A 144,179-nucleotide genomic window follows, 5' to 3' on the forward strand; every position below is an offset into this window, starting at 1 on the left:
TTTGTAGTTCTTCAGCCATATTATTTTCTGGTACCTGGAAAGGAAGGGCACTGCCTGCTCAAATATACCACCTGAACTGATGGATGTGGGTGGTCAAAGGGTAATATATGCATATATATATGATGAGCCCAGTCCACCTCAGCAACTAATATTAAATGTTCTCAACACATCTCAGGATTAGGATGTGAAAATAACAATTAGCTAGCAAACACCACTACAATTTGGAAACAAACATTCTTTGAGGTCTCCATATGTATTAATAAGTTCTTTATTTTGCCTGAGTTGGGTTTTCTTCTTTTTTTAATGTGGTAACAAAAAAGAGTTAGACTGCAGTAATCCATCAAAAAGTAGTATTTAACTTTTAGTTGGTGTGATGGATGGATTTGCCTGGATGTCAGACGCTCACTAAGCCACTCTATGAGTTCAGCTGGTGAGGAGAGAGAAACTGTCATCGAAAGTTCATCTGTTGTGATAAAGGCAGAGAGACTCACCAATTAGCATCAAAACAAACTCAACTCAGAAATAAGCTTATTAATAATCACATAAAAGGAGAAAAATAAGAAATAAAGGAAAACTTTAAAACATCTTTGCCCACTCCTCACTTCTTTTCAGGCTCAACTTCACACCTGATTCTTTTACCTCCCCTTTGCCAGTGGGGAGTAGGGGCTGTGGTGTGTGCATCACAAGTTGTCTCTGTCACTCCTTCCTCCTCACACTTCCCCCCTGCTCTCCAATGGGACACAGTCCTCCACAAACTTCTCCAGAGTGAGTCCTTCCCTTGGGCCACCGTTCTTTAAAAACAAAATCAGTTTTTGTCCCTCTCCACTGTGTGCGATCCTTTGGGAACCAGCTGCTCTGGTGTGGATTCCCCATGGGATCACAAGTCCTGCAAGCAAACCTTCTCTTCACAACTCTAATGGTCCCGGCCAGGAGCCTGCTCCAACATGGGCTTCAGAGCATGAGAATATTTTGTATTCCTGCCGGGTGATCTGTGGTCATTCCTCCGTCTGGTCTCAATATCACGTTACCCGCTCACGTGGATTCCATTATTGTGTCTCACTGTAATTCTGACTATTGCTCATCCCACTAACTGGTGGTTTTCTATTATTAACTAATCATCTGTGGGCCTTGTGGGAGCCCCAGAGCTTCCAAGACTTTTTAGTGAGGCTGAATTAGATTATCTGCCCTTATTAAAACTTAGATTTAAGCCAAGTAGGAATGGAAAATTGTCCTCCTAGTGCTAATATACATAAAAATAAATCAGTAGACATGTTTAGGTCACCTGACTTGCATGGCAAACTGCACCAGTCTGACTTGGTACAAATAAAGAATGTTTGTATTATAGATGAACTGAGCACCAAAGGAAGAATTTCTGTTGCACATTTTCTTTAAAAAAATTGAGAAAATAATTTTTGAAAGTTGAATGTGAATTGAAGTGTGAATGTTTTGAGCATGTTAGGCTGACTGCAGATAATTATCTGTTTAATAAAAAATTGTGTATAGTGTCTGATCCAAATAACAGTGAAATTAATTGAAAGATATCTAACTCTGGTGTATAGAAGATCCAGACAGAGTCATTATAATCAGTATTTCCGAGCAACATGCCTCAGATGTTGTGTAGTAATAACATGGGATGTCACAAAACTAAAATTTTAGGCTCCTTAATGGAACCCTGATTTTAAATTGTAATTTGTTCTGAAATTACATCTGTGCCATACTATGTAATTAAAAGAATGCATTTTATAACTTTGGATTACTTTGTATTGTAGAAAAAGGATGTATATTAAAGAAAATATAAGTGCAAAGTTTGTCTTTTCCACTACATTATTTTCAAGGACTAACTGCATGGTCAAGGAATGACAGAAATCTGTCTGAAAGGGCATAAAAGAAAACAGATAAGTGGGGACATAAATTCACCTAGCATTAGTTTTAAGAATGCTTGACTTGATTTTCTCAGAATGGAGCAAATTTTATGGACAATAGGAGGTTTTGTGCTCCGTTCTCTACTTTTCTGTGCTTCCTTTCAATTTTGTAGCCCGCATCTTAGTCCTTTCTCAGCTGTTCTGTGGCCACCTCAAAGCAAGAAAGCATGCAGGGAAGTATTCTTGCAGGTCATTTTCATCTGTGTGGAGAATAGGAGAATGCAATATAAAGCCACGGATATCAAAGCTATAAATGAATTTTACTAAAGCTATCAGATCACAGAAGTCATGGTCCTCATGTTTTTTTACCTAGCAGTGTCAATCAAAGAATAAAGTGAAGGGTCTAAGTGCTTGCAATGGACAGGGAGTGAAGTTTACTCAGGTGATATGGCAGAAGTGAAGGCCTTGCTCTAGGTCTCAGTAAATTCTGATTTCACTCTGATATGCTGCTTTTTAGAGCAGTAACAGCCTGCAATTCTCATTAAAATAAGCAAGAGCTTGTTATTATGCCTGATCACCGCATTTGTGTTTCCTTGTAATGCTGGCATCATTATAGCTGCAAAGTGTGTCAATTTACTTACAATGGAGATCTACAGCTCAGGCACACAACTGAGTTGTAGAGGATTAATACGTTTCTGTGCATCAGCGGTGCCATGGTAACTGCTATTAACTGCCTGTGCAGATGTTTTGAGCTCACTTCAGTTGCAAGGCAGTGTGATTTATCTGCAGTTCTGGAAGAACTTTCCACTAGGCTGCTTTACTTTTTTTGATTGCTAAGAGTCTGTGCAGCATTGTGGGGCTAAAGGATTCCTGGATAAAGATGTGGGGGTACAATTGGGCACCAGTGGATGTGAGGAGAAGGGCAGCACTACTGTGACAACCCAGGAGAAGAGGGTTTTCATCCTATGGTGAGGATGGAGCTTGCAGAACCATTTTTAGGTGGGTGGTCCCCCTGACACACATGGAGTGAGCAGCGCTTACCCTGAATGCCTCTATCCCTTTCTCTGCAGGCTCCTGAATGGAGACATTGCAGTACAAAACAATTGAGTTAATTTTGGCAAATGAAGATGCCATAGCTATGTAAAAACAATTACATTCCTACACCCATGTCTTACTCAGTAAAGCCATGCTGAGAAGCAGGAACTCAAGGGAATGATTTGTTGATTTCAAGTGTTAAAATGTCCAAACCAGTACTTAAATTGTTACCCTGTCTGAAAAATTATTTTGCTGATCTTAAAATAATAGAGATTTTTTTGGGAGTTTTACTTGGCCACTGGCTTCTGGGTTTGCCTGTACCCCAAAAACATTTTCCACACAATTTCTGCAAAAATGTCTAAAAAATATAAGTTGATATCCCTCATATGTTCCCAGGAGTTCCCTTCCCTTCCCTTCCCTTCCCTTCCCTTCCCTTCCCTTCCCTTCCCTTCCCTTCCCTTCCCTTCCCTTCCCTTCCCTTCCCTTCCCTTCCCTTCCCTTCCCTTCCCTTCCCTTCCCTTCCCTTCCCTTCCCTTCCCTTCCCTTCCCTTCCCTTCCCTTCCCTTCCCTTCCCTTCCCTTCCCTTCCCTTCCCTTCCCTTCCCTTCCCTTCCCTTCCCTTCCCTTCCCTTCCCTTCCCTTCCCTTCCCTTCCCTTCCCTTCCCTTCCCTTCCCTTCCCTTCCCTTCCCTTCCCGAACCTTCCCTTCCCTTCCCTTCCCTTCCCTTCCCGAACCTTCCCTTCCCTTCCCTTCCCTTCCCTTCCCGAACCTTACCTTCCCTTCCCTTCCCTTCCCTTCCCTTCCCTTCCCTTCCCTTCCCTTCCCTTCCCTTCCCTTCCCTTCCCTTCCCTTCCCTTCCCTTCCCTTCCCTTCCCTTCCCTTCCCTTCCCTTCCCTTCCCTTCCCTTCCCTTCCCTTCCCTTCCCTTCCCTTCCCTTCCCTTCCCTTCCCTTCCCTTCCCTTCCCTTCCCTTCCCTTCCCTTCCCTTCCCTTCCCTTCCCTTCCCTTCCCTTCCCTTCCCGAACCTTCCCTTCCCGAACCTTCCCTTCCCGAACCTTCCCTTCCCTTCCCGAACCTTCCCTTCCCTTCCCTTCCCTTCCCGAACCTTCCCTTCCCTTCCCGAACCTTCCCTTCCCTTCCCGAACCTTCCCTTCCCGAACCTTCCCGAACCTTCCCTTCCCGAACCTTCCCTTCCCGAACCTTCCCTTCCCGAACCTTCCCGAACCTTCCCTTCCCGAACCTTCCCGAACCTTCCCTTCCCGAACCTTCCCTTCCCTTCCCGAACCTTCCCTTCCCTGAACTTCCCTGAACTTCCCTGAACTTCCCTTCCCTGAACTTCCCTGAACTTCCCTTCCCTTTTTTGATAAAGACATAAACAACATCATTTTTTCATCCCAGCAGACAAAAGTTTCTCGATATGTAAGTATATGCTAGAGGATGGAAACTTGATCATAGCACATTTCCAACATCTCAGAAAAGATCCAGTTTAATTTCACCTGGAAATGTGCAATCATCTTTAATAGTGAAATAGAATATGAAGATTTCTGTTAAGTTCTTTGTGACATGAAATGTTTATATTGTTACTGTTCTGCTGAGATGAGCTTTCATGCCATTTGAAATTATTGCCATGGTCTTTCTATTTTAGAAATCATGGATCTAATCTACACATTTAGAAATCTGTCTGCTAAATCAGCTACTTAATTGGAGTGACATTTTACATTCTAAAGCATCCTCTCTGAGCTATTTCTACAGCTTATTGATTCTTTCTGCTCAATGGCATCAAGAAACAGCTCCTTAGCTACCCACAAAGCTGAAAGTCTCATCAAAGCTCTCATCCCTGCAAAATGCTCTTCTCTAGATTCAAGAAACATGACACTCTCCTGCTTTTATCCATCCCGAATGCTTACAAAATGACAATTTTTGTGTCATAACTTCAGTCTATCATTGTGACCATAATACTCTCTGTATATGCACACTTTCTGGAATACCATCTGGCTCCTTGTTATCTGCTTTACTCAACCCAAGCTGTCTGCTTTAACATTCAAAGGCTCCCCTGACCTAGCCTTACTACACATCAGTTCATTGTCAAAATATTGACTCTAAATTCCAGCCTGGCTGAGATGCCAGCTTTCATTTTCTACATCTACTTGTCCCAGTATCCCTCATGATTAGAAAAAGCTGCTGATTTTGGTTTGGTTTGTAAGTATTCAATTGCCTTTGTCTCCTCTTTTGAAGCTTTTTTTTTAAAAACTAACTGTTCAATGATTTTTTTTCAGACTGAACATAATTTCAGTGTTTCTTTGCACACTCTCACCTAAATTTAATGTTTAATGCCCCATTCTCTCTGGTTCTGTGGTCTTAAGGTCTTTTATTTTGGAAGGAGTGAGGAGATAGAAGATATTTCTAAATATATAATGTGCTTCAGCATGAAAAACTTTGAAATAAATATCCCTGCAGAGCAACATAATATTTAATTCCTGTGAACTTTAATTATTCCTTATGCAGTACTCACATTATCTGGTAACAGAGGGAGCAAAGCATTAGAGGAAACCTTTTCATTCTCTGCTGTACTAGCAGCAGTACTGAGCATCTGTTTTATTGGACCTGTCCCTAAATCCCACAGCTTTGGGCTTGTGCCTCTCCAAGCATTCCTGGTAAGAGCTGACCCTCCAAAACAGATGTTCTGTGACAGGGCTGTGCTCCAGGGCAGGGGCTGGGGCAGGGGCAGGGACAGGGGCAGGGGCAGGCTCCAGCTCTGTCCAAGACTCTGTGGAAGGTGACACCAGAGCTTGAGGCTCCCACTGTGAGACCATCTAGTTAAATCAAAGGATTAATATCATTGATTTTAATTTAATCCTTGTTTTCTTCAAATAGCCATGTAAAGAAGCACAGATTCTGGTTCTCAAACCAACTCAAACCAACACCTTCTCACTGTGAACTTGATGAAAACCCATTTATTTTTGCCATTATCTTACTGCCAACAAAGAGTGCTACAGGTTAGTAAACAACTCCCATAGTCCCGCTGCGTCTGAGTTACTTTGCTGCCCTTCCTGATAGTAACACCAATAAAACAGAACAAATTATATTATTAGTACATGCATTGATTATTCCAACCAACATTCATTTTTACAGGAGTTAAACAAAACAAACAAGCTACTGTCTGGATTGACAAAAAGGATGAATAATTTTTTTCACCACTAGTAATAGATACAGCTGTGTAACTTAAAGAGAAAGTAACTTGCTTTCACATTTCTGGGGCAAACCTGATGACCTCCTTTGAAGTTCTCTGCCTTCCCCTTGGCCCAAATAGGATCATTTCTGGAGGGGGGATGCAAGGCCTGAAAGAACAATGAGCTAACCTGGCATATATTTCATACCCTTTAGGCAACACTCATTGTTTCTATATAACTGAAGTTAGTTCTCAGAAGTGATGGGTGGGACAAAGTCAGGCTTAAAATAAGTCAAAATAAGACATGACATAAAATTAGAAGAATTAAAAAAAAATCAAATTAAAGTATAATAAATAATGTGCATGCCATAATGTGCACAGACATGTATAATATGCATTTAACTCAGTTACTCAGTAGCTTGTAATCAAAATATAGTTTTACCATTGCCTATTGCAGAAATTAGAAACAAATCCATACATTAAATTTTAGTTCTGTCCTCAGTGAAACTTTTCAATATTTTATTCAAATTTTTAATTCTTTTCCATTACAACTGTGGAGAAAGATTATATTTTAATCTCTGAAAGCTAAAAATAATTTCAGATTTAACAGAACCTGACTTTGCCAGTCCTGACTTTGCCAGTGAAGTACATAGCTGAAATTTGGAATTATCCATTCAGATTCTGGGTCTAGTCCATATTTCTTGTACACATAAGCATCATGGGGGTTAAGAAAAGGTTCCAGACAACCAAAGGTATGGCTCAAAGAAACTGCCACCTCAAAACCACTGATAGTGGGCAAAAAACACATCACAGTTTGATGAAACAGGAATGTGTGGTAGAATGGTTGTTCATAAATGTCATTTTAACCAAGACATGTTTTTCTGATAGTTTCCCTTGTGTCACTGACAGGCTTTCTAGGGCTTTTACAGATTAAGAATTTTGAACAATTTCAATTTAATTTTCCTGCCAATGAGACTTTGAAATCTTTGGATAATTCAGCAAAGTTTACAGCAGAAGGCTTCCTCTTTGAAGACCTGACATATTATTAGTAGGTTAGTATTGAGTTCTGACAAAACTTCAGTAAAGACATTTTGGTTCTAAATCTAAATTAAAATCCTTCAATAGCAAACTTGATCTGATCTTGGATAAATTGTTTCAAATTGCATTATTTTACTGAGCAAGTGATTGTAATGCACCATATCAGAATTGATTTCTTGTACAAGGGTTTATCTCACTTTAATTAGATAAAGAGAAATTTGTTACCACTTCAGAGTTTTACTGATTTTGATATATAATGTTTTTTCATCTATAATGATGCTTTATGCAAAATTGCATCTGGTGGTTTACTGAAATTAATTACTATTACCTACATACTGCATTATGACACATGGCACATAGATTCTCATTCTATGAGACTCAAAAATTTATGCCATAAAATATCATATTTATGCTTAATGTAGGCATTGGCAAGATACAAATTATTGCTGCACATCTCCTGTGTGCATAATTTTCAGGACTGTGAAGATCAAATTAATGCAAGGTATTGCAGAAATGTTCAACTTCATTCATGGAATAGTTTGTTTAGAACAAACATTCTACCTAGTTTTCTGTGGTTTTCTTTTTTCAGGAGGCATTTCAAAGAAAATAAGGAAATTCAAAAGACACCCAAAAGGTTAGATATATGAATGAAACACTTTTTTCCCCACAAAAGCCAAGTGAGCAACTAGAAGATTCTTCTAGGCAGCTGTATATTCCTAACTTCTGCTTGTATGGCAGATTGCAGAGTCTGATTTGGCAACATTTCCTGCTTCAAATTTTTGCAGGGTGAAATGCTCTTGAAAAGCTTTTGACTGTTTTCTTCACCCTCTTTTTAATCTTTAGAAGACTGGAACTTCATGGGAATTCTCAATTGTATTTTGTATTTCTGTTACCTCTCACTTTGCTACTTTTTATATTTTTAACTTTTCTTCAGAGCTACTTCTTTCTTACAGATCCCCTCAATGGCTAAAACAACTGAGAGAAATTCTTCACCAAGAGAAATTCTACACATTTCTGTATAAAAGTTTCTCAACTAGACTCTATTTGTTAACAATACGGAATTAATATAGTAAGAAAAGAAAAAAAGAGAAAGGAGGAGAAGAGAAGAGAAGAGAAGAGAAGAGAAGAGAAGAGAAGAGAAGAGAAGAGAAGAGAAGAGAAGAGAAGAGAAGAGAAGAGAAGAGAAGAGAAGAGAAGAGAAGAAAAGAAAAGAAAAGAAAAGAAAAGAAAAGAAAAGAAAAGAAAAGAAAAGAAAAGAAAAGAAAAGAAAAGAAAAGAAAAGAAAAGAAAAGAAAAGAAAAGAAAAGAAAAGAAAAAGCATTCTAATAGAAGCTGATTCTTCATATGAAGGTCCTCTGGGAAATAGGGTGGAAATAGACTATGATTATCCAGGCTCTTAGAGCTGTAAACCAATTCAGTACAATCTTTGTTTACTGTAACCCAGCATTTTTTTTCCTTTTTCATTTTTTCACATTTTTCTGGCCTGGTTGTTTGAAGTTTATATGACTATGGGATAATTTCTAGCTGACTATCCTTTATGTTAGGAGTTTGCAAAACAGACAATATTCACAATTTCTCCTCTGGATCAGAGAAGCATAAAACACTTGAATATGTTTCAAGTGCATAGGAATGTGTTTAACAGAATGTTTTATGTTATACTCCAGTACAGTAAACACAAGTTTTGAAAACCTAAAGGTTTCAAAAATGTCTTTTAAAGACATATGAAGAAAATTTCTAAGATTGCAGTCTGCAGCAAGGTCATGCTTGAGTATATTTTACCCATCTGAAAACTTACTTTCCTGCAGCAGAACTGCTACATTTTCTTTAAAAATAACTCACTGAGGTTAATTAATGTAATTATCTTCTTTTTTAAGGAATGTCCTGTAGTCTTGAGCATATAAGCACAATATGAAATTTCATTTCATGAAAACTCGTGAAATGCCATCTGAAATTGCGCAATAGGTCTAAATGTCCATCTCCTTACCATTGTCTAATTCCTTACCTGTGAAGATGCTTTAGTTCTAACTGTGGGTTTTGCTAGTAATCTTTGTTTCAATTTAATTGGTTTCCTGAAAGATAAGAGCTGTGGGATTTCTGATTTACATAAAGCTGAAAACTGGTTAGACACACCTCTTACCAGCTGATTAACACAATATCTTCTGGCATTAAGAGTCATGCTTCAATTTGAACATAAGGTTGCTTTTGATACAATACATTTTTGCAAGCAAAAATTTAAAGTAAAATCTAACCCAAAAACTTGAAGAAAAGACAATTTAAAAAAAAATAATTTTCATAGTATTTTTTTTTCATATGCCCCAAAGAATTGGTTAAGCTCCAGGTGCTAAGGAAGTAAAAATTTTGTTTAGACAAATGATTCATAAGTACATGCTCATCTTCTTGAGAAGGATGACTCTGATGCACTCAGCACACCACAGGACCATGGTATTAATTTTAATAAAAGATTTCTGAAATACAAACAGTAATGCATTTCAAGAAAAAAAAGAAGGTAGCTTATTAAAGATTGTGCAATATTTTCTTTGTTGTGCTGCAATCTTTCCGTCTCTTACACACACTTTGCATTTTCAGTTTGTGGTGATGATGAACTAATACCATATATTGGTCATTGATCATGCTGGGCAATAACACAGAATTTGACTGGCTTTTCGAGGTTGGCTTTCATGTTATGTGTTTCCAAGTTGGGAACATTTCCAGACCATCACCCAAGCCTGGGTGCTTTTGAGAACAAAAACATAAACAATCAGTGACAGTCAGGTCTGCCAACACACGAGTTGCTGGAGGTATTCCTGGTTTTCAGGTAGTGATAAATAGCAGTTTCTATAGGATTTTGTGAGACCTGCTGATGAAACAGATGACATTATGAGAAAATTACAGGCTGCAAAAAATAGTTCTTGTTTCTTGCCTTCTGTTTCTACATTTAATCTGAAAAGTTTAGCTGTCGTTATCATTTGGAAATATTATTTTTAATGTTTTAATATTTGTCTCAGCAGCTTCCTCTTCAAGGTAAATATCAGGTGTTTAGGAAGGAGAAATTACATATGAATAGTAAAATTTTTCCTGCTTATAGATAGATATATTTTTTACAGTAGCTACCTTTTGTGTGTTACCTGTTGGCAGAGAGGAAAGAATGTTGAGATCTTTCTACAGATACGTTCTGAGTTACGAAACACTTTTACCACCTGTTTTATTATTATGGCCTATAGCTATTTCTTGCTGTATTATCATAATAGTTTCCCATAGAGTTATTGAGGTACTTCTCTTTCTGGGTTTTTCTCATTTTGTCAGACTTACAGGCAAAGTAAGTACTCCTGCTCTGTTTGTACTCTTGGGATAATTGTAATCAGCAAATACAGTCTTCTGGTAGTACAAGTCTATTTGTATTTCCCATTTTGTTCTTTTTAGGTGTTGTTTGTTTGATCTTAATCACATTCAGTTCACAAATGTGGTCAGTAAATGCCTGCTGACATGTTCATGTTCTTTGCTGTTTGGTGCCATGGGAGATTCTCATGTCTGCAAATTGAGGCAGGCTCCTGAACAAAACAGACATTACAGAAACATCCCACAACAGCTGCAGTTGTACAAAACTGTTTGAATGCAGTCGTGCTACCTCTTTAATTGCAATCTTGCAGCCTTCCCACTTCTCAGCTGCCATGCTTGGTGCTATGCAATTGTCTCCAAAATTAAATAATTGTATATATTTAATCCTGTCTCTTGGAAACCTGGCTTTCCTGGCCTGAAAGAAAGGATGTTGGAAGCTCCAGATTGCCTCCTGTCTCCCTGAAAGACTGCTGTCAGACCCACCTGCACTGCCTGGGTAGGGAGGAGGATGCCAGGGCAGGGAACAGGGGCACACACAGCATGCCCGGCTGCTGCCAGCGTCACTGCTCTGCATCTGTCAGATAAATCGAGCACCTGGTGTAAATCCAGGCACGTGAGGCCATGTCTGCCCCTCTCTGTACCACCTGAGGGAAAAGCAAATGGGCTAAAATGTGACAAAACTGACTACCATTAATATGTACTACTACTCTCAGTGCTTATACAAGACCAAAAGAATATATATAGTATGCCTTTTCAAATTATGATAAACATATTGAGAGAAGTTTGGGGTAATTAATTTGACATTTTTTCTAAAGGTCTCCTTGAATAAAGAAAAACAGTAATTTTCTTCTTGTAACATTGTACTTCTGCTCTTATTTGAAATAATCAGTATGGAGAAAGTAAAAGAAAGATATTTTTAAGTTTCTTTCATGCTATGCTATTTATAATCAGTTAGGAGACTACACTTTTATGATCTAAGAGCCAAGCTGCAACTGAGGAATTGAGTGAATAACTCAGTTTTATTTGTCATTCTCTCCAGACATGTCTACGAGCCTTTGCAATGTTCAGAAAGTGGGCTGAAAGTAACTTCCAGTCCTCAGACCTGTGCCGTACCTGAGTCTACCATTTTTCATGGAGGACCTCACAAAATTTCTTCTGATTTGCCTCATAAATATAGGGAAACCAAATTAGGGGTGTGTGGCTTCCTTCAAAGAATTGCAAATGCAACTACCTTGCAGAAATAAACATCTGTCAATACAGTACACAGACAGAAGGCCGGATGATTCTGCTTAATTTTTTTTTTTTACATCTCTTGTTTAGGCTATGCTTTCTTGACGCTATAAGTTACACAAAAAAAATAAAAGAATAAATATCTTCTAAACGATTTTCAAATCTATTAATTGTTTTTAGATAAGATTTTCCTAGAATATTCCTATAGTGAGAAAAGAAATAATTAAACTTGGTTGTAATAGAAATTTTAACATAGAAATACTTTAACATCTAAAGTTTTTTATTAATGGAATTTAGTGTTTTTTAAGTAGAGTCCAGTTAAATAATAATATTACCTTCTTTAATTGAAATGTATTTTATTGCTGCTTGGAAGAATAGTGCTCCTGTTTCTTTTTTGCCAATTTCTTGTCAGCACAGGGATAAGAAAGAAGGAAAAATTTAGGAATGTTCTCAAAAATGTTCTCCTATTGTGATTAAAATTACAATTTTTAACACTATCTTGAAGAATTACTTTTTATTCATACTCTGTTGTTGTAATATTGACGATTTATTAGCAGAATTTTATGCCTTGATTTTTTGCAATTATTATGTACATTATTCTGCTTTATAATCACTTCCTTATACCTGTTTTATGTTTTCTACTTCAGCCTAGCCTGGAAATTGCCATATTGGTGTGTTAAATTAAGAATTTCCTTTCACTTGTTTCCTTTCTTGGAGTACCATAAATATCCTAGTCCTATTCTATCCATCTTGATCCCCAAGCAATAAAAACCAGCTTAGTTAGACATTCCTAACCTTACCCAAATATTTTCTTAACAGACTCCTCCACTTTATCACTTACTGTTTACAATGAGTGCTATAACTCTTTCCTCACATGATTTAGGCCACATTTTTCAAGCCTTTGAGCCTTATATTAGGCATATTGGTCTATGTGCTCAGAGCAGTTGTTTAAATATTGAGCCCCAGCCCAAATGTCTAAACACAGGCAGCTGCATTTTAATGTTAAGTTCAAAAATTACACTACTGGGGACTTGTCCTTGTAGGTCATTCAAAAGTCAGTAGTAATTAAGTGGGCTGTGCTAACACTATGTATGCACCATATTTGTCTTAGGAATGGGGGTGGATTGGAATTTCAAAATTCCACCTGCAAATTTGTTTTTGTGCAGTTTAATTTGTGTTTAATGTATCTAATACACTGTATAATAATAGGAAAAAGTCTGCATGTCTGGAAAACAGATTTTGGTCTTCTAATTCATCTTGCAGTGGAGTTTTCAACATTTGAATGATTTATGATTGTCTATAACATATGCAGTGCTTTTGAAAAGCAAGCCACCAAGAAAAGAATGAGAGGATTAAAGAAGCAAAATGTATTCCTTATGAAAACCTTCTCACAAGCAGATTAATGCAAGCAACTTTTAAGAGAGATCTTAATTGTCATTGTGCCTGTCATTTCTTACTATTTTATTCAGTTGCCTGAAAATAGAGTTTTACAGAATTGTATTTTTTTAATTCTCAAGAGAGCTAACATCTCCATTTTCTCAACGATAGAAACAACAACAATATTTGTACATTTTTTGAAAACTGCAGCCTTTCCATATGTCCTGGGTGTCACTGTCTGTGTTCGTGCACCATCACATAATGAGGCATGTTTTAGGAGCTTAAATCTCTCTTTTTCCTTCGTTATGCATGTGGCATGCATTGCAATTTACTACATAACAGATGTCATAGCTAAGTGCCCAGGCTCATGTCATGATTCATTCATTTGAAGACAATATGTTGCTGCAAAGTAGAGCTTTTCAAAATCTAGGATAAATTTTGTGTTTGCCTGAGCACTCCAGATTTTATGCTGTACTGTGCAGAGTTGGATAGGCTAAAACATCAGATATAAATAGATTTGTGCTAGGGCCTAGAACAGAGATTGGAAATTTGACATCTGAGTATTAATCTATTTCTTTGACTTTTTAACTTCCTCACATAGAAAGAATTATCCTATTTCAAAGTTGCAGTATTTTCTTTAAATTTTTATCTTGATTCAACTCTTCTATAGACTCCTATAAAAATAAATTATACAGTTCAAAATTCATGCGTACAGTCATGGAACAACTTTGGGGATCTAAAAAATGGGAGTTTGATGTCTAGACAAATTTGGTGGAATATTATTACACTGCCTTTCTAAAGCTAGCAGAATTCACGTCAGGCAGCATTTTCCATACGATTGTCACAAAACACGGTCTATCTTTACAGGAAAAGGCAGACAATAATAAATTAGACATCAACGATGATTTATCACCAATGAATGTGAGGAGATACATTTACAAATGAGGTAACTCAAACCTTGGAGTTAGAAATATGATAGTCATATGTATACAGCAAAATTTTAAAGGCTCTCTTATATGGAAAGCATCCAGCATGTCTGCAGGAGGCTCAGAATTTATACTTATTTGAACTTCAAATGTATGCAACAAAAAAAACCACCTAAGTTAATTGTTGCAGTGCGTTTTTTCAATTGTAATTCAGTCTTAGTGGTCAGTTCTATAACCCCCACTGGTTTGTGCTGTTATAGCATGTTTTGTCATTAATGGATTGTTCCTTCCTCCAGGTGTTGTAGGTTTTGCACTAGCTTTCCATCTTCCCAAAGACCAGCTCTTTTTTCTGGAAACCTCCCTGTCATTTATGTATCCTTTGAAGCCCCATTGGTTCGTCTAAACTGCCCTCCTCCCCTCTAATCCCCTATTGGTTTTAAACATTGTATTCCCTGCCTTGTGTTCCTCCCCTAGCTTTTCCTTATTGGTTAAAGACTGTACCCTCCCCTTATACCCTCCCCTATATATAAGTTGATATAAGCCTGTGTTCAGTGCCTTTCAATTCTGACCCTTTCTGGGAATAAACTTTCTAGGGAAACCATAAGAAAGGGTCCTCCCTGTTCTTTGTCCGATCCTTGGTGCTGTGGAGAGCAGCCTCACTGCTGTGGCATTTAGCTGCCCTGCACTACGGCCACATGGACCAGTACAGGTCGGGGCGGGCCAATCTTGGACAGTCCATGAAAGGGCTAGCTGGAAATTCACCTCGCACTCCCATCAGTTAATCTTGTTTGGGGTTTTTTTTTGTTTATATTAGTTAGACTGAAATTACTTCTGTGCAGATTTAATAGAAATATGTGTCTCATATAGGTGTCTCCAAACGGGATCATTCACCAGATTTGTGTCTTCACTGAGTGTCTGAACACTGTATTGACTCACTCAAGTGCATAGCAAAGCTTTGGAAAAAATCAAAATCTTAAACCTTTTTTTCTTTTTTCAAACTAATTTTTATTCAGATATTTAAGAATTATCACGTAACTGAAATGAGTTGAAGTCCATAGTGAATTTGTTCATTTAATATTCCTCTGCTTCTTGCAAGGAACAATGCAAAACCATTAGAATTTCTCCCCGGGAGTTGTTTGGAATACTTTTCTGAGAACATTGATACTGATTTTCTATATGTATTTGAGGATGCCTGATGGGAGATATTTTGCTTTTAATTGTGCTGTCATCTGCTTTCTGGAAGTGCCTCTAATAACAGTTTGTAGTGCCCACCGATAGAGCTTGAATGAGAAGGGGTCCAAATTCTATAAAAAATCTTGTGTATCAGATACAGTTCCAGTTATAAAGTAGATTTTATTCATATGAATAAAGATTTTCAGTAGTTTTCTCAGAAAACAGCGGGAATGATGCTCAGCGTAGAATTTTCACACTGTGTATATAGCATTATCTAGAAATACCTTTCATATCAGTATTATTGATCTACTGAACCTCCAAATTCCTTTGTGAAAAATTGCTATCCTGTTTCAATAGTTTTGATGCTGTGTTCAAGACAGATTAGGAGGACACCTTGAGGGCCTGTTTTTTTCAGCATTTGTGTTATAATATTTCCAAATAGATTACTGACGTGCTCGCTCCATGATTTTCTACTTTGCTTTATCTGTACTTAAGGTAAAACATGTCCAGGGGATGTGACAATAATGAAAGTCTGCTGATAACACAGGAGGAAAAAATTATCTCTTCTCACCTTTCCCATTCAAGCTGTAGTGGAGATTTTAAGCGGGGCCGATAAAGAAGTGAATTTCAGCCTTGTGGGAAGCTGTGGCCTGCAGTCTTTCACTTCACTGTGCACCAGGATGTAGCAAAAAGATGCAGAATTTCCCAGCAGCATAGGGTGATTTCCTTTGGAAGGGGTGGGAAAGGGTGCATGGGGCAGGCTCAGGGGTGGCAGCAGCCTGGCCAGAGGGACAGGTGGATGGGTGGTGGGCAGTGGCTGGATCCCTGTGCCCAGGGACTGAGCAGCCCTGCGCTGCCAGCCAGCTCACCCAAAGGCCATGAAAGGCATTTCAGTTCCACCAAATTGTTTATGGTTTTTTACTGGGGATAATCTAAGCAGGGATTACTGCTCAAAGCATTATTTCCACACCCACTTTAGGATTCCAGTTGAGGCAATCCTTGAAATAGATTGATGTCCTTAGTTCTAGGGTATTCAAAAAGGGGTCTCTTCTCTGCTAGTTGACTTTTTCTGTTAAAGATGTGGTGTTTTACTGCAAAGATAAAGTATAAACTACAGTTCCCAATCTTCATTAGTACTTCCAGCCCTGATTTCAATAACCTCTCCTAATGATATGTGTAAATAAGTCCTTTTAAGTGGTATGTAACACCAATACTGAAAGAATACTTCATCCTTTTGTAGTTATAGCTAGGTTAAATAAGGTGATAGACTTTTTTTTAAAAAAATGTGTTGTTTTGTTTTGGGTTTCTTTTGTGATACAGAAATTTATCTCCCTTCAGGCAGTGCTCCAATTTATTCTGTGTGTATCAGGCAAGAAATATTAGTCCAGATGGAGTCATATGCCTGCATATGTCCACTAGTGACATTCTTGAAAGAAGCTAGATGGCCAAAATACATTTAGAATTTAATTTAGTTCAGCAAAAATCATGAACAAAATTTGAAAGTCATTTGTTACCTTTTTGTGAACTAACTTTTAACTGTAGTTTAAATGGAATAGTTTCAAAGAGCAGTTCATAGGCTAGGGTTAGTTTCTTCATAATGGTGACTCACCCTCCTTTGATAAAAGAGATCACACTTCTTTGACTTGAAAGGAAAAGCATAAAATTAGAAAATCCAGTCCAGAACCAAAATAAAAAATTACCAGATTGATATGAAGGAATCTATTTATGCCTTACTTTAGTTCTAATATATTTTCTTAAAGGAAAACTCCTTCTTTTTTTGGTGTAAAATCTTGGTGGCAGATGAAGACTTTTGTCTTTAGCTCCAGTTTTTTGCCAAGGAGGTACCAGAGTTTTGGGTAAAAAAAACCACCCAAAAACACCCAAAAAACACTGGAGAAGAATATTTGCACTGAGATTATGAGTTTTTTTGGTTTGTTTATTTGGTTGGTTTTTTGTTTGTTTGTTTGTTTTATTAAAATTTATTCTAAAGCAGCACTGCAAAGCTGTGCCGAACATTGTTGTTACCAGACAATGGAATGTAGGTAAAAAGCAATTTCCCTCTTCAGATACCCTCTACATGCCTTTTGCAGAACAAATTAAATACCAGAATCTCAGAACTAGAATATTTTACAAGAATTTTGTAGGCTTTCACACATTATATTTTACTCTCAGCTACCCATCACTTCAGGGTACCTGTCACACTGTTGGTGTATCTGCTTTAAAGCAGGAAAATTGCAAAAGCAGTATATGAGAGTACACCCAGCTGTATGATAACATATGGTTGTAATCTTTCGATGGAACATCATTCAATTGCACATGCAGGGTTACTGTGTTAAAAGGAGGATGTATAGAGAGATAATTGATTCTTATTTATACACACTGATTCTTGCTGGATTTTATGTTTCAGGCGTGTAGACGGTGCCTCTGAATTTGTAGCCTCTGTTGCCTTTCATTTTTCAGGCAACTACTGCTGTATGATTATAACTGTAGAACAATTCCTTAATTTGCTGCACTACTTCTGAGCACAGGTTCTGCAGCACGACGACTTGCATGCTCAGGGGTGAAGAGATGCAGAGTGCAGCAGCACTGAGCTACCTTTGGTGGACTGTTTCTCAAGGTGGAGAAGGGTCTTTGAGGGCCAATGACTGTACTTGTCTGACATGCTCCTTGGAGCTGCACTGTGCACCTCCAAGAATCCCACATGCCTGTCAAAGGCAGTTTGGGAAGGGAATTGTCACTGTTATCCTGTGAAAACTGTGAAACCATGGTGTAGCAGGGATGTGAGTGCATCAGGGTGAGGAGGCTGCACAAATGTGGGCAGGTGAAGGAATTACAGAGTCATTAATTTTATGGCTACATAATCCTTGTTCTGTGTAGATTTATTAGCCTCCCCAGAGAGTACCCACCTATAGATCCCATTTTTTGTTTCCCCCTCCTACTACAGGAGCCAGAGATCCACAGTCTATGCCAGACATGGAAATGTGAACATTTTCTGATCACTGTCTGAGGGCAGGCAGCAGCCCACTACAAATACAGCATTATGTGTTTGTGAAATGAAAGCTCACAGTTCTTTTGTGCATGATAGATGACTAAGTTATAGCCAAAAGAGTAGAGCAATTCTTAATCAAGAAATTCTCAGTTTTCCATATCAAATGCATATTAAATTAAATGCCTAGTTTATCAATATATTTTTTTCCAAAAATGGGCGTATTTGAAATTTACTCTTTAAAAAAGCTTACTGCATTTTAGCCCTTTTAAAATCAGAGTACATACTTCAGAAAACCATATTTTCTCTAGAAAATTTATATGTAATAGAAAAGCATGCTAAGGTACTTCCTTTGTAAGTTTCTACTAGGACTGAATGCAACATTATATGATATTTTGCTTGCCATGTTGGTAAGTTCCCACTGTTGTTGGATGGCCATTTTTTTTATTAGTCAAGAGTACAAGATCCTGTATGCCAGAGAGCTATTTCTACTACAAGATGAAAATTTAAAAAAATTAAATTATTTACAAAGGAAGCTTCTCTTCTTAAAAAAAGAATAAACCAGTGGATTATCAATAACATGGAATATATGGCAATTATGACATCTGAATGTGTGGGCGTTTGTTTTGTTTTGTTTATTTTTATTTCTATTTTTGTCGGTCTCTCTGTTTTTAAGGGAAGATCATACTGTTGGTCCTTGCACCAGATATTTTCAGTGCAGTGTAAAGACTGTAAAGTTATTCTATACGGTCTGCATCAAATAGATACATTCAGCGGGTTTTTTTCACTGAAAAAATACAGAAATGTTCCACTGTAAAATTCACAAATTTATGTGTGTGAGGGAAAAAAATAAAAATGTCTCTGCAAGATCCTCCTGGTTCCCTGAAGAGCCAACTTATTCCCAAATACATAAATCAGAGAAACACATATAGTTACAGGAATAATATGGTTTTGAAAGTGATGAGACATTGCTGCTTTCTTCATTAATAATGACACATTGATTTAAAATTCATGTTTTTGTGTTTGTATGTGCATTTGTACAAAAATGCAGATATAGAAAACACACGTGCACACACATATATAGGTTTATTACAAAATATCTCACATTTGAGTATAATAAACAATAACTTACTATGTGGCATGTAATACAAGAGTGTGTTGTTCATGAAGTCATAAATCTCTATCCCATTTCTCCTGCGCCATCAAAGAGAATGATGTGACAATATTGGACAAAATCTCTGTATTTGCAGTCCATTTGTTCCTCATGAATAAAAAACCAAAACAAAACCACATACTGCCAAACCCCAAGAAAACACACATTAAAAAATCTAACTACCTAAAACTCCAGGCAACAAGCAAACCCTGGATGAGAGAGAATTTTTTTCCTTAGGATAGCAGTTTTCTAGCTGATGCGGATATAATGCTTCCCATGCTGTGCCTATGGGGTAGAGTTCCTTCTCCCTGTATCACAGGTTCTGTAAACTGTAGTTTAGGTGTAGTCTGAAAATTACATCAGTGAGATTTTCAGTTGTTTAACTCAAGTATAATTGAGTATTATCATCCTAAGTGTCAAGATGAAAGTGTGTCTTCATCTATCCATGAGTTTGGCTCTCTCTCATTCAGTATTGATGCTCTGTGGTCTTGTTTGTCTCTACATGTGTGTGTATGCAGACATATAAATCGTAGTCTCCACACATTACATATTCATGTAAGCACAAGATAATCTCTATAATAGGGAAATTTATGTGTTTTAACAATAAAACAGATATCCATTTACGTGGAAAGATAGACTGGGAAGCTTTTGACATGTATGAGGAAAGGTCTGTGAAACAACAAATGAGAAAACTTCCTTTTGGAAAGTGAGAATATTTAATTACTTAAAAAAACTAAAGAGGGTGAATGTATGTTCTGCTTTAACCCAGACTGCTTAATCTTTCGTTGAGATGCTCCGAGATGATGAGCTTAACAGAGTAAGTACATCAAACACTCAAAACTTTCTGCTCACTTACAAACACTTTGTAACAGGGCTGGACTTTCCTAGCCTTGCACTAACAGAGAAAAGCATCTCATTATTTCTCTCTGTCTGTCATATTTTTTCTTTCTTTTTTTATTTTTTCCTCTTTTTTTCCCTTTCTTCTTTCTTCATTTTTCCCATTTTATCCTTTTCCTCTTTCCTTTTCTTTTTTTTGGTCTGTCTTTCTCTTCCTGTAGGTCTGCTCTCCAACACATCTGCTGACAGTATGTTAGGTGCTTTTGGGAAGCAACATGTCATCTGCTGATGATCCTATTCGTTAAAGGAATAAGGAGAGAAAGTTATAGTATAAAAATAATAAACTTCTCTAAATCCTAGACTCTCTGTCCCAAATATTTTTCTTCTCTTTACTTCCATTCTGATTTCAGCTAGAAATACCCCACCCAAAACAAAAAAAGAATATAAATTGTCAACAAATGAAACTACCCCAAAGCCTGTCAAAGCCCCAAACCTAAGTATATTTTAATACTGCATATTAGATTCAGAAAACACTGAATTCTGCTCTAATCATTATCTAAACTTTTATCTACAGTTGTCTGACAGACAAGTTGACAATATTTGCTTGATCTCACACCTGTTTTGTAGCAGTCACATTCAATTCATTGAGTGGAGAATCATACTGAACAATGATTTGGGAAAACAGGAAATGGCTTGAATGCTGTGTGTTGAAAAAAAAAGATGGGAAATACTAATGAACAGCTGATATAACTAATTTCTTATCTTCAGGTAGGAAAAAAGAAACATATCTTGATTATCACTGCCTTTTTTACCTTTTTCTCTACTTCACTCTAGAATTCCTCCACTCACCTAATTTTCTCCTATTAAAAGGCAGACAGGAGAAATGGTAGCTAAAAGCATGAAGGAAAGAGGCAAGAAAAGGACAAGTGAATAAAAACATGGAGAGAAATGAAGGAAGGTTCTGCTATATATTTTCACATACAATGGGAAATCTGCTGGTAAAGATTCAGAAAGAGGTTTTTTTGGAAAAGAGAGTTCCACTGAAAATACTGCAGCTAGCCATGCATTGACAGAATGCAACAGACAGGTCTGTGATGCTGTAATTTGAATAAAGCTGACTTAACTGACTGCCATCTGTCTTCTTGTGAACTTTTTTGAACTGCTAATTTGTCTGATCGAGTATCAGAATGCTCCATGCAGAGCAGAGTTTGTTAATGTGGGTTTACCTCTGTTGCACAGTTAGGAAGGTATTATGATTGTTAAATCTTACATAAGCAATTGGCTGCACATTGTTAATAAAATCTTGTTTGCAAAATGATGGATTGGGAAAATGTGCCTAAAAATTAATGATGTGGCAGTATGAAATGCAATACATTCAGGCAACACTGTCCATTAATGCTTTCTGGGCTATGAACTGTGCTTGATTCAACAAGAAAATACGATGTTGTTCTTAACACAATTATTCTAGGTAGGCAAATCTATTTCCAAGTGCACCCAAGCACTTTTTAGTCCTACAAATAGGTGGTAGGTATGGTTCAGCACAGCTTTCAAATATCATGAGGTTGAATGTGATTGCCTTGCAGCCAAAACTCTAAGCTTAGACTTCCATAGTGAGCTGATACTTGCTTATCTAGAAAAAAAAAATGAAAGTAATAGTTGCTAGATTGCCTTTCAGCTCATCATGATGTGCAGCTTTACTTGATTTGGGAAATGAAAGTTAGTCATGCCGTCACTAAGAGAGGAAATCCTCAGAGGGCACAAAATATCTGTGCTGCCAGCAGATGGCTTGGAGAGTCTGTGTCTAAATTACATTTCTTGATTTGTTTGCCACAATCTGAGACAATGCTGCTGAATCTCCACTAGCACAAGTGACAAGGAGTAGTAGGCAGAGCTCCATAAGTGTCCTAGGGCTGCCTAATGCCCTCCATCCTTGCTCTGGAACAGTTTGGGTTTAACAACAGGTCACAGATGTGTGGGTGTCTTCACATAGTTTTGGGAAAAAAGAAAACAAGATGAAGAACTGACAATTGCATAATTTTTCTTTTACAATTTTTTTTTTTTGGAAGAAAAAGAATGAATTTGATGAAATTTCCATTTCAATTTGTAATTTTGCTTAAGTGGCAGATACTGAGATCATTTTATTTTCTTTTTCTGAACTTGGACAAAATTAACCAAGATATTAAAATGAAGTTCAAGATCAGGCTGGATGTCTAAGATTGTGTCTCATCTATTTTTATTGATGTATAATGGCCGTGAATTGATTTTGGTTGGCTACCAGATGCCCCCATGCAGCTTTTTTTTCCTTCCCTCAGTGGGACAAGGGAGAGACAGCAAGATGGAAAAGTTTGTGTCTAAAGACAAGGAGATCATTTATCAGATACTGTCATGGGCAAACTAGGCTATAGTGGAGGGAATTGATTTAATTTATCACTGATTAAAAGAGATTTAGCTGATTAAAAAGGGGGGGTGGCGGGTTAGGGAGTGGAATTTGTGTAAAGGGGGCTGTAGTCCATCCATAGCAGATCATCTCTAGTCCTTTGACTCACATTGTTTGTCTGCTCCATTGTGGGTCCTCTCCATGGACTGTAAGGGAATCTCTGCCTGGAGCACCTCCCATCCTCCTTTTATCTCTAACCTTAGTGTCTGCACTGCTGTTTCTTACATTTGTTTTCTTGCTTTGTCACCCCCGTGTGCTTCTTTTCCCCTGTCCTAAATGCACTTTCCCAGAGACAACATGTCCTTGGCTGCCAGGCTCAGCTGTGCCCTGTGGTGGGCCATCCTGAGCTGCTGGAACAAGCTGGGTACAGCTCAGAGCAGCCCCCGCTCTCTCATACAGGTGCCCCTGAAGTCACTGCACCTGCGCCCAGCACAATAACACGCGTCACGTTTGCATTGAAATGTGCGGGCCCTGCCTGGAGTGTAAGTATCATTGTTAGGCATTTGCCTTGAATTAATAACAATGATCAAACCCCCCAAAACTGATGAAATATGTTTGCTCATGGATAATGAAAATTGCTTTCCGAGGAGTGAGCTGATGAAATTTTTTCAAATCGTGCGTAGGCGTCTCTGCATAAGTGCAAGTTCTTTCACAGAGTAGAGAGAGAGATTGTGCTGAGATACTGAAGAGGCATGAAGTAACTCTGGGAAAAAACTCAGCTGCAAAGGATGATGCCCTTTTTAGCTTTTACAGAGCTAGTACTGTGTATTGGAATTCAGCCTTAACTGAACAAGACAATAGGAAAGAAAATGAATTTTAAAAAAAGTACTATTTTCAGTGAAAAGTGATTGAAAGACTGCAATTTCATGCTACTTGGAATGCTGATGCACCATTAAAGTAAAGGTTAAAAAAAAACCAGTTAAGACTGTGAGCATATTTTGCTGTGAATCAGGATGCAATAAGTTATGTTGCATATTACTGCTTGCTAGCAAATCAGAGGTTTTCTTTTTAATTAGAAACCAAAAAATAATTTTTTTAGTAACAAAAGCAGGAAATTTACAAGTAAGATCAGCATTTTCGTTTAGATTCTTGGTTCTATCATGCTCTTCTGCCTATGTAAGAAGGGAAGTAGTTGCACTCTTTTCAATGACATACACAAATGAGTATTGTTTGCAACTGAGTTGATGGTCATATGTTCTTTGTATTCCTTCTAGCCATAGTTTTATCCCTTTTGAACACTACAGGTTTTTTGTAAAATAGAGTAGACTGCATGCCAGATTAACATTTTACAATCTTTGACTCATACATACTCTGCTTCAGCTGCTGCCATTGGCAAAACGTTTGTTGAATGAAATGAGACTAGTATCTGATTTTGGTTTTTTTTATTGATTTGTGAACATTATGCCCTTAACAGATTGCTTTTCTTTAAAGTCTCTGCTAGAATGAGTTACAGGGAGGAAATTACAGAGAGAATGATATTGTTTCCCAGTCATAGAAAGACCAGTAGACCAGCTTCCAGCTCCACAGAGGACACAGGTAAACTAAACCATTCATATATTATGGCTTCTGTTTTCATCAGTTCACAGTTTCCTGTGAGTCCATGCATTTTGATGGCAGAATTTACATCAAAAGCATTCCAGTGTGGTTGAGTTTTTGGACTATTTCCCTGCTGCTGTGCACATTTTTAAAACGGAGCCATAGAAAATAAAAGTGTAGGAGTGTTTGGCTTTTATAAAGATCTCTAAGAAAGAGATAAGCACATCATTTCAGTAATCCTTTATGTGGAGTGTCACATACATCACCTATCATCATTAAATAAAAAACAAAAAAGCAAACCACTGCACTGAAGTGATAAGATATTTTTAAAATAAAGAATCATGCATGAATGGAAATATATGGTTTGTATAATTTAAAGTGCATTTTTTCATATTCCCCTTCATGGATGATTTGTAGAAGCTGTCATACATCAGGTATCGGTCAAATGATATGCAAATATCAAAGTATTAAAACAGACCTTGGCTTGGCTTGTAGTTTATGCCAGGATTTTTTCTTTTTTCTGTTGGGAAAGAAATTACCTGTTGCTCCTTCTGGGAATGATACAGCAGATGCAGCAGAATTGACAGTATTACTACTGTAATTTCGACTGGAATTATTACTGTAATCTCTATTACTTTGTATTTGTTGGTAGTGCTCACAATGTATCAGAAATTGTGCAACATAAAGGTACTTTTTCCACCCAGCCAAAAATATGAACACTGGGGAAACGTATAATTGGAAGCAAAATATCCCTGTAATGAACCAATAATTTTACATCTTGTCATATATTTTTGCATATGTTTTCATGTATCTTTGACTTTATACTTATGTAGAAGGACAGGATAGGTGTGCAGATTAATACACATAGCAAAAACATATTTTTAGCTATTCCTGTAGGTAGCTCTTCAGAGCTTTGAGAAATGTCTTACAGAAGTCACTCCATAAATGTTCAAAACTAAAGTTGTTCATTTGTTGAACCAGAAATCTACTGTACCAGCCCTAAAAGATGGAAAACAAAGGAGTGGATTTTCAGACTTTAAAGTTTTGGTAGAATTGGTTTTCCATAAACTTACAGATGGTGCAAAAACCAATTGGCCATTGCTACTGATAGGCATTAATTGTTGGGAAATATGTATTTAAATAGCTCATATTTTAGAACAATTGAGAGATCAGAGAACTTTAAATAGCTTCCACTTCAGATTAAGATGTCAGCAGTAGCAAAGCTAGCAACGTGTGATGTGAAGTATTCCATATGCTCCACTGAAATAATCACAATTGAAAGCCATTACATAATCAGAGCTTTGGCTGAGGTTGACTGACAGTGCTTACTATTCAATTAAGAAGCATGTTATTGGGCTCAGATGGTGATGCTAATCTAAAAGAAAGCTTAATTTGTTTGACCTTTGTAACCCACAAGCTTTGATTTTATTTGAAACGGTGCCTAATGCATTTTATGTACCCAAGGAACACATTATTTCATCATAAGAAGGAGATTTCCAGTTGCTGCTCTAAAACCCTACTTAAGTTTTGTTAGCATCATGATTTAATAATAATAATAAAAAAAAGGAAACAGGCTTAGAGAACCTTTAACCTTCATTTAATCTTTTTTTATTTGCTAACCCAAACAGGAACTAATCATTGGTGCAAAGGATTAACAGACACAGGAGACCAGATTATACATTTTTAAGTTCTGCTTTTGAGTCTTGAGGGAATCCTATAGTGTGGAATTGGATTAACCTTTCTGACACTTTTTATAATAACCCAAAATCTAGAGTATAAGGCTTATTCCCCTGACCATAAGCATGGTTGCTTTGCTTACTGTGTAGAGTCTATATTTGTCTGTGTCAAGATGTATGTTACCAAACACAAAGTGAACAATGAAGAATATTCAGAGTTTGCAGTGAATATTCATCCTGTCTCTATAAATTAGCCACAGTATTTGTAAATGATGTCCAGGTGCCAAAAGAAGTTGGTAGTAGCAATATTGATGGAATTTGGGTGATCTCTCATGCTTTGACAATGAACTTTGTTTAATCAGCTTTGTGACTGACCTATCTGAGTGAATATAGTTGCTTATAAATTTCATTATTTCTTTTTTGGGTCCAGATTTCCTCACTTTTTCTCAAAGCAAATGGCACTAATTTATTTGGAACTCACTTTTCAAATATATTCCTGTTCCATTTTTAAAGATTAGGTTACTTCAGAGCAGTTACACTTGTGATACAGCTGTAGTCAGGGACATGTGTTTACACAGGCTGTGTGAAAAATTACACTTCTGTTATGATACCTTCATCCATTAATTTAATCAAATAAAGAGGGAAAAAAGTGAGATTGAAAATTGCATTCCCCAGTGCAACCACATTTTGCTGGTGTAATTAAAACTGCTGTATTTCAAATTTATCCTGGCAGACCATTTCCTTTTAATTCTGGAAATCTTACTCGGGTAAGAAAACAGCAAAAAAAGTGGAATTATGGTAGTCCTGAAACCTGGAAAGATTTGGCATAGCTTTCATGCCTATCACCATCACGCATTGAGTGTAATCTATCCTGTCCTGGATGGGAGATATCAAAAATTCTTCCAAGTAAGCTGCTTATGCTCAGATAGGCTGAGACCATAATTTTCCATCTCTCTCTGTTGTATAGGGGTGCAAAGAATTTAGAGCATAGCCCTATTCTCATTGAGTGTTCACCTGCTAAAGTGTTCACTTTAAATCAATATGAATAGCTTTCATTTTTAAATTCCTTTTTAAAACAAAAACAATCCTGAAGGAAAAGAAAAAAAAAGGTTTGTGCATAATTGTAGTATATTCATATATTTGCACAGTTGAAAAAAATCTGATGGGAACAGTATCCTTCACAGAACAGTACCGTAAATTTTCAAGCTCATTTTTCATAATTAGCGGGTAGTTTTTGCTTACGCATCACCAGTATAGAAAAGTTAAGATCAAGTTTCCCAGTAGATCATCCTAGGCATTAATGCAGTAGAAAGCAGAAATATAAACATTTGCCTTAGAGGTGGAAAGGGATCCATATGCTGTTTCTCACCGATTTCCTCTACCATTCATTTGGCATTTGTTTTTCATATTTTCTTAGTCTCTTGTTCTTCTCTCTGTCTCAGATGCAGTTAAATTTTGTGGGGTGTGTTGTCAAAAAATACTGCCCATAAATGCCCCTTGCATGATCACTAGTCTGATTTTTGGGGTTATTCAACAACTTTAAAATAGTTATAGCATCATATGCTAAAGATTTTTTCCCTTCCATTTTGTCTTACCTATAACAACTTGTCAGTGTTAGGACTTGACCTAGGAGGTAAAGAAGGCCTATTTAAGGTCTGGATATTATGCATTTATTTTTCCTTGTGACTGTGCAACTTTATATTGCATTATTTTATTCCTCAATTAATATAGCTTTTCCACATTCAAAAAATTTCTAATTTTTTTTTAATTTTTTGGTGGGTGGCATTATTTTTCTTGTTTGTTATAGATTGTATTTCTCAGAAGTAGATGGAAAAATTATACAAAAAGCGCGGTGGACTTTCAAAAACAGTGAAATTAATATTTCAAACTATTTTCAGAAAGATCTAATGATGTAGATAAAGGAAATGGTTACATGGGAATCACTGATAATGAACTAGGTAATGCCTAAAATAGTTTTTTGCTAAGCCTCTCAATATAAGCATAAATTTCCTCACATGTATGTTCCAATAAATGCATCTGAAGGAGCTTTATCCTTCTTGGTGACATTTTATAAATTCACAGTTCATAAAGAAATTAAAAATATCACTTTACCCAAAAATAGCATTTGCCTCTTTGTGACATAAAAAAATGCATTCAGATGACAGAAGTTTGTTTATCAGTTTACTTCTGTGTGCCATTAATGGCACAGTATCTGGTGTAAGACTGCAATATTAGCCCTGGAAAACCGTTCTCATTCTGAGGCAGACATTTCAAATGACATTTAACAGAATCTCCCAGCACACTTGCAAAACTTTGCTAAAAAGAATGCTTAGTGTATTATGTTTCTTTTTGCATGGAAACAAGAAAAAGTGTTTAATTTTACTGAGCTCTGAAAGAAAGGCTACTTTCTTCTGTCAGAAAGGGGGTAAAAATGTACCTAGATCGACGTCTTAATGGATAAACTAACTTAAATTAACCGGTCCTTCTAGTCCACTGTACCTTCTATATAGTGACAGTGTCAAGATAAACCACAGCATTTGCTTCCAAAAGGAGATTCTGTCTTCAGATTGCTCTTGAAGTGGCATAGAAATATGTAAAGAAAGGTCTGCTAAGACCAGCAAGATCCTAACAAAAGTGTTGCATATATGTACAAGTTCTAAGTTCAGTGAGTTTCATTTATAAAATATTTATGAAGAAATGAAAGAAGAAAAAGGTCTAGCAGCTTCCAAGGGGAGTTTATGCAGGCAGAACTCCCACTGTTTTCATTGGGGATTTTCCCTGCTTGCGGCCTTATCTAATAGCCATTGATATTAATAGGAGTCATTCCTTTGATTTTCACTGGCTTCGGACCATGGATTTTCGTTCTAATAGGCCTGAGCTGTATTTAGAAACAGTCATACATGTTTTATTTAGGAATAAATATTCAGCCAAATTTGTTTACCAACTTAATTTTCAACTATCAGTCTTCATAATAGCTGCCTATGCTTAAGCACACTGATCAGGCAAACAAAAGGATTTTTTCCCTCCATCACTTGTCAACTCTGGGAAAGTATAGAAACAAAACACATGAGCATTTTGTAAGACTTTCTTTCTGGAAACCGTTTTCATAATTTTCTGTAACTCAGTAGAGTTTACATAGAGCTAACTGTAGCAGAGTTCAGTGGGATTTACTGTAGCTTTAATGAATTAGAGATGGATTAAAAAGCTCATCTGATCTGTTAGATAGTTTACTGACTACTGATTTATAAAGGTTTTCATTACCTTCTCAGCTAATCCACTAAATTGACTATCCATTTCAAGCAGAATCCAGGTGGATTTCAGTCCATAACAAAGCTATTCTGAGCACACCCCAGCATTCAAATACTGTATTAGCTTTTGCCTGAAGAGAAATTAAATCTAAAGTGAGTCCTCCCAGCCCAACACCAACAACAGATTGAATTAGTGAAAATCCCTCACCAATACTTTGTAGAAATGAAAGATTTTAGGGGTTTTGTTTCAACTGGGGAGTTTAGAAAAATTGTTAACTTTGAAGATTTAACTTTGAACATTGAAGGTGCCTGAAAAATAAAGTAATTTTGACACGTGCAAAGCCCTTCTCCAAGAGTCCATATGAGTAGTCTGCTTCCACGTGATAATCAGAGTGCCATTCTCTTGAAGACCAGCAATTCTCTTCTCTGTGAGGGTCATGGAAAACTGTTAACTGTTGATTAGCAGTAACATGAAAAGCTAAAGGCACCTGCTGTGTTGTGTCACGTTAGGAAGCACTTTGTGCAGAAATAAAAACCAGATCCTTGGTCCATTTCTGTTAAAGAATTGAGAGCAGTTGAGTAATTGGCATAGAAGCCAGGGATATTTTGATGCAGGTGTCCATAACATTGTTGAGCATTTGGTGTCAGGTGTCTCCAAGGCAATTTCATTTGCCTTGCAGCATTTAGCTATGCATTAAAAAAAAAAGAAAAAAAAAGCTAATACTACTATGATTTGCTGGCTAAGTCAGGTCTCTAGTTGCTTGAAAATTATTGTATGGGAAATTGGAAGGGTTGAGAATAGATATATTTTAAGGAAGCATCTTCTGTCATTACTTCTGAGTTTCATTAACTGTGATATTTGCTGGTGCTGGACCATGTGCTTAGAAACATGTAAGAGCTCCTTTGATATACTTTTGTATTTGTATCAAGATGGTAAATTACCAGCCTCCCGATATAACAGGCATAATAACACCAAAGAAAGTTTGTTCTTCTGAGGAGTGGGTAGGGATTAGTGTACAGTAATAATGCCTTTTAGAATACATTTTTTATGGCATATTCAAGGCTTTGCTTGCACTGTGTGATCAAGCCTGTGAACTTGATTAGTGTTATTAACATTTTTTGGCTACTCTTCCACCTGTCAGAAGGCATGGAAAAATCAAACATTGACTCCCCCTTTCCTGTTAAAAGTGGTGCATTGAAAAGTTTTTTTCTCAGGTGCTTACAGGATGTACTGGTAGTTCTGGGAAAATATATTTTAGAGTTTTAATAATTAAGTAAAGTGGTGATAACAGAGTTTAGCTCTCTTTATGTCCACCAAAAGAGAAGGGACTCTTATGCTTTTCTAGCACGTTGAAAACTGAGCTAAAATGCCTTATAGTGTAGGACTAGGCAAAGTGACAATGTCAACTACTGCCCAACAAAGATCTGCCAAGATACATAACAGAAGTGGAGAAGCAGGACAGCTGGGACCATAAGGCAATACTGCTAGTGTGTTCCAGACTTCTCAGTTGGACTGGTAAAGTGGACAAATCAAAAGAATACAAATGCTGACATTTTCTCCTTAGTTCTCGGTAGAAATTCCTATTACAGATGAAAACTCAGCTTATTTTGAGCAAGGCTAGGACTTTGTTTGTATTGGCAGAAGGAGAAATGATTATGTGGGTATGATTCAAATGACAGTTGACTACTGTGTCTGCAGTTCTCAATGTCAAAAGAGGACAGTGTCATGCAGGTTCATTTTGATCAAGAAAAGAAACTGTAAAGTTGCTGGATTTTCCTATTCCCCTAGCTCTTTTGGTTTGCAAGGAAAGCAGCATGAGTGATCTGAAAATAATCTTGCTTCAACCAAAATTTTTGCTTCTCCAGGATGCTTCAAGCTTGCACATGACACAGAAACTGGTCCTTAGCCTTTCTGTATTTTAATTTCATCATGTATAAAATGCAAATAATAACTGTTTAAAATGTTCTAAGATGAAAGAGGCTGTATAAAGTAAAATACAGGGGAGATATTATACTCATGTTAATGGAAAAGAAAAGAAGTGGAGAACTTGATTTTCCTTGTAAAAATAATGAATTGAGTATGTATTAGCACAAATCAAAAGAATCTGAGAGTTTTCTTTCATCATTCAGACCTTGCTGGTTACCATCTCCTGTTCACAGCCATACTAAAAGCCTATATAGTGATGGAGTAAATTCACTTTGACAGCTGAAAACCTCTTTTAAATTTGTGAGTCTGACTTTCTTCTCTCCACCAAAAATTGTTGAAGTAAAGGAAAAAAACCTGATACTCATTGTGAATTTTGCCCAGTACCTTCTCAGTGTCCTTGATGAATCCCATTATCTGGAAAGCGACCTTTACAGTTCGTATCTCTTTTGCACCTAATGCAGGTATTCTCTATTCCATTATAATGAAAGTATTACATGGATAACTATCAAGCATTATCTTTCTGAAGAGAACTAATTTGGGAAAGAAATTAAGTACTTTAATATCAAACCAAATTTCTTTTTTTTTTAACCTTGTAAGTACAAGAGAGATGATACTTAGTAAGTTCACAGACACAGTAAATACGCTGAACTACTTACTTGCCGTAACAGGTATTTTCCATTTCATAATTTATGGGCAGCTGAATCAATTCCTGTCTTGAATTACAGCACTTGGGTGAGTAGTTTGTGCTGCTGTCTGAAAATAGACCTATTTGACTTTTTGAGGTATATAACTGGAGGTTATATCTATATACACATTTTCCTCAATTCTGTGCCCCTTGACATGCCATTTTGTGAACATCATCAAAAAAAATAGGTCTTGCTATAATTAATTAACTCTATATCCATTTTATTTTCAGATTGCTTTGCAGTAGCTATGCAGTATGGTGTTATTTGATCCATAAGGAGCTGTGAGTCAGGTAAAACTTGTGCAGGTTTGTGCTATTAGAGTTGCTAAGATTTAATTTGACTTCAGCTGGTTTGTTTAGGTCAGTTGAGTCTGTATCTTTCTTCCCTTATCATTTACTCCTATGCGATTATAATTAATAATGTCCAGTAATTTCTAGGGAGGGGTGAACCATTTCCAATTGACATAAATATACATAATGGTGTGAGTCCAACACAGAATGTGCAATTATGTTAAATCAGATGATGTGAAATCCTCTCATGCAGTGAATGATGCAGGTCATGATTTGCTGAATAATCATTTTCCCATTCTTTCCCTTCTGGAATAAAGCTTGGAAAAAGGAAAATAAAACAGTGTCAAAGTTCAGCATTTAAGAAGAAAAAGTCTCATAATTTTTTGCCCCTCTTGTGACTTTCCCATCTTAAGCACTTTAAGTTGCTTTAGCATTTAATGCTAAAATGGTAGCATTACCCACCCAGAATTTTGGGTTTCTCAGAAAGAGATGAAAGAGGTCAAGAAATAAATGTCAATAGGCAATAAGTCAATGTAGACTGCTCTTTTAGCATGGTACAATAGTTAAGGAAACAAAAATAACAATGGTTCAGATTTAATAGAAATAAACTGGATAGTGTAGATAGCCACTCAATAGCAGACAATGCTGTGCAAGACACTACAAGTTTGAAAATTTTTATTTCACTTCAGTTTCTAAAAACCATCAGCATAATCAAATTGGATATATTGACATGTCTGCATGGAAAAGTGCTGAATTTTGCCAAGTTTCTGCTTATAATCTTCTTTAGAGAATCACTTTCTTTGTTGATGAAACATGTTGAATCTTCCAATATGCTGCCATGGCTAATTTCAAAATCTGGCAAAAAAGATTCACCAATCATTCTGTGAGACTGTCAAACTTTTGCTTCCAGTAACAAAATGATACAAGAAAAGAAGCAACACATCTAGTTGATATTAAAGAAGTACCTATAAATGGTATTTTCTGAATTGTAAGGCTGCGTAAGTAATTAAAGTTTTTGGCATTTTGGCAACTAAAGCAAGAATTAAACCAAAATTACTTGGGTTTGTCTTGTCAAAATGTTATATTCAATATGAAAACAAACTCTTCATTTCTAGACATTTGGAAAGAAAAGAAATGAGGGAGTTGTTTTAAAATACTGTTAGAAAATTCAGGATAATTTCTTCTGGAATCTCTGTCTCTAGGGCTCTAAGCCAGTTGTTGGAAAGCCAAGTTCCTTCTGTCTGAGCAGATATTATCTCCCCAAAGAATGCCCTAGCAGTCAGGGCATTGCTTAGTCTACGCCAAGGATGCTCTCCATCTCCTGTTGATTTTCTCTTCGGCATAAACAATAAACCCGTGAGATACCGGCAGTCCTCTCTGAAGTGATATTTTTCCCCACTGGAGAAGCAGGAGGAGAGGAGTCATTGAAAGAGATGCTCTCTCAGTGGTAAATTATGTCCCGAGAAGGACAGTCACTTGAGGAAGTGCAGAGAAGAGCTGAGCATTACTCCGGCAGCTCAGGCACTTTCCGGCGCATTAGGAAGCTTGGATCATCTCACCACAGGTCAGTGAAAGGAATGAATATTGGTAGTGCCTCAGCAGCAAAGATCTAAACCACTGAACTGCTCTGTTGATGAGGCAGTACTGCTTTTTCTTCAGGGTGCTTGTTTCCCTGATCACTTTTTTTTTCTCTGAATGTTTTGATGAATTTGTAAAGATAATGTCCCCAAAATATTTTTGAGTGCATAACCGACTCAGCAGAAGAATAAAAAATTATCTTATTCTACCACTCCAACTTATTAGGGCTCAGAGGATATCACAAGGTGTTCTGCAGTGCTCACGTCTTCTGCTTCTACACATGAATTTTGCAGATGCTCCATAGTGTTTCCTTAACTCTGTAACAAGGAATGGGGAACAAAGCAGAGCTGTGGGAACTGCAAGTTTTGTCACCTCTGCAGCCTTTTGCTGCATCCTACTGCCTGTCATAGGATATGACTTTTCCCCTCCCTACCCATGGGTCTACCATGGGAAAAGAATGACTGTAGCTGCTTTCCTTCCATTCCCACCAGACTTGCATCTTCCCTCTGGTGTGTTGTTACAGTCCCAGATATTTAAAGTACCAGACAGCAGGAACTATGCCAGCCATCTGGGCAGCAAAAGAAGAAATAGGAAAGATCCTGTATTTTTCTGTGGGGGCAGCAATTTTCAGACACTTCAGGACACGTCAAAGGAGGTAAATTGACCCTTAAGTGTAACTCAGTTACATAATACAGGATTAAGATTATCTTTGATTCTCCTCTTAAATCTAGTTAAGTTTTGGTTAGTTCTGGCACATGCCTTGCATTTTGTCCTACTTCATACATAAAATGAGGGAAATGATAAAAAACCAAATATTGGGATTGGAAGAAGATGTTGAAAAGTTCTTGTGCAACTTGTTCTTCCTTCCCAAGCAAAGAATGAAAATTTTTTTTGACAGATATTTTTAATGGAGCAGAGATTTTTTTTTTTTCTATGGTGAAAATAGAACACACATCCTTAAGAATTCTGAATAATTTAATGATCCTAAGAATATTTTTAAAATTATCTGTCTCCTCTCTATGATAACCTTTTGTTTCTTTCAATTTTAATTCACTTTCTCATTCTTTTCCTAGCCCTTTATCCTTCAGAGAGAAAACTGTTTTGCAGTCATCAGGAAGAAATTCTCTTCCAATCGGTACAAAATGTGCATTTAGAATCTCCAGCATTTAGTTAGGAGTCAGCTGTGTGTTAACTTCACTTCAGGGCCTACAAGTAGGCTTGGTAGAACTGCTATTTCCTCTGCAGTTCTAAGGCCTGCTGCCTTGTTTTCTCCAAAGCAACTCAATCCACTAAGAATAAAGAGTTTGAAAAATTTATAAAATAGAGGTTATCCTGTTGCACCAGTTAATTTTCTCATGTTTGTTTATTTCTCATATTCTGTGACCCTGTCTATAGTTCCTCATACATTCTTTTGATTCTGTGTATTGCCTTCTCTTCAAAGCTTTATCTTGCCTTTTCCACAAAATGTTTACTTGTACATCTCTTTTGTCTTTCTGCTCTTAGGATTCTTTATGCTTAAGGAAAGAAAACAGGTTGTTTTGCTGTTTATTTCTAATTTGATCCAAACATGGGCTATGTGAGATGTTCCAGATTAACTTTTTAATATTGATTTTAATCTATTGTTTTCCATTCAAAAAGCAAGAGTTCTAAGTACAGTAGTAGCTGAGAAAAAGCTGAGGTATTGATGCGATTTTCATGAGATCCAAAAGAGGTTGTACAAGCTTGATAAAAATACGAAAATATCTTTGTATTAGGAATTAGGCCTGCTACTATGCACAAAAGGGTATCTGGAGTTATGGCAGTGGAAATCTTTTTCTTTGTTTGTTTCTGTTTTTTGGCTTGTTTGTTTTGGTTTTGATTTTGGTTTTGTCCCCAGGGCAGAGCAACTTGTGAAAGTATTTTAAAAAGCAAGTAGCAAATTTTCTCACAAATATCTGCATGAAGCTACTGCAGATATTGACCTAGAGACTGTGATATGAAATTGAAACCTGGTCAAAGTGATGTTTAATGCAATCTGATGCTTTGAACAGAAAATTATCTGATACTGTTTTTTGTTGTGATGTAGTTTAATACTCACTAGAAAAGGTTTTTCTGTTTTTACTGTGGTGAACCTGATGATGAATTTTCCCATTTACAAGAACACAGGGAAGTTTTTAGATGGAGAGAAGTGTTTTAACTCTGTTGTACTCAGTACAAGTGACATCTCATAGAAACTAAGAAACTGGACCAGTAAATGAATCAGGTTTTTGGAAGGAATAAGTATACCTAACCCAGAGCTTGGTCACAAAACTGCTTTTTAGAGGATCTTTACAGTAATAAAATGTTCTTAAGGTGGACAAAATGACCCAAAATAATCATGACACCATCAATTGCACCTGAAATAGACCCTTGAAAAGGAAACGGTTGGAATGAAATGACCTGATAATTGAGTTATCTAAATGACCTCTAAATGATTTTTAAATGAGGCCTAGGGCTTCTACCTTGAAATTAGAATGAAGGATCTGACCTGTTGGGTCATTAAGTTACATGAAACAAATTGCAAAGTACTTGTGCTGGGGAATAATAGTGATTCCTGGCCATGAGATTGTGTAGATATTTTAGAATCAAAACTGTTTCAACTCAAGGTACCAAACTTGTTACAAACCAGTGACCACCAAAAATACTGTACTTTGGCATTTCAACTGTAATGTAGTTAAGTAAAGTTGATGTTGCCCAAGTACATAGTAGCATAAGCCAAGGGCAGAAAAGAACATTTGATTTTTGTGAGGAGGAACCTATAAGGTAAACTAGACAAGATGGAACTGGTGGTATAATACACAGGTGAAATTTGCATTACTCACTGCAATGTCTGAAATGTAACGTGAGAAGGCTTTTTCCTATGGCTTTTTCCAAAGTCTAGATCAAATAGATACTCTAGTTGCCTGAAGTTCTGCTGAGATTCTAGTAGGGATCAGATTTAAAATTAAAACTTGTTTAGGGAGGGAATTCCTTGAATATATTTAAATTTCTTGAACTGGAAGAAGGTACAAAGCCTGCAACTTCTTCTGCAAAAGGGAGAAAAAGGCTTGAATCTTGGAAGCAGCTTGGAAACCAGTATGAATATAATAAGACACAAAGTAAACATAGAAAAGTAGGAAGGTATATTGAAACTTACTAGACAAATCCTTCCTCTCCAGCTACCTGAGAAATTATGTTTTCTGAGGTTTGAAGCTCTGTGATGACATAGTGTAGTTACAGACTTTCATATCTGAATTGTCTTGGGGTTTGCTTGCTAAGATTAGTTTGAACTCTTTTATAAAAAATATAAATCAAAAAAGTCATTCTTAGGTAGAATGAAGTTTGAGACTAAGTAAAACCTGCTGCAGATTTAGTCTGCCACCCCAGCAGAATTTATCTGAAAGTGAGTGCACCAGCTAGAAAAGGAAATCCTGAGTAACAAAGTGCTTACCTATTGAGTGACAGAGAGAAAAGACTCGGGATTGATGCATAATATTTTCTGCTATTTAATGTCTGTAGTAAGAAAGTGAGTAGTACTTTTAGAATGGAGTAGCAAGATAGTCTGTGGCAAGAGACAGTGACAAACCTGACCAATTTTTATATATTTTCTCACTTCCAACATGTTCTTGCTTTTATTGAAGTGAAATAGTCAGTCCAGGCACTGAAAGAAACAAATGGAGACTGAAAAGGAGGCAGGAGCATGGTACAAAGATGTGTCAATGCTTACAATGAAGAACACTCCTTTTTAAGTGAAATTTTACTGGGGAACAGAACTGCAGGAAGTCTGTCCTTCTGCTTCTTGGGTCTACCATGCTCTCACACTGAAGACCTGGTTCTTGACTCAGAAATTTGTAATGTTCTTAGTCTTTGGGTGATTTTTTTCTTATTGTGGGTTTTGTTTGCTTGTTTGTTGGGTTTGTTTGTGTTTTTTTTTTTCCTTAAGAAAACTGTAGTTTACTTTAGAAATATTCAAAACATCAAAATGGCGTGTCTTTATTTTTTTACTAGTGCAATTTGAATTCAATGTGCTTATAATATGTTTCATGGTGTGCAAACTGTTTTTAAGGAAAAGGATATAGGAAATCATTGAAACCACTGTCAAAAGCAAAATTACTATTTTTTTAATGTCTTTTCCATCCAAAAGGTTTGTATTCCTCTTGTCTGGAGGATCCGAGTAATTACAGCATGATAGGTAGGTTAAAGGTTAGAAGAATACATGTGAATGAAAGTGAGCCCTGGAAGTCCTAGAGGGATTTATTCTTGCTAATATAATGACTAAGGTGCTTGCACACTTGCACCTGGAACATGTATTTTCTGTGAAAATTATTTAATTATTTGAGCATTAATATTCTTAAACCGTTTCTTATTCTATTTAATGAATTTTGGGTGCAGTATTTCTGAGCTGTAAGCAAGAAGTAATATTACTTGTAGCCTTATATAGCAAGACACATGGTTGGAACTCTTGACTCCTGAATCCCTCTGCCCTGTAGGTTTATTAAAACTCTGTACAGAACTTTGCATCTTCTTGACTCTCCTGGGCTAACAGTTTAAACCATGAACTCATATTATGTGAGATGCAATCAGAACCATCTGTAATATCCAGGAAAAAGTAATATAATTTTTTTGTTAGAAATAGTTGTCTAAATAGCCAGATGATAAATATTTTAGAAAAGTGCAAGCACCATGACTGCTATTCTTTTCTAAGTTCTCTTTTGCTTGACAGTTATACAGAGAAATGGCTAATAAAAATGTGATAGTCTACCTAGCCTAATAGCATTTCGGTAGAACTTTTGCTCTGCCGGCATCTTTAGCTATATGATGAAAAACAAAAATTCACAGAAACTTTGGCAAAACTGGTGTGTTAAAATCCATTATAACTGGAAAGTACAAAGCTGTGGGGACAAACACAACTCTTCTATTATTTTTTATATCTTTCTGCCTTAGAAATTGCATTTATCACTGCATAATTCTTTTATAAACATGGGAGAAGTAGTAGTGAGCTAAAATTTCCTGCACTTTGTGGTGCAAAAGTATTTTAAAAAAATTTTAGACTAATAGCATATTCTCTGTAGTGTAATCAAACAAGCCTCTTACTCACTTTAATTAAAAAATTTTGTTCCTTTGAGCACATTACTGTAAGAGAGATATCCAAGGTCCAACTGTAGAAAGATAAATTATTCTAAACTTCATTGCAAATAATGGGGTCTTATTACTCACTAATGGGGTCTTATCACTCACTAAAATCTATGGAAAAGTATGAGATACTAACTTGAAAAGCTACCTAAAAGCCACTGTTAATGTTTGAACACTAGAGAATTCTTATCCTGGGTCTGTTCCCTGTTTGGAGAATTTACAAAGCTTATTCCTTATGTCAGAAAGGATTTTCAACACCCTTTCAAGTGTACTCCTCACAAAAAATGTCCTCAAAATGCTTTCTGAGTATGAAACTCTTAGTACCAGGTCTGAAGCAGAAAATTGAGCTGGCCTAGAGAATAATATCATTGATTTGTTTAGAACCACTGAATATCCTTGTTACAAGTAGTGGCTTGCTGTCAATAGCTGGAGTTGTCCTTGCATTAACATTTCCAGCTTTATGTATCCATCAATTTACTAGCTGGTGATCTGGAAGGGAAAGACTCCATTTTCTGTGTAGAGCTGGTTTCTGTCCTTCGAGAGATATTTTGGGTATTTGTGCGTGCATGGAAAACACAGGCTGGATTAAATATTTATATAACCCTAAGCCCTAAACCCAGGTGACTCTCAGTCACCTGCTTTGGCAGCTGGACATAAAATGTCACTCACCTTTTTGTGAGTGTTGGAGAGGTGTGACTTCCTCTTTGAAGAGGAGGTTAATGTTGAAGGAAGAGTCCAAAAAGTCAGTGTGAAATTAGATGTTTGCAGACAAGGCCTAAGACAGCAAAGGAAGAAGTGGGGGGGACCTAATGAGAGCAACTATTACTTCCCAGGTCTGGACCTTCATCAAAGTACAGAAGACCTTAAGGGGCTAGAGGTACCGACTGAGAAACTCCAAGGACTAAGCTGAGAGAACTGTCTATTTAGTGCCAAGAAAATTTTAGACTTTTGAATCTTTGGCCCAGATCACCATCTGGTGTTAATTCCACTGAAATCAAAGGAATTATGCAAGGATCTGGGACCGCATGTGAGAAAGATTTATAATTGTAGTTTTGAAAATGAGCATGAGTTCACAGAAATAGAGCATGTCTAGACAAATGGATAGCTATAAGAAGCTAGTTATTGTATTGTACTGTAATGTTTACTGTTGCTTGATGTTGTCAGGGTAACTGCTTTAATTAAGTACCTCTGAATTCCCTCTAATCTTTACCTTATTCTCATTTGGGTGAAGACAAACTTTTTATTGTTGCATATGTATTAATCCTTGAAGGTGTACAAGAGAAGAAACTGCTACCTAAAGCATTTGTGAGTGTATCCAAAGTTTCAGTGTTTGTTAGGGCTGTGCTAGGTCTTTGCAAATGATTGTTAACTTACCCAAATTAATGTGAAAAATATATTATAGCATTAAACTGATAACTGAAAAAAAAACAGGCAACTAAACTTTTCCTGAATTTCTATTATTTGCTCTATATTTTAAAGGTTTTTTTGCATCTTTTCTCTCCTGCTAGGCTTTTCTCACCACAAATAGCAAATAGCACACTCTTAGCTGGATAAGAGAATCTTCTCGAAGAGAATCTGTGTCAGTATTTTTATGCTCTACAATCAACTTTGGTGGTGGGTTATTTTTGTTATGGTCCCATCCTTCCCTGCCTCTGTTGCAGCTAATTAAATAAATTTTGTTTTCTGCATTAGTGACATTGCATTTTGACTAATGCATGCTGTGGGTGCCTTCTGGGACTTGCTTTGGATCTTGACATCACCTTATCTTTTACCCTTTCTTTTCATATGCTCTTTGCTTTTTCCTACTCTCTCTGCGTAACGCATTCAAATGTATTCTTGATTAATATTAGATAAGTCAAAATGTTTGTATACATGACAACTTCACCTTATGGTGTAGATTAAATTTGTTTACTAAAAATGTAATAGTTAAATTTTTCCAATGTGTTCTACTAAAAGACTTTGATTTTTGACTGAAAGAAAGTTGTAAATATTATTAAATTTTTGCAAAAGCTTTTTTTCTAGGGTAGAATGCTATCAGGAAAGAAATTACGCTATCCTTCAAGGGTGATTCTCAAACTCAGTATTTTCGTAAACCTATTGTTAATTGATCACTAATGTCTCCATTCTTCTCATCTTGTATCACACAGAAAAAATGAAATGAGACCTGTGCTAAGTTCAGAAAATGTGGAAGCTAGTCTTATTGAAAATTAGCTTCCCAGCTAGACCATTGATAAAGCTGTGAAATAAAATTGGGAATTAAATTCCCAAGCCTGATGCAATGTTGAAATATTTTTCTGCTTTAGGCATTTGTAGTGTTTGTGATGAAATGATGTGTTATTAGTGATGAAAAAACAAACACTCATATTTATTTTATCTAGACTTTTAAACTTATGCAGAATGATTGATTTAAGTGTCAGTCAGAGATGTTTAGGTGCTGCTTGTGACAGCTGGGAATAGCAGAAACTCCTATGATATTAATTTATGTATGTGACAATCAGAAGTTATGTGGTCCTGCAAGGGAACAGAGGCAGTGATGGGTACATGGATTTCCTAAGGGCTGCCAGTGCAACAGACTAAAAATTTGACTGAAAAGCTGGAAATTCTGAAGAAACATACCTGGCCACGATTCCTGTGATTGTGCCAGCGCTGCATTGTGGGCATGGCAGAGGCAGGTTTTGTGTGAGCAGGAGAGCAGGTTATACACCCTGAAGGACCTGTGTTGCCTCTTCTTGCAGAACTTTTGAGCAGCTCTATAAACAACAGATAACATCACTGTACTTTTTACACTTTACAGCAATGATATCTTTGTTCCACCTTGGAATGCCTGCTCATGAGGGTCAGAAGGCAGATAACCAGACTGAGCTGTCAGTCTTTGAACAGAAGTCAGGTTTCGATTTCTAGGACGTAACATTGGAGAATGTCACCTTGGGCACTGTGGAGTCAAAGGACAGCATTCCTAAGTCTTCTACCTGCTGATATCTCTCAATTCTTACCATTGCAGTTTGATAAAAACTTAACAGCAAAAGGAATTGAAAAAAAAATGCAATGAACTTTTTGTATAGTTTAAAAGAAGAAAATCAGAGCATATTTGTAATACTAATCATTGAAAAAAAAATCTTAGTCCATATTTCTTTGTTTTTTCTTTTTTTTTTTTTTTTTGAGTGTGTTAATGAAAAGATTTTTTTTTTTTTATAAATAGAAATATGATCTTAAAAATTAAATGGGAAAGTAGTGGAGCTCTTTAAGATTAGAAAAATTCCTCTTCTCTATATAATCATGCACATGTATTTACTTGGTAATCTATAGTAAGAACTAGTTTTTTTAAACCTTTAGAACTAGTGTCATTATTGTTTCAGTGGGCAGAGTATAAGATACCAGGTATTGCAAATAACAAAAAAATTGCATGGGAATTAATATCTGACTATGTAACATTTATATTCTCATGCTAAAAACATATAATCCTGTCACCAAAATTGAACTTGACTATGTAAGAAGATAATTTCTGTAAGGTCAGTATCATTTTATAAACATTCAGGTGCACATAAATACACACTCTGCCTGGAGGTTTCAGAACCTCCAGCTTCTGAAATTCAGCTGACAACTACAGTTGCAGGTCTAGAACAGCAATCAGAGGTAAACCATGAAAGCTTTTTATTGTTTCAGGTTGAGATTATGGAAGTGAGTCTAGTTGTGATAAACCAAGCCACTATCTGTCTATCTGAGGCATTTTACTATTACAAGTGAAAAAACCCCAAATAAATGTATAAGTCATTATCTAGCTAGAAGGACCAGCTTTTTTCTGTATCTTTTGTCCATCAGCAGCAATATATGGATTCCAGAGAGAAGACTCACATGACAGCATATGTTCTGTCTTTTCAAAGCACTCTTAAATGTATAAATTTGAAAGTATTATTACAATATGAAAGATTTACATTACAAAAATGTTTAAGATATCTGAAAACTCAGTTAAGTTTAGATTTCATTTAAGACACTGAATTTTTCTTTAAAATAAGAAATTACAATGGCATATGCAAATATTTAGGGAGCTGAGCATGCTTAAAAACAGCCTCTTTAGTGCTGTGTTGGATATTTGAAGTGTGAAAATGTAACATATTCATACCAAGGTTTGGGTTTGTTTTGGTGTTTTATGCCAGTCTTCTAAGGTATCCTGAGGTTCAGAGCATGCCCAAAGCACAGTTTTCTCAGGCAGTGCAGAACAAAGAAACTGGTGACTTTTCTCCTTATGCCAACAATATTCAACAATATTTTTAATGTAAATTATTTTATAAAGTAACAAGCCCATTAATATTATAACTCACAGCAGACAGAAATCTGAAACAATGAGAGCAGAGACCTTATTAAACTACAGCTTTCTGAGACTTTACTAAAATCACTAATGTTTACACAGCTTTCTCCAAATGAAGATAATCCTAAAGGAGGCATCATCACTGGGTAGATCCAGGATGGCCACACAGAGCTGTACAGTACTACCTGTCTAGAGGAGGTCTTTATAATAAAACAGAATTTCAATAAAAGACTTCAAATCTCAGCAAAATTGTTGCAAAACTCCTAACAGTTTGGTTTTCCCCTGACCCTTTTCCATTTCACTCATTTCATCAAACTCATATTTGCAAAGACTATGCTCTGGAATTATTCTCGCTGTTCAGTTTCACACCCTCTGTGGAATTAGCAATGCTGTTAGAAAAAAAAGGTGAAGGGTTTTATAGTAATTCGGGTACTACTCAGCTAAATTTCGCTAGACCAAATGCAGTTATTCAGATGATGGCAGTACTACTAAAAATATAAGGTCAAGTGCTTGTGAATATTATCTTCCAGAAGTATTTCCTTTCATACACTGCTGCTCAGGCTGGATTTGTTCCCTGCTGTATTCATATGTACTACAGATATGTAGTGTTATGGAAATAATGCATGGCTAGAGATGTGGGGGAAGGCTGATTCTGAGAGCACTGACATTGATCTGGTTTTTTTGCTTACTTTTTTCAATCTCTGGATTTTTCCAACACCCATTCTCTTATTTAGGCCACTGCAACAAACTTGCAGTTCCTTCTTCCAGAATAGCAGAAAGGAGTGTTTGCAGCTGCTGTGTCTTGCTTTCCATTACTTACAATGCTATCTGACAAGTTTACCTCACAAGAAAAATCAGGTGAATTGTGATTTTTAGGTGTAGTGATAGTGTGTAGACCAGTGAAAGGAGAATTGGAAAAGGGAGATGAAAGAGAAAGGGCAGGGAGTGAAAGATGGAAGAGCAACTACAATGGAAGCTACATTGGCTGTGCTAATAAGCGGCATTGACACAGAACGGGGAACATTGGTCCTATGTAAGTTTAGGCTGGAAATATATAGAAAGGACCCATAATTTAAAGGATTAAGCTCCTTGAATGGCCTTCTAAAAAAATAGCTGGGGCAGTGGGTAAATTTCTAAGATGAGGCTCAGTAAGCCTATGAAAGGGATTAGATGATGATGGGGGAGTAGAGTTGATGACCCAAGAGATTAATTCATTATTAATTCATTCCTGTAGCCCCTCACACTTTTTTCAAGGGATAGTTTGACTGAAGATTTAGTGTATCACTGAGTCTCATTTTATTTTGAAGAGTAAATCTCATGTTCAGCCATTAGCACAGTAGATTTCTTCTCTTGGAAGAAGTGGTTTAGATGCTTTAAAGTGTTCTTGCTATAGTGCAGATTAATCTGATATTGATTAGTCTCACATCTTTTGCGCTCACTAGAAAGTTATCACAGGGAAGGCAAGAATGGCTAAATTGAAAGAGCTACTTTCACCAGTGATGTTCCACATACATGGAGAAATTAGCTGTACGCGCAGGCCTCAGGAGGTCAGAGTAAAGCAATCCTATCAGGTATAAAACAATCCAGTATACTTTTCCCCCCTTGTTATGGGATCATTTTGAACAATACTACATTGTTTCATGCCAGCAATGGGGGACCAGTTGTCCTGTGATGTAAAATTACTTCATCTTTGATGTGGGACATCGCTGTCATGTAAATTTTGGGAGTCTGCAAAGCTCCATGTATCTCAAGTTGTTTTATCTACTTAGGAGATACAAAAATGTGTGTTTAAATAGCATGCAATTATATTGGTACTTGCAATTGTCAGGAATAATTGGGAAACTAGATAGTTTGTCATCCAATTTTTTATTCCTTGCATTTTGCAAAGATTACATCAGCCCATTACTCCATCTCACTCCTTATGACTCTTCACATAGTACATGAGTGGTCTTGATCAAATGCAGTTCTTAATTTCGTGAAATAAGAATGTAACCCTTTGATGCCACTGGACTCCACAGAGGAGAGATGCAGAATAAGATTTCTAGATGTGTAGTAACAAAACCTCATATTAATCAGGCACCTCAGTCTCTATGGCTGGAACAATGACACATTTGTGTTTGATTGGAAGCTGAAGATCTGTATCAAATCAGTTTGTGTTATAAAAGCAAATAATATTCCTGGTTCTGTGGATTCCTCAGTTTCACAATAAGAGCAAATATAAGTAGTGTAAAACAGCTCATTATGTTTAAGCATTCTTATCTTCTGCTGCACCTTTTTACTCTGTGGTTACCCATTCTTTGCACAGACTGAATTAAGGTAGGAATCTCATGTGTCACTGTTTTATATTTCCATTCTATGGTAATTTACTTCTCAGTTATTTGCAGTTAACTGAAACCTATTGGGAGTTGGACACACATACCCAGCATTTGGAGTGGAATATGGATTTTTCTCCTAGTCTGTATATTTTTACTGTGACTGTTAGACAGGGAAAACAATGAGAAGGATTGGAGGAAAGGACTACTTTTAAAATTGATTACAACCCAGAAGATGAATACATTATAAAAAAGTTGCTGCATGTCTGAATAACTCAAATAATGTGGTTTTGTGAGCAAACTTCTTTCCAAACTGATCTATTCACATGTACATGCACACAGAGGAAGGGGTTGAGAATTGATGGAGTTTTAACTGCCTTCAATTTGTTAGAAATTACTAACTTGATTTATATTAATGGAGAAAAAAATCCAGAAGTGTCTGCCTGACTGGGGCTTTGCATAATTTAGATTTCTTTGTTAATTGTTTCTGCCAACTGTTTATGGGGTAACATTTTTGTTATTTTGAACAACTGATTTTGTACAGGCTGTCTTTTTGAGAACTTTAAGGTCATTTAATCTTTCCACAGCTCAATTTATGCCATAAAGATAAATTATTTTGTTTTTCATGTTAAAGTTAACAGGCACAGACATACACACACACACAAACACACACGCATGCTGTCTTGCACACTACTAGCTAGGAAACTTTTTGGATATAGCATGTTGTTTGTATGTTTTTCTATATGTTTTTCTTTCTGTTTAAAGATGCTGACCTATCTGAGCTATGAATGAGCTACTTGTGGATATTGCTTAATCAGAGCAGTAAAGAGCTTGGTTCAAGCTGGTGAACCTTAATTTCTTTGGTTACACACAATACATCGTGTTCAAGTGCCTTAGTGAACAGACATGTCATAGTGTCTTACTACTGTGACATAAAGCAGTAATGGTTAGAACTTATAGAGGGATTTTGAACACTTTGGACTAGTTCACCTCTTCTCCTAACCTGCTGGTTTTAACAAGTCCAAAAAGCTTGTGGGAAGCACAGAATCTCTCTGTACTGTTTTTGGCCCTGCAAGCCTTTTCCTTCTTGTATGACATGCATTGAGGAAGGTGCTAAGGAAGAGGAATCAGTAAAGGTTTCTCTGCACCTAGAGACAACCCAGACAGGAATGGTCATCTGGATTCAGACACCAGTGTGGCAGTGTTAGTGCAGTTGTCCACAAGACAGGCCAACACAGCCTGCTTTCAATACCTGTGAAACTATACTGTTATCTCTAACTCTGCTTTAACAGAGTTTTGGTTTCTTATTCTGTGATTGCCTAGTAGTGCACTGTTACGTCCTATTTAGCCCTCTGTGGTACAGAAGCATTCCACCTTTTCTGTAAGAGGTGAAATTATGGAGCCTGATGCAACAGCCCAAAGAAGGTGAGGCTGCCTCTGCTCTGTGTTCCTGGCTCAGCCAGAATTGGGGCTGAAAATGTCCTCCCATAAGGTGCATCCACACAGAACAGCTGTGCATGCTACGTGTATACAGATATACACGCCTGGCCATACATGTCATAGGTGTATGCATTTGTGATCACAAGCTCACATGAGCTCAAACAGCACCAGGGCATTGTGATTCGACACTGGGCCAATGCCAGGCACCCATGAAAGTCACTTGCTCACCTTTTCCTGCCACAGGTGGAGAAGAAAAAGAAAAGTACTGCAGGACTGCAGGGTTCCTGAGTTGAGATAAGGACCAGGAGAAAACACTCCAGGCATAAAAGAGGTTTAATTTAAAGCTACAAAGTGAACTTATTACTAATAGAGTCCAAGTACAGTAATGAAAAGTAAAGTAAGTCCCTAAAAATGTCTTTCCCACCCCAGCCCCTCTCTCCTTCCCACTGACAGGGCAGGGAAACAAGACATGGGGGGTTTGGTCAGTTCATGACCAAGATTTACTTCTACTGCTCCAGGAGAGGAGTTCTTCTCCTGTAAGGCCATGGGGTACCTCCCATAGGACACAGCTCCCCATGAACTTCTCCATTGTGGCTCCACTCTCACAAACAACAGCCATACTGCACCTGCTGCAGCATGAACTCCCACCATGGGCAGACACTCCTCCCAAAACTGCTGCGGCAGGGATCACTCCAGGGGGTGCACTCCTCCAAGGACAGGCTGCTCCAGCCTGGAAGCAAGGGCCCTCTCTCCACTGGGTCTCTCACTGGGTCACAGCCTCCTCCAGGCATCCACCCGCCCCAGCATGGGCAGCTCCCCCATGGGCTGCAGGTGGATCTCTGCACTCCCTGTGCGCCCATGGGCTGCAGGGACACAGCTGCTTCACCATGGTCTTCACCACAGCCTGCAGAGGAATCTCGGCTCCAAATTCCGAGAGTAACAGCTTAAGATATGGACCATGTGCAGCTTAGCTTCTCCTGCTTTGGAAACAGGAAGCTCTTGGGTGGAAAGTGACAGGCACTGTGGCAGAATGTGACCGCTAAAGTTACATGTGTGTGTGATTGAATTAATTACTCATTGAGGAATGTTGGTAAGGGGCCAGGAAAAAAAGCCAAGGTATGTTTGTTTTCATACAGACAATTAGGCAACTTCAGCCTCCATCCAGCTGGGGACCACTATTCCCACTGCAACAGTTCTGAAAATACTGAGCATTGGAAACATTTTTTCGAGTTTGAGCATCAGTGGGGAGGACTAATTGGTGAGAAAAATTGCTCCAATGTAAGGTTGCAATGCATACTAAGCCTTTCTGATGTGATCTCTGGATGCAAACCAAAGTGGATTTATAAATGTGTGGAGCTGACAGTAGATTATGTGCTGTCAGTGCAATTACTGGCTGTGATCACTTGGTCTCCCCTTTTCTTGTCCACTTCTGTGCTTTCTATTTAAATCCTCCCTTCAGGGTATGGCATTCTCTATGTTTACTAATGTCTAGTCAGATTCAATTGATTCAAAAACTAAAGCCAAATAAACTGTTTGATTGTGGCCACATATTTTTTCTTTTATCTCTCTCCTTTTTTGGTGTTTTTTTTTTTTTTTTGTTTGTTTGCTTGTTTTGGGTTGGTGGGTTTTTTTTTGTTCTTTTTGGTTAGTTAAAACAGTGTCCTCAGGGGGGGAAAAAATCCCAACAGCTATTGTCACTGTTAAAGCTACCCTTTTCCAGCATCTGTGGCTCTTAGTTTACATAATCCTGCATTTGCAGGGCCTCTTCTGCCTCATCTTTTTGCATTTTGCCAAAAGCCTTATACTTCTTTTCTCCAAAGGCAGAATGGTGTCTATAACTGTGTCAAGCTCCCGTCTGGGTGACTGAAGCAGGAAAAACTCTGGAAAGGTTTCACAACATATGGATTTTTCAGTACCTGGTCATGGATACAACGTTTCACATTACATACATGTTCTTGAGAAATATTTATTCATCTCCTGCAGCTGAATGTTGTGTATTGTTTGTTGATTTTTTTTCTCTTTACTGTTACTTGTCATTAAAATAGTATAACAGGAAGCATAACTGTGTCTGATTCATACATGCATTTCAGAGGAAAAAATTTCATTGCTTTTTTAGTTTGAATTTTTTTCCTTGTCCTTATATTGAATAATGACCTCCAACCTGTCAGTTCAATTAGAGGTAAACAATTTATGTCTTCTCTATAATACCAATCAGAAAATATTAGAGAAATATATCAAAACCAAATAAATTTACCTCTAACACTTTTCTGTAATCCTGTGAAGGACTGTCTTTTTTCTTGGTTGGTCATGTTTTGGAGACCTGTTTTATTTTCCATATTGTACCAGGGAAAAGGTAATATAAACTATCTCTTAATGGGATTCCAGTGCATAAATCTCCCTCCCTCAACAGCTTTATAGCTGTAGAGAAACATTATATTTCACAATGATGGAGCTACCCCCAAATTCATAAAATTTAAAAGAAACCCACAGCTGAAGCCAGCATTCCATGAGAGATCTGAGCAAGAAGGCGTTCATGTGGGATCAAAGAGGATTCACAGTGAAAAGTGAGATCAGATCATTACAGCCTTTCAAATCATAAGACAAAAACGTTTGGACTTCATGATGATTCTGAATTCCATGGAGAATTTCTAGAGCTTAACTTGATTTCCTTAGTCATGATTCAAACCACAGAAGGTGAAGAACTATTGCAAGAGAAACAGACTTCAACTCACTGTCTTGCTCTGTCATTTTTACATGAAAAATAGAGAACATGATTAACTTCATGACAAAAAACCCAAAATCAAAACCAAAACAAACAAAACCCCCCTAATTTCCCTTTTGATGGCACCAACCAAGATTTTTTAATTCTTATTTTTAAATTTTCCCCATGAAAGTAGTGCTTATAAACCAGGTATAAAGGAAATCAGGAAATGCACTTTTGAAAATATACTAATAAAGGTGATATTTCAGCAGTATAATTGCTTTTGCTCTGAAGAGTTGCTTACAATAAGGAAAATATTTTTGCATATTTCCAGGGACACACATATGATTAAAGCTGATTATGAAAATGAAATTGCAAATTTTTTGATCAGAAATTCTTCAAATTTTCATACAGACTATTTAATTTTGTCCCTTGTAGTTGAAGATGATTTTCTCATCATCTTCACATGACACAGATCAACAGGGGATTCAACCCTATTAAAGGAGATCTTTAGAATTAAATCAGCTGTGGAATGTTTTACAAATGTGGTTCAGTAAACCCTGTGTAATTTCAAAAAGAAAATGGCGCACAGAGGAGTATCCAGGGAATTACTATAAATACAGTATTTCACTTGGTTTCATGCAAGAAGCACCTCTGGGAGAGTAAGACATTTTTCAAATAACCTATGAAAAAATTTATCTTTTCCTGGAGTCCTAAAGCACAACATTTGCATATTAATAGAAGATTAAAATGCCCATCAAGTATTCTTTAGTTGTTGCTTTCTCTTTTGTACTTTGCTCTTCACATAAACATTTTTTCATAATAAAAAAACCTCCTTCAACTCTGCTTCTTACATTGAATCTCTAAAGTTTCATATTACTATAGCACATAGTATTTTTATATTTTAATCGTTTTGAGAATTTACTCCCTAGTTTTTCCCTTTATTTGTACTTTGTTTCTCTTCAAGATGTATCTGTCTTTTTAAGCAGGGTCTAAGCATTTCATAAAGGTCAACTTCTATGTCGGTTTTGTGTCCCATCAAAATCATGCTTTAGACATGGATCTCACAAATCTATTCAATTTTAAATTTTAGAATCTAGAATTAAAAACACCTGAGGTGATAACCTATTGTTTGGCTACGTCCAAAAAATGTCATACTACCTGCAGTGCCCAGCCAGCAATAAAAAACAGCGTTTAAGCAAGCTAAGGCAAGGAAATATGGAGCAGATAAGTAGAACTTGAAACTGTCATGAAAAGATACGGCAGATAATATTTTCAAAGTATACTGAATTTTAGACAGCCTCTAATATTATTGTGCACTTCACTGTGAACATGACAATTATATATAAATGCACTTTAAAAATTATTTGCAATAATCACTAAGGGTATAGGTGCTGCTATAACTGAAACTTTTTCCCAAAGAAATATGTCAGTGAGAAAGAGGCCATGGTTGTATTGTTCATGGATTTCTACAGAGGATGAGAGAGCTGTTCAGATCAGCCTATCTTTTCTCTGTGCAGATATTGACTAAAAAACCAATAAATTTATCAGTAAACATGCTGAAACAAGAAATTTCCAAAACATTGAATTCTAAGTGACATGATTGCTAATTCCTTAAATCTGCATGCTTATGGGAATCTCATCATCTGTTTACTGTGTATTTCTTGTTAGCAAGTTAGAATACATTGGAGTATATTTAAGCAAGAATATCTATGTAAGTGCTTAAAGTTCTTTTTTGTCCCAAATGACACATTGTTGTGTTTCATGGGTATATCTCTAAATGCACCCTGTTAAAATGATCTCTGGGGTGTCAGGAGAGCCTTCATTTTATGTAAACACAAAATACAGTGCAGTTCCCAAAGTCTGAGCTTCGTTGCAGGATCAAAATATTTCCCAGTCTTGGCCAGAGCAGTGTCATCACCTACTGATGATGGTTTTGTGTGGTAGGTGCACTTTCATTTCCACAATCAGTTCATTTTTCCTTAGCCCTTGTAGTTGGCTCAATCCTGTTTGCAGCTGTTCCTAGGGTCTCCCTCTGCCTTAGCATTGACTCTTCCTACCGCTGGGTGAGAAGGACACTCTTTTTGCAGTTTGTATCTTTTCCTGAGCATACTTGGTTAACTTTCCCATCAAAGGAGCCATGGTACACATGGTGTAGAGGCAGAAATTGTTTCCAGTAACTCTCACAGCCCCATGAGTGTTGTTGCAGGTATGATAGATGAATGGAAGCACAAAGTCAGAGGTTTTATAGCAAAACTAGGATGGTTTGTTCTTGAGGGACCGTGGCTGTGATGAGGGGCATTATGCAACTATAGCTATGTGGTGAAGTTTTGGATGTCATCAGCGCAATTTCTGTCACATTGATGCCTGTTCTGCAAATTAGACAGTAAAGGAACAGCACACCAAGCAAAGGCAGCACCAGTTGTTTTCTTGCTAGTTGTCATTCATTGTCTAAATTAAATTGAGGTCAATACCTCAGAGAGAGAATGTGACGAAAATTCCCAATAACAATCTCTTGAATTTAATGACAGCAGAGATTCTTGAAATAAATTACAAAAAAAGCCACATCTAAACCTTCCACTTTACAGCTGTACTTTTAGGGGAAGTTGAGTATGTCTAAAAGCGTTTGGTGGAGTCCTTTTTGCTTTGAAGTAGATGGAAGCTTTAGGATAGGCTAATGTAGGCTTAATTGGCATGTGCATGCCAGCAGTATGTGCTAGAGGGCAGACTGTGTGTTCTGCCAAGACAGCTGTTTATGTTGTAGACCTGGCTCGGTGTGAAAATGTGTGATCAGTCATCAGATCTGTGGGTACAGGATGCATTCACTTTTTTTTTTCTTTTTCTGAATGGATTTGCAAGCTGGACTTTATCTTCTCAGCTGATGAAATTGTGGTCTCCCAGGAAATGTGTTATGGCTAATGTGGTGATATTGCTTAAAGAAGTCAGCTGCTATGAACTTCTACAACAAGGAAAGAGCCTTTGTTCCTCATTCAAATATTGAAGGTTTATTGCTTTAATGAAAATAAAATTCTGTCAGCACCAGTTACTGAGAGGGCATAAATTTGATTTTTGGCAAAATATGCACATTGGTACCGAATTACACTGAAAAGTCTCCACGAGAGACATCAGCTGTAAGAAAAATTCCAAAAGTACTTTATCAGAAGAGTTGCACATGATTGCTGTGTTGGAAAGGGTCTCACTTCCCAGACCTGAAAAGAATCACTGCCCCATAGAGCTGCCAGTTGGACTGCTCTTTTGTGTAAAGGTGTAAAGGTGGCATAAATGTTCTAGAGAAGTCAATATAAATGAAGGTCTGTTATTGCGCTTTTAATCAGGAAATTAGTAGATCAGTCAACAAAAGGAAAGAATAAAGAGCCTATGAGATAATGAACGCTATGTTACTCAGATAACGAATTTTGTTTCTGTGTTTTTTGGTCTTCTAAATACACAGGAGTTTTTATACCTAATGAGTAATTTTTACTAGCATGTATTTTTTCATTTCAGCTTTCTCTAAATAGTATGGCTGAGAACCAAAAGAGAAAGAGAAGACCTGAATTCATAATGGCAATCAAAATAGTAAACTACCTCGTAAACAAGAATTCATAATAGTAAACTACCTTGACATAAGGCCAGCCTGTATTTTAATGAGGTTGTTGTACAAGAAATAAATTCCCTGGAGTTTATCAAGTGAACAGTTCTGCTAAATTCAAATTTATTTTTCTGTGGTGAAGGTCTCTTTTGTGACCACAATATTTTCTATTAGACCATCACAATATGAAAGAGGCTTATCTTCTCTGTTGTTGCTTCTGGCTTGGGCATGATTACACCATTTGCTTCCCTTGATAGTTGCCCTGTCCTACCCCTGAGAACGGTAACCTCCCATCTAAGCTGGAGTATTTGGCTGCTGACAAGAAAGCATTCCTAATTTTAATTTATTTATTCCTGTAGTAGTGGAGGTGCCCGTGAGTATGCCAGAAATAAAAAGCTATTGAAAAACATAATTTTGGGCAGGGTGGCTTGACATTTCCTTTAAGCAGGCTTGCTTTTAGACCCTGATTTTAGATAACGGCTTAATCCATTTGTAGGCACTTACTGTCAGAATCTGTCTTTATGAGATATTCTGAGCTCTCTTTAGCAAAAATGTAGAGGAAGATCTGATGTGAATGAGTGGTCCCTAAGGTAGGAGCACTGCTGTGACCACTCCGCATGATGCACAAGCATGAGTCCAAGCAGCTGGTGGTAATGGGAGAGAAGGTAATTGGAGGCCACCCTCCGGCCTCAGGTAATTCACTTTTGCAATTTTGCGAAGATTGATAGTTTCAATTTGCACATCTTCAGTTAAAAAAAAGATATACAACATACAATAAGCCTATATATAATATAGCAAATGAGCCCTCATGTTATCTGCATCACATGAGGAATTCTTGTTTAGTCAGACTTTGAAATGTCTAAATTATAAATTTCTCATAAAGTGTTTGTGAATGCCAGAAACCATTATATTATAATACTTTTGTTAATTCCCAACAATGACCAAAACTCTCCAAATCAAAAATAAATTTTATATGGTGTCAAAACTTGTACAACATGAAAAATTTTGAGCAAATTACTGTGGTATTTTATGCAAGAGTATTAAACTGGTAGATTTAGCTCTTTGTCTCAGAAATCTGTACAAATGAGGGTCAGACCAGAAGTTAGGCTCCTGTGCAGTTTTACCTGTATGTGCTAAATATAATTAGACCTGTTGTCTTTAACGTTAAAATAGAAAGAAATCTTGCCTGAACTCAGCTCATGAGTTCAGTAGCTCAGAGTAGCTTGAAAGCATAATTTAATTAAGCTTTACAACATCTTAAGATAAAGGATAAGATGAATTTTTATCTTCTGTACAACCACCTTACACTGTATAGAATGGCCTTAATACTTTGTGTTCATGTTAAACAGCATCTAACCTTACAAGCAATTGCTGAAGGCATGATCCATGTATGCAGTCACTTTAGCAGTGGATTCTTATGGAGTGTCTTGAAAAAAATAGAGATCAAACATATACAAATATACTGCAAAAGAAGTTTATTGCAGTTAGAATATAAAGATTTTCTTTAAAATCTTTCACTAGAGCCAACAGTGTAACCATGCTCTTGACTGCCGAGGAACAAATTTAGCAGCTACTCTCCTTAACTGAAGTACAGCATATATTGGTTAAAGATAAGTAAGTCTTGTAAGTCTTTAATTAAAGTGACTTGTAAGTTACTTTGTAAGTAACTTGTAAGTCTTTAATTAAAGTAACTACTTCAGTAGTTACTTACTTAAATTAAATAGAAAATAGTTAAGGTTCATCATGATATCTTAAATGCACCATTAGTCTAATACTGCCAAAACCTTTGCCTATCAATGGGATATAGACAGAGAAAAGGGGGAATAACACCGACTGGTCTAATGCACTAAAAGAAAAGGATACAGTTATTTGGTCAGAAATTTTTTCCAGAATGTATTCCAGGTGAGATTTTTATGTTTTTATGTTTATGGTGCATCAAAGAGCTACTAGAAAATATCTAAATCTAATTGTATCACCTTAGGGAACAAATACATTCTCTTTAGATGTTGATCACCTTCCTAGCCAAGCTGTTATTTTTGATTTATACAGCTCTGATGGTAGCTGTTACCATCAGAGCTGTATAAATCAAAAATTATTTGGGTGACCTAATTAAGATTACGTACACTCTGCACTTTACATTTCCTTCTGAAGCTGTATATGGAGGTCCTTATTTACAACTCAGGAAATGGACCAAAGGTTCTTTGAGTCACCTGTGTTCACAAAATTTGTTTTGTGGTATTAATGGCCTGTTGCATTTTAATAATGTGAGCAGTAAATCTAAAGCCATACCGTAATGATTTCTGTGGGTCCAGAAGAGCTTTCTCCCCAGAACGGTCTTTGAAGCCATCTTCAATACTAGATTCTTCTTTAGATAACAAGTTGTTCATGATTTATCCTGACGAAGCTGCCAAAGTAATGAATATTAGTGTTTGAGATAGCTCCAGTGTTCTCTAGCTTATTTAAAATAAAAAACTAAAAGTTCAAGGGTATAAAACCCATAGAAAGGCTTCACTTTTGATAAATATTTGCTGAAATACACATTATGCTACTTATTAGTTTCACATATCTGTGTGGATTTATTTGGATTTATTTCTTTGTACAATAATTTTACTTACTAATTCTGCCTTAACAAGTTTTCACCACAAAGATTTTTACATTTTAATTTTTGAAAAAAGCTCCACGGCACTCTTAGTAGACCATAAAGACTCTGTGTGATAATGTGCAGATTTCACATTGCAAACTCAGAAATGAGAAAAGTAAAATTCCATGCCATACAATACAGCAAAACCAGAAAATCTTTTCTCAATTTTACTTCCTCTCTCCTACTAACAAGCTAATCACTAACATAGCACACAGTGCAGTGACACTACATTGGCAAATACCTCAGAGGGTGACCAGCTATTTTTGCACATATAATATCCATTCAATATTGATGTAACAAGGTGTAACAAGAGAGCAAGTCTGAGTCACAAAAGAGACCTTCACCACAGAATTTTGAATTTAGCAGAAGCATTCACTTAACCGCTCCAGGGAAGTTTGACCATCATCTTTCTTCCCTGGAAGACAGAAGTTTCTAAGTTTAAAAATTTCTGATGGATGCAATGAGCAAAGACTTCAAAATGTAAATGTAGGTTAACTGTTGTACGATACTTACTCAGCTCTGCTGTGCATGAACCTTCTCATCTGGGATATATGTCTCATTCGCTGTCGCAACTTAAATGCATTCATGCTAAAAGCAAAATTATTCTGCCTTTGGAATTAACCCTCTTTTTGAAATAGATGATTATGGTACAATGCCTGATATATCTGCAATAATCATGCATTATGAGGAGTGCATCAGCATTGTAGCTGTATCTGATTTAAGAAATACCTGATCCCTCAGTTTTAACAAGGACAGTATTTTCCTGTGGAATTTTAATTTATTAAGCAGATACAATTTTTAACTTCCAGGCCTTCTGAATTGTCATAATTTTCTTAAAATTAGTAATAAACTGACAGTATTTGATAGATAGGTAACCACATAGTTATACTGTCAATAACCACAACTCCACATATTCATGCATGATACTTCATCTGTTGTGACCAGTAACCTGATGTCTTAGGAAAAAAAATATCATTTAGTACATTAGGGTTCCTTTAATAATGAAGGGAATAATAGAAATCTGACAGAAAAGCTTGTGAATTATCTTTTGTGAGTATTCTCACAAACTAGTACTCAAAAGAGGAAACAATAATATGCAAGCTAAAAAGTGAAAGATGTTTGTCGGTGAAGAAGTTTCAAGATAAACTTAATAATGTCTTTTTCTATTGGAAGATTTGAGTAGATCCATGAAATGAAACAATCTGTGAGATTAACGTATATAAATTACCTCATGACTCTCTTCAAAGGCCGTGGGTAAACTGATACCATTAAAATATTGCAGCAAATGTAACTTTTCTATTTCTTAAGATGCTAGGTAGATTGGCAAAGCATTTGAGGGAAAGTAGCTTTTATGAAAGCTTTGTAAGGAAGAGTAGGATTTACAGAGTTAAGAGAAACTGCAAGGTGCTGGGTTATGTTGAGCTGTCAAATAAATCAGAAATTATACGCAACAGAAAAAAATCTGGTTGGTTGCTTCTTGCACATACCTAAAGAAACTTCATCTTGTCTAGCACTTTATAAGTTTCTTTTTCAAATGAACACTTAAAAAATGTACTATTATGCCTTAAGCAGTAGGTCATAGGAGATCAATCAGCTTTTGGACTGCTGATCCAAGGTAGTTTATCAATTCCAAAGAATCAAAAAGTAAAGAAAAAAAAAGCAGATTTATATATAATTTTGAGCTTCTCAGCGCCACAAAAGGGTGTTTTAAGCACTGGCAAATCTAGACATTTTGTTTTCCCTATTTTGATTTGTTCACAGACTTATTTAATGGCTAATGTGGAAATCCTAGGGAAGTGGTTGAATGGATCCAAAGATGATAGAAAGGAATAGAGTGTTGGGAATTTTGCCTGGGAATAGCCATTTTAGTGATAGCAAAATCCACTGGGCCATCTAATGACATCAAGCTCCACAGAAATTATACCCTACTTCTTTTCTCTCTGCCTTTCTTGTCCTGTTACCAGCATAGGACCAAAAACTATATGAAATTGTTTGTCTGGATGTAGAGTCACCCTAAACTTACTGGTTTGTGTTTCCAGAATATCATATTTCTAGATAATCTCTCTGTGAAAAGGACTTTTCCCAAATTTAAACATTATAAGGATTTCTTAAATTCTCTGCAATTGCAAAACCATGAAATTTAAACAGAAAATTGATAAAGGATTCAGAGGAGGAGCACTAAATGTTGTGGCAATGGGTTTATAGACAACACTGAGAAAGTTCTATGGAAGTGGAGAAAGGTATTAATATTCCAAAGAATAAACAAGGATAGAATTGCATAGTAACACAAGTTTTCTTATACAGAAATCATTGCTAAAAGCTAAATGTGCTTTCATAAAAGATCTGGATTGCTGTGACCATTAGGCAGAAGTAGAATTAAAGACATGTTGAGTTACTGAAGTCCTGATACAAAATTCAGAGAAGTGAAAATGTAAAAATTGAGTATTTAGTAAGAAACAGTAGTACATCTGAATATGACACTACAAAAAACATGAATAAAACTCCATGTCCATTCCTGATGCCAGATTCCAGAAGACATGTCAGTCATGGACTGTGGAAGATCAATCTATTTTGGCTAAATTGAGAAATTAGTATCCTACAGGCAGATAGAGAATATATATCTGGTAATGGAAAACTATTTCACCTTGCCAAAAAAAAAAGCAGCAGGGGCATTCAACTAGGGAAATGACTTGAAAATATAGTGGTCCCCACCAGTTAATGAAAACTAACTCATATGCTCAAATGTAACAGGAACTTAAAACTTGATAAACTTGATGGTAAAAATTACCAGATATATTTTTGTATCCTTTGTTCGGAAGGACACGAGGTAGATTGATTTTCTTGTAGCTCAAAAAATGTATGGGCCTAAATGGGGACAAGTAATTTCCACTCATAAACCAAACTTTTTAATATAACAATGGGTTCTCCCATTTACTTTTTCAATTAAAGTTTCTGGAGGTCTTAGGAAGCATTAAAAACTCTCCACAGGAATAGCTCATTTTGCCCTTTTCCCACAAAAAAAAAAAAAAAAAAAAAAAAAAAAAAAAAAAAAAAAAAATTAAACACTTTCTGTTCAGAACTAAAAGAAGGATTAAAAAAATCCCTCTTAACTGGTATAAAAACCTTTTCAGTCCCTCTGTAGAAATTCATTTCTGAAGTACACAACAACTTTAGTGCTATTTTAATTGCTTTAGTTATTAACAACCTAAATTTAACTTAGTCTTTTTCTAGGTAAAGTCTCCTTAAAGGTGTATTAAAAAATTCCCTCCTGCTAGCCTGCCTTCCATGCTATTTAGAGAAACTGGCACACTGCTTTTGTAAAATATCTCCAGTGTATTGATAGAGACAGTGCTACAAACAGGGCTTGGGAAAGACGGAGAAAAGAACACGTGTAATTGCAGTGGTTCTATCTAAAATAGCATGAATGGAATAGAAATGTTGGCTCTAAAGAGTATTATGGTATATGTGTCTATACAGACACAGAAAAGTAGGCTGACATTTTTAACTTTTGAGCAGAAAATCTTAAATGCTAGGTTCTGGCTTGAAATGCATACGTGCTGAAAATCTATGCTACTACTAACTACAGATTGCCTAGAATCTCATCAGCTTTTTTTTGGCAGCTGGCAGGTATGAGGCCTTGGGAACACATTTTCCAGAACAGAGTGGTCAAAAGTTGCCCTTACACTGTAGGGTGTTTGCCAGGTGTTTATGCTTTGCACAGAGGCGAAATAGCCAGCTTGAACCCAGTAACCAATATTTCACATACAGGCTCCTACATGTGAACAGAGTATAAAGAAAAAGAAGTCTACTTCTAAAAGGTCTTAGAACTTTTTATTTTTTTTTTTAATAAAAATATCCATTTTTTTGCACATAATTTTGAGAATGAGAAAGCAGATTTTCTGAATTTGTCTGACTGAGCTAGAATTTGCTTTAGCTGTTCAGTTATTGGAGCCAAAATTAACCAAAAGATCTTTCACCTAAGGGCCCATTTCTATGGAAACTAGAGAGTACAGTGTGAACAATATTATTAACCATCCAAAGAAAAAGACAACCAACAATCCTGAGCTTCATAACACTAGAGTTAAATACAGTCTTCCAACTGCATTAGGTGGAATTATCTCAGGCTTTTCATTTTGTAGTGCATAAATTTTAGGCATAAAAAATGTTTTAAATTCATAAGGAAGTTCTAACATTTAAGATCTTAAGCAGTTTGCAGCAAATTAGAAGACATTTAGCTAGGTAGGGAAATCAATATTTTCCTAGGTCCCTTTTTAAAACTGTTAATGAGCTCCCAAAAAGGAGTCTCTAAATGCAAAAATCCAAACTGAAAAATAGAAGCAGAACTATCAGAAAAGAACTTACTCATTGTGTAAGGAAATATTAAATAAGCAATTCAGTCAGTTAGTTGAATTTATATTGAACAAAGAACAAACTGGTGGAATTAAAAGCTTGACTGGCAAAGGAAAATTATCCTTTGTTAGTTTTGCTGTGTACAGGATGATGGGTCTGACTTCAGAATGTAGTGCCAAGGGATATTCTGTAAGGCTGAAATAAGATGGGCCAACACATATATCAAGGGAAATTTAGAGATTAAGGAATTGAAACTGTCAATGGCTAAGAAATATGGTGAATCATTCTTCACTGAGCCAGAGGCTAGAAGACCTAATGAGCTAATAATAGCACACATTTCATACCCCCAGGAAAAGGGAGGAATCAGAATGACATCGCAAGGTAAAGAGGGTTGGAAGAGCAACATGATTGGGATCATATGTGATTAAAGCATCTTGTCGTTAATTGTGGGAAATGATAGAAAGGTTTTCCATGATGGAAACAATAACAAAACCTGATAGTATTCCAAAACACTCTATGCCCAGATATGGATCGTAAAAAAGATTTAATCACTTTGTTTTGGTGCCCTTTTCATTTTTCTTCTCAGAAAGAGAAAATTGCAGGAAGAAATGCTTTCTGAATACAAATAAATAACTTAGTACCACCTCAATATAGAAAACCCTGTGTGATGCAACTTTAAATTGAAAGGTTAACACAAAAAGTAAGAGCAAACTGTGAGGGAAGAACACTGAAGGAACATTGGAGGTCATGCAAAGACATTTAACATTTAATAAAAAAGATTGTTACATATAGTGTTAGTTATATTGAAGTCAGACTCAGCAGATGTAAACTGGCTTTTGACTTTATTGAGGCCTATGCCAAGTAAACATTGCAAAGTCTGGTCTGTGTTTCAGTGGTGTCAATTTCAAATCCCCTACTGGGGCACTAATCTTTCCAGAAAACATTTTGCTGAGATGGGAAGAGCAGCTATGGAGTTATGAGTTTTCAGCCTTGCAGACCACCTGCGGGGGAAGGGTAGATATAAGTCCAACAACCAAGGGTAGATGGATTCCAACAACCACCCACCAGCTGAAAGGTGTGGTCAATTCTTGCCTTGTATGAAGTCACTGGGGGGAAGCCATGCCCTCACATGTGCTGCTGGCAGAGGAGGATCAGAATAATCAAAATTCACCTGCTTATTGGGGATGGATGAGTAAACAGTAGGAAAATATTGCTTTGGGATTGTTCTTCATTCAATAAAGTGAGAAAAATAGGGTTCTGAAGGCTTGTAAAAAATGTGTTTCTTATAGAAATACTAAATTCAGGTAGCCATTTTTCTGTCTGTCTTTCCACTCACACCTAATGCTCTATAAGCCATATCAATTCTTAAATAGAGGAGATATGGTATTCTCATCATAATTAGTTTCACCTCAGAATGATAGAACTAGATAGTGCATGTAGGACCTGTAAAGTCAGGTAACTCATTGTATCTTTGGACTCATGAAGGTGTTAAATATTTTAATCATATGACATTATATGTTCTTTAGATGTTGAAAAATATCAGCAGAATTTACAGCAAAATAATTTAAAACCATTTCACATAAGAAACACCTTTATTACCTTATGTCCAATCCCTCACTTTAACACTTATAAAGGACCAGTTTTCACAAAGTTTGTTAACAGTCTACTAAAAAATTCAGAATATTCTATCCCCATGCCCCGCCATGTATCTACTTTGTAAATTGGCATCAGACAGATTCAAATTCAGAAAACAATCTCATCTATTGCTGATTTACTTGGTGACATTTAGTTACCAAATCTCTCTAGCTCATAATGTTGCTCATCTCACAGATGCTTTTACACCAGAGATCTCTCTGGGTTTTTTTTCTTTTAATTTTCTGCAATCTGATTTCGCTGTCAGTGAGAAATAAGGAGTACAATTGCTTCTTTAGTGGCAATAAAATGCAGGAAGACCAGGAATTCCCAGCAAGAGCAATTGTGATACTGAAAAGCATACAGGAACCCTTAGTGATATGCTCACACATTACTTTCTGAAGATATGTTCTACTGAGTAACTATGCAGCAGCCTGTTCTAAAAAATGTTTATATTGAGGTGATGAAACTGAAACTCCCACAGGCAGTTTAGCCAATTGTCAATTTCCCAATCTAGTTTTTAAGTGCATGTTGTTTTTCTCTTGGCATCCTGTCACTGACACTATTCCCAGTTTGTATTTTCATATTATATGTCCTTGTTGTTTGTCTGGAAAAAAAAAAGTTTCTATATACAATTCTCACAAGTTCTGTTTGTCTGGAGTTCTCCCCCCCACCCCCCTTTTTTTTTCCTGTTTGAGCGGTGTCCAATACTTCAGTTTTGGGGCTTTTTTAGGGAATATATAAACATGTTAATCTTCTTTCTCTCCTTCCCTTCTTCCTCTTTCTTCTTTCTTTCTTCATTTTCCTTCCTTTCCCTCAACTTTTTGTAATTTAAAAACACTTGCTTTTCATCCAACATAATAAATTCTATTTAGTCTGATTAGTAGTTCATATAATTTTAGTCAAAGGTACACAAAACAAATAAGGGGTTATGTGGTCCTATGTGAATTAGTCCAGCACTCAGCTCCATATACCAGAAATCTGTGCTTGATTGTTTTCTTTTTTGCTGGATTTTTGAACTTATATTCCACCTCACTGACATTAACCAACAGACTCTTGGAGGACAGGAAATACCATGCAGACATTGATCTAGTTTGTATAAACATGTCAACAGTCTGCAAAGCCACTAACTCTTGAGCACTCCATTTTACAGAACAAACAGTCCTAGACCAGACTACTAATCAATCTTCCTTTACCTTTGCCTTTTATGAACAATAAAACTCCTTTGGCAAAAACACCCCAGCAAATGAAACCCTATCTTGTTTGAGTATTCTCTTTTCCAGTGGTTGAATAATGCCTTAGAGGTGACAACTAAAATTATCATCCATATTCCATGCAAAGAAATATAGAATTCTCTGCTTTTCCTGTGTGGATCTAGCTCTGATACATTCATTTTATTATCAGAACTGTCCCCCTCTCAGAATATCTTACTATTTTTTTTCCATTATGTTTTAATGTGTGCTAGTTTTTGAGATAATTTTCATAGTTTGCTGAAAAATTTTGACAAACTCTATCCATGTTTAGGTTTACAAGAAAAAATAATTTGTATGCTGAGAAAGAGCTTGCAGTTACATGGTAACTTGTCAGAGAAGGAAGACTACTGAGGCAAAGACTGAAACAATGTCCCATTGACATACTACAGGTTATTTGATATTCATTAATAGTGAGTTGTGTTAAAAACAAACTTTGTTGCTTGTATTTAACATGCATAAATGGAGAATGTGAGCTTCTGAATTGAAACTTAGGTCATGAGAGTAGCCAATCAGCACAAAATCCAGCAGTGTTTCAAAACAGTCAGACAGCTAATGGGTTGCCTTGAAGAAGTGCTGAATATAAAGAAACAGAGTTTGGTGAGAATTCACTGGCTGGAGTATATAAGTCCCTTCTTATATTACTGTGCAATGAATAATGCATATTCCTCTTTGCTCAAGGAAATATGATGGTACGATAGATGAGAGTTTGTCAGGATCATCTAGGTATAATTCCTGAGAGCAAAGAGGGGGAATAAGCGACCTCTGAAAGTTCTTCCTATGATTTGCTTACCTTTTTAAAACATAGTGATTTTATCGCTAGGTACAATGGTTGGCCCTGATTTCCTAGGTGGGCTGTATGTACACACACTCTCCTGACTATGTTGGCAATCCAGCTGGTATTCATTCTCTTTTAAAAATATTTGTACAGATCCTGCATTTGTACCTCTTTAAGCAGTTTCCTTAACTGTATTTTTCTTTGGAGAAAAGAAGAAAGTTCAACCCTTTACTTTTAATTTCAACTATTGTATACCTCTACTTTTTATCAGAAGTAAGAAACAAACAAAAATGAGATATACCTTCTTTCTGTCTCTGTAACCAACTAGCCTCACTTGCTCTGAAGAATTCCTCTGACAATTTACTGGACCAAGGTGTGAAGCAGAGTGCAATGCCAAAATTGTGAATTTGTTTCTGGAGGTAGAAAAGGACCAAAGTACGTATCTGCTGAAATAATTTCTTGAGGAAACAAGCACTGCATCATTAATAAAAAGTTTATAATATAAATTAAAAGTTCCTTAGTGCAATTTCTATTAGCGTTCAAGAGTTCTGGGCATCATTCTGAGGCCGGACTTTGTGTGGTGCTGTTTCACTGAAGATAATGGAATGATGTTGGGCTCTTTCTCAATGAGAGCATGGCAAATTTGACCTATAGTTTTTTCTTTCTAATGCTTTACAGGACTTGATTGACAAAATTAATATAAAAAGTAATTGTTTGCAGTTTAATTGTGTGGTGCGTGATTGGTGAGGGAATTTAGAAAGCTCACAGGAGAACAACTTATATTGCCAGTCCTGTATAGCCAGTTCATTCTTTGTACAATTGCTATAATTTTTTATGGTAGAAAGGCACTTTTTTACAGATCGTATATTCATTTTAGTGGGTAAATAATGTATTTCAGTTGATAATTTTAGTAAGTTTGAGGCCAGTTTTTGTTATATGCTTGAAAAATACACAAAATAATCAGATTTTGGATTTGCAGTGGAAGCTGTTAGGCTGCTGCCAGCAGTAGAAATTGTGAAGGCCAAGTCTTCTCTTAACAAGGTCAAGTCTTGTTGCTGCCCCTGGGTCAGGGCAATCCCTGGTGCCAGCCCAGGCTGGGCATGAACAGATCGAGAGCAGCCCTGCCCAGAAGGGCCTGGGGGTGCTGTGGGTGAGAGCTGGACATGAGCCAGCCATGGCAGTGCCAGCGCAGAGAGCACAAGAAAGATTGCAGGAGTCTGTTTATAGGGGCATGCAGAGACAGGACAAGGGGGAAAGGCTGAAAACTGAGAGTAGGTTCAGAACAGGAAGAGGTTCTTTGCTTTGTGGGTGGTGAGGCACTGGCACAGGTTGGCCAGAGAAGCTGTGGATCGATCCCTGGAAGTGTCCAAGGCAGGATGCTGCTTTGAGTAACCTGGTCTGTGTAATGGTGTCCCACAGCAGGGGGGTTGGAACTGTGTGATCTTTGAAGTCCCTTCCAACTCAGGCCATTCTATAATTTTATATTTCTATGTTTACATCCTCTCACAGTCACAAGTAACAGTTCTTAGGTGTAAGCAAATCAAACTAGGGCCAAAACAGCACTTAGTTGATCTAGCATGATTAATTTTGAGTAACTGTGGAAGGTAAGTTACTAGACCTAGGCCAAACCTCAACCTGTGATAGCATTATAGTGAAAAGATACAACTATTAAGCATAACCTGTTGCAATAATTCTTATAAAGAAAATTGGAAACTTGGGTAAACGTATGATAAGAGGGAAACATATAAGGTAAAGGAGTAGCTTTACACATACACATTTGCATATTCAGTATGTACATGTGGCTATTTATTTTTGGTAAAAAACCCATATGTCTATTTTATATTTACAACTGTCTTCATCTTTTTTGCTACATTTAAGATACTAATGATTTTAATGCAAAATTGAACAACTTAATGGTCTGGAGATGTTTAATGGAATCACTTTAATGGTGACTTTCAATATGTCTTCTGTAGACATTGAAAACTGTCTAAAACCAGTAATATTTCACAGAAAATAATGACAAAAATTCTTACATCTAGACTGTTTGCAAGACACTTGAAAAATATTTTTCTGCATTTTTTGGGAAAAAAACACTTAAACAAAGAATTTTGTTGATGGAGGTAAAAGGTGAAGTGAAACCTCCGAGAATTGATAGAATCATTCCAGTTTATAAGTCAACTTACCTCAGCCTGCTTCAAATCACAGGAACAAATCCATCCACTTTGATTTTTCTTCCAAAGCATTGCTTTTCCACCCTTTATTATTGGGACAAAACCACGGAGATAGTCTGTTAATTTAACAGGATTAAGATAGTGTTAGCAATTTTTTGATCCATAAACTGGTGAATATTTATTCAGGAGATTAGAGATTATATTTACTATTCAAAGAAGAATAGATTTTATAATAGGCTCTTATGTATGTATTTAATTTTCCGCTTCTTATTTCTTTCTAGCTCTGGGCAGTCCAGTTAGATATGTAAGGGCTTGAAGGCAGGAAAATAGAAACAATTGGTATGTATTGATGACTGGAATGTTGGTGATAGACAATCTTTGATGGTGGGCAACACAGATAATTTGAAAGTGCCCATACGAAAATAAGAAGCTGAAAACCTGGAGAAAAAAAAAGGAATAAATGGAGAAGGAAAATCACATACTTAAGGAAAATTGCTCAGTGTATTCATGTTCTTTTAATTTCACTTAAGGGGGGGTTTTATAGGATAAATTATTATGTGATTAGTTGAAGAAATTACATGTGGTTTAGATGTTCATGATAAGTTATGCTTATGAAATCTTTCAAATATTAGCATTGTTTATATGCAGCAAAGAAGGAATGTTGTTTTTTTTAAATTCTGGAGACATACTGAAGTGCTGGTATGAAAAGCATATATAACTCTTAGTATGAAAATTACTTTTTAACATCATATTTTCATTGATCTAAATCTTCATTGTGGAATTAATGTAACTTTGCTGTCTCAAATAGAATCAGGAAGACTTCTCTGTAGCTGAGGTTAAGCAAAGGTTGTGATATTACAAATTGGAACTAAATAGGAGACTGATATTGAGGAACTGGAACCTTGTTAGCTATATTAATAATGAATCAAGTCGCTGAGACAAAGGGTCCCCAAAGGTGAGATAGCTGGAGTTTGAATGCAAATGGCTGTATTATTATTATTAACACATCCATTCATGAAAGCAGGTTTGTAATACATATTTGAAACTGAGCTCTCAGGGAGATTAAGCAAAGTCCATGTAGATAAAGTGTATAGAGAGGCTGAAATGTATTTCTTTGGTTATAACTACTTTATTAAGATGGCCTGACAGAAATATATTTCTCCATGAAAAAAATAATATTAAAAGAAGAGTGTTAAAGTTTCAAAGTCAAATGCTGAAAAACTAGGAATAGCATGTAAATAGTATCAGGCTAATACATTTACATGATGGAGAAGTTTCATGTTATGTTAAATACTGCTGTTGGACCTATGACTTTTTCTGGGCAAATGGTGTGTGATGTCACTCAATGGTCAGCTATTCAACATTTTATCCACAAGTGTGATTCAAAACTACATGTTCTGCAGATTCTGCTTCCTAGTCACAGTTTTTACCTCACTCTTTTCTACAGTGTTAATTATTAAATTAACAGAAGACTTCACAAGTATTTTTGCACATTTTGTCTTCTATTTATTCTGAAAGATTTTTCCATTTATGAATGATGAGCAGAGACACAGAGACATTAAGAAAAATGTCTTCTTCTCATTTTAGAGCATTTGAAAGGAGTGAAAGGGTTGTTGGTTTTGTTTGGTTGGTTTACTTTTCCTTCCCTAACTATTGTCATCTTCAGTACTGCTCAGCTCTCCAGGTATTTAACACACAGTTCCCAGTGACTTCACTTGCAGTTCCTGCAGCTCTGAAAATTTTTGAGGAATGGCATTGTGATTTGTGTACTTGTTCTAGATTCCAGAGGAAGGTACTCAGGTAATCACAGAAGAAGGGTACACATGTGTTCTGAACTACTTTTTTCCTCCCTATTTTTGTTTTTTCTACATCTCTGTGTTTATTTTTCAAAGAACAAAGAACTTTCTCCAATTTTATCCTCTCTATTTCCTTCCCAAACTGTTTTCAAAGCTGATTAATGGATCTAAATTTGCCCTTTGGGGCATTTTCAACACTTTTCTAAATTCTTTTTTCATCATCTGATAAGTGTGGCTTCCAGTGTCTTACTTTTTGTTCACATACATTGTGTGTTCCATAGCGACTTCTATCTGAATCAATATAATAAATATCTGTTTTCAAAAGAGTGAGATGGTGTCATCTTTGTCTCAGGTACAAAACTGCACCTTAAACATTTGACCTTCAACACTTGATTTTAAGTCAATGTTTGTGACTATTATTATTGTTGTTGGTAGTATCACTAAGTCCTACTCCACAAAAAATATTATTCTGTCCCTGCTTTTTTCAGGCTTTGCCTATTGGTTTAACTGCATAAAAAGACAATTGGTCCTTGGGCACAGGGAAACATTTAGGTGTAAATTTTCACCTTTTGACCCACCCGAGCAGTATCTTAACAGGTCCTTTATCCTACCCACAGCTCACAAATAAACATTTCTGATGTCACTCAAAGGGACACTTAAAATCCCTCTCAAGTTCCTTATTTCAGACACATGAAAATGCGCTTCTCTAAAGAAAGGAATACAAATTTGACTGGGTGAGAGAAAGAATAGAACATGAAGCTGTAGGATGTGTTTCCCCCAGGTGAGATAGTCCTGTATTCTTAGGGCCTGCCTGGGGCAGAAATATCATCTCTTTACCTTCTTTAAAATAATTCGCTGACCCTTTCCTCAAATTTGTGTGAAGTTTTCATGGACAGTTAAGAACTTCTGTGTGTATATACTGGCCTATGTACTGCTCCACAAGTATAAGACGTAATCTTCATTTTTGTCACAGTAAAGAAGATTTTTTAGAAATGATTTCCAGGAGGAGTGATGTGACATTATATTGATGCTTTGTGATAGAGACTAGTGCCTCCTGTCATAGGAGGAGACTGAACTCAGTGAGCTGCCAATTCTGTGCCAATCTACGCTCTTCTGACAAAAATGCTTTGTAAATATTTCCTAGAGGTGGTCTCTTTTTTTTTCCTTAAAAAGAGAGCACCTTCTTTTTAAGACCTGAACTGGCAAAGCTGACAGAATTGAACACGGAGAAAAGTTGAATTGATCTGGATATGGTAAGTAGGGGTTTCCAAATCTAAGCAGTTTTTATCTGTAGAAGATTTATGTTTCTAATTTTTTTTTACTTTATCACTTTGGGATGAAGATGCAAAGTTAGCTTTCTTCATGGTAGGGTGCTGTGCTTTGCATTTGTGGCTGAAGCAGTGTTGATTGCCGGTATTTGGCTACTGCTGGAGAGCTTAATGTCAAGGCTTTCTTTCGTCTGTTCAGCCCAAACAGGGACAGGTGGACGTGAGAAGTGGCTGAGACAGGGCACAGTCAGGACAGCTGACACAAGCTGACCAAGGGACATTCCGCATCCTGCCCAAACAATAAAGGTGAAGAAAGTGTGCTATTGGTGCTTGTCTTCCTATTTTGTGTGCTGAGGTGCTGCTCCCCTGGAAGTGGGTGAACATTTGCCTGTCAATGGAAAGTAGTGAATTTCTCTATTTGGCTGCATTTGCATGCATGACTTTTACTCTCCTTATCAAACTGTCATTATTTATACTGATAATTTTTTTTTTTTCCTTACTATTTTTACCCTTTATCCTCTGGGGGAAGGGGACATAAGTGAAAGGAAAAATGATTGCCTATCATCTGGTCTCAATCCACTGCAATATTTAAGATAGAATTTTGGTAAAATTTAGGCATCATAATAATTTTTTATATTGTTCGGAGATGAAGTCTTTAATTATAATGTCAGCTTCTCACTTTTGTTTTGTCATTTAGGTAGAAAATATAATCAGTGCAGCTTAGATCTCTGGATTCCATTCAAAATTAGATCTGTAAATTGAAAACTTTATTGTTGAGTTTCACATTGCCTGAAGTGAATCTTGCCACGGCCACAGGTTGAAGACCAACAATTCTCACCACACTTGTGAACTTTTTGTCTAATGAAGAGAGTGAAAGTGAGAATGAGATTATATGATGGCATAAATATAAAATCTCAACAAGTGGGAGGGAGAAAGGGTTTCACTGGAGAGAAAAATTTATGCATGCTTGAAGCAAAAGGTGATATGTGTCTGTGAGCATGTATATTTTAACAAAGGCTCTGTTTTTACAGGCTGTGTAGGCAATCTCTCTTCAAATCCTTGTGGAATTGTTTAATCACAAAACCAACCTTATTAGCATGTGTTCTCAACTTGCTTGACCTAGATATTCTAAATAACTGAATACTTTAATAGATTTTAAATAGTTTCATTTTATATTATTGTTGTCTTAACCAAGGGTTATGTCTCAAGAGGTCAAGCTTTGCTCTGAACAGCAGCATCAAAATATTTTTCTCAATAATGCATATTACTGAAGTATGACTTTCAGTATACTGTGTTTGATTTCTTTAATGATTTAATACTGTCAATGCTGTGATTCAAGTAAACTGACTCATTCAAATTGACAATATTCTCCTTTATTTATTGCTATTTAAAACATGCATCCATTATGCAAACATGCATCCTTCCTGCAAACAATCATTTATGTCTTCAGGCATGCTTTATCAAAAGATCTGTGACACTTGCATGAATTTTAACCTTACTATTTATCATCATTTTGCTCAGAAAATATTAAAAACCCTCACACTATGTTGTTTAGTTGGTGTGGGATGCTCAGATTCTATGTGGTGTCTGCTGTGGTCTCATACCTTGGCTGGCCTTATGCAATCTGGAACAAAAGTTGCATTGTCATTCTGCTCATCAGGACTACCAGAAAAAGTTTTGCATGCAAGTTGTACAGTATTGGTATATGGCTCCCAATATTACCAGTTAGATTGTGCCTGGGCCCGTCTGACCCTTGCTGCCAGGCCAAAGGCAGCAGCTGCGGTGTGTCACCCCAGAGACACCTTTAGCTTGCTGGAGGTTGCAGCTGGGCACTGAACAAGTCCAGGCTTGTTAGGAACTCCGTTCACCTCAGGAGGAACGGCTTCTGGCGGTGGTGAAGAGAAAAAGAGATGGATTCTGCTGGAGGGTTTAATGTCCAGAGGTTTATTCCATGGTTACAGAGGTCTGAATGTGAGCAACTGCTCCAACAGAATCATGGTCTGATTCACCTTTTAAGCTCAGGGACAGGGGGAGGGGAGGTACAGGTGAGCCACCAACCAGGTGAGAGGGGCAGGGTCTCAGGGGAAGATGACACCCAGACAGGCCAATGACCCCTGGGCCTGAGGGGCATCCTTTGAACTTGACCAACCACACGACGCCTTGCTGGAATGTTAAGCCTGATTGACAGGACTCACTCAGCAAGGGGGCGAGGGGGAAGGGAGAGGGGTATAGGCACACCTGGGGAAGTGACCTGGAAGTCTAAAATGGGACATTACAGCACACCACAACAGTACAGTGTCTTGTAGGTCTCCCCAAAACAGATATGTTTCTCATGGGATTGCATAGCTTTGTTCTTGGGTATTTTGCACTAGTTTGGTGTGAGAGTGAGGAGATGTGCAGAGGTAATAGATATGCTATGTTGGACTTTTTATCTTTGTTTGTTTTGTTCTGTTTTGTTTTTCTTTGCTTCTCCAATTCCCTTACAATTTCCCCAGAGTAGAAGAAAGGAATTAACTTATATTTCCACAGTTTACCAGTGTAGCTTACCGGTGACTAGAGTATGCTAATGAATGGGGATCATTTTATGTGTTTCCAACTCTCACAAGCCCACGAATCTGCTACTGCAGACACACAAGACACATCAAATTACAAGCTTTGCTCTCTTTGTGTGTGGTAGAAATAAGTACCACAGCAAGTCACCTTGCATTTTATATATATTTTTATTAAATAATTTTCTTTTGATGGAAGCAAATACTTGTCTTCAAATATTTGATTGTTGCATGCATTATTTCCTATAGTTTACCTGCTATTATGATATTAACATCCATAACTTTGTCATCCATAACTTTGTATTGGTATTACAGAATTCTAGCAGGAAAATTATCTGCCTCTTGCCCTACTTTTAGTGTAAAAACAGTTGAGGAAAAACCTAAAAATAGGTTCCAATGTTTATTTCTTTCTCTATAAAAACAACTTCATATACCTAAAGTGTTTTACTGTAAATGCGTTTTCTATATAACTTCACATATATGCGAGAAATTTTAACTCATACAGAATTTGTATAATTTTTAATTATGAACCAGATATAGGAAGATAATTTTGGTTTTATATTAAGTTTGTATATGCAGTCTATTACCAAATAAACCTAAAAATACACACAAAAACTTTGATATCCATTGCTACAGCTTTTTTCAGTTGTTCTAGCAACTTATGCTCCAAGTGTAGTTGAAAACAGTCCAGTCATAAATTTACATTGGGAAATTACAATGACATGAAGGTTATAGGTTGATTCAAAATTGCATAGTCTGAAATTGTTCCTTTCTCAAATGAAGTATGACTCAGCTTTCAAGTCCAGTAATTTATTACAAGTATGTATCTGACTGAGACCACAGGTCAGATCTAAAATGTGGTAGGCTAAAATGGGCACAGAAAAGCTAGGTCTGCATTTTCACTGGTGCATGGAAAATGTACCCAGGATGAACTCAGCATTAACAATTCTAATTGTTGTCAAACTTATCTCAGTCACTCTTCTGAGAATGTCAAAGATGCAGCAAACCTGGCATATTTGTTAAAAAATGAAGGCTGTTTCACTGGGGATAAGCATAAATGAGACTCGATTTGTGTGTAAAGCAGCCATAGCTGAGGAATGCCATTAGAGTGGACCTGCATCTAAATGGATTATGCAACTTTTTATTATTTTCTATATGTTAGCTATTTTATGTGATCAATATATGGAAAATACACAACAAAATTACTTTTGTATCTGTTCTGTGCAATCTTCTGTTATCTTTCTTTACTGCCTTTGATTTAATCCCAATGCTTCTTGGCAGCAGTGGGCACATTCCAGGATGAAACACTACATGATCTACTTGTATTCTCTGGGTTGTGACTATAGATAAGATTTCATGACAGAATTCAGTTAGAGTTTAGTAGACATTCTTCCTTCTGCTTTCTTATACTGGAAAAAATTTGATCTTGTGGTTTTTTTCTGGAATAATTTTGTTCACATTTTCTTCACTGTTTTGAAGAACTGTGCAACGAAAAGTTCATAGATTCTTAAGATCACCATTTTGATTGGACAAAGCCATTAGTAGCTACATGTTCCTGAATCGAGAAATGGAAGTTGCAGTCTGGTATCAAATTATTTATAAGATGCTTTAAAACCAAAAGCTAAAACAGAGAAAATGCTTTGCATCTGTTAAGTCGTTTGAGCTATTTTTGTAGCTGGCACCCATTAGAATATAATTTTGTTGTTGCCCATTTTTAGTTCTGAGTATGTTAGAATTTAATTGTAGTGGGGAGCATATCATTAGTCTTGAGCATCTGCCAGACATTAAGTTCTTTAGTGGCCAATATTCTTACATGGCTTTGAAACACAGTCTTTGAGTTCACTAATGATTTGATATCATTTGACTGCAGAAGCCTGCAAAGAAAAATATTTGCAAACATTAAAGTTTGTTTTATGTTAACAAAGCATTCTGAGTGAAATATGGACAAATAGGCATCAAGGCAGGGAGGCCTGTTTACTTTTTTAATTATCTTTTTCTTTTACATATTACAAGCGATTGTATTTCTGTAGATTATGTATATGTGTATACATTATCTTGTATATTATTCATTTTAATTCTACTGGGGGAAACCCCATATGGAAAATTAGTCGACGCATTTTTATCTTTATTTTATACCAACATGATACATTTCCTGGTGTCATAGAAGACATGCTATCCCAGATGGAGTTGCACAAAATTTATATTGAAAGCCTAGCTACTGGCACTTTTAGAAGAAGAACATGCATCAAATCTCCATTTGACAGAGGGCTTGTTTGCTTCAGTGGAGGAACTTCCAAACAGCAAAAATCTTAAACATGGTCTATGTCACAGAGCTCTCATGGACTGATTTTGGACTGGGGGCTGAAGCATAATCTGTACAGTTCTCCTGTAAGCAACAGTCAAAAAGAAAGTAAAAATTAAATGTGAAATGACTCATATAATAGGACAAACCCAAGATATTGCTTCTTGTGTTATATTTCATTTTGGGCTATGATAGATTACCCAAAAGGTCATGGAATATATCTAGTGCTTTCAGAAAAATGGAAACTAATCGTTCAAAAAGCAATTCTAATTCTGCATTATGTAATTAATTTGTATCAACTTACAGGTAATGCTTTGCTTATTTTGAGGGTAAAATATATTTTATCATATTTATTTTCTGCACAAATTAATGAAATTATGGTGCTCAGATATTCTGGTGTTGGTTTAACTATTTCTAAATAATTTAAAATTACTTTTTAAAAAGATGTGTGAAAATTGTGGCTCCTCTTTCACTTACAAGTTGCCTTGCATGACACCTCTCTCTTACTGTGGTTTGTAAAATCACAGAATTAATGAAAGGCTTGTGTTGAAATGGACATCAAAGATCATCAAGGTCCAACTCCTCCTTCCATGGGGAGGAGACTTCCACCAGACGAGGTTGTGCAATTCCCCATCTGACCAGGCCTTGAAGATTTGGGGCTGTCACAGCCTTCCTGGGCAATATGTTACATGATTCACCATCCTCACAGTAAAGAATTTCATTTGAATATCTAATCTATTCTGTATATCTCATCTTCCAGTTTATAACCATTTGTCCTTGTCCTATCATGACCTGCCCATTTAAAAAAATTGCTTTCCCTCTCTTTTGTAATACTATATGAAGACCAGGATGGGGTCTCCCCAAAACCTTCTCTTGCCAGGCTGAACAACTCCAACTCTCTCAGTCTCTCATTATGTGAGATGTATTTCATGCCTCCCACCAATTTCATGGCCCTCCCCTAGACCTGCTCTCACAGGTCCACATTTTTCTTATGCTGGAGAAAACAAGAGATGAACACAGTACTCCACAAGGAGCCTCATGAGAGCCAAGCAGAAGGGCAGAATCCCCTCCCTCAGCTGCTCCCCAGGGTGCTGTGCATGAAGCCCAGGACACACTTAGTTTTCTGGGCTGAGAGTGGACAGCATGTGGACAGCTCATGTCCAGCTTTTCACCCACAAGAAACCCTAAGTCCTTCTCTTCAGGACTGTTTTAAATGTCTTCTTCTCCCACTCTCTGCTCATTTCTGGGATTGCCATGATCCGACTGCAGGATCTTGCACTTGGACTCACTGAACTTCATGAGGTTTGCACCCCCCTCTCAAGCCTACCCACATACTCTCTGATTGGCATCCTTTCCCTCCTACATCATCTGCTCATAAACCTTACATTTTCTGTGGAAGTCGGGAAATTGCCCATGGAAGCACATTATGAATAAAAAGAAAAATTTCTCAAGGAGTTAAGTATCCAGAATTTTCTGCTTCTATCCTCTAATAACCCAAAGTATTTCAAGTGACAAACTAAGAAATAAACAGAGACACTTCTACTATTCAGGTAAAAATCCCTACTATCTTGCTCTTACTGTGCTGTAATTAGCATAAAATCTTCCCATGTTATGTATAAGATAGAAAATTCCATCTGGCAATAAAATTAGTGACAGGATGAACCCCTTTTATCTAAGGAAAAAGACATAGAACATTCTTACTCCAACTAATGATTTTGGGAGAGATCTCATAGAATCCTATTTTTTTCTTTTTGGAAATTGGGAAATCTTTTAACTATCACAACAAACTTCTTCAGTCAAATGTTTTCCAGTTATTGCAAAAGTTTTAAGTACTCTTCTTGAAGACTCCCTCATGTGTTTAGAGTGCTAGAATAGAGTGCAGAAACCAAAATGAAGCTGCCTGATTGCTGAGACTCATTTCAACATTAACAGGGAAAACATAAGTGGGAGAATGCTGTAATCTTTCAGTCTTCACTTTCTCTACTACTTCCTAGGATGTCCTGGCCTTCCTCCTCTCAAATTACTTTGTATAGATTATGCAAATTTGTGTTTTGGTTGTATTTCTAGTTCTTACTCATCCCCTTCTGACTGGTTTATACCCATCCTGAAGTGTAATGCCAAAATCAAGAGGTCCATACCAAATGAACCCTCACTACACTCAGTCGCCATGGAACCCAAACAGTACTTCACACATTTTTGCAGCTTTCATATGAAAATTCTATATTAAATTAGTTTTGGGTTTTTTCTCCATTAAACAATAGTGCTGTTGTTCATGTTCAGGCTTGATGCTCTTTAATTTCCAGGTTAGCTTTTGAAGAACTTGAGACCAAGCCATGCTCAATTGATTTAATTAGTGCTCATAAAACTGCACAAATGTAGCTATTGCAGACTATTTTTTAAAAAAATTTTTCAAGACGATTATAAAATTAGTTTGTTATGCAAGTAGTTATATCCAGTAGTAATATGTCTGCAAATATAATACGGGAATATCATACTTTATTGTCCATTTTGTTATAAAAAAATTAAGATAGGCCTGGATTGAGAACCCATCCCTAGTGAATCCTTACTCTTTTTATCCTTGTACTTTAAAAAAACCAAGAAACGTAAACACTATAGGTTTTTTGAATCTAGTAATTCACTTATCTTATACTGTAGTTTATATTTTGTGATCACAGTTACTAATGAAAGCCTTGAACAATGCTAGACCTTGTATTGACTGCTGGAGAAACTTTCTTAGTCCCTCTTTGTTTATATGGAAATTGTAATATAAGTATTGAAATTGTAATATTGTTACATAGACTGTAACCCTATAGTTTTTTACCCTACTCTAGAATATTATTTCTCATCTTCCAGAAAATCATGTGAGACCATAAAAAATTAAGGTTAGTAATCTATAATTCCTAATCCACTTTAGTTTTTTTTTTCTCAAAATATGCACTGTTAATTTAATCTACATTATAAATGAGGTATGTTTGGGCAGAACCACCTACTTGTCTTATCAATGGAGAGGGATACTGTATCAGACAGAAATCTTAGACAATCTGAGTTAGGTAACTGAACTTAATTTATCACCGAACATTCTTTTCCCCCGCCTTATTTTCCTTTATTTCACTTCATTGCCTTTTCTCAGCTTCCAGGTTCCTAGCCAGCCTCAAAGGTAATCAGAAGTTGCCACAGGCATTATTCCACAGAATTTGGGGAGAATTTCATTAGACACAAGTAGGTGGAGAACAGTGAAAATCTTTCCAGTTCTGTTTTCCTTCTTACTGCCTTCTGTCATTGATAATTAATAGTCTGATTAAAGTTAACCTTTCCAGTGAAAACTGAAACAAAAGAGGGCATTAAACATGTCAGACTTCTTGACATTGTTTGTCATTAGCCTGCAGTATCTATATGGCATGGACTGATTCTTTGCTTGGATTTTCTCCTAATCTAATTGTAATATGGTTTGTTCTTGCCCTTTATGTTCCCTGCTAGTTGTATCTCATTTTGAGACTTGACCTTTCTAATTTTGGGCCTATGTTCTTCTGGGTTTTTTTCTGCCTGTCCTTAAATATTTACCATTTTTCCTATTCTCTTGGTGCTTCCTACTTGAGTGTGAGGAGACTAAACAGCGTACTGGAGAAATTTGCTACACTTTCTATCTTCTTTTGCCTTAGGAACATTTACATTTAATACTGAATATAGAGATTTTTTTTAATACCTGCCAACCTCTTTTAAGGAATGACTGTCTTTTTTCTTCTTTGTTTTTTCCCTTTTCCTGTTAGATTAATGTCTCTTGAGATCTTTCCTAGAGCTTCTCCTGTTCTAAGGTTTAATTTTAATTAGTCAATCTAGACTGATTTGATGCTTTTGACTTAATAACTGCTAAGAAGAATCACACTTGGAGAAAGTCTTCCCTCAGTCTTTTTCTCCATCTTTCTTTTGCTCCAGAGAACACATACAAAACTGCTGCTTGCCTATTCACATCTGTGTTTCCCAACAAATATGTAAATAAGTTTCATTATGAAAACCACTCACTGTGCTTCCATACTTTGTCATAGTTATCAGGCTTCTACCTTTAAATTAATTAATTCATAATTAATATTTTCTCATTTAGTGGCCTGCAGCAGACATTCTAAAATATTGTTCTTTGCTTTTGTCATCACATAGATGCTCTCAACACTTATTTTCTATGGACAATATAGTTTGGACTTAGAACTGCCCTGTTTATCCTTCCTGAATGCTTAGTTCTCCATTCCTCACTTACAACGCCCTAAAATGAGAGCTTTTAAGTAAGGACAATTAAAAGTCATTAAACATACAGCTGATGGTCATATTCTTATAAATGGAACATATTTACGTTCTGGACTGTAACGAAATGGGGGCTGGGTTGGAGACAGAGGTGACCACACATCCCAATGTTCATGAGGCAACATGAAATAGAGAGCGTTTATTGGCTCAACCCCTCTTTATGAAGGGGATTTGACTGGATATTTCGCTGCCCTGATCTTCTAACACCACCCAGCTCCTGGAACAGTGAGATGTCTCCAGTTTAGGATGGAAATAATTAGTTGAGGTTCCTGTCTGTCAGCTCAGGGGCCAGTTTATGGAACCAGCAGGGTTTCTTATCTATAGACAAATTAATTGTCCAGTACTAGCTAGCTTTTACTGTGTCACACTATCACATCTCTTCCTTTCTTTCTTTATTAAGAATTGCAACCTGCTCTCTGTCACCCATCTGTAAGGGCCCTTTGCAAACCGGGTGACAGAAGGCACAATGGGTTTAATTTGCATGAGGCCATGTCTCACTGGAGTTGCAGCATTCATGTCTAGGAGCTGTTAGGTAAGAACTACTAATATTCTTTCAGGCTATTTTCTTAGAAGCTAAAAGCTACAACTTATCTCTAAAAACAACAAACTATTTAACCCTTAAACCATTCAACCCTCAAAAGCATTAGAAAACAACTCAACTACTAGAAAAACAATCTTTAAACAGAAAAAGCAGTCTGCAAACAGGAAAAAATAATGCATAAACAAGTGAAGTCCTTATATTAACTGTCACTTTGAGAGTCCCAGATTTCCATTAGGTAGGTGATCAGTTGTTCTGGTTACACAGCTCTTGATGTCTGTTGAGGGGTCATCAGGAGGATGCCTCCTGTGGTCCCAAGCCAGACACAGTGCAGGCTGGATACATCCGGCAGGTATCCAACGTGTCCCATTGTCTGTTGAAATGCATGCATATCCCTGCTCCCAAGTAATAAGATCCCAAGGACCCCCCCATGTATTGGTGAGGGGGTCTCTCACCATTACCTTGGGTTTGGGCAGCTGAACATTACAGAATTATTTCAGTGATAAGGAATTATTTAAAATAAATGATTTAGTGTGTATATAGCTTTAGCTATTCTGCTCTGTGGGGTCTTAGCTCACATACCTCTCTTTTGTTTATTAAGTATAATGTATACTTAAAGTTCCATGTGCTCTTTCCACTGTTGCTTCTCCAGTTGCTAAATGGGGGATACTGGTTTGGTGTGACACACCCCAGAGCTGCAGAAATTGTCTAGTTTTCTGTGAAGTCCATGCAGGGCCATTGTCTGTTTTGATGGCGTGAGAGATGCCCAAAATTTCAAAAGCCGATTACCAGTGTGTGATGGCATTCCAACCTTTTTCTCCTGTGTGTACTGCAGCACACGTTGCTGATTAAAAGGTATCAATTGAGACATGTGCATATTTTAAACACCTGAATTCAGCGATGTGTGTGACATCAGATTGCCGGATTTGCAAAGCATGCAACCGATAGGGGTTCACCCCCATCTGCAGTGGTGCAGCATGGGCTTGGCAGTCAGCACAGGCACTAACAATATCACAAGCCCCTGTGCTTGACAGCTGAAATTGCAGCTGTAAAGCTCAAGCACCTTTCTGTAAAAAATCTGTGATGCCTTTGCTTGTGCAAGCATGTCTGGCTGTGGTGCTGTCCAAGCAGGGCTAGCTAGTATATCTACTCTGGTGTTGCCCTCTGTGATAAAACCTGTGAAATTTGTGTCACTCTTTACTATGTTAGAATCTACAGGTTCCATGAAGTCAGTGGTTGTGGTGTTACATTTTAGTTAAACGGTATGCTCTGTCTCACCCCTCAAAAATGTACCGTCTATTCCAAGCCTGTGATCCTCCCCAGATCATGTATTTGTAGTCCCATTGACCCAACTCATATTCTGTGCCCACTTTGAATTTCCCTGTTAAGCTGTGCAGGGGAGATCAGATGCTCTCTTGGCCCTTTTCTCCCTAGGCTCTCCCTCTCTCCCCCTCCCTCTCCCTTTCCCCCTTCTCCCTCAGAAACCATGCTGCTCCTGGGGGTGGGACCCCCAATAAACCCTCATCTAATTAGCATACTCAGAAGTCATGTAGAGTCTCCTTGCCTGCCTGCTGCTACCAGTGAACATAAAGCTTAGGGGGCCCCCAGGATGTCCTGAGGACCCACAAATGGACAGCAACAAGTGGTCAGAGACAGGGACAAAACACACACACACCAAAGCTCCATGCAACAAACAGTGTGTTTTATTGTTGAGAGCCTTCTTATCTAGGGAGTTCAAAACTCCTGGGTCTAGACAGCTCATTGGTCTGGTCCTCAAAAAACCGCACTGCTGACCAATGAGGTGCCTGCAGCCCACAATGGAACAGGACAGGTGAAAGTCTCTGTCTATCAAACCAGGAACTCCTGATGAAATAAGGGCATGTTCTGGGTTGGATAGTAAGGTGTGGAGTTTTTTTGTAATTTAAATAGTTGTGCACTATCAATTTCCTTTAGTAGTGCTCTGTCTAATCTTTGTGTGATGCCAGCCACATATGCAGAATCAGTTACAACATTTAGAGGAGTGTGGGGAAAACGCTGGAATGCCATAGCTACAGTGTGTAGTTCTACTCTTTGAGGTGATCCACTCTCATATCCCTCCAATGTTTGCCACTAACCTTCCTCTTTCCATGTCACAATGGCCTTTCCTCTTTTTCCAGAACCATCAGTGACCACTGTAGCACCTTTTAAGGGTGTTTGGGTCTTTAGGGGTTTCAGAGATAGTGCAGCTTCCCCACCTAACTTCAGCAACCTATGGCCTGATAAATGGTAAGTGATTTGTTCAGAAAAATTTTGCAAAGCACTTTTTGCAAAGCATAAAAATTTTGCAAAGTACAAGGCTGTACAGTTAGCAAAACACCATTCAAACTGCTCTTGTGTCACAGGAATAATGATTTGTGAAGGATCTCTAGCATTCAATTGCAATCACCTTTGATGACATTTGATGGTTAACCGTGCAATTAGCTCAAAGGCGCTGTCTTTTTTGGTTGGTGAGCTAAAAACACCCACTCTAGAACGTCCAAAGGATAAGGCCAGTGTGTGTCACATTGTCCAATAATACCAGTAGGATGAGAATTAACAATGAAAATGAACACATTGATACACACTTATGGGCATATCCAGTGTACTTGTTTGTAATAGCCTGCTCTACTGTTTTGAGAGCAGCTTTTGCCTCTGAAGTTTATTTTCTGGGGGAAGTTAATTGAGGATCGCCTTTTAAGAGGTCAAATAAGGGTTCTAATTGTGAATTGGTAATCCTAAATATGATCTGACCCAGTTGATAGTACCTAAAAGTTTCTGTGTATCATTTAGAGTCTGGATTTGGTTGAAAATGGAATTGCTTTTGGCTGTACCATTTGGTTCATTATTTTGAATCCCAAATATTTCCAGGGTGCTTGCTGCTGCATGTTCTCTGATGTTACCTGCAGCCCAAATGTTTTTAATGCTTGCAACAAGTTTGGCTGAATCTGTGAAAGTTCCTTTTTTGTTTGGGTTGCAATTAAAATGTCATCCCTGTAGTAATGTAGTATGCCCCTGGAAACTGTTGTCTCACTGATGAGAGTGCTTGTGCAATGTATCATTGACAGATAATGGGACTCTTTCTTGTGCCCTGGGGAAGAACTTGCTATTGATAACGCTGCACTGGTGTAGTATTATTAATTGAAGGCACTGTAAAAGCAAACTTTGGGGTATCATCTGGAATAGTGGAATAGTGAAAAAGAAACATCCTTCAGGTCCACAAACAGGATGTCCCAGGAGGCAGATATCATTGTAGGAGAATGCATACCAGTTTGCAAAGCCCCCACGCCCTCCATCACTGAACTGATTTTTCTTAGGTCATGGAGCAACCTCCATTTACCAGACTTCTTTTTTACAACAAATACAGGGGAGTTCCAAGTGCTCACAGATGGCTTTGTGTGTCCTTGAGCTAGCTGTTCTTTTACTAAAGATTTTAGGGTGTCTAAAATGATTTTAGGTCTAGCTTCTCTTTCTCAAGGGGCCACCGTGGTATCCACACAGGCTGCGTTGTAAGCCATTTCAGAGCTGATGTGGGGACACCTTATGCCCTTTAACACAGTGGCCTCTGTCAAAAATCCATGCCCACCTGAATGCCTCATGAAGACAAAACATCCCTCCCCCACAGGTTCAGTGGTGCAGTAGTGATGTATGGCTGGACTGTAGCTGTTTGGCCCTCAGGATTTTTGACCAACACAGGATTGCTCCTCAAGCAGTTCTGTGTGGTTCCTGCACGGCCAGTGATGGCAGATCCTGCAGGTACAGTAGCACATGATGGAGGCTATCTGTTGGCAGAAATTATGATGATGTCTGCCCCTGTGTCAATCACCCCACTGCAAGGGCTTTGCCTTAGGCATCGTAACAGTACACACCATATTAGGTCTTCTCCTTTCCCTCCCACTCCTTCTCCTTCCCCTTTCTCTCCCCCTTTCCTAATTTCAGAAAGATTCTTTGGATGAAACCTGCCTACATTGGATTTCAAGACAAAGAGAAGACTAGATTTTCTTTCTTTTTAGATATGTCATGAAACATTAGTAGTCTGACTTACAAATTCAACTATCATTTGCAGTAGAATTCCCCCCTAAACTGGTACTTGTCTAAAATATCAGATTGTGAGAACTTCATATTTTTCTCTTCTGTTTTTCATTGAAATCCATAGAATATGGGCTCCCAGGAACTGATGAAGGATTTCATAATCTTGCACCAGCAGCAGATAGCAGCTCCCTAGAGAAAGTGGATGCTTACAAATGGGTCATTTGCACCTTATTACTGTTTTCCTAGTTTGAAAGAACTGAGCAGCTATCAGTTGGGGAAACTTAACTGTTTCCTCTATTGTCATGATTAGACACAACCAGAATTCAGAAATAAACCATAATTTAGACATTACTTTAGTGATTTACAAACATTCTATCAAGAAAAGTATTGGGATTTTGATAAAACAGAATCTCAAGATTAGAAACACAAAGCCCTCTTATAAAGTGGAAAACAAACATTACTTTAAAAATTTAGAAGACTTCAGTATCTGAAATTTTCTCATATGCTCTTTTACATCTTATTACATTTTATTAGTTTCTTTAAACACTGCAATGAGATGCAACAAAATTTTAACAAAAGAATCTAAAAAATTTACAATATCTTTTTACAATATCTTTTTACTAGTTGACATATTTACTTGAACTTGTAATATGCATTTGAAATTATTTTGGAGAACAGAAAAAAGAAGAAAGTGTCATTTGCTTATGAAAATGTGTTATGTTATACACTGAAGCCACTTTAAACACTGCAGGAGGCATTAATGTCTTGCAATCATTACAGTGATACTGAAAGCATAAGATGACTATTAGGGAGAGAAACTGCTGGGTCTATCATAAAATGAAATTATAATATTATTATAATCTGTTGCCAATGAGAAAAAGAAAGAAAAAAAAACCAGAAAGAGTCTTTTAGTTCCTATGTAACTGGAAATGCAAAATAGATTGTTTTGCAATGGCTTTCTATTTTCCCACATGAATGAACATAGTCCTTCCTCTTGGAAAATCACGTGAGTTTTATATTCTGCATTGATAACAAATAATAACAAATGCAGAAAAGCTGCATTTACTTTTGTGATTCTGCTACAAACATCTAGATTAGCATCACGAACTTCAGAATTCTTTGTTAGTTTTCATCATAAAACTGTTTAACTTCTATGCAATTAAGAATACACAGAGGGATAGTTGGAAAAAGTACTGATTTTTTTGAAATTTCATATCTGTTGTTAAAATATTTCACCATTAACTACTTTTTTAATATCCCTGGGTAAATTTCTTTAGTGATTCACAGGTGAGGAGATGTAGCATGGTAATTATATAACATGCCCAAATCTACAAATCAATACATCAGATTATGTTGAATCGAAAAAATTTGCATGTGTAGTCAAATATCTTGACTTAAATACGTACTAGAAACTTCACAGCAGAAATAAGTTTATTGCAGTAGAAAGCCATAGAATTAAGCTTTTTTCCCCAGTACTCGATTTACTTAAAATCTGAGGTTTATTAGTCCTCACTCATTTTATTTAAAGTGTATTTAAAATAAATGTAATTTTTTTTGTCATTAATAAATCTACATGTGTTTAACCTTCTGAATCATACCAAGTCACTTGCCTAGGTGATATATTTTGTTTGGACTGATACATGTGTGAAATAGTACATCGTGGGCTATTTTAATCATACTGATATAATTTCCCAGACCTTAAGGTTTTATATATCACATAAAGCAATATTTCGTACATCTTTAGAAAGAAAAAACCCCAAAAATATAAAAGGAACAATTATTCTATGAAATTTCATTTATAATAAGAAAGTGCCTTAGGAACTGTTTCCACACAGAAATATGTACAATCGTATAAATATAACCGTACTGTGATAGTTACCTTGAAACAGCTTCTCATCAAGATGTCCTTATATTGCAATGAAAGTACCTTTTCCAAGTTAAGGAAAGAGACCATCCACCTGGTCAAATAGTTGTGCATTTATCCTGGGAAAGCTCCTAATTTTTACTTGCATCTCAGTTATAAGTGGTATTAGGACAAAATTCATGTTAATGGTAAGATGACTATATGGTGCTTTTATCCCCAGTTGTCTTGTTCTGTTTATGGTGAATAATGCGTTTTGCACGTTTAAGACTTGTTCCAGAGAGTGAAGTGGGGAGAGGAGAAGTGCACGGTTTGTGTTCAGGCACTGCTCTCACTCCTCCACATTCCTGCTCTTGGACTGTGTTTGCGGACGGACAGACAGTGGGACAGAGCTTTCCTTTGTTTTAGCTAGTTTTAGCTAGCTGAGGCAAAGTTCCCTAAACTGTAGGGTTTTTTCCCTTTTTCCTTAATTCTGTTTAAACCTGCTCTGGACTGAACACCCAGGGGAGCACCAGCAGCTGCAGCTGTGGCCCACCGGGCCGGGCCTGGCCTGCGACAATTCCAGCACCAGAGGGACTGATCAGAGAGTGAGTGAGCTGCAACGTGGGGACAGGGTTTTCTCAGTTTGTCATCTCTTTTAGAGTGCCAAGGGGTTTGATTGTTTAATATTGTTTAGGTTTTATTGTTTAATAAACAGTTTTTTCCACTTTTCTTCAAAGGCTTATTTTCTTCTGAACTGGTTGGGGGAGGGGCCAATTGAATCTGCTTTTCTAGAGGAGCCCCTTTGGGAGTTCTCGCCCAAATTTGCCCTGAACCAAAACAATTGCATCTAGTTGCACTCAGTGTAGGGTGCCGAGAAAGTCACTTTCTCAGGCACTATGAAAGTGGAAAAAATTTTTATTAATTACGTGTTAATTGTCCTTGCTCTGTAGTAAGTTAAAGCAGTCAGTAACCATGTTGTTTAAATTTGTGATGTCTCTTGAGGTAGAAACCTTCATATAGTTCTGGTCTCTAAGCTTTTGGAAGTTTTAGTACCTTTCTAGTCACTAAGATTATTGTCCCTTACATATAGTTTTTACAGTAAAAGGGCACAGATTAAAATAGCTACTGTGCTGAGCGTTTACAAAATAGTAGGGCGTTTACAAAAATACTAGAGTCTGTTCAAAATATGTAGAGTTTATAGTTTCTTCGTCCCACCCTGCGTCCCAGTTCCAATAGTATTTTTTTGGGGATTTATTAGTAAATGCACGCAGTTTTTTAAAGGAGGGGCAGAAAATGAAGCTTTCCAGCCTTTCCTTTCCTTCTTCTCCTTTAAATCTGGTATGTCACTTTTTAAAAATGTTCAGTTTACCCTAAATGTTAAAAACCCCCATCTTTCTGATATTTAATCTAGTAAGCTTCCTTTTTATAGTCTACAACTTCTCTAGAATGAGAGCTGAAATGTCCAGAGGAGCTGATGAGACCCCTAACCCAGAAGTAGACCCAGGTGTGGAAAATCCTGAGTAGTGTAGAGAATAGGAAAATATGAGCCAAACCCTGAAGGAATTTTCTGACCCTGTAAACTAAGATTTTCCATGTGAACAAATTCAAAACCCAGCTGAAGTGGAGAAATACCTGAAAGAGAAGTGCCATGATGACACTGAAGAGAAAAAGCTCATTGCAATGAGCTGGGCCTTGGCCTGTGCTTATTGCACACTGCTAGATACTGTAGGGCAGCAGATAGGGGCAGGGAGGCAGGGACATAAATCAGCAGCTACCTCAGTCACTCAGGCTGCAGCCAACAGCCCAGCTACTCAAGTTGTAGCTAAACAAAACCGTAACCCTAAGCCACTGGCAGTCACCACGAAAAAAAGCACACAAGCAAAACCAATCAGCCAGTAACCGATGATGATCACCTGGGGGAAGGACCCTCAACACCAATTACTAGTACAAAAGCCAAAGTTAAAGCAACTAACACAAACCCCAATGTTGAGTCCTGTTCCTAAAGGGCGTTCATGGCCTAAAAAAAAATGTCTGCCCCTAGAAAACCTAATAAATCTCTAATTCTCTAATTAGTTAGCCTGTCTTTAAAATCTGCAAGCAAAACTACAGTTTAAGATGACCATAAAGTGAAACATTTAAAATACCTATCACATAATCCCATCATCAACCAAAAATGATGAGGGGGAGTAACCCTCACAACCTCTAAACGCCAGTCCTAAAAAGTGTAACACAAAAATATCTGTGCGCAAACACTCTCTATATGCAACAAACTCAGTAAAAAAACCATAAAACAAAAAGTTCAATGCTTAAAGAAAAGTAACAATAACAAAAATTGTCTTTAGTATTTAGTATTTTTCTAAAAACAAAATACTAAATAACGTAAACACTATAAATCCAAACTTAGTACCATGTACATCCGTGATGCAGCAAAACTTATATGACTTAAGACACAAGAATACACTTCTGCTTTAGCAATAATGAAGTGAGATGACAGTGCTTAAATACAGTGAGAAACTGTGCTTAATATAGTGAAAAAGCTCCAAGCATATATAATGCTGTACATAGCCCAACACTGCTGAAATCGTTACAGTAAAAGTGCGTCGACAAAAATTAGAAGACAAAATAAAAGAAAATCCTTAAAAAAAAAGATTTAAAAAGCCTGCTCCAAATCTCAGCAATACAAATCAAAAGTTCTAATATCCAACACAAACATTCCCCAAACAAGAAGAGAAAGTACACCCCACAAACTGAGCTGTAGTTCTTCCTGCATATTTTCAGAAAAAACATGACAAGATGGGATGAAAAATCTACTACTACTCTAGCACAATTGCGTAAATTGAAAAAAAAAAATTTAAAAAATTTTACATAGTGTATATGTTTGTAGAGTTAAAACATATATTAGTTTTAGTAGTAAACTAACAATATACAAATAAAAAATAAAATATCCTGTATTACCTATATAATGCTTTTATCGCCAATCATCTATTCTGTTTATACTAAACAATGTTTCACATGTTTAAAACTTGCTCCAAAAAGTAAAAGAGAAAAAGAAGCATGCAATTTGTTTTCAAGCACTACACTCACTCCTCCACATTCCTACTCCTAAACTGTTGTTGTCTGCAAATAAACAGACAACAAAACAGAGTTCTCCTTTATTTTAGTTATGTTTAACTAACCAAAGCAGCAAAGTTCCCTAAACTGTAGGGGCTTTTTCCCTTTTCTTTAAACCTATTTAAACCTACGCTAGACTAAACACCCAAAAAACCACTGGCAGCTCGCACCTGTGGCCCACCAGGCCGGGCCTGGCCTGTGACATTTCCAGCGCCAAAAAAACTAATAAAAACCTAAACCAAACTACAACCCAGAAAAAAGACTTTTCTGACTTTGTCATCTCTTTTAAAACAACAAAAAAGTTTTATAATTCTTTAAGTTTTATTGTTTAATAAATAATTTTTCCACTTTTCTCATAAAAAGTATTTTCTCCCAAACAATTTTTAAAAAGCCAATTAAATCTGCTTTTCTAAAAAAAACCCTCCGAGAGTTTTTTCCCAAATTTACCCTGAACCAAAACAAATACAGATGGTAAGTGATTTATATATACTTCTGTCTTAATAATTTTAAATGTTTTGTAGGTCTTTATAGCAGGACTTCCTACTTTAAAAATTCCAAGTGTGATCTGAAGGACTGAATGCGAAGTGTCTACAGGTGTGAAAACAAATACCTGATCGTATCTGACCCAATCTACCTCTTCTTGTTCAAGGACACAGATGTCAGTGAAATACTTTTTCTCAGCACATGTAAGTTTCAAAGGATTTTTTCTGACATAATATATTTTAAATTTGGTACTTCGCATGGTTAAATAGATCAGTATGCAAAAATTATATATTTTGTAACAGAAGTTTTGGTTCTTGTCAGGAAAGTGGGGTGCTGTCAGAATTCAAATCCTAAATGACACATGGAATAGAGTTACAAAATTTGATGTGGCAGGAGTTTTAGGTATGGTTCAATATAATGAAAAACACTTATTGGGAAAATGTCATGTACTTACAGCTTGCTCTTCATACTGCATCTAAGCTTATTTGAACAAGTACGTGAAAAAATCCACTTACAATAGAGATCATCTTCTCTGTTGTTAAGCTGTGGCACTAATCTCTGCAACTCAAGGTTAATATAGAAACACAGAATGGCTTTAGACATAAGTATACAAAAAATAATTGGTCAAATGACCGAGTGAGTATGGAGCTCTTTCTGGTTTTTTAATATTGCAGTGGAAGAACAGTACTAATAAGGGTGAAATATATAATGGGGTCAGTGCATGTTGTTTACAAATAAGTCCTGAGTTTGAAATATTTCAATTTTGTCTTCATTGTTCTTTCCATGTTTTTAAAAATATGTGACTTTCACATATTTCACAAAAATATTGTGGCTTTCCTTGCTATCTCATGTTTCTTTACATAAAAGAGAATTGTTTACGCTCTTGCTATTCATTAGAGTAAAGTAAATTGAGTTTTCATTTCATCTGTTATGATAGGGACTATTTCCCCAAGAAAAGAAAGAGGAAAAATACTACATAAGCTTTGTTGATGGTTGGCTCCTTCAAAAAATCAGGAAAAATGAAAATTTAGAATTAAACCACAAATCTTTTGCATGAGAATGAGAATCTTTGTTTAACATAAAAATAGTTGTACTCTGAGATTGCTTTTATATTCTTAAATACTTAGGGGTTAAAAATAATGCATTGCATCTCTGAGTCAACAGAGTATGAAATTTGTCACTCAGCAAACAGTGAAAAAGTTCAGAAATTTTTCTGAGTAAGATGGCCTTGGCTACATTCTGAGGCATGTTAACTGTCAGCAAAAAGTCCTTAATAGGATAATACCTATAGGACAATGTAACTGTGTAATTCAAAGACATTAACTTACATTTGAAATAGCAAACTCGAAATTTTATGCATATTTTACTAATTCATTTCTAATTATTTGTCCTCATATGAAGGGAATCCCAGAAGAAAAGTGGTGTGTTTTCCTTACAAAGAGAAGACAAAAGAAGCACATATAGACCTGTGCCTTCTTTCATTCAACTTGTTTTTAATTAAAAAATAACTAGGAATCAGGAGAGACAAAGAAAGGCAAGTATAACAAGCAAAAAGAGAGCAAAATCAAAGGCAGGGCTAGCACTGAGTTTACTGCATAGAATAGGATGGGAAGTTTATAAGATATGCATATGTTGAAGGCAGCAAATACTTGTCAGAAACAATTTACAGTGTGAGACAAAAAAAATTTATGAAGCCATCGCCACAGAAGTAGTAGAATGTCCCAATTATCATAATTAGAGAAATTACCACAGTCTAGTAAAGAAATGGTGAACATAAATGGAAGAAGTTGTTTTTGACTTAGTCCACCAGTTTTGATCAAGCTACACGGCTCACCTCACAATGTTACAAATGAAGAACTGTTCTAGAACTGCTCCAAATACATGAAGTAATAGAATCCTATAATATCCTGAGCTGGAAAGTTCTCACAAGGGTCATTTAGTTTGAGTCCTGGCCCTGCACAAGAATCTCCAAGCCACGCCAAGAATCCCACCATGTACCTGAGACCATTGCCCAAAATTTGAACTCTGTCAGTCTTGGTGCTGTGACCACTTCTCTGGGGAGCCTGTTCCAGTGTCCAACCGATTTCTGGGTGAAGAAACTTTTCCTGATATCCAGCCTAAACTTCTCCTGACACATCTTCATGACATGTCCTTGGGTCCTAAAGTTGGTAACCAGAGAGAAGAGGGTGGTGCCTGCCCCTTGTGATTTGTTAAAAGTTCAAATGATTAGTAATTACCCAGCCCTTTAATTTTTTGAGGTGTTTCTGCAGGGTCTCATTACCTTTGAGAAACTCAACAGCTCCTCCCAATTTAGTATCATCAGCAAGCATTATACTTTCACTCCTGTGCCTAAATCATTTATGAAGACCTTGAAGAGCGCATAATCAAATTCAATATGCATCAGCGAAATAAAATTAAGAAGACACATGGAATAATGGTGATCTGTGAAAAAGGGATCTCCTTGAAAAAATTGTTAAATTAAAGCACAAAGCAAAAACAGCAAATTACTTCCAAGTGCTAAAGTGGTAACATCACAGTTTACAGGCAATAAGGATTATATAAACTTGGTAAACCAGAAAGACTAGTGATGAAATCCTTTTTAACCCATTGGAGTCAAAAAGCTTGCCAAAGAATATGGAAACTATATATGGCTAATGAATTTTTTTACCTTAAAGTTAAGAGAATTCTTTGCTTCACTGATTAGTTTGAAGGAGATTTAGGAATTCCAATGCTGCAGCATTTATTATAGGATGTGAATTGGAAAAGATTTTGTGCAGTGTCAGTAGAACAGGATTTAGAACAAGACCTTAGAAGGAAGAGGAACAAACTGCTGTCTTATGATATTAAAATTTGCAAAATAATCACATTTAATTCCATTAAAATCTATGAAATCAGGTTATGTTCTATCAGCTATCACCATAAAAAATGAGCAAACACATTGTTTAAAAAAAAAGACCCAAATGAGTTATTGCAAAATTTAGGAAAAGGAACACTCCATCAAATCCGCATGCTGTACCAGAGAAATTTGTAAAAAAATTATGATGAAGAATACCATTAGTTGACATTGGGATAAAAATAATGGGGAGGAATCAGTATAGCTGTTTCATGGAGAACCATGGCCAGCCTTCAGAGGAATCAATGAAAATGCAGATGTGTTGTTCTGGACCTTGTAGTCACAAGGAGCAGAGACTGGTGGGGAATTGTCGTGGTTTGACACTGGCCCAACACCAGGCACCCACAAAAGCCACTCATTCACCCTCCCCTGGCACAGCTGGATTGAGGAGAGAAAAATTTAACAAAGGGTTCATGAGGTGAGATAAGGACTAGGAGAAAACACTCCAGGGGCAAAACAGGCTCAGATTAGAGGTACAGGGTGAATTTATTAGTAACAGGGCCAGAGTAGGATAATGAAACATAAAATAAGCCCTTAAAACACCTTTTTACTCCCCTGCTTTTTACCCCTCCCTCTTTCCCTCCAACAGCACAGGGAGACAGGGCGTGGGGGTTTTGATCTTCTGCTCTTCCAAGAGAGGAGTCCTTCCCCTGTGAGGCTATGGGGTCCCTCCAATAGGAGACAGCTCTCCATGAACTTCACTGGTGTGGGTCCACTCTCACGAGCAGCAGTTCTAAAACTGCTGCAACATGAGTTCCTCCTCTGGGCAGACACTCCTCCCAAAGTTGCTGTGGCATGGGTCACTCTTTCCCACAGGGTACATTACTCCAAGGACAGGCTGCTCCAGCCTGGAAGCAAGGGCCCTCTCTCCACTGGGTCTCTCACTGGGTCACAGCCTCCTCCAGGCATCCACCCGCCCCAGCATGGGCAGCTCCCCCATGGGCTGCAGGTGGATCTCTGCACTCCCTGTGCACCCATGGGCTGCAGGGGCACAGCTGCTTCTCCATGGTCTTCACCACAGCCTGCAGAGGAATCTCAGCTCCAATGCCTGGAGCAGCTCCACCTCCTTCTCCACTGACCTTAGTGTCTCCATGTTGTCTTCCATCACATGTTCTCACCTTCTCCTCTTTTCTGGCATGAAAAAAAATGCAGATGCCCCACTTTTTTTTTTTTTTAATTTCTTCCTAAATATGGTATCGTAGAGATGTTATCAACATCTCTAATTGGCTGACTTTGGCCAGCAGCATGTCCATCTTCAGAGTCATCAGAGATGGGCTCTGCCAGCCATGGTAGAAGCTTCTGCAGCTTCTCAAAGAAGTCACCTCTGTGAAGCCCCTGCTACCAAAAACCAGGCCATGCAAAGCCGACACAGGAATGTAAACCTGCAGGTTGGTTGTGAGTGCATTGACTATGAAACAGTGAAGTTAAAGATCGTGAGGACAGAGAGGAGTGTAAACAGGAATCTCACAACCCTGAACAAGCTATCAGGAGAACAATCCTGGAAGGCCAGGTTGGATGGGGCTTTGAGTCACCTGGTCTAGCGGAAAGTGTTCCTGTCCTTGGCAGAGGGTTGGAAATTGATGATCTTTAATGTTGCATTCATCTCAAACCTTTCAATGATTCTATGAACACTTATAAATAGAGAACTGACTGATAAAATGAACTTTCTAAAAATATTCTCAAATTGTCTCATGACAAAAGCTCCTCTAATAGATAGTTGAAAAAGAAGGGCAATGCTTTTCTAATTTAAATAGCTAGCTAAAATTTAGAAAATATCATGTATGTTGATATGGAGTCAGGATTGGCAATTGATGAAAAATATGACATGACTGAAAAAGACTATGAGCCTGGACCATTGTGGATAGACATTTTCAGACAAAACCTTGAAAGTTGATGTAAGTACATGCAGCTGTGGAGGTGTGTGATCCATCTTAAAGATATCAATGTAGGTAGGGATAGATTGATCCCAAATGTTGCTCTGCTCTTGAAGTCAATGCCTCCAAGGCACAACCTGTTCAAGAGGCCAGATATTACAGTGAGAGGGATCCATTGTAGTGGCTGGCTGCTCAAGGCTTTTCCCTCATGGAATCCTCTTTGTGTCCCATAATCAGGTGATTCTGTTGGTAGAAGATTGTGGCAAAATAGCCAGTCCTGCACAGCACATAAAGATTATCAAAGAAATACAGGGCATTTCATAGCAATTTAAAGAAGAGGTGTGGTTAAATATTTCACACTAAATTGGTGAGCTAACCTGACAAAAAAAAAATGAAATTTAAGTGAATCTTTTATAACTGAAATTTAGGCTAGGCCATCAGGGATAAAACAAATGCAACCTCATTAGTAACTTCAAGACTGGGTTTATAGCTCATATAAAAACTTAGCATAGAAGTTTCTGTTTAAATTTTGAATAAATAAAAACAAGTTTCTGCTGACAAATTCTGAAATGCCTGGAAGCGTTTTTGCTTAATATCATTAATAAGATATGGCATATTCTTTGAAATGTCCTGACAGGAGTTATACCTTATATATTATTCAGCTTACACTTACAAGGTTAATATTATGAGATGTTGGGCTATAGTTATACAGGAAATTTGGTGGACCAGCAAAGCACATTTTGACAAAGTGAGGAGAGGAGATTCATACTTTCTGCTTATAAATGGACACATGACATATCAAAATGTTTTAGGATTTGCCAAGTGAAGGGTTAGCAAAAGGAAATGTGCAAAACAGAGAAGCACTAAAGTTTTCACAATGGGGAGGAAAAGATCTGGAACTTCTGCTGGGGAAGTGGGTGGAGCAGGTAGGAAAGCCAGCGAAGGAACCAGAGGCTGAAGTCTGCAGTTTCTGCTGTCTTTCAAAAGTGAAGGCACAAATTCCTTGCCCCAAAGGAAAGGGCCAAACCCTCCCTCAGTAGTGGTCACTTCTGTGATGCTTGGAGAAAATTACAACAGACTAATACAAGTAAGAAACTGCAATTATCTGTTTGAATATCTCCTTACTCTAGCATGAGAAAGATGGGGAAGTGTCTTTATCTATATGTGGCCATGCCAAATATTTTTCTAAATATAGCAACATTAGGAAAACTCCAGTTTAACCCATTTAAATGAAATATCAACTTTATTAATGCCAATACCTGAAACAGACAAAAATTGTTTACAGCTTTAGCAGTCTCCAGATCAAAAAATGGTAATTTGTAACATAATTTCATAAGGAACATAAAGTGTTCAGCAAAGTATAAATTACAAAACCCAAGCAAGTTTCTTAAAAACAAAATACATTTTATTCACCAAAATATTATAATATCAAAGTAGTTGTGCAGAATAATAGTGGTAAATTGCAATAGCCTTCCTCATCAGTAGTATTTGACCAAATGCAAAAACAGTTGTCTGTGAACTGGATAAGAGATATTGGTATGTACATGATTCTGGATCATAGATGTATTTACAAGTTGTTAGTGGACTATCTTCAGGCATTGGGGTTGTGTGCACACTATTAACACCTGGGAATGCTTTGAGCTCTGGAACTTGCGTATTTATTCTATTGGATGGGCTAAAAGAAAAAAATTGAAGCTGTTGAAATCAAGGCATAAACGTGGAGGTGGAGATAATCTATACTTAAAAGAGTGTGAATTAAAAAGACAATCCCAAACATAGATTTGTTCAGGCCTGTACATTACAGAACTAAAGAACCTAGAGCTGTTGCATAAAAATGCACATTGTAAGGAAAATTCTAAGACCTGGATGAACATAGAAAAATTTCTATTCATCCCGGGAAGGTGCAATTTTAGTAAAGATTTATCTTGCTAGTATGGAAAATATGGACATTTAGAGATTAGTGGGTTAGATGATGGTACAGTTTTAAGATTGTGGCATTATATCAAGCAAACACACCTTATTTTAAGACTTTCATTCCTTATTTTTGGTAAGAAAGTGCTGAAATACTTTTATAAGCAGATATTTTCTGTCGAGCTATGCTTTTTTTTTGTAGGTATCTGTTTATCTCCTGAATTTACAGTTGATTTTTTGAAGTTTAGATAATATTTATTCTGGTAAAGAAGATAATTTCTGTACCTCAATATCGTTATAATGTGTATGAGATTGATCAGATTAAAATGTGTCATATAAGAATGTGAATATTGATAGCTAGACAACATAGGAGACAAAAATAGTAAATTCTATTCTACCACAACACATTTGTTGGTCCTTTGGTTGTTCCTTCATTAACATTATTCCTTATTTACAGTAGCATGAAAGAAGTATCAGACTTTGTGTGCCTTCATTTAAACAGCCTCTTGTTTCTTCACAAAAATCTGTGTTATGATCTGAAAAACTAAACACAGTGAAATTTACTTGTGTGTGTCATGCCATATGAGACTGATGTAATTGTTTTGTATGGTTCCTCATGAAGAGATTAAAAAAACCTAAAAAGGAAGAATATTGCCTCACTTTACAAGTTGGATATTCTACAAACTGTATAGTTTTAGGATTTACCAAAAAAATAGATGAGAAATGCATATTTAAAAAGAGCTTCAGCTAAAATGCAAAAGGCAATTTTAAAATGTAATGAAAAAGTAGTTATTACCTTTATGAATTCTAAGTAACTTTGGAAAAAATATTTTTTAAAAGCAGAAAAGGCTTTAGCATTATTTTTAGTTAGATAAAAAAGCCTTTAGCAAGATGAAAGATTGCATCAGAAATGGAATTATTGCTATACTTCAGGAGGCACATTTCTAATTAACTATCACCTAGAAAACTTTCTTTTGGTGTTTCTCTTGACAGAGGTTGAATATAAATGGGCACTGCTGATTAAAACTACAGGTAAGGAACAATCTGAATTTCTATTTTAAGGGACCACATGGCAGTATTCTGGTAAGAAATTTGTAAATTTATTTTTTTGATGTAACAATTACTGAGTAGCAGTAGAATGAATTTAGAATATAATTATTATATTTATCTAACCTATTAAGGATACAGTGGAATACTGTTCACTGTAAGGTCAGTAGTTAAAGGAGATGTCTGTCTGACTTCACTGAGAAGTTCACAGAAAAGTAAATTTCTTGATTCATAGGATACAATAATTGTATTTTATAGACAGAGGGAGGAAAACATTCCACACTATTCAGTGAGTCAATTTAATATTGTTTCTTGAAAAATCTTGATTTTAAATGTAATTTGATTATCCCTTACACTTTCTCTCCCTAATATTTAAATAAACACTATGCATTTATTTTCAGTGTCCAAGCTTATTATCTTGTACAATGCTTCAGAATTTCAGTTGGTTTAATTAACCTCTTTAACCAAACAGCCTTCACTACTCTACTCCCCTGGTCCATGTCGCTGAAGAGCACAGTGGAACTAACACCTTCTTGCTTCACCATACCAAATGCTGCATAGGTTTCACAACCTGTGTGGGCTGAATATGTGGGTTTATAATAGGAGGAACATCAAGAGAGTAGCTGCTTTCCCTGAAAATTGTTTTAGATAAAAATTGTACCAACCAGTTATTGAGAATTTGGCTATTTAAATAAGGGAGTTTTCAGTTCGATTTTCATTTCCTGGTTGACAGCCAGGATTGTAACAGGATTATGTTCCTGCAGGGTGGGGGGTGAGCTTCAGCCCTAATATCAGTACAATTTTTCAAGGTTTTTGGGATGGCTTTTAACGTAGAAAGCTCCAGCTGAGTTCAATGGTTCACAGCCTCCCTTGGGAAAGATGCCCTGGACTCTGGACAGGTAAGTAGTTGTGCATTTCTTTCACGCCATAGGTTGTTGTCTTTGTCCAATCTTGTAACTTGGTGATGTGTTCAGTATTTTAAGAGTCCATTTTTTATGAAAGTATGGAAATTCAGGGTGAATTCCTGACAAATCAAAATCACTAACATAATCCCCAGGATTGCTGTGAAGGGAGAAGTCATTCATTCATTCATAGTCCCAGTAAAGGAAATGTTCAAATTTTCCAAGCCAATACATGTTATTAGATCAAGTTTCAAAACATCTGAAACAGGTATGAATGCAAATTAAATTTCAAACAATCACTAACCATTCCAATTCTTATTGTAGAGAAATGAAAAAGTGGATTTCAAAACAGCCCAAGGAGAATCAGTCCTCCTTCAAATAATGTAATTTAAATACAGGTCTTTTTAAAAACATGAACACAAAAGTCTGGATATTGTAGAAGGAAATTAAATGAAACAAAAATCTACACAAAATGCTTCTGCTGTGAAATCCTTGTCCAAGATCTCTTGGACACTGTCTCCTTTGTGATCCCATTCTCTTCAATTGGTTCTATGTTACTTAAAGTAATTAAATCCATAAGAATACATAGCCTCATTGTCAAATTCTACTTTAATTTTTCATCCCAACCAACAGTCTATATGAATAGATGCACAGTCTGGCAATCCAGCTTAGTGATCCTAAATGTAGATGTAGTTTGGATACAGAATATACAATCAGAGGAAAGCATAATTCTGTAGATTATATGTCTAAATATCATATAATTTCATATGTAACTGAGGGACTATCTAGCCTAAAACTTTTCTGCCTAAAAATACTATTTTAGTTTTTTTGACAATAGTCCAGAGTTCTGCTTTTCTATTAGCAAAGAATCCCTTAGAGATAATCCCTGCCAACCCCAGTAATTCCTTATTTGTTAAAAAAAAATCTCCCCTTAAACCTTCAAATCCAGCCACGAATCAACATCACAAATCCTACATAATAATCCAAAGAATATCCTCAAACCTCTACTGAGCAGTGGGCAGGGATAAATAGAGACCATAAATTTAGATAGATTTCAGCTGACCATGAAACCACAAGTTTAGGTAATGAGTTTACCATTTATTAATCTTCTGCCAGAGAATTTTATGCTGGGGTGTATTCTTCGGCTTAAAAAGAAAAAATACATTCTTGCCTTTATTTTTGGGGTGGAAAGAAAAGAACAGAAATAATTCAAAATAGAACTATTATGTCATGTTTGTACAAATCAGCTTCTGTGCTAAGAACAAGGATTTAACAGATGCACCTTGGTGGGAAGTCAAAACAGGTTTCTAATAATCATAATCTAAGCACCAATATTGTTAGTAATCTCACTGCACACTTTATTTATTTGAATACCCAAATTTACTTAAACAATAATCCTCATTATTGAGATAGAGTGGGATACTTCATTGCCAAACTACACTTGGATATAAGATACTTATTCCCAGTAGCAGAAGTGGAATAAGTAGCAGCTGGTAATACTGGCAATATTTTTCACAACATGGTGTTGTTGTACTTAGTGGTTTTGATTTTTTCTGTTACAGTGTTGACTACTACAAAGCTCTTCTGTACTCTGCTCTCCTGAAGTGCTGCATGTATCCCAGTGTCATGGTTTGGGCCTGGCACAGAGCCAGTGCCCCCATGAGAATACCCTCTCCCTGGTGTCTGCTGTGAGATGTGACCAGGAATAAGCAAAGCAGGCTCCAGCTTAGAAATAAAGAAAACTTTATTACCTAAACTACAAGAAAAGAAGGGAAAAAAACTATAAGGGAAAAAATTGAAAACCTTACAAAAAAGCACTTTCCTCCTCTCCACCACCAAAATTTCCCAATCCAGTACATTCCCCCAAATCACCAACTGCCCAGTCTGGCACCACCCTTTAGAATACTCAAACTTCAGTCCATGAAGAGGAGAGGAGTCCTTCTTGCACCATAGGCTTCCCCTGGAAACCTGCTGAAACCTCGTGTGCTTCCATGTCACTCAGCACCGCCCAGAAAGTCCTTTTGCCACTTGTGACATCTTCCTTCCATGCCCAGTGCTCTCACCACTGTGCATGGACCAGAGCTGCTTCTAGGGTTGTCCTTTAAGGATGCCTTGTCTCACTCCAAAAAAGGCACAGTCTCTCCTTCGGGACATCTGTCCCCCCCAATTTTTCCCACCCCCTGGGGCCGAGGGGTCCCCACAGTGAACCCTCCTGGTTCTGAGGCACTGCCTCCCCCTAAATGCAGTCTCTGTATCACAGGAATAAAACTGGTTCAGTCTATGGCTACACAAGAAAAGTCCAGCCAAAAGGCCACTCCAATCATCTCTCTCCCCACTCAGCCAGTCTTCTCCACTTCCCTCGGGCCAGGTCCTTGTTATCTCATCTCTTATCTCTCTTCTTATTCAGCTCCGAGGAGGATCAGCATTTTTGCGAGGTCCCAGTCATGAAAGAAAGGGATTAAAAATTTCAGTCTCTGCCTGTCCCAGAGCTCCGGCACTCCCACACTTGCTGCCGCTCCGGCCGGGCATCTTCTCGCTGCACTCGCCCCCTTCTCCTCCTTGGCCGGCTGCTATCACATTCTGTTGCTGGCTCTCCCTCTCTCTCTCCTGGGGGGCCGGGGGTGGCTGCCCAATGTCTCTTGGTGCTCTTCCACCCTTCCATCCTCAAGGGCCTCCTCACCCCCCATCTCTGTCCAGGCCCAGGCCTACCACAGGGCTGCCCCTCCCCCGCCCAGCAGCAGCAGCTGGACGGGGGAGGGAGATCCGACCTCCTTCCCTCAGAGTCCCAAAAGAGCCTCCCAGGGCCGCAGCTCTGGTTTTTAACCCCTGTGTGTTCTCGGAGGTGTGTCCAAACCCCAATGGCCACACCACGTGCCAATATCAAAATCCGAGCACCCATTGGTTTGACCACAGCATCCCAGAATTCCCACTTCTTCCTGGTCAAACCACCACACCCAGGTATTTCTGAAGGAGCTGTTGCTTCTGTAGCATTTCTGGTCTGCTGCTGCAGTCATGAGATTTAGATGACAGAACGAATTTCTGCTTGAATATGGTTTTTAGATTCTTCCCTGATCAACTCAGAGGCAATACAGAAAACTGCCAGTTCAGAATGAAAGTCTTGGGAGGGAAGCTATTCGAAGTCAACAAGAATGTCATATTCCTTTTTCAGGAAATCCAGGTGGGAAAAAACCCATTACCCTCTCCTCTCTTTGTTGTTGTGGTTGTTATTTTGCTTTGCATTGCTTCCAGAATTAAGAGGAAATAATAGGACTTTGTACATGTCACAAACACTATCAACCGCTGGGCATATTTTCACCTCGGTATTGTGAGAATCACACAAATTTTTAGTTGGCTTTAACCTCTCCATGGGTACCTGTGGAAACTTATAATTCATGGAGATCTCTTTAGATTCTAAACAGAAGACCTAAATATTTTCTCATTGGTAGGAGTTACACATAGTTACATCCTGGGCAAATTCTCATTGTTTATCAGAAAGTTTCATGACTATTAGAGGGTAAATCATGCATTTTCAGTTTACAGCAGACTTTTTTATTGACTTATATTTTGAAGTTCTGACATTTTTACATTCTTTTGTTCTTTATTTGGAAAATTTAATGCCTCACATTTTATAGTACCTGGCATGGCTCTATGTTATGGAAGAGCTAGAAAGAAGTTATTTTGAGGTCTCTGCCTCAAAATATTATTTTTAGGTTCCTTTTGGAAAGACAGAATTCAGATAGGGTCAGTTTCCAGCTGAACAGTTAATCAGTCAATAATTGCTCCCATTATTACAGCAGCCAGCTTGATACTGGAATTTGATTAATAAAATATGCCCATTATTCTATTGTGGTTCTAATTACACTGCAACTGCTGTTCAAAACTGAGCAAACTGTATCTACAATGTCATTTAATGAAACTAGATTTGACTGAAATATAACTTCAATGCTGCCTGTATAAATAGAAAGGCCTTGAGTCAGTGCCAGTGTGAAGTAACTTCTCTGTCTCTTTTCATTGTTTTTGAGAAGGCTGTCTTACCACATTCTAGGAAAATCAATGAAATAACAAAAAAAGGATGGGGGAGGAAAAGAAATAACTGTTAGAAGTTCTGTTTTGATGAAACCTCTGAATTTCAGAAACTAATTTGAGGTGTTAAGAATTTAGCCCAAATCAAATTTTTCAAATAGAATTGATTACATCACTATGTAGCCTTATAAGAAATATCTGCCTTCAAGAGTTTCACAGGACTTTAGATTATAGCAAATAATCAATCTGTCTGAAACAATTTTATGTAAGCATCCTGCCACAGCATATGAAAATTTTTGTTGAGCTTTTAGATTTGGAGAGAAAACATTTATTTGTTGAAATATAGCAAAGCAGTTGAGAATGTATTTCAGTCAAGTTAACTTGATCCTAGGCCTGAGTAATGATGTTTTCACAAATCTTCTCTGATTAGTTGTACTTAAAAGTTTTCAAGGATTGGATCTTTGATTAGTGATTGCAGTTTTTGAAAAAGGTTAGATTTTTCTTCATTTATGTTCCTACATTGAGTTACCAGGTTTATTGAAAATATTTGGGTATTTTGGGGGTTACTTGTCTCTTCGTACTTCACCTTTTGTTGTGATACATCACACCTATTTTAGTCTGTTGTATCTTGGAACAGACACAATACGACACTAATGTAACTGACATAACCTATCCTGCTGTTTCTAACAATGAATAATTTACACCAAAAACTGGCTTTTAAGAAGCAAAATAGCTGTTATGTTACTGTTTACTTCACTGATATTCATTGGGTAAAATTACTTAGTCTTTATGGGTAGTTACCTCTCTGGAGGGATGCAAATAGAATTAAGACTGTTCAATTGCCTTGGGTAGCAAAATGTGAACATCCATGTTAAATAGATGTTATACAAAATATATTTTTTTGTTTTAATATGAATAATGAATGTTCCTCTTTCTTTTCAAAGATGCTATCATGTAGCATATTTTCCTAATTTTTACTTATATCTAATAATTGTTTTTAATTGTAATCTTTGAGCATTTCTTTGGAATATTAGTGTCAGTTGTAATACATTAGAGAACCTTGCTTGCATTTAAAATTCCTAAATCATTTTAAAATTAAGACACATAGCATATTATGCACTGTATTTTAATACTTTATGTAAAACACTGCTAAGATGAATCAGTGAATCTAGGATGACTAATTCTTTGCTAATTATGCTCTGTTCTTCCTGACTGAACAGAATAGAATTACTTTGAGTGTATATGTATGCCTAATTAGAAACATCAGATCAAATTCTCCTTCTGTTAAATATAAATACCTATATACCATGTTGAATTCTACAATCAGGGTATTTTAGTTTTGATGTTTCTGTCAAACTCCTGTGTATTGGATACGCCTTTATTTGGAATTGATAAAAAGTTATCTTTACTTTTTAAAAAAAATGCAAGTTAAGGACCATATCCTAAAAACATTGAGCAACTCAAAAAGCAGATTTAGTGCTATCGCATTTATTCAGGAATGAACTTTTCTACTGTCTGGATGGAAGACTAATTACAGCTCAATTTTTTGCACAAATAGGGCTTGACCTTGCAAGATAGTGTATCTGACCTGGCTTTTTCATAGAGTGATGATGTGACTCAGCTTCTTACACTTGATATTAAACTGGATGTCCAGTCCTTCAGTATTGTCTATGCCCTTGTGTAACCATAGCAGCAAAACAAAGTGAATCATTTGCGACGTCTGATAGTCCACCTTGTCCAAAAACTGTAATGGTTGTACGATTCCTACATTAATGCTACTTCAATTGCTCTCCATTCTGCCAAAGAATGTAGCCTGACTACTTAACTACCTTTTTTTTTTTTTTTTTTTTTTTTTTTTTTTTTTTTTGTGTCTTTTTCTTTCATTACAGTGGTACTGAATTCCTGGTGTTTTGCTTTCCAGGGGTGCTGCTTCTTTGATCTGTTAAACTCCAGCATATAAAGAGCCCTCTAATCTTGTGAATTTTGAATTTCTGTAAGAGCTCAGGGATACCACTTTGTTGTGTTTACATATATGCTTTCTCAAAATGTGTTGCAATTTTAAAGTTCCTGAAGTATATGCCAAAATGTCTTTTATGGACCTGTGTAGGTATAAACTTGGGAAAACATTTACTACCTGGGTGTCATTAAGATGAGCTTTTGGCAGTGTTTTGCTCTGTTTCAGCAAGCTGACTAATTGCAGAACTCACATGTAGATAGTGTTCTTGCAACCATTTTGGAAGATGAGGAAATGTTACCAAGGAATGACACTATTTTGCTGGTATTTCTAGCTGTTGGAGAGAAATGTCAGAGCCTGGCGTTGTGAATGAGTAATTTCATCATATGACAATTTCTTAAGTGTCTTAAATCCTTCTTTTGTCATAATATATTTTGCTTTTATGCTCAGAAGGTAGGAGAAAATAGTGTCTTCACAGTTCTTTTATGATATCCCAAATTTTCTGCAAAAGCCAGAAGTTCAAGACTTAAAAGTTTTTCAGCATCTTCATTTTCTTCTCACAATGTAGATTTTGTTCTTATTGCCTTTAGTGTGGCAGTTGCAGAATCATTTTAAGGCAGTATATTTGTTACAAATGCATGAATTGATGCATTTCTCCTACCTTCTTTGTGCCTTTATTTGGTTGGTAAAACAAAAGTGTTACAGGACAACCCTTCATTCTCTGGCCTCTTGTACTGAAGAATGAATGAGTGAGAGTCTTGATTACCTTACTGATAAATCTGTTTAACTGTTATATTAATTAAAATGTGTGGGTTTGAGGCTATTCTGAACTATTTATATGTGATTTAACTCATATCAGCAGCTAATTTGTATTTAATGCAAACTAATGGGTTTTATGTAAATGGAGCATGTGGCAGTCTATTTAAAAAACAAATTATCTGTAGTTCCATTTCAGTTATTTTAATTAAATTTAGAGTGTGTGTGCAGTGGGGAGGGATAAAGGATGTGTTATATATGAAGTGTTGATGATTAAAACAAATTTAAATATATAGAATAAGAAACAAGTGATTCTCTTAGCAGAAACACCTATTCATTTTCCGACATTTGCATTTGCTAAGAGAGTAGAAACAAGATCAGGCAAGGGCATATGCCTAGTGTTTCTTGAACTGAAGAGTAAAAATAGTTCTTTGAGCTATTAATAACAATACTGTGAAGATTAGCTTCACATTTATAAAATGCTTTGAAAACCATTGGTAAATGACATTCTGAACAAATGACAATATTGGATGAAGGAAATTGGCAATTATTTACTGATTTTTTTTCCTAAACTATTATGTGAATCCCAGGTACTACCTTAGAATCAGTGAAGCCAACTATGTAATATGACGGCTGCATTGGTTGTTTTAACAGCAGAAAGTAAATGATTTTGAGATTTTTAGCAAAAACACAAATATTACCAACTGGTTTTGAAAACTGAAGTGATTAGATAGTGACAGATATCACTATCATGTGCCTTATTTGCTTGAGTTTCTTGAACCTGGCTGAATAAACAGATTCCTTGTTTTTTTAGTTTACTGATTACTGTTCCGAGTACATGTGCTCACAGTATCAGCTCAGCTTCTTCGTGATTTTGTGTCACCCAACACTGACCGGTCTGACAGATTTTGATAAGAAATTCTGTAATAGATGAAAATATTTTCCAAACACTTCTCATCTTCATTGTTGCTGGGTTTTGCCAGGACATTATTGTTATTACAACTCTCCACAGAGAACAGTTATTATTGTTCATACTAACTGTTGCCTGTGGAGAAAAGCTGTAAAGGTTAGAATATCTTTCCAGAAGCTTAAACTGGGCTTTCATCAACAATTTGGTATATCCTCAACATCTTGTGTACAACAAGTCAGTCGGTTGCTAAACTGAATTAATGTTTTAGTGTCATCAGTGATGGAAAGGTCAACTAAAAACAACTGTTTGCTGATGTTAATCCTACTTCTACTGCTTGTCTGACAGTTTCTCTGATTTCAAAAGCTGCAGTGGGAGCTTTTCCTTTTTTGCCTTGGTTCCATTTCAAATACCATGACTATTGTTAATTCCTCACCATTACAGGGGTTGTTCAGTTGAAATGAAAACTCACGTTTGGAAGTATAAATACTCTGATTTTGCTACAAACTAGAAAATCAAGTAAAATCTCCCAAGCTTTTATTCTCCAAAAAAATTTCCTCTTGAAATAGGTTATTCTAATAAAAAGGTACTCAATCCAGATAAAAAAAGTATATCAGCACATTTTTTACCTATGTTTACATGTGAAGGTATGCACCTAAATTTGCACAGACAGACCTGATCAACATGCAGTGTTGGTCATGTTTAACAGATAGCAAGACTCTTTCTTAGTTCTGTTGTGCTAATGAAACAAAACATAAACATATTGTTCGAAAATAATGAAGTTTTATACTAAGTTTTAAAATTCAGCAATTGCCTCTATGATGTACTGAATAAAGACCAAAATATTTTAAGCACTTGCTACAGATGTTATGAAATAAAAATAACTTGCATATTGAAAGAGTTATTTGCAAAAGGCAATGTTCATTTTCTGTCTCTCATATGTGAGCAGAAGCTTTGCTTTGCCCATAAAGGGTGAACTCATTTAAACATGATGCCAGAGTATTTGCCCAACTGATCTGGCTGAGAAAAAGGACAAAACTACTTGGTTGCTATCCATATATAGGACAAAATGCTGGGAAAAAAATAAATAAGCAAAAAGTATAAAAGAAAACATAATATATTGACCAGTGAAAGTTCCTTAAAGCACTGACCTTTGAGATCTCCTTTTCTATCCTCTCTGCACCTTCCACTATAAAATACAGTTTGCCAGACTGCTTTTTGCACAAGACTCTCAATTTTGAATTTTATTTTTATATTAAAAAAGTCATAAAGCAATGTATGTGACCAAATCTCAAAATGCAGGAAATAATATTAGAAACTGAGAAAAATTCTCCTATCTAATAATATATCTATGACTCACAGGGCTTCTGCTGGTCAGAGATATTTGCCATGATTGATTCTTTTCTTATCTCACTGGCCATTTCTCACTAACTCTTGCCGGTCTTGTGAGTCTTTTTTTTTTTTTTTTTTTTTTTCTTATGATTTGGAAGATTGGATTGGCTGTATTGCAAAAACTCTGATCTGTTAGTCATAAATTGATGCCATATTCAAATGTTTATTTTGGATGATGGGATTTGCTGAAATCATGCATTATTCCATGGATTTGCCAGTACACTGAGTTGGACTCTGCAGTTATACATTGGGATTATTTTGTGCTGTCTCGCTATCTTGGTTCCAGACCAATATTTAGTCATGGATGAGAAATAATTTACTTTTTTTGGATTATGTGTGCTATGATATTATCAATTTATCAGCATGTAGGACAAATCCTTACCTACTGTTATGCCAATGAGATCCCTGGTTTTACAGCTGCCATCTCCCTATATACCACCACAGAAATACCCCTGTATACCTGCAATGTCCCTTAACCCTTAGGTATTTTTTATCTGTATTAAAATATTGTTCTAAGAAAGACATCTAAGAATTAGATTTTTATTTGTGCATGTTTGCCCTAGTGAAACCATATGGTCAACTCATCTGTATCTTTTATTCCAATGCTTAAAGCATCTAATATGTACTGCAAATATATCAAACATATGCTTATATTTCTTCAATTTTTTTTATTATTTTGTGTGCTTCAAGATGTTCACATATGCTTTTATATCTCTAGCAGTCCATGTAATGAGTAAGAGGTGGCAGTCTTACACAAATATTTGGAGGCTTCATACTTCATATATTTCAAATGTCCTCATCTGTGATATAAGGGAAAACTGCTTTTATCCAGAGAGACATTTAAGAAACCGTGGAGCTTTCCTTTCCTTATCTTACATTAGACAATATGAAAGCACTTCTGTTATAGGTAACTGTCATTCTGTCACACTGAAATCATGTCAATTAGAGACCTTAAAATCACCTGAATTATAACACAGATGATGATGCATATTTAGTAAGAATTATTAAATATGTTTGGTCACAAATTTATTTCAGAATCAGGAATCACAGAGGTTCATGTAGGTTAGAAAAATACTTAAGATCATTGAGTACAGATGTTAATCCAGCACTGCCAAGTCCACCACTAAGCTATGTCCAGAAGCATCACATCTACAAGCCTTTAAATTCTTCCTGGGTTGGTGACTCAACCACTTTCCTGGACAGCCTATTGCAGTACTTGATGACCCTTTTGGCGAAGAAATTTTTCCTAATATCTAATCCTGGGGAACAACTTGACACTGTCCTCCTTCCCCATCATTTGCTGCCTGGGAGAAGAGATCACTTCACACCTGTCTACAGCTTACTGATAAGGGGTTTTGGACAGTGCTAAATGCCATCCTGAGTGGACCCCCCAGCCCTCTGAGTTGCACCTTACCAGACATTTGACCCGCACCCTTTCCCAGGTCTGTTGCCCTTCTGCATACACTCCTGCCCCTCAATGTCCTTTCTGTAGTGAGAGGTCCAGAACTGGACACAGGGTTTGAGATGCAGATTCACCAGTTCTGATAATGGGGGAAGGTCACTGCCTTGGTCCTGTTGGCCACACTGTTCCTCATGCAGGCCAGGGGCCACTCCTTCTTAGCCACCTGGCATGATTGGCTCGTGTTCAGCTGCTGAGCAGTGGCAGCTTTCCAGCCCCAAGTCTGTAGTGCTCTGTAAGGTTGATGTGATTCAAGGGCAGGACCTGATATTAGGTCTTGTTGAATCTCATTCCACTGGCCTTGCAACATTGATCCATCCTGTTGAGATCCCTCTGCAGAGCCTTCATACCCTCAGACAAATCAACACTTCCACCCAACATGGTGTTACCTGCAAACTGTTGGAGGATGCACTTGATCCCCTCATCCAGACAGGACAAGAAGGACTAACCCCAGCACTGACCCTGGGGAGCCCCACTGGTGACTGTCTGCCAGCTGTCTGTGTGTCCATTCACCACCACTCTCAGGGCCTGGCCATCCAGCCAGATTTTTACCCTGGAAAGAGTGCACATGTCCATGCCATGAGCAAGAATTCATGCAGTGAATAAAGAAATAAAAAATCACCTAAAGAGGGATGTGAAGAGATGCTACTTTCATTTTGAGTCACCACAGACTAATAATAAAAAAAAAAGGGAAATTTTCTGTAAATATGGAAAACAAATAGATTAATTCTGATATTTTTATTAGAGAAATGACTAAATTAATTTTTCTGGAAGATTGTCCTTTTTTTAAGATTGTGGTGACATTTTCTTTCTTCCAGTCCTGAGGAATCTCTCCTGACTGCCACGCTCTCTCAAAGATGATGGAGAGTGGAATAGCAATAATGTCCATCTATTCCCTCAGCATTCGTGGGTGCATCCCTTCAGGGCCCACAGACTTGTGGATGTTAAGCTTGCCTAGATGGCTTCTAACCTGATCTTCCTCAATCAAGGGGAAGTATTCCTTTATTCAGGCCTTCTTCCTGGTCTCCTGGGTCAGGCGTTCCTGAGGCCAGCCTTTATAGTGAAGACTGAAGCAAGAAGGGCATTCTTAGTCTTACCTGCAACCTCTGTTGCAAGGGTGCCTGTTCCATTCAATGGTGGGCCTACATATTCCCCACTATATTCCTTTTGTTATTGATACATTTGAAGAGGCCCTTCCTTTTATTCTTGATGTCCTTAGCCAGATTGAATTCCAAATGGACTAGGCACAAATGTGATTGCTTTTCACTGAAATGGTGAAATCATTTACACTTGAGCCTCTTCCATTTTCAAGAGGGCCACTCAAGCACTAAGGTAAGAGAATGGTTAGCCGTGGCAGTGTTAACCAGGGTCTGGTAAGTTTAAGATTCAAACACATTATTTATTTTCACGGCTATCACTGTCTCGGTTACCAGTAGAGACCAGCACTCACTGGGAGAAGATAAGGTTGCTGGCAATATTGTTACCACTTGCAGGAATACTTCACAAATCCTGTTAGAAATTTGAGCATTTTTTGTGAGAAAAGAAAGTATTAAGCTGTACATCTAGTCTGAAGATTTCTCATTTTGGTATCCTGAGAATGAGGTTTTGGTGAAGGTTGATAGAGGGGCACATCACTAGGGAGTCAAGAAAAGATAAATGTTTTATTTTGTGATATTGGAATATGTGAGGGCTAGTTACGAGTCTGGTCAATTTAAAGGACCAGGTACAGATGAAATGGATCCATAGTGATAGTTATTTCCAACCTGAAGGCATTGTCAAGATAATTCCAAGGCTTGCATTCCCATTTTCTCACTACAGACTTAGACTTTCAGCCCAATATGTAAGGAGAGATGAGCAGAGGACATAAAAAATTTGTGTCTGCAGATTATGTTTGCTTGGTTTTTAAATAAACAAACTGGATTGAACTTTTGAAAAAAATACCACTTGAAATTCACTGAAGAGCAGTACAAGCACATTTTGTGCCTTGTCTCTTAAGAGTTCAACTGTCACAGTGATTTAATTCCTTCTTCTACACAATTTTCTTTCACATACTTTTGATTTTGTAATGTAATTAATGATTTCCAATGAATCAATATGCAATCCAAACTACTAATAATTCAGCAAACTTTAACTATGCTTAAGAGTAAGGACACAATAGTCACTTAGCTCTGAAATGAGAGGGAAAAATACAGAGATTTGTTTCTATAAATTTTGTCTACACCATTTATAATGAATATGTATTTCTTCCACTATACAAACAGTTTATGTTGAGAACTAAGTTGAAAGCGCAGTATAATAATAACAACACTTTGTTAAAAAAATTTCTCTCTTTTTCTAATGGATATACATACTCTATTTCTTTTATGGTTGTTTTGTGCTAATGCAAGATGCATGGCATTTTTTGTTTTTAGTTAAGATACATCACAGAGGAGCTCACTTTGTACAAAAAATTGTAAGCCATACTCTAATCACATTCTTCAGTGTGATTCAATGGGGAATTTTGTTAATATAGGCTATACAAATTTGTCAGCAATAAAGAGGGGGAAAAAGAGTAATGATTTCTGTTGCTGCACTCTTTTAGTTTGTTTACTTATTCCCTAGTGAAAACATCCAAAGTCTCTTTGTTCTCTTACTCACATTCCAAAGAAATTTATGTTTCCATACTTTCCATATTTTTTGAAGATATACATGAAAGCTCTGTTAAAGTGGGAAAAGCTCCTTATGTTCTGCTGCAGTGTATTTCTCAAGGATTTTCAGCACTAAAAATAGTTATCATTCACAGAAAGCGGGACAGGATGTGATTGCTTTCCTTTATGTATAATGAGCATTTGTACATGAAGTAAAACATTATCTTGTCTCACAAATTGAGTAGTACATCTGTGAACACCTTTGCATTGCCTTTGAAGCAATGCTTGCCTGAAGGCCTTGCCTGTTGGTATCAAACAAGATACAAGAGGCTGGATCTAACTTTTCTTTCACAGGTAAAGGCATTGACAATACTGTATTCCTGTCTAGTATAAAAGAAATATCTCTTATCTTTATTTCAATCTGATTACCTTTCTTCATTTAATCATTAGTTTCTATTGACAAAGAACCAAACATGCTCATTAGGTGTGGTGAGACACAGTAGAATCAATGTATACATAAAATTAAAGAGTAGAGCCTCTGAGTATTTAGACTAAACATAAACTAGAAACCTATAAAATGCAAAGTCTTATAGATAAAGAATGGCAATTCCTCCTAGCAGGCTTATCCTTTTAACAGATTTTAATTTAGTGTGGTGTCACTGCTTCATGGAGCAGTGTTTAGCTTAGCTTAGCTTAGAATATTGGCTTCTCTTAGAGCTGACAAAGAACAACAAAGGATATTTATTAATAATATACTGACTTTAATAGAAGTTTTATTTCTTAGTCATGCCTTGGTCAAATCTGCTCTATGTGTAAGACGTAATTGTAAGTATGCTCATAGTTAGTTAAATGGGATTTGAACTAGTGTGTTTTGGGAGGCAGATAAAGAAGAGTTTGAAGTAGATGGAAAATATGAACCTAATAGCCAAATTGTGACATAAGGATAGATTTTACATTTGGGGTCACATTTGCTTGTGAGACGAAAACATTCTGGTGGTTCGAAAGATGTGTAAAAGCACCAAGTACTTGGAAATGATAAAAAATGAAATTTAAAAATGTATGTTATGGTCCTTGAAACATTAAGGCCTTCTTATATTTGGCATATCTAATTGATGCTGAGCTGAATACTGCTTGATGATATGCTGCTACCATGTCACTATCTATGCAGCCAGTGTACAAGGAGTATCTTTTTTCACTTGATTCTCTCACGCTATACCTTCAGTGATGCTTGTGTACTACTTCCCCCCAAAAACTGGGCAATAACAGATGTAAATATAAAAGCCCAGAGGATATAAGTATCTGTGATCTAACTCTTACCAGTGAGCCTTCATAATTTTCAAGGTCAATGCTGTGATGATGGTCATTTTAAAACAACTGCAGCTTGTGGAGTCACATTTCGCATTTTGCTGACAATCAGTCTCAGTTTTACAAGCCAACAACCAACCACTAAGCAGCTTTTGCAAAGATTTTGGCAAGACCACCAGTAGATAAATGCCTACAGCTGCAATGTGAGGACAATGAGAAGAATGAGAAGGAAACTGACCAACTGCTTCAATCAATTTCTTGGATTGGTTTTTCTTGGTGCAGCAGTGTTTATGGGCTTACAAAGCAAGCATTAAACAACATTTTGAAATTGTTAATGGCATATTTTTGAGGATTTTGCATTGATTCTTTTGCATTGTCCTGGTGCACAAGAACACATTAGCCTGAAAGCCCTAACCTGTTGTCTTGTGAAATCTGCCACCTTCCATTGGAGTGGATTATAGATCAACTGTTGTAGGCAGATAAAAATGGGACTATTATTTTAATTTCACAGCTAAATTTCAGTGGACATATAATTTTCCTTGTGCTGTATGCAATATTTTTACATACTGCCTAGAAATATAAAAAAATATTCCATGATCTGGTGTAAAAACTAGTAGTGTGGTTTCTCTGTATGCCATAAAATTTAATTATCCTTTCCACAACTTTTTGTTTCTTATTGAAAATGCTGTTTCTAGGGACTGTCATATCACATGGATTATGGATATGCTATTGCCAGATTAATAATGAAAATTGTAAACTATGAGTGCTGTTCATCATAACTGATTGGAATAATTATTTTCTTTAAAACCCAAACAAGATAACCCAAAAAGTCTTAGTAATTGAAGTAAAAGTAACCCTGAATATGAGTGGCGGTAATGAGACAGTTTTTAAAGCAGTGAAAACAGCAATTTGAAAAGCAACATTCCAAATATCAGCTTCAACTACCTTATTTTAATTATTTTAATATCAAATGTTAATCACACTTCAGAGCAATGGAACCCCTGAGAAAACAATATTAGCACATTAAAAAAGGTATTTGAAAATCTTTTTTCAAAATTTTTTTCAAAACCTTTTTTTCTTGCAGGAAAGAGCTGTTTTTAGGTTTTTCATAGAAGGTGCGGCTGAGAGGCTCTGGGAGGTAGATCTCCATGACAAAGCAATTCACAGTCAATGATAAATGTTAGTTAGTTAGTTTGTGCATTCTACATGGATGATTCCACCTTCTGGAATATTTTTCCTTTTAGAAGCCTTTATTAAAACATCTGTCTTTGGCAGATTAGATCTTTAAGGCCATTGAAGTCTGTAGTGAGGAGTGTTCTATGATATTTTCCTTCCTGAATGGGGAAAGAGCATTTCTCAGAGAGATTTTCTGGGCAATTTTAGGAAATCTGATAACTGCTCTTTGGATTTTTCTGTGATCCTGAACCTTGCAGGTATGTGAACTCCATGGCTGTATCTGAAAATTTCTTTCCTTTAAGACTTATGTTCCTCTCTCTATGTCTTTCCTGAGAAATTTCATTCATTGCTGAGTTTGGTCTTGACTACTCATGTGTCTAAATAAGGGTGTGCAATACTGTGTGTGACTTGTACATATAGCTTCTGGAATGTCTGAAATAGACTCGAGATGTTCTCCTAGTTGGCATTTTGTGCCTATGAAACAGGGCTGGTTTTGGTACCTGATCTCATGTCTCTCCATCTGCATCCAATTAAGGGTGGATATAGCTAAGAATGTTGAAAGTGCATTGACACTTTCATCTAACATTTAATAATTCATCACGCAAAAGCTTTTCTTTCCTCATTCCCTTTCCCTTCCCCTTCCCCTTCTCCTTCCCCTTCCCACCTTTCCCCTCCCCTTCCTTTCCTCATTCCCTTTCCCTTCCCCTTCCCCTTCTCCTTCCCCTTCCCACCTTTCCCCTCCCCTTCCTTCCCTCATTCCCTTTCCCTTCCCCTTCCCCTTCCCTTCTCCTTCCCCTTCCCACCTTTCCCCTCCCCTTCCTTCCTTTCCCCACCAAGTTGCCTGACACCAATACAAGCAGAAAGCATGCATATTTAGAAAGGCTAAAGGGAATCCTGCAAGATGCTCAGATGCTCATTGATATTACTCAGCTGAATGGTCCCAGCTGGCATTCTACATGCATCACAAGGCATCAACACTGATCTTGGAATGAGCAGCAACCATTTCTTCCTTCCAGTGTCTGAGCCACAAAAAATGAGATATACTCAGAAACTGTGTCAAAGTAGATGGAATTTTCTGAGCACTCTTTGGGCCATCTGGGATAAAAAAATATATTGCATCTCTTTGGTCTTGAAGGTTGACAAAGATTTCTGGATTTCTGCATATTTGTTAAGACAATTTAATGTGAAAATTTTACCATAAATTAGTGCAGTTGAAATGACTCTGCCTTTTAGGAAATCTGGAATATATAAAGTGTTACATGTTTTGAAATGTACTTTATAAAAAATTTAAGAGAAGTAAACTGTCAGCAAAGATGGAAAAAGACCCTGAGGTATGTATGAAAATACTGGGATGGCTATACAAACTGATACAGTATCTTCTGTTCTTTACATTCAGTTATTAAATATGTAAGGATCTTATTTTTCTTCGTCAATTCTAATTACTGTACAAGACAGTGCTCTTCTTGCTAAGGAATGAAGGCTGTTGGTATGTCAGAATAGGAGAGGTAACATGAAAAGGGAAATGGGGATGACAAGTTGGGAGAGTTACCACTGGGCTAAAACTTCTAAACATATACATAACCCCTGTGAATGATAACAGATTCCCACCCACCCACCACTGAAAACAACTCCACTATGAAGTGCTCCCTACAAGACCGTCTCACAACAATTCCTATTCAGCTTCTGTTGAATAAGTAGGAGTGGTCCAGTTCAGGATGCCTCCCATCACAAAGAGCCAAAAAAGAGATCTAGAGAAGGTTCTGATGACTGGCATCTTCTGCTTGTTTGTGCATTATGGCAGGAGTGGCAAGTGATGAGAAAAAATATTGTGACAGCTCTCGTTTCCCATCAAATCCTCTCTAAAAGAACAAGCATGAAAAGTATGAAGCAGAAGTATGAAAATAAGTATAAAATAGAAAGCAGAGCTGAACTCTTTAGGCAAGGTTGGGGTTTTTTTCTCTTTTTTTTTTTTTGTTCCCCTTCCCCCCTTTCTTATAATCATCAACTGTATGGAAAAAGTGTATAAAATACAGTATATGGTCACATCAAATTAAACACACTCTATTAGTATTCAGAAATACATATTTTAACAAAATCTTATCTAGGCCAACTCATCACTGTGTAACAGGATTAAAGTGTGGCTCGACACTGGGAACAGCACAGAGGTAAATAGAAGAGTCTGGTAGGGTGCTAAGCAGTAGGGGATACCAAGTTAAGGACTGTCAACAAATACGCACAGTACAGGTACTTGTTTTTCTTGTAAACATAAGCTAAAAAGCTTTCGACAAGAACACCTATTATTTTGCTTATTCACTTTACCTTGAGCAATTTGGCATGAAAACAGTGAAAATCTGAGATTCTGCTCAGAGAGATGTAGGAAAATCATTCTTGCAGATTGCCAGAACTTGACTGAACATAATGTAACAATCTGCTCTGACTGAACTGCTTTTGAACTAGAACCAAACTAGATAACTTTTAGAAGTCACTTCTAACTTACGAGGTTCTGTGATTCTACTAAGTATCACATGAATGCTGTCTTGTAGGAGGGCATAGCATTTGAGTTAGCCAAATCCTAAGGGCTAGGGAAATTCCTAGGGTAGTATACTAGTCGTGTGATTTTTTTTCACCTAGGGGTTGACAGGACTATGTACAGGTATTAAAGGAAGTTAAGTCACAGATTGAATTTGGCATGTCAGTGCATAGTTCCCCACAAGATTTTGTTAACCTGGAGAGTGAATTATGAAAATAAGGAAAGTGTGGCCTCTGAACATGGGATTTGTAGAATCATGAAGCTGAAAACGAGAGGGAGTTGCTAACCATATAGAAGAGTTTTGGGGGTTGAGCTGGGCCCATAGGACACTGCCGTCAAGACAAATAGGAGGTTCAGTGCCTGGTCTAAGAACCACACACAGATTTAAGTTTAGGATTACCTTGTGATCACTGACGGCAACAGGATCTGGTCATTTTAATAAACTGATCCTGGAATCTGAACAATCAAGAGCTGTGCTGTTCTTGATTCTTTCGATGTTTAGTGTGGGATGTAACGGAAGGAACAGCTAATTCCATGTGCACATGTATCCTTAATTGAATATCTGTAGTTATGTATGAGCAGTATTTGAGATCCACTTTCCTTAATAAGTTTGTAAAAGACACAGATTTTTCACTTTAGTGTTAAGGCTTTTTCCTGGTTGTATTTTAAGGCTATTATTACTGATCAAAGAGCAAATTTTAGTCAATTAATTACAATAAATTATATAACAGTTTATATAACTCCTAACAGTTAAAACAATTATTTTCCTCCTCTGTGATGCGGTGTCCTTCCCTGTCTTGCTTGCCACTTTTTCCACCCCCACCCCCTGCTCCCAGTACAAAATATATGCACAGTGCTACCATACAATGTATTGATGGTTTCTTGTTATTTCCCTTTTCCCCCCTCGATCTGCCTCCTGCCCCTCCAACTGTAATCTTTCTGTCTTATTCCATGCATCTTTTTTCTTTAATGAAGCATTCTTCAACTTCATGAAAATTCTTTGATATTCAAGAAAGAATATGGAAACTTGATTCTAGCTACAGGAATTGCTTGGATTGCTGCATGTAAGGGAATGAAATATTAAGGCTGACAATGTTAACACAAAGACAGCAATAGAACATTATCTTAGGCATTAAATTACATTTCAATTTACTTGTGTCACTTCACGACTGAATGCATTTTGAATTTACAAGACTAAAATAAAAAGACACAGAAACAGGCAGGAGGCTCCACTCCCATCCTTTCAGTCTTGTTGTGGACACTCATCAGCATTTCATATGGAGCCTCACAAGTCATACAGTGTTCACAAAATTAAATTACCTCTCAAATCACCATTTTGCCTATTTTAATGCCTTCCTCTCCCTTCAGAAGCTGTTCTCTAAGGCTATACCACTTGCCCAATCAGGTTTCCTATCATCACAGCTGTCTTCAAAGTAAAATGTATTAGAGGTGCATACCTTTATCTATTTGCAGAAATTAACATAAAGAGTGCTTCAAGTATATTCTGAATGACAGGCTTTTTGCCATGGCCAAGAGACAGACTGTTCCCTGACCAATCAGAGATTGCTTTGCTGTCAATTAAAATTGGTCAATATGATGTAATACGGCTTTCTTTAACAAGATGGAATCATCTTCCCATTCCCTTTGAGGATCATGAGTTTTTCTCTTTGCAGAATCAAGACCTTCAGAAGAAAGCAGCCCTAACAGACTTTCTGGATATACTTCTTCTCAATGTAAGTCTAACTGTGAAAATTTAAATAAACTTTATAAATTTTATATAGGACTCCTGCTGGCCCAAAACACAAGGTCAAAGTTAGCATGTGCTAATTATGCAAACCCAGCATTCACAGCATTTACTGGTGGGACATTCCGAGCTATGAACAAATCTACATTTATGCTGTAACTTCTTCACTGGGCTGAGTGACTGGTTACACAGAAAGATCTTAGGTAGCTGAGAGTAGCCTGTTTTAGTGATTATCTGTTTTCATAAAAATCCATGAATAAATTCGACTTTAGGGTGAGAGTCCTGTTAAGAACATAAATCCATTTAAAATCCATTAAAAATACAATAACTATGGAGAGATGTGGAAAAACACTTGATGGTCAGCCTTTTGCTGGTTCTATGATCTACTTATCTATTTCTATAATTTTCATGTTTATAAATATAAGACTATTTATGAATAATAATTATGAGAGTGATGGAAATTTATTATGTCATTGCAGGTGTTGTTCATTTGAAGTGCTGCCTACAAGAGTGCAAGCTATGCAGTACTGCTGACTTTTAGAGAACCAGATACTGCTACAATAATAGCGTAGAATGAGCTATTGGCTTACTATCTTTCTTCCATTTAAATGTAATTTGTTAACACCTGTTAAACAGAGCAGTAAGTAAAAATTACATTGCTGCTGCTGACCTGCAGGAACTCTAATTTCTGCTAAGCACTTCTGTCACCAGCAGTATGTGGAGGACAACTTTTTGTCACAGCTGATGAGTGAACCCGCCAGGGAAGAGACTATGTTGACCTGTTGTTTGCAAATAGAGACAGGCTGGTGGGAGATATGGTGGTTAGAGGCTGCTTAGGGCAGGGTGATCAAGAAATTATAGAGTTCTCAACATTTGGTGAAATCAGAAGGAGCATCAATAAGAATTCTACATTCCAGAGAGCGGACTTTGGCCTATTTAGGAGACATATTCAGAGAGTTCCTTGGGAAGCAGCCCTTAAAAATGAAGGAGTCCAGGAAAAGTGGATGTGCTTCAAAACAGGTATCTTGGGGGCACAGGAACAGACTGTCCTTGCATACAGAAAGATAAGTCAAAGAGGAAAACATGCAGTTTAGATGGGCAATGAGATTTTGAAGGAACTTAGGAATAAAAAGAGGATGTATTATCTTTGGAAGGAAGGTCAGGTCCCCCAGGAAGTATTTAAGGGGGTTGCTAGGGCACATAGGAAAAAAAAAAACAGGGAGGCCAAAGCGCAGTTTGAACTTATTTGGCAACTTTTGTACAGGATAATAGAAAATGTTTACAACTGTCCTCTTGGGTTGGTAGATGGGGTCAGGGAGCAGAATGGGCCCCCTGTTATCCAGGAGGAGGTCAGTCATCCAAGTTGAGCTGCTTGGATGTTCATAAATCTATGGAAGCAGACGGGATCCATCCCAGGGTAATGAGAGAGCTGACAGATGAGCTTGCAAAGCCACTCTCCGTCATTTACCAACAGTCGTGGCTCACTGGTGAGGTTCCAGATGACTGGAAGCTGGCCAGTGTGATACCCATTCATAAAAAGGGTGGGAAGGAGGATCCTGGTAATTATAGGCCAGTTAGCCTGACCTCAATACCAGGTAAGATTATGGAACAGTTTATATTGAGTGTCATCAGATAGAACTTAGAGGAAGGCCAGGGTGCCAGACTCAGCCAGCACGGGTTTAGAAGGGGTAGGTCATGTTTGACCAACCTGATCTCCTTTTATGACCAAGTGAACCACTTGGTGGATGCAGGAAGGGCTGTTGGTGTCATTTACCTGGATTTCAGCAAGGCCTTTGACACTGTCTCCCACAGCACACTCCTGGAAAAGCTGGCAGCCCATGGCTTGGACAGGAGCACTCTTTGCTGGGTTAGGAACTGGCTGGATGGCTGGGCCCAGAGAGTGGTGGTGAATCCAGCTGGCAGCCAGTCACCAGTGGTGTCCCTCAGGGGTCTGTGCTGGGACCAGTTCTGTTTAATATTTTTATTGATGACATGGACAAGGGGATTAAGTGTTTCATTAGTAAATTTGTGGACAATAGTGAGCTGGGACTGTGTGTTGATCTGTTGGAGGGTAGGGTGGCTCTGCAGAGAGACTTGGAAGTGTTGGATGGATGGGCAGAGTCTAGGAGGATGAAGTTTAATAAGTCCAAGTGCCGAGTCCTGTATTTTGGTCACAATAACCCCCTGCAGCACTATAGGCTGGGGACGGTGTGGCTGGAGAGCACACAGGCAGAAAGGGACCTGGGGGTGCTGGTCAACAGCTGGCTGAATGTGAGCCAGCAGTGTGCCTTGGTGGGGCCAGCACTGTGCCCTGGTGGCCTAGAAGGCCAATGGCATCCTGGCCTGTATCAGGAAGAGTGTGGCCAGCAGGAGCAGAGAGGTCATCCTTCCCCTGTACTCAGCACTGGTGAGGCCTCACCTTGGGTACTGTGTCCAGTTCTGGGCCCCTCAGTTTGGGAAGGATGGTGAGACACTCGAGCACATCCAGAGTGGGCAGCGAGGCTGGTGAGGGGCTTTGAATACAAATCCTGTGAGGAATGACTGAGGGAGCTGGGGGTGTTTAGCCTGTAGAAAAGGAGACTCAGAGGTGACCTTATCACTCTTCACAACTTCCTGAAAGGTGGTTGTAGTTAGGTGGGGGTTGGTCTCTTTTTCCAGGCAGCAACTGACAGAACCAGAGGACACAGTCTCTAAAGGAAAATATAGGTTGGATATTAGGAAAAAGCTTTTTACAGAAGGAGTGATAAAATACTGGAATTTTCTGCCCAGGGAGGTGATGGAGTCACCACCAATGGATATGTTTAAACAAAAGGTTAGATATGGCATTTGGTGCCATGGTTTAGTTGAGGTCTTAGGGCATGGGTTGGACTTGATCTTTAAGGTCTCTTCCAACCTAATGATTCTGTGATTCTGTGGTTAGAAAGTTTGGACAGATGAATAAAGGAACAGAGCACAGCCTCAAAAAGCAGCAAATAAATTATTTGAATGAGTGTGCAACTCACTTTATTTTTTCAGAAATGTTGATCTATTGTCTGACAATAGACTTGTCAGAAGAAACTTTTCAGCAATCGTCTATTGTTTTTGCCATCTGTGGATTTTGCATGGTTATAAGGTAATCCTCCAATTCATATTCTATAGACTCTAATGTCTCTATTTCATAGCAACCCAACTTTGAAGTAGCAATCCAACTATACCAACACACTTATATTCCTTTACCTTTCAAGTGGTCAGGTTAGATTTGAGCACCTTTTCTTCCTCCTCAGTGCAAAAATTGTCATATTCCTTATCCTTCCAAAAAGTGCTTAAGAGTGCCAAAATGGCTTGAAAAGAATATGGTTTGGGGGTTTTTTGGTGCTCTTCTCCACTTCACAGGCGGATATCCAGCACATAGGGACAGTTAATGTTTGTATATCAAATAGGCTTAGGACCTGAGACTAGGGGTGAGACTATGTGCACAATTTGTCCTTTATTTCATGCACATCTTATAATGTCCCATTTTGATACCCATCTGAATATTTTTTCTACATAATTTTGTAGCATAGCCTATCAAATTTTCTGCACTATTAGTCACTTTTTCTTGCTGATTTCTTTTGCAGTGTATCTACACTGTAGTGGAGTTTTAAGTATAGAAGACACATCTGCATATTTTCAAAAACTTCTAAAGGTTCAGGTTTCTTCAAGCGAACTTATTTTTCATCACCATAAAAGATTACGTCATGGGTATGGTTCTTCTTGCAAACTCAATATCCTCAGCACTTACTGATATGCAACTGTTCCGTATGTGTTGCAAGGACCAAATATCCAGTAATAAACCATATTTCATGTGAGTCAGAGAAGTTAAGAAATGTGTAAAGCATATACCTAATATCTATCCCTATGGGCCAAGAAATGCAGGTACAAAACTTGCCACTGTTGAAGTCAAACTGGGCATATGTTTTGCAAATGGCTATCAAAAAATGGACAGTGTTAAAACAGTTGTATTCATGAGTTACATCTTTTGAGTAAGGCATCCCAAATATTTAAAAAATACCTATGCTACTGGCAGAAAAAACCCTCCTAGTGTGTGCAGAAAAATCCAGACGCTTCTTGGGAATGTCAAGTATTGCTTAGAAGATAGAGCTACAAAATATCTGCAATCTTTTTTGAAATTACAGCATTTCAGATAAGAACCATATAAATCTTTATAATCCCTTAAAGCTAATTGGAGTAATTATAACTACTTTAGAAACTACCCCAATACATTATTAAAAGTAATTAGATGATGTTCATGATCCTTCAATAACTGGGAAAGTTTCATTTTCAATAGAGAGGAAAAAAAGGTACATGCAAAAGTACATTTGCTGCTACCTCTCCTTGGTGTCTTAAGTGACAATGAAAAATTCACAAAAAAAGTAGTTTCCTGCCATCTTCAATTAAACTTCAAAAGTTTCATCTCATCCAGCTGTAGGAATCTGTATTCTTTTTCTTGAAGCATCAACTGCATGGAAAAATGGGAACCATTTAAGATTTCAGAATCAGTGCAAAGTATTGATAACTTGTGAGGTGCAAGAATGCACAAATAACATTTACTAACAGAAAGGGAACTATTCTGGTAAAGGGACTTTAGCAGTGCTCCATACTGTTTTTATTGGTAACTCTAGCCATCTTTTTTTCTATTTATAACTAAACAGTGAGAGGAAACAATGACACATTTTTTAAATCTTAACAGCCCAGAACACTGGTTTTCTGGTCTCAAGAGAGAGAAACCTGGCTAAGCCATGTTTTAATCCCTAGCCTGTCTGGGCATGTACGGCCGTCATTAGCATTTGACTCTCTTCCTGAGGTACTTCCACTTGCCATTGAGATCAGCATCTACAAAGACAGAGGTGCTCAGCATTGTGAAAACTGGAGATTTGTTCTTGAAATTTGCTTTATAAAGACTTTTATTGGATTCTTGTTCTCCACTGCTTCAGTGTGTGAGTACCTTTCTATCAGTCTCTGAAATTTTGCATGTCAAAACACTCATAAAACCACTTGTTTTGTCCCTGGGATGACTGTAAAAGTACTACTTATAATAAGTTGAAAATAAATATAGCAAGGAGACATTTTGCAAGTGATCTAAATTAGGACTTTGGTACAACAAGAAGAGGGCATGGCAATTAATGAACTCTTTAGAGAACCATGTTGCTCCATCTGTGCACAGCTGGGAATGAAATCTGTGTAAGGCTGTTTTTACTGCTTTTAGCTCCCTTGGTGGTTTTTGCAACACTCTCATTCTTTGTCCATATCAGGTTATATCAGCTGACATTCACCTAAGAATACTTCTGATCTAGAAAACTCTTACTGTGCTGCAATGTAAGTATTTTTCAGTTTGTCACAGTATTCTTCCTATTGTGCACATGCACCAACACAATTTAGTTTCCAGTTCATTGGGTCAAAAGCCAATCTTGTTAATGTATATTACTTGCAGTTTGTGTGTAAACAGTAGTCAGAAATTTTCTTTTCACTTTTATATCAGTCAAAATTAAATGACTAGAGGGATTACACTTTTCTGCAACTTTTCTTGGTCACAGTAATTTTGCTTACAGATTATGTTTTCTCCTTCTTTCACATATAACTTAAATTAATAGCTTCAAATTATAAACAAATTAATTCCATGCAGAAATGGAATAATTGCTTTGAGATACCTGTTGGTATCTTATACATGCAAGATCAGTCACATTTTAAATGATGAAAGGTTTAAATAATATAAAGATTTGGGGAAGTAAACTCATGAAAAAAGTAATTTAAAGAAAAAAGTTTGCTTTTTCTAATAACATGCACAGTAGGGTATAAGTTTAGGCCTGTGAATCTGGCATATTTACACATGCATTCTGAGCTGGAAAAGCTTTTTGTTAAAAGAATGGGGATAACAGCTTTAAAATTTCAGCTTTGCTTCAGAGCTTCAGCCTTAGTAATACTGCAAGAATCCAAAGATCAAAAGAATGAATGTTGTGTGAATTGGATATTCGGCTGACATAAATCAGCTCTGATCTGTTTAAAACAATGAGACTACTGAGCTACACCAGCTGTGGATGTGGCCTAATGTTTTTAATGCCACAGAACAACACAGTTACTCTGTGCAACATTCTAAACTGCATCCAGTGTATTTATTGATGGCATGCTTGTCTGCAGGGCCAGAGCTTTCCTGCTGGGCAGGCTGCTTTCTAAGCAGAGAAAGCAGGCTCCAAGCTGGGAACAGGCAGAGTAGTCTCCTGTCCCTGTAATGATCTGGACTCAACATGCTTTCCAGCTGTCATGTGCAAACAGCAGTTATATTGCTGTGGTTTTTCCTCATCCTGTTCCCTGTCTGTGCCTGGGCAGGGTCTGGCAAAAGGGGAAGGGGAAAGCGCACTGCCAGCTTGACAGAAATTCACAACAGCCATCATAATGTCCTAAGATCCATGAAGGAAAAATGTTGATGTCTTTATGGATCAGCTTGTTATCTTCCCTTGACCCATTCCCCCTTCCTATGACTGCACATACACACATTATAAAATGGAAAGTGGGTCATGACAGTTTTTTGTAAATAATATAAATGAAAGTAGACTTTTTTTCTGAGGTGATTTTGGAAATATCTAGGGGGACAAAGATAAACTGTTTTGGAATTCTGTGTATAGCTCTCTGGCCATCTACTGCTCACACTACCAGGGATGATGAAGATACATAAAAATAGGCTGTCAGGGTTCTCAAGAGCTGCCTAATCTGTCCTTTCCTGAAGCAAGACGAATATTGTCAGCTGGAGAGAGGAGACATGTTATCTTTCACTTTTTTGGTAAAGAAATACAAATGTGAAGGCTGCTGTCTTCTAGGCGATATGAGAAAATAATTCACAACTCTTGCTGACAGAAGGTTTTTGTTAATGGCCAGCCTCAATTTCATTATGAAAATCATCACCATTACAGAACAAGATTTTGCCCTTCCTGTGTGCTCCCTTTCGACTGTCAGTATTTTTTTCCTGAGAATGAACAAACATTAATTCTCAGATTCATCACAAGACAAGGAAAAACTGATAAATTCCTTTGTGTTCATTAAAATGATATCTCTTGCTAAAGACACTTTTACAGACAGGGCACGGAAATATGTATGGGAGATAACTTTGTAAATTCAGCAAGATTGCACATAGACATTGCCCATTTCCCTTTTTGCAACGTTACTTTACTCAGGTATTTTGCTTGTGATTCACTGGCTCTCTAGAATCCTTTATTTCAAACAGCTGCCTAAAAGTTTGTTTTACTCGTTGCAATTACTGATTTAATTTTTTTTTAATTTATTGGTTTTCCAGTTGGATAGGACAGAATTGAATTCTGATCTTAAAACTTACTTACAGCTTTTTATATCTCACTACTGCAAATGTAGTAGGAGTAGTGAGGAATTTTTGGTACAGAAGGAAAATTTCAATATATGAAGCCGTAGAAAAGCAATACTAGCTTTCTTAGAAACAAATTGTTTCAGAGGGAAATTACTTGAGACTGTGAGCGACTTTTGCATTTTTTGTATTTTAGATGAATAAAGCTGTGATCAGCCAAAAACCTATTCTTAGAAGGGGATCTAGAGCCTATTTCAAGAAAAATGTTTGGTTTCTTAAATCTTGCGCAAGTAACTATATATTCTGAGAAATTACTGCTTTCTATGTTACATCAAGATTTTTACTCAATTATCAAGCTTTCAAATGTTGACTCTATATGGCTGTAGGGGCATATACTCTATATTGACAGTCCATTTTGTCCATTTTGAGTTGGTTTTTTTGGTTTGGTTTTGTGTTTGTAAATTTGCAACAATGACATGCATGGCTCGGTATACTTGGATAGGAAACAATAAAGGTATAACTGTTGCAATTTTTTAATATATAAAGCTGGAAAATAGAAATGGAAAAGAACTTTCTCCCAAGTAAGGTGATAGAGTGAAAATTAATCATTCTGCCAGGGAAATTTTAGAACTCTGAATTTAGATTATTTTAAAACTCTTAGTACATTTTTGTTAAATAACTTAAATCTCACCAATACCAATAACTGGGGCTTTTTAGAGGTTTTGCATCTATATGGACCATAGGTATCAGGATAACACAACCTGAAAACAAGAACAATTTGATGGACATGTCTATGCAAAATCTCTTCAATTTTGTAGAATTGCACTGCATTTGAAAAAAATAGTTTCATTATAAGCTTAAAGGAAGAGCAAAAGAATATGAAGTTTCTTTAGTTATGTAACTATTCATCTTCCTCCCCATTTGTCATGTGAATCAGAGCTAAACCCAAACATCTGCGTTTTCTGCATTAAGCTCAAAGCTAAATTTGAAATAGAATGCTTTCACTACAGAATGTCTATTTTCTTTATTCTGTTGTTTACTAAAATGAAAGGGTGGGAGAATCAGATGCTATTAGTACTGCTAAAATATTCTAAAAGCTTCCAGGGAATCAGACAGCAGTTCACAAATATGACATTTTTCATACTGCTGAAATAATGGAAGAGGAAGTTGAGAAGATTTAATTTTATGAGTCTTTGTGGCAGTGCACAAAGAATAATTCCTATAAATAAGACATATAATGTTTCTCAACATGCGTCCTGATCTGCAACTATTATGTTAATAAACATAGCTAATCAGTTTAATGTACTCAGGATGAGACAAGCAGTGAATACTAATACAGAGATAACAAGAAAGGAATCTTTTTTTTACCATTTTTATTATGTTAGGGCAAACCTGACATCCATTTGTGGTTAATGACTACAGATTCAGGAAAAATCTTCTAGAGAGACAGTTCTCACATTAAGAAAAGTAATACATCATATAATTTTTGAGAGAAATTTTATATTAAAAAAAATTATGTGATGTCTTAATTATGTAAGATACTAATGTCTCTTTTCACACTATGACATTTCTACTGAAACTTGGCAATATTTAATAAACAACAACTAGAGTTTGACTTTGTCAGAGGAAATTTAGAATAGCTCTAAGCTGGGGTAATTTTACCTTACACTGAGCTCCTACTTCCTTGAACTGTCATGAAAATATGTCCTTAGCCTTCTCTTCTACCTCTTCATTTTCTATTTTTAGTTTGCTTTTTCTTGAGAACTGTTATATCACCGGAATTTTGAAATGATCTTCTGTGGGCTGATGACTGGAGAAGCTGATTGCAAGTGTGTAAGGATATTGTTACTGAAAAAGTTTGTACTACTCTTCAATTTTTTTTTTAATTTAAATCTTCAGCATTCTTTTTTGTCTCATTATCTGGGCTACTCCACATTCAGCTGAGGGGATAAAGCATGCATAAACATCATCATCAAATTCTGACAAACACTGCTCTGTTTTCTCTCTTGTACACTGAAGTGAGGAGAGTGGCAATACATTGAATTTCTGTACTGTTTGAACAGAATCTTAATTTTTACATCTTTGTTAGTAAAAACAACATACTTTCAAGTATATTAAAGACAGAACTATGGCTTTAATAATGAGATGTGATCTATTGAAAGGCTACAGGACCAATTTTAATCCATTTATTTCAAATACATTTTAGTACATTTTGTAGTCTTACAGAACTACGTTAAAACAGAGAAAAAAGAAAAGCAAAAGACCAATTAGGTCACCTAGTCTGTCCCTTGAGGGACCAGTAAAGCATTGTTCCCTACAGTGTTAAATAATCATTTTATCTAATTATTCAACCCCAAAGAATGGTCAAGCAATCCAATCTCTCAATTAACAAAGAATTCTGTAAGTCTTTTTAAATAAATAGGGAAGTTTTCTTTCTGGAGTAAATGTACTATTACCATTCAATCAAGAAAAAGAAGAAACCCAAGTGCATTAAAATAAAATCTTTAAATGAAGTTCTGACAAAAATCAGGCCTTTACCATTCTTTGAAGATTCCAGGACAGAGTTGTATGAAGCACTGCGCTATGGACGAATCAAGTGTATTACAGTAAAGGGTTTTGAATCAGTTAGGCAATTGAGAACTGGCATTTTCTTTTCACATATCTGATGAGCTACATCTAAGTTGACAAGAATCCTCAGTTCTGGATATTTTGATTTTTAGACTCTCCAAGCTGTCAAATGACACAACAAGTTTTGTATTTCTCAGTTTGTACTTTTAATAAACACTTCCCAGCAGATTCAAGGACAGTGTGATTTAAGTAAATACACTCTGTGCCAATCACAAAATAATTTTTTGTCCTAACAGAATTTTGTGAACTGCTCTGTTACTGTGATCTAAGAGCACTGCCTGCTCATATTTCATCCAGAAAATTTGTTTTCCTGCAGTTTTTTCTCCACCTTGAATATTCACTTCTCAGTTAAATCATCATACTGAAGAAGTTAACATCAGAGAAGCTATGTTATCTCTATTATCTGAAGTGTATAAGACAGCATAGATGTATTCCTGTAACTGAGATTCTGTTTGGATTTTGTTTTTCCACTTTAGATATCATTTTAACAAACTGTCTTGCTTTACCAACTTTTTTGTTGAGCCTTGATGGAGGTTTCTTTCCTAATCAGACCTATTCTTCCTGGTTACTTTCCTTTTTAATGTGAGGTGCATGATAATCTTTGTCCTCTGTTCTTAAATACACCTGTATGCTCTTTCCCACTAATGTAATTGGGAATTCTGTCTAAGTATATATGAAAAAAAAGTTGTTTCAATATTTACATTATTTCCCCAATGAATTCTCTTTGTGTATATATGTTGCCTACTAATGTTTATAATGTAACTTTACAAGCAATACACAGGTCTAGGTAATACTTAACAGATGGAATCTAAGGAGATCCTTCACTCTTGGCAACTGATATTGTATGTGTGTCTGAGGGCTTTAGTGTGTGTTTTGCCCTTTATCTATTTCCTTACCTATGAAAAAATTCACTTCTATAATCACTATATCTTGTACGTAGATGGCTGAAGAATTCCTGTCAGCAAACAAGGACTCAGCATGTCAAATGGTGGTGAATTAAATAGAATTCAGACTTTTCTGTCGTTTTGAAGGTCATGATGATGCCTTAGGTTTTAGCTTTTATATTTTTCAGAGTCTGTACTGTTAACAAAACAATTCCTTTCCTAGCTTGGGACCAAGGACAACCCCCCAAATTTCAGGCCCAAGAGCATAAACAATGTGGACTGAAAAGAGAATAAAATAAAGATGGGACTTCATAACCTGAGGCTATAATTGCACAATTGGCTCCAATATGAAAATGGACCAGAACTTATAAAAGTGAGAGCCATGGTGACTGGTCATCCATTTTTGTGACAATTTTGGGTTCATCTTGGGTGTAGCCCTGGCTGGGCTCTTGCATCGCCCAAGGTGTATCCATTGAGGCCTTTTAATAAATTCCCGCTTTATTCTTTAATTTTCCCTAGTCTGTTCCAGGTCAGCCTACAGAAGGCATCAATGATAGCATGGAAATTTAGAAAATGAAGAATCTAGGTACATTTTCCTCCTTAGTAGTGCTGAAGGTTTTGAGGGGTTTTTTTGGGGTTTGTTCTGGTTTGTTGTTGTTGTTGGGTCTTTTTGGGTGATTTTTTTGGTTGTTGGGAGTTTTTTGTGTTTGTTTTGGTTTGGTTTTTTTTTTGTTGTTGGTTTTTTGAGATTTTTTGGTTTTTATGTAGAGTAGCAGTGCTTCAAAAATTTCTTGGGCTTGTCAGTGGGTAAGCTGTTGCAACTAGTTGTCACTGATGTAAACAACCTTCACCACTAGTTTTAACAATTACAGAATGTGCATTTATTAATAGATTCCTAGTTGATTATAAAACTATTTTTCTCTTTTTTTTTTCTTCTCTGCAAAGAAGGTTCTGATTAGTTAAATAAAAGTAAGACTCTAACTAGGAGTACTCAATTATAAATGAATATTTGAGACACTAATCTGGCTGATGCAATTTGGAATATCCTTCAGGCTTATTTATGTTGCAAATATCAAAGAGACAGAAAAGTTGGAATGCTGGAGATGACTAAAACTCCATTAATCCTTGCAGAGTTAAACCATATGGAGACTAGGAGGCTTTGATTCTCTGCCTTACAATATTAATAGATTTTTTTTCTTTGCCTATTCAATAAAGCCAAGAAAGTTCCAGAGCACTTTTCTTCCAGGCACATCAATTTTAGAGATTTTTTGCTATTAACAATTGTTTTTGACTGAAAAGATTTGAACCTTGTATACTATCATTTTTCTTCTAGTTGCTTTAATTTGGAGAAAATTATAAGAAATGAGTCCATTAGTGCCATGACTTTGGCTATACCTGTATTGTTAAATTCAACAGCTGTCATAGCATGTTCCTATGCACTGGGTCACTTTTAGCAGTCATTGATATAGTTTACAAAAAACACCTTTTCAAACAACTTTTAGGCATGGTTCAGGAAAAAGCATAAGGCAGGGGCATTAGCAACAGAAAAACTGAATGAAGTCACAAGGTTTGGAAAGCTACTACAGTCAGGTGGCACAATGAATGTGCAGAAATATGGTGGAATTAGGTGATTTTTACTTAGTTAAGAAAATCTGGTGAGAATTTTTTTGTGAAGATGAGAGCATTTATTTTTAATGATAACCATTTTCATCTATGACCATCATTTCTTCTTTTGATTTCCTATTGGTTAAAATCCTGATGTCTCCCAACAAATCTATTATATTCTCTTTTCTAAGTAGGTCATGTGTCTTAACTACTGCTGTTACAATTTTTAATATATTTTTAAGTGGGCCTATGATCTTTAGGATTAAGATGTGAAGCACATTCACAGATGTCCTTTTTTTCTGACTGACACTTTTATTGTCAGCAAAATTATTGTTTGCTTTTGCCTTCCAGAATGGATGGTAAGGGTCAATTTGAAGAGTCAGATTTGAACTGCATGAGTGATAAAACAATTACATCCTCAAAGACTCATTATATTTTCATCATAAATTCAAGTTTTCATAAATTATGTAAATTTTATATTGGGCATGTGTTATATGTCAGTCACTTTTCTATTATTTTTATACACAGAGTTACATTATTGTGCACTATAATATACATTTATTTTACAGCTGGCAATATTTCTAATGCAGTATCCTTTTATCTATGGCACTTCTGAATGATCTGAAAGTCCTTGAAACTAATAGGAAAATGCAGTAATCGTGCTGATCAGAAACTCTTTCCAAACATGGGGAAATGTCTCCAGTACACAAATAATAAACTTTACCTACCATCTGTAGTGCAAATGCTATAACAAGGAGTCTTTTGTTCACTTGGAGTGCCTGTTATGATAAGTGATCATTATTTGCATAGATCATTTAAGATCTGTGCTAAAATTTAAATTTCTTGCTCCCTAATTGCATACAAATCCAATTTGAAAGAAAAGTGCAGAAATGAAGAATCTGCACAGAAATCCATGTGCAAAGAAGACTATTTGGATTCTGCAGTTGTTCTCCAGTTTAAACAACTCGGCTTGATTAGCTGGTAAAATATTAGTTATGCTAGATTATTGGAACTGAACACTGTTTTGCTAATTAAGAGATTCAATTAGGAAGATCTGTTCAGCTGTAGCTTGCAGATATGTCTTATTTTCAGGCAGACACTTGTTAAACTTCAAACAATTCTGAATTGAATGTTGTTGAATCTCCAGTATCTATATTCAACATCTTTGTTAAGCTATGGAATTTCCTATATGTGTCTCTACTGAAATACAGCACCATAAAAAAGAAGAAAATTCTTTCTTCTTTTAAGGGCAAGTTTATGCTTTTTACTTTTTTGTTACAAAGGTAAAATAACTATTTATGAATTAAAGCAAATCAGCCCATCAAAACCAGTCTCCTCTCCCCTTACAAAACATATTCTGAATGGAAGAAATACATGGGTTTTCTGGGGCGAGGTTTCAGTTTTCATACCTTAGTTGAATTTTGCTTCAAGAAAGAAGACTCAGCAGTGGATAGGTGTTGACAAAACTGAGCTCTCTGAAGGCCAGAAGTGAGTTTTAGACAGATCAGAATGAAACATAAGAGGGAAGGACACAAAGTATGATGTCAAGTACATCTTGGTACATGCAGGCCACACCTTCCCTCCCTTGAAGTAATCTCTTTCTCAAGCTCTTTTTCTTACAAGAATTAGGAAAACAGCTGAATTGTGACTTTAGAGGTTTCGAAGTAGAAAGCTGGTGGAAAAGGTGAAATGATAGAAAAAAAGATAGATTAGAATTCTGGTTGGGAAAAGCCTACCCATAATGTTGACTACTCTAGATGTAATTCTTTCAAGTCTCTGGGGCACACTGACTTATTAGCCAACTAATAAAGTGTATTTAATTTTAGTGTTATTGTTTATAAAATACTAAATCTCCAGAGTACTTGAAATAGAACTGTTTTTTTTTAACAAATAGAAAAAATTTTAGAGGGATTTACAGATGAAAAATCCCTTATTAAACAGAAATATAAAATATGTTCTCATAAAGCTGGAACCAATATTTACTTCCTCTTAAATTCTGTCTGTAATTAAAGAGGTCCAAAAATTTTTTTTTCATTTTTGTCTTTTTTTTTTTTTTTTTTTTTTAACTATTTGCACTATCTTGACTATTTGAAACTATCTCAGTGCAGCAGCTGGTGCTGGTATGGAGAAATGTTGTCTTTTACTACTCCAAGTCCAAACATAAACAGGAAGTAGATAAATGTCTTGGCTTGAAAGACAGGTGCCTGCCAAGGAAGGTGGGATGGAGTGGAATGGAGAATGGGACACCCCCTTGCTCTGAATTAATATAACTTTGAAAGTAACACTTCTTTACTAGTATGCATGTGTACAACAAGGCAATCAAACAACAACAGTGACAGCAACAACAAACAAAAGAAGGAATAAACCAGAAAACCCAAAAAAGTCTCTTCTTGCTGTTTAAGCATTTCCCCTGGGTGCAGTTCCGGTCACGGCCGGCAGGGGCGCTGGTGGCTCCCGGCGGGCAGCGCAGGCGCGGTGATTCCCTCATGGCAGCGCGGAGCACGCTGTAATGGCGGCTTGGCCCAGAAAGGCTTTGCTTCACAAACCCCCTTGGTCGTTTGCTTTCGGTGCTCCTCTGGATAGCAAAAGGAGCTGTAACAAGAGCCTCAGAAGCAGCAAGCTGGAATGGCAGGGAGGAGCAAAGTCCCGAAGCGGTAGATGAGCTGTATCAGAAACTCTGCAGCTGTAGCTGGAGCCGTGATAGGCAGGCAGGGAGTGAAGGGCTACAGTGAAATGAAAAAGCCCCGGAGCAGTGGCAGAAGTACGGGGCAGACTAGCAGCAGCAGCCTGGCTCCTACACACGACAGGGAGAGGCTCCCTGGAAGGGAGAAAGGGCTGGGGGAGCCCGGGGTTTCCCCTGAGGCACCTGAGCAGAATGTGAAGGATCCTTTGGTGAGGTAGGGTGTTAATAAGGTCCCAGTGCAAAGGCCACTCTAATGAGCAGAGCTTCACTCATGGTAGAAGAAAAGCAGCAGGAGATGGAATCCTGCAGTGATGATGAGTTCTCTCCACAGTGACTGCAGCCTCCTTCTCCTCCAAATGCAGAGAGCACAAGACAACAAGGAGCTTCCACAGAACCTTTTTTCCCAGACCAATTTTCACGGCATCTCTGCCCCTCAGAGAAAAACCCTCAGATAATAGGGGTGCAGACAAGTGCCCTCCTCCCTGAGAGTGGCAACTTCTTTTATCGCTCTTAAGCACCTGGTCGTTATTTTCTCCTAGAGACATTTAGGAGAAAATTCCCTAGGAGAAAGAAACAAAAGGACAATAAATACTGTCAACAATAAATATTAATGATACTCTGGGAATAATGTTTCTACTCTGAAAGTCCAAGAAGAATAATCAGAAATGCATTTCTTGATTCTAATTTGTTGCTTACTCTCAGAATATTACAGTGAAACTTTATTATCTTGACTGGACAACTGGTGGCTTCTACAAGATCCATGATTTGGAGTCAGTTGTAAAAGGGAAAAAGGAAAGTGAAAAAAAACATGGAAAAAAGAAGTCCAGGCTTTTAAAACCCAAACCAGGGGCATAAATCAGGAGTTTACAATGGAAAAATAATTTCAAAAACTGTTAAGGTTTTTAGTTCCAGGTCACTTGAGAACAGCTTGTTAATAATTAAAAATGTTCTGGGAAATGCTTTTGAAGTACAGAGATTTATTATTTCAATGCTAACAAGTTTTCAATGAATCAGGAAATTTTTCTACAATGCAGTATCAGTACAGATTACACAGTGCAAAGGAAGCTGATGGGGATGTAGCTCTATTCCATAAGTGTGATTGTTTGGACTTTTACATTTGAAACTAATGCTGTCATGAGGTTGCTGCTTTTCAAACGAGGTTTTACAGGTTAGAGAAAGACCACTTTTGCCTTACAAAAATGTTCTGGTAATTAGACTTGATATATAGGTCAAATATTTCTACACTCTAATGAAGTCTATTCCCATACTGTACCAAAATGTGTAGAAATGCTGAAATAATACTCTCAAAATAAAATAAACTCAATGTTGTATACAATGCTAATATTAGCTTATTATTTCCCATACTTTCTCAGTCTTATGTAATTAATTTATAATTTATTTTGCCTATGTTATCCTTTTCCAATGAACACTCTTTTTATCAGTATATCTTGATTTGATATAGTCTGCAGGCTTCAAGTTATAGGAAAATCCTCCAGAATTGGTGCACTCAGGATTCATGTCAGAGAAGTCACAAATATCCCTCAGTGCAGTGATTTCAGTACTGATAAACTCATTTTTAGGTTTTACAGTTGAGATTCCACCAAGTGTAACTTGGAAGACAAGAAAAGGAGAAAAAAAAGAGAAAAGATAGAAGATTTAGAATTCAACAGAATTTAATTTATTTAAACATACCAAGTGAAGAAGTCTGTGAGTTAATAATCTAATATTATTCTCAGTGTTATTAAAGTCAGGAAGAAGAAAATATATAAAGAAAGATATACTGTAAATAAATAAATTCTGGAGTAGTCCGTGCAGATAAATAATGCTTGAAAATGCATAGATAATACCAAGTTTGTAAAATTTTCTGTGAAAGTTGCACAACAAATTTATTTGACCAGTGAATAACAGAATTTTCATATACTGATGGCTACCAAACTTTTTTAGCAAGAAATAGAAATTATACTGATGGAAAATGAATCAGTTGTTCTAACATAGTTTTGATTTTGTTATGGTGAACTGAAATTGTATTTATAGACATATTGTTGGAAATTTAAGAAAATAATCTAAATGTTAAATTTTCCAAAGATAGTAGCATTAAGCTTCTGTAGCCCAATGCTTAAGCAAAGAGCAGATTGACTGGCAGAGAAAAAACCCCAAACTGGTATGCTATCTTTGCTTTTTGCATAGACTTTCATACATTTGATAAGTTTTTTTTTTATGATTTTAGAGATGGAGACTCATTTTCATTAAATTTGTTTACCATAATTATGGAAGGACTGTCACAATAGCCATTAAGTTTGATACATGTGTGTGTGTTCCTACATCTCTCTGCTTCCCAGAATTTTCATTCCAGCCATGAGTGTTGGTGCTCCTTAGTTGTACATCTGTTACAGTGTTTCTGACAGCAACATCACTCCACAGGGACTGAATGTGCCATCTGTATGACACACTCAGTATCTAATGGCTTAAGAGCTAGAGACACATAAACGCCTGAAAAAGTACATTTTCCTGGTTGCTATGTTTTTGGTCTCTAATGTACATTTGACCAACAAAGTATTTTTTGCACAATGTTGCAGCTCTGTGCTCCTGTATTTCTAGTATGGGAAAGGGGAGTGGACTTTAGCATCCAGTATGTCCTTGTTCTGTCTAGCTGAAGGCAAAAGTAAAGGAGAGAAAGGTTAAAAATTCCTCACAAAACAGGACCACAAGAGGTAATAATCTCCTCAGCAGAAGAGCCGATTCTAATAGAAATGTGATGTGAAATTATTTTGTGAAGAGTGTACAAACAGATGTTTAGCACTATCTAAAAACATGTAAGTGTTGCCCTAAGCTAAAGTAGTTAAAGGGATGAGCCAACATTTCCCAAATAAAAACCATGAGATTCCTGATGAAAGTCACAATAAAATATGCTTTTTTAGACATTTTTAATGCCTAAAATAAAGACTTCTGCAAGATTTTTGCACTTGCTTGAACTTCACTGTGAATATGAAGTACTGAAGATGTAGAGAAACTTAAGTCAAACTGAGCCTAGTGAAACTATATGGGAAATATGGGAAAGACTTTCTGCACAAATCTAACTCCTTGTTTTTTTTGTTTTTTTTTGTAACACAAGGAGAAAACATAATTTATGAAGTTCTAACCTTATAAAGGGGAACACTCTTTAATTCTAAGCAAAAAAAGAAAAGGGTTCCTGGAAGGTAGAAAGCTTTCAGATAGCCTTTCTGGGTTTTTGCTTATTTTTCCTCCCTTAAATTCCCATTGCTCAAAATGAAGAACCAGTTTTTATTCGTTGTTTGCATTAAGGTTTATAGATACATACCTGATCCAGAAAAAGGCATATGCTCAAAGTGCCCATCATTTTTCTTAATATTCAAGATGAAGACTTCTAGTTAGAAATGCAGTTTGTATAGCAGCAGTCCTGGGCTATTTCATTTTTCTAATGACCCTGCCTGTGGCTTTTTTTCTCCTTCAGCCTTTATAGGCAATAAACCAAGGAACACTTCTTTTAAAAATGTATGCCTCATATGCTCTTGACTTTGTTCCATGGAGAGCAAAAAAATAACAGAACTGAAAAATTTCTCTAAAACAAGATAGTGGAAAATTGCTTATGTGATAATTTGGTAATCAATATTATTATTGTTGCTCAGGTATTCATAATGTATGAAAAACAGTAAAAGAAAAATATAATTGAGACATTCAATGCCAAAATTGCCAGTCCAGGTTTTAAATATTGTAATTCAGTGTAACATGTAGGAGTTTTATCCTAGATTTTGCTTATCCTAGATTTTGCCTATGCAGAGATAAATCTATTTAGGGAATTACATACTGCAACTTGTGTAGGCAAACTCTTTTGAATATGACTGCGGATGTAAAATTTGACATTAGCAAAACAACTGTAATTGCTCTTTGTCTAGTTAATTTGTTTTGTTTTTCAACTTTTATGTCAGATTGCTTTTGCTCCTTGGTATATTTATTCTGTGGTGCAATGATGAAATGGATTTTGAAAATCAATGAGTGATTCTGATCTAAAGTGATGCTCTTTTTGGCAACACAATTTAACATGCCATGAAGGCAGAAGAAATTTGGTGTTCGATGTTCAGTCTGCAAGAAAAGGCTTATTTAAAGTTTGTTAAACACCTGAAAATAAAAGCAAATAAATCAAATTTAAGAATCTTTTTTTTAATGGTTTTGCAGGTACTTAGAAAATATTGAGCTCACATTTAATAGAAACAAAATTAAAACTAATAATTGGAACAGCTTATTTTTCCATCTTTAGCAGAGACCTTTATAAAAGGGGGTACTTGACATGGATATGTGTATGTGATAAACTGTTTGATTAGTTTCTTCAGTGGCAGACATTCATGTTGATGCTGTGATCCTAACTTCTTTCTTCCTGTCCCTCTTCTTTTCTCCAAAATGAAGGACAAATGTGTATTGCATCGGTATGCAGGGTAAATCATTCCTATTTGGAATGAGCTCATGTTCTCTTTAGAAGTTTATTGTTGCTCTCCTGTGTCATTTGCACTTGTCCTGTCATCAAAGGAACTAGGGACATAGAAGTGTAACTGTTACCAGAGAAATGAAATTACTGTGTTGGCTGAGCAAAGACAGAACTGTTCATTCACCCTTTTAATGTGAAGGACAAACTAGAAGTCACGGTCTAGCTGTCTTTCTGTTGCATATATAAAGTGTCAGTATGTCATAGAGCTTTTTGCAAATGCAGAAAGGCTGGCTTTTGTAATGTCAGGAATAGAAGGAAAATTGCTTACCTTGTAATTTGATGAGGTTAATATTAGCATGAATGCACTTTGATTGGTCTAGAATAGAATAAAACATGAGGTTATCCAACTAGATTATTTTTTGTGTAAGCCTTCCAATGCAGGACAGCCAATAGCAAAGAAATGACAGAAATGTGTCAAAGTCACAGAATAAATTGCTTCTGATCCCCAACATCATCTCAGAAACTAAAAAGAGCCTTATCTTCAAAAACAATCAGCATGAATTTTGATGCAGAAGTATTGCTCATTATTTATCACAGCTGACGATCACTATACAGCATTCCCCACTATAACAGGTGGCCTGGTACTGACTGAGTTGATTACATGCCAGAAGCCACACAGAGCTGACACTGCATGCCAGAACTGGGAGACATACCTTTAGGTGCAGTGCTTCACATTGAAGCTAAACTATCCCCAGGGCTTGATCTAGCACTGGTCACTGGCAGTGTATTTTGTAGATATAATAGTTCATGTAGTTCTAGATAGTAGTTCTTGTATTTAGCTGTGTCAGCTCTGACTTGATACTGTGTGCTGTGCCATAGACAGACCCATGGAAATACTGAAGCTGAAAAACACCAGAAAAAAAATTAAGGTCTTTGGAATTTGATTCCAGCCATACTGACTCATCTGGTAAGTGTGTCTTGACTTGCCCCAGGACAACCAGCTTAGAGTATTTTCTGTCAGTGACCTGCATGCAGCAGAGGCAAGGAGGTAAGTATTTGTTGTGTTTCTATGCCCTTAGTTTATGTTGAAGAGAAGATCATAGCAAATTATGAAGTCTGTTTCAATAATTGTATTTTAGGTGTGGCTTCTAGAGGTTGAAAGTTGAAAAGAGAGGAAAATTTCACTGCAAGGTAGCAGCCTTTGTAGCCAACCCACAGAGTGGATTACGATCCTACAAGGAAGAGTAATGGATCTCAGATATCTGCTACCTAAGATGTAACTTCTCATTGCTTATGGGACATGTGGGACATGACAGAGAAGCAGACTCCACGTGACTATGAAAGACAAACAACAAGCAACTTTTTATTTTGTTGCTACTAGATATATCCCAATCCAGATTAATCCTACTCTTTCAGTGATGCATCTTTTTATGTTGTTTTACCAATCTGTCACAAACCTGGAAAGCTTCTTTATGAAATCATTCCATCACTTCTTCATATCCCCTCTGTTTTCTGGGATCTGTTGAAATAATTAGTAGACTTGCAGAAAGTTATTCCTTCATGTTGCTTGAAAATGGCACTCCAGGTCTTTGTGTTTGGTTAATGAAAAATTCTTCTAAAAATATTTAATGTTTAGAACTCAAGTATCATAACAAATCCTTCTGAAAATAGTATTCCTGTTAGAAGCTTCATCGTGTTCAAAAATCACTAAGTTACTAGTTACTCAACTAGTTAATCAACTTAGATATTGTATGTATCCCATGCATAAAGCAATGCTAAAGAGAGAAAAAGAATAAAGGTGGAAGGGTGTATAAGAAAAAAATCTGTACATTTATTCTTTGATTTCAGTGTTTAAATGTTGGTAAACATTTGAGTTTAAAGTTTTTAAAACTTTTTGAGTTAAAAACATCAGAATATTTAATTCATTGGGTTTTTGGCAAGTTGCTAATGAATGTCTCCAAATTTGACTCCTATGTCCAATGAAATTAATCCCAAAACTCTTATGTGAGATTGTCATCATATACGTGAGTGAACAGCAGAAACTTTTCAAAATTAAGCCTTTGTGTGATTGTACTGTTCAGCCTGCTCTTTATATCAAAACGGCAGATCTTTAGGGACAAAGTCTTGATAATCAGTGGTTTGCGAATCAATCTATTAAAACTGAAAATAAAAAAAGAGACTTAATGTGAATGGCAAAATAGTTTGATCCTAAAGTTCAGCCTAGAACCATATGTTGTTATATTTGCAAATTCTTTATTAGGGGTGGCATGTTCTCGGGTTGTTTCTTCTTTCTGTATGATCACAATGAGACTGTGGAAAAACACTGACTGTGCAAATTACTGGCAGTATATTAAGAATGAATTTGGTTCTCCTCAATCTGTGCTTATGAAATTTTCCTCTTGTCTTCTCAATATATAAGGGGAACAGATAAGATTTCAATCAAACACCATTTCTTATACAAACCAATGTCTACATTTGAGCATAATGTTTACACTATACCAATACTGACACAAAGAAATTGAATGAAATCTGTTTTTCTAGAATTAATGCTAATCAGCATGTCTCTGTATATATATATACCAGCAGCCGATAGTGATTGTGCATATATATCTGTGAAAATGAGTGCATTATTATTTATGTTACCTTGTTTTGAAAACTGCCTTACATTGTTTACTGGGTGAAAATGGCTCACAACCAGCATGTCCTGTATCAGTTGCTGAAGGCCTTGTGGTATCCTTGCTTAACCTTACAACCTGTAAAGCTGGTAGGAAAAAATTTAACCCCAGACTGAGCCACTATGGGTGGTTCCTTCTACAGAGAGGTGTTGGAGCTGGGTTTTCTTTCCTTCTCTTCCCTTGTTATTTGTGGAATCTTTTTCCATTGAGTTGCTAAGAAGCACTGATGGTTGGGTTCCTGAGAGGTGGGGAGAGGGAACTCCTCTGGTTTTTGGATAGAAGCAGGTAAAAGTATGGGGGCTGGGGCAGTTGTGGAGCACTCTCTCTGGGCTTTGGAGGAGGACAGTTGGACCAGCAGCCTGGGGAAAGAAATTCACTGCCACTGATAGTGGAACCCTGGAAAAAGTTAAAGATAGAATCTAAAATGTTAGGCTTTGTGCTTCCCCAGATCAACTGCACCTGCGTAAGCAGTATGATAAATTATATAATTGTTAGATGTGATGATTGTTTAGTAATTAAATGTAATTATTATATAACCATAAGAAGAATAGTGAGAAACTATGTTGGAAATTCAGAGAGGGGCCAGATTTATGTATACAATAGAACAATATAAGTTTAATAATTGACATGAAAGTTATGTAACGATAGAGTATAAAACATGATCATTTCGGATGTATGGTCGGAGTCAGATGTGGGTTGAATATACTCCGATTCCCAGAGCTCTTAATAAAAAGCACCGCATGTAATCCCCCGTGATTATGTGTTTTTGAACGCTAACACCACTGCCATAAGCCAGCCAGGAGCTGCCTTTCTTCTGCTGCTGTCCTGCATCCCCTGCCCTGCTGGGATGTGCTGCAGCTTCCAGTAGCTGCAGTGGAGCTTCTGATACACCTCATGCACCACCCCAGGATTTCTGCTCCTTCCACCCATTCCAGCTTGGTGCTCCTCAGAATCCTGCTGAGCCACTCCAGTCAACTGCCCCAGGGGTTTGTGAAGCGAGGCCTCTCCTCCATCCCTTCCCACCTCAGCCGAGCCGCCATTACAGCGTGGTCCCCGTGCTGGGGCCACAGCGCCCCCTGCAGCCCCGGGGGACTCACCGCACCTGCGCCGCCCACCGGGAGCCACCAGCGCCCCTGCCGGCCGTGACCGGAACTGCCCCAAAGGGGAAAGCGCCTGCGGCCCAGAAGGGCCCCGTCACCCGGGTCTGGTTGTGGTTGTTGTTTGTGCTATGGTTATTGTTGTTTGTTTGCCTTGTTAGACACACTTGTAAAGAACTGTTATCCCTATTCTCATGTCTTTGCCTGAGAGCCCCTTAATTTCAAAATTAGAAAGTTAGGGGGTTTACATTCTCCATTCCAAGGGAGGCTTCTGCCTTTCAAACCAAGACAAGAGGGAATAAAAGTTGGGAGCAAGAGTGGCCAATATGTATCTTAGAAAGAAATAAATCAGTTGAGAGGAATCTGTATGACTGATATAGAGACAAAATATCTGTCCCTTGCTGGTAACTTTACCTGCCTTCATTTTGTAGGATTGTAGGTGTTTAAAATCTAACATCCTAGACAGCTCAGGACAGAGTACAGTGTGCTCCTGAGAACAACTCAGTTATTCCTGAGAAAACACTTCTTCCAAGCTTCAAAAAGTGGTCACTTTAAAAAGGCCTTCCAGTGCTTTGATAAGAGAAAGTGTATTAGAGTTCTTGTCAGTGTATTTCAACTGATTTTCTGTTTGGCGGGGATAATGGGGATAATTGAAGCACTGCAATTCACTTCTTCATGAAAAAAAGTCTAGGGCACATGAAGAGTTGCAGTCATGTTCTAAAAAGGACAATTATCATTAGAATTGCATATATATGGCAACTATTCAGATTTTTAAAAATCTGCTACTTGCTTGTTACACTCTGAAAAATCAGTTCCTTCTGTTGAAGTTCAAGATTTTGGTGCAGAATACAGTCAAAATGTTACTTATTTGAAAAAGTTCATTGAGTTACCGAGCTTTTATGTACATCCACTTCTTTCAGGTTTTTATTAATAGAGATACTAGAATAAAAGGGAGTTTTATTTGGGTTAATGTTCACCCTCTGATGCTATGTCCAATCTGGTGTAATCTCTTAGTTGAGACATTACTCTGTTTTTCAGAGGTAATCAGTGGTAAAGATTAAAGTAGTAACAAGAGAAGGTGGACTTACATATTCCTCAGTTAAAAAAACCTTATAAAAATAAAACCTTCAAACTTACAAAACATTGGCTGTACAAAAGAGAAAGAGACCTTGCTAAGTGTCCTTTCCATTTTCTCCCTTCTGAACTGATTATTTTTCTCATACTGACTTAGCATGAGACGAACTGGATTGAAAAGGTGGAACTGCCTGGAAAAACTGGGCTACAAACAAGGTAAAGTAACATTTTATCTTCCTGTCATTAAAACTGTAATTATAAGCATTAGTAAATGCCATTCAATGAAATATCAGACACTGTCACTGAATTAGTTTGTCAGGACAAAATCTAAAACACTTTTATGTTTGCCTGTCATGTGTGCATATGTGAATTCTATGTCCTACTACAAATTGCAGCTGATTCTTTTAGGAAAGTGGAATCTGAAGTGTTCACAAATTTAATGCTGGGAAACTCACCACAGTGCTAAAGTTATTTCTCTCCCAGATCTCCCCCTTAAACAATGGTTTATTTTTTAATCTAAGAAGGAAGATACCAAGACTATCTATCATCTTGTGGGCCAGTCCTGATATATGCAGGAATGTGGCCCAAAGTGATATTATAGTCACAAGGTCAAGCATGTCAGAAACGTAGCCTGAAGAACACTGCTTCCCTTGTGATTGAAACACTAGATAACTGATTAATTTCCTGCCTATTATGCATTAAATTTTGGACAATTAGCCACAGTGTGTTCTCTAACACTATAGTGTTAGTGTAATAGTGTAATTACAATGGCAAACAGTCAGGAAATACCTTTTATCTTTACAGTTCTACGTACGGAGAACTGCTCCGTGAAATGAGATCCCTATCAACACAGTCCATTATATATCCGGCTTTACTTCCGGAGGCATTTTTTACTCAAGCTTTCTACAGGAATATTGCTTACCTCTAAATGTCCACCAGAACATGAAAAGAAGTTCAGCAATACCTACACTTGTGTATAAGGCTAATAATTTAGGTTAATGAATCTCGTTTTCTCAGAATTTTGTATCTTATGGACAGCTTTATAAAATTTTGCAAATTGATAAAAATTGAACCAATTAAGAAAATTTATTTCTGATGTCCAACGTGTCTTCATATAACATATGTCAGTATTTGAAAAAAAAATTGCTTAGAAAACACTATTAATTTTTCATCTGTAGATCAATAAATTAATCTTCCCTATTGTTTTGTGGTTCTAAGGATATCTGGAATGACAAATACTGTACAGTACAAAGAGATCTGTCAGACCAGTATTTAAACACAGATTTTTCAATGGCATATGAAAAAAGAAGACAACAAAGAATCCTTTCATTAAACGAAAACTCTAAATACTGGGATAACAAGTCTTTGTTAGGAAGGATTTTTATTTCTTTTAGTTTAGAAGAATAGAAAAATAAATTCTCCTTATTCTATTTCATCAAGAAAAGCAATTAAGGGTTTACTGTTCCTATTCATGAGTTCTGCAGAGAGTTTCTGAATGAAAGTACATCCGCAGTACTAGTTAAACAAAGAACAAGAGGCAAGCCAATACATCTAGGTTCAGCACATGAAAATCATGGCATAATTAATTTCCCTGAGAACACCATGTTACAAAAAACAGGACATAACCACAGACTACTGCACATAACAGATAATTAACAAAATTATTGACACAGTTTTATACCAGGTCCTTTTCTGCTCATAGATTTTTATCATAGTTTTCATACAGTTTTGTAGAAAAAAAACAAAGCTGAGTTTTATCTAGTATCTTCATGCGTTTTCATCCTCTTTCATGCTATGAAAGACCTGTCAATTCAATGCTGTTTGGTGTGGACTCGAGTTGGTAGCAAGGAGTGAGAGTACTTTGAAGGAGTGTTGTGCAGCTGTGATAAACCAGAAACAGAACAAGTGATCCAGTAAAAATGTCAGAGACTGAATGTTATAATTTATGGCTTAAATATCTTCATGAAGATATTTGGCCTATTCTAGCAAAACTGTATTACAAAAACTGCAGAGAAACTACTACACCCTGAATAGGCCCTCTGACTGAGGCCCTGAACTGCTCCCTGATGGAGATAAGGTGACTCAGGCCTGGGCTGGGGGAGAAGAATAAATTCACAGAGGGATCAAGCTGAGCACCTTTGGGGTGGAGACCACACCCCAGGGCTATCAGCTGCCGGGATTGAACAGACCCTCACACCAGAGGGTGGGGAAAGGAGAGGGTTTTGGGTGTGTGGTGAAAAAGTCTCTGGTCCCGGGCAGCTAACACCATCCTCTGCACTGCAGACCAGCTCAGCTCTGAGGCACCTTCACCCCAGGAAAAGCCACATCCACATGAAGGACAGCGGAGGGGGTGTCACGGCCCATCAAAGGCCTGCCCCCCAAAAGGGTCCCCAGATCCTGCACCAGAGCACTGCAAATGATCCAAGAGATCCACAGTGCTGCAAGGGACAGTGTCAAACTTGGCCTCCTCAAAGGAGGCAGCTGGGTGTTGCCACCTGGCCCAAATGTGTTTTAATCCACAGAATTTTCGTTGCAGTGGGGTGCAGGGGACTCTTGCCACCAAGAAAACCAGATGGAGGGGAGCAACGAGACGTCTTTGGGACCCTCAGCACGGTGATGTGTTTCCACCTAACCCATGTCACTCTCTCCCTGTTCCCTAAGCCCCCATGCACACCTCTTTTTAATTTTTTCTTTTTTTTCCCACTTTTTGTCTTTTTTCTCTCTTTTTTTCTTTTTCCCTTCTTTCCTTTTTCTCTTTCCTGTCTCCTTTTTTCTTTTTCTTTTTCTTTTTCTTTTTCTTTTTCTTTTTCTTTTTCTTTTTCTTTTTCTTTTTCTTTTTCTTTTTCTTTTTCTTTTTCTTTTTCTTTTAATTTTTTTTCTCTCTTTATATTTCTTTGTCTTTGCCTCTTTTACTATGAAATAAAATATGTAAATTTTTTTGCACCAACATCTAACCTCGTTTTGTTTTAATCATGTTTGTTGGGTATATTTCAAACTTTTCTGGATCCAGTCCATTTTATTCGTGGAGGCTTTTTTCCTTTGGTCTTCCGTGTTAAACCAGTTCATTACAAAGCAAAAGAGCAGGATGCCATTGTCTATCATCCTATGTCTGTGTCAATGGAGATTCTTTATTTGTCATTGCAAGACAGAGGTGCTTAGACAGAATAGTTTGTCTTTTTTGGTCTCCAGTCAGGTCTTTACAAAGCCTCTGCTAGAGGTCTGTAAATCTGGAAGTGA

This window comes from Melospiza georgiana, chromosome Z, assembly GCF_028018845.1.
Source record: "Melospiza georgiana isolate bMelGeo1 chromosome Z, bMelGeo1.pri, whole genome shotgun sequence".
NCBI lineage: Eukaryota > Metazoa > Chordata > Aves > Passeriformes > Passerellidae > Melospiza > Melospiza georgiana.